The 123,365-nt window shown below is 36.1% G+C and overlaps 2 protein-coding genes across 3 annotated transcripts; one reads left to right on the plus strand and one right to left on the minus strand.

Annotated features, from left to right (window-relative positions):
* Positions 1 to 36,002: 36,002 nt before the first annotated feature.
* On the minus strand, positions 36,003 to 86,024 carry EXOC5 (exocyst complex component 5). Of its 2 annotated transcripts, XR_012073637.1 has the most exons (21): positions 85,736 to 86,024; positions 69,254 to 69,348; positions 68,479 to 68,626; positions 66,433 to 66,627; positions 62,975 to 63,039; positions 61,897 to 61,925; positions 60,611 to 60,720; positions 59,255 to 59,299; positions 59,004 to 59,144; positions 57,589 to 57,671; positions 56,417 to 56,626; positions 54,913 to 55,060; positions 50,678 to 50,786; positions 46,716 to 46,836; positions 45,429 to 45,515; positions 42,644 to 42,752; positions 42,233 to 42,448; positions 41,389 to 41,578; positions 39,943 to 40,084; positions 36,928 to 37,088; positions 36,003 to 36,229 (listed from the first exon to the last, which is right to left on the minus strand). XR_012073637.1 is itself a non-coding variant. In XM_006199738.4 (18 exons), exons 1-18 carry the CDS (start codon positions 85,760 to 85,762, stop codon positions 41,390 to 41,392), a joined length of 2,127 nt encoding a protein of 708 aa, XP_006199800.1. In that variant the 5' UTR covers positions 85,763 to 86,024; the 3' UTR covers positions 39,394 to 41,389. The 2 variants fall into 2 exon arrangements, 1 of the variants encoding a protein (XP_006199800.1); XM_006199738.4 differs by lacking the exons at positions 36,003 to 36,229; positions 36,928 to 37,088 and having other exon boundaries at positions 39,394 to 41,578.
* Positions 86,022 to 101,378, plus strand: AP5M1 (adaptor related protein complex 5 subunit mu 1). The gene is made up of 8 exons (XM_006199737.4): positions 86,022 to 86,498; positions 89,052 to 89,697; positions 93,373 to 93,600; positions 94,187 to 94,326; positions 95,048 to 95,133; positions 95,227 to 95,345; positions 98,185 to 98,281; positions 100,684 to 101,378. Exons 1-8 carry the CDS (start codon positions 86,425 to 86,427, stop codon positions 100,764 to 100,766), a joined length of 1,473 nt encoding a protein of 490 aa, XP_006199799.1. The 5' UTR covers positions 86,022 to 86,424; the 3' UTR covers positions 100,767 to 101,378.
* Positions 101,379 to 123,365: the final 21,987 nt, after the last annotated feature.

The following is a 123,365-nucleotide window of genomic DNA, read 5'->3' on the forward strand; positions in this document are numbered from 1 at the left end:
CTTAATAGTTTTCTCTCTTTTTTTTTTTTAACCCACCAGAGGCTAGTTATTGAATCTAAAATACTTGGCAATAGGTTTTCCTTGCAAGTATGCTTGTTTCCTGTCTCCGGTTCATAAAGCTTTTCCTTCACTCCTACCCCATCAGTATAGTAAATAAAGCTGAAAAAAATGCTGATCCTTTCTGTAGTTCTCCAGCCCTCCCTTCCCTGATGAATACACAAACATGCAGACACAGACTGTGATTAACTGGAGTTGCTTTCATTCCATCACTAAGCAGCAGAGCCCCTGCCATGTGCTGGGGACCACTGCTCAGCTTTGGGTATACAGAGATAAGTCAGCCCTGAGCACATGGAGCTGTGTGCTAGCAGAGAAGCCAGGCATGGAGAGAAGCAATTATAGCCTAGCATAGCAAGTGCTGTAACCGAGGTGTATGTGACACACGGTGGTGGCACCAAGGAGGCAGAAATCATTCTGCCCAAGGCAGGCTTCATGGAGGAGGAGATGGCTCTGGAGGTGGCTCCGAAGGTGGCTCCGAAGTTGGCTCCAAAAGAGATCACCTCACAGACATGAAAGCTCACCAATTGCTCAGACCAGAGATAAAGCCCGGAATAAGACCAACATGGCCCCTGAATTCATTCTTCTACGAGGGAGTAGACATTGAGGAAGGGGACAAAAAAGATAATTGCAAATAATTATGGTAAGTGCTGTGAGGGGACTAATGATGAAGCTATCACAGGGAAGGGAACTCTTTCATATGGCTGGTCAGGGAGGGCCTCTTGAGGAGGTGACATTTGAGTTGAGACATGAAGGATGACAAGGAGCTAGGCATGTGCAAAGCTAAGGGAAGAGCAAGTGCCAGGCACAGATTGGGGCCGGAGCAGGCAAGGAGCAGAGAGGAGGCAGTGTTGCCAGTACAGCAGGGTGGAGAAGGTAGGGTACTCAGCTGGAGCCAGGTCCTGGACGGCCTTCAAGGCCATAGTAAATGTCAGGATTTTACTCCCAGAAATGCAAGTTAAAACCACAATGAGATATCATCTCATGCCTGTTAGAATAGCTATCACCAAAAAGACAAAAGATAGAATTTTGTGAGAATGTGAAGAAAAAGGAACCCCTGTGCACTGTTGATGGAAATCTAAATTGGTACAGTCACTACGGATAATTCATGGATAATTCCTCAAAAAATTAAAAATAGAGCTATCATATGATCTGGCTATTTCACTTCTAGGCATGTATCCAAAGGAAATGAAAATAGGATCTCAAAAGGATATCGGCCCTCCATTGCTCATTACAGCATCATTTACAGCAGCCAAGATATGGAAACAACCTAAGTGTTCATCAACAGATCAATGGATAAAGAAGGTGTGTGTGTGTGTGTGTGTGTGTGTCTGTGTAATAGAATATTATTCACCCATGAGAAAGAAGGAAACTCTGCCATTTGTAACATGGCATTATTCTAAGTTAAATAAGTCAGAGGAAGATAAATACTGTATGATCTTACATATGGAATCTAAAAAGGCTGAACCCATAGAAACAGAGAACAGAATGGCGGTTACTAGGGGCTAGAGGGTGAAGGATATGGGGAGATGTTGGTCAGAGGGTACAAATTTCCAGTCATATGATGAATGAGTTCTGGGGATCTAATGTACAGCATGGTGATTGTTGTTAATAATACTGTATTATATACTTGAAAGAGAGTAGATTTTAAATGTTCTTGCCACAAAAAAGAGATGGTGATTATGTGGTGTGATGGAGGTGTTAATTAACACTATCGTTGTAGTCATTTTGCAATATATATGTATCAAATCAACACCAGTACATCTTAAACGTATACAATGTTATATACCAATTACATCTCAATAAACCTGGAAAAAATTATTATAAGCAAAAAAGAAAGATTTTTTTCACAGAGAAATAAAAAGTCATTGAAGGACTTTAAGCAGGGTAATTATGTGATTTAATATTGGTTGTTAAAAAATCTGTCTGGTGACTGAAGGCAGCATGGGTAAGGAAGCAAGAGCTGAAACGAGGAAAAAATGGAGAAGGTAACTTGGTAATTATTTGATTAGTGTCTATCCTCTCTAGACTGTAATCTTCACAGAACAAGAGCAATGTAACAACTCAAATCAAAATGCCAGACACATGGTAGGAACTCAAGAAATAATTACTGAATGAATGAATGGCATTCTGAGCCAAAACCAGCCTACAAAGGCAAGGGAGCTTGTTGACTTTACAGCTTGTCACAGACCAGAATACCTTCCATTCTGAGAGATGGAATTTGTGTCATGGGTCCAGCCAGTAGCGTTTTCATATATGCCCACAAGGAAGCCAACGTGCCCTGTGCTTCTCTCATGCAGCTCACCCAGGCCTGTAGGAAGGGACATGCATGGGGAGAAGCAGCAATCAACAGACTGAATTGTGTTGAGCTAGAAAAGACAATAGTTATTGCCACTGAATGCCCAGAACTAGATGCAAAATGGGTCACTGAGTCAAAGACGCATACTATGCAGTAGCTTTATTGCCTGTCAACTGACCCTGGCATTCCACCCCGTGCCCATGCTGCCAAGTTTTATTCCAAAACATTCTGAGTGGCTGTTGAAAGTCCTGTTTTGACCTACTTGGTTTCTGTCTTCCCCTTCCTTCCTCAGAAAAGCGCCCCTAGTTCCTTATTTATTTCAAATGATTTGGTAGTGTTCTCAATCACAGCAAATCTCTTCACTTTTGGCCACAGAGCTAAACATGTGACTCAGACTTCACCAATCATGGTATCCTTTGGCCCTGACCATATAGACTGGTCCAAGAAATAAACACATGGCATAAGCAAGACCAACTGAAGTCTTGCCTTAAGAACTGATGTGTGAGCACTGAAAGATTCAGAGACACTCCTCCTTTTGGATTATAAAATGTAAACCTATGGAATTAGGTTGCTAGTAGACTTCTTTCCCTCCACATAGTGAGAATTTCTCTTTAGCAGGAAAGAATAAAACCAATACATAAAGAGAAAAGAAATACACAAAGGCAAGAGACAGAGGCAGAACAGACCTCACCACTGAAGTCCTGGATCCAGCAGTGCCTGACCTCCAGATAACATGAGTTAATGGATCTGCATTTTTTTAATCTAATTGAAATCGGAGTTCTATTGATACAGCCAAAGAGTACCTTTCAGCCTTCTCCCTGGCTCCATCCAATTCTGTTCTAGAAACGTAGAACAGAAGCAGTCTGCTGACAGGCAGAGATCCTCAGTGGGAAACTGGGAAGTCCGGTTGTCAGTTCTAACTTGAAGAGCCAGAGAGACAAGCTCCACATAAAATAATGCCAGTTCTGTTTGTAATAGGTCTCTGAATTTCCAACATTCTGTATTCCTAAAACAGCCTCTTTTATCATGCCCAGAAGAAATACATCCAACAGGGCATCCAACAGAAGCCCTTTACTGGCTACTCTGAGTACCTGGGCCCTGAGTTGCTCACTTCTTAGGGAGCCACCTTCAAGAACAAAAGTACTGACTATTTTCTAATAGTTGTGCCAGCCCATAGTGAAGGCCCACTCTCTGAGAGCCAGTATATCTAGATTATGTCATTGAATGTCATTGTGATCTTTAACAAATTACCCTCTGAGGTGTGACCCCTGCTCCCCTAATTTCCCTAAACTGTTTTTTTTTAAATATAATTTCCTTTCAAATAGAGTGAACATGCCATTGGATGTTCCCATAAACTCAGGCTGGATACTTTGGAGTCAAACTGAGGGTTCCATTACTATTCACTGTTCACTGACATAAAAATAATCAGCAAAATAAAAACACAGGCCAATGAGTAAAGAACTTTGAGTTAGAGTGTGTTGTGAACTAGACAAAGGACTCCCCTCATAATCAGATCCTCATACGGTGGCCTCAAGATTTAGTCTGAATTTTGATGCTGTGGACACCTGTAGCTTCAGGCACACTCATAGAGAAAGGCCATACAGACATAATCTGATACTAATGAAAAATGACTAGGAAGCCATGTATCCTCCTTTTAGGCATTCCTCACTATTCTTCATCTTTAAAATATTTTACTCTCAAAATTTCACTCAGTGCTTATTTTGCCTTAATTTTTCCTAATCACATTTTATCAGCCAAGCAGCCTGTAAGTATGAACAAGGAAGCTCCTGTGTATCTAGCATCATATTCTGGTAGACCCTCAGGTAAGGGAATAAGGAACAGTCTAAGTAAGAAAGGCACGAGCAGGAAGGGTGGTATTTGTGGGGACTGCAGATACCCCCTTAGAGTGGCAGCTTGCATGCCACCCCAGGAGGGTGACTTACAGAGGGAATAAAAGAACCTCATGGCATCAGCCTTGAGGACCACCATACAGCAAGCCCAAGGCTGTGCATCATCTTACCCTGCGGTTTTGGTGGGCTGCCTGGGGAGTGTGTCCGGGGAGTAAGAATAGTGGGTAGGAAATAATATAACTGGTCAGGCCAATCAGAATGGTTCCATTTTAGTAATTTCTTGAAAAATGTGGCATTAAGCTAGATTATATGATAGCAATTAATCACTAGGGTTTATTGCATTTACAATGCATTCTGCACTGTTCTAAATATAGTACACATGCTAACATATTTTATCCTCATATATTATCCCCATTTTTAGGTGAAGAAAATGAGGCACAGAGTTGTTAAGTGACTTGGCCAAGGACACACAGCCAGTTAAAAACAGAACTGAGATTTGAAGCCCATACATATTGAACCATACTGGCACTCACCAACACATTGGAATGATATAATTATCCGCACTGTCACTCATAACCATTCCTCTCCTTGGCATTTTGCTCACTTTGAGCCTTCATTTTAGGTATGTGACTGATATTTCCCAAGGAGAAATTAAATATTTATATTCATTCTCTTTTGAGATCCTATTTCTCCTTTAAAAAGAGTATGAAATTTAGAAACCCACAGCTCTCCACAGAAATAAACAACCATGTTCTATGTGCGTGCACTTCTTTCAAATTTTCACTGGCTCTAGCTATAGGATTTGCCCCACTGACTCTAATTTGAGAATGTGCTCAAGTGATCTATTGACTATTGTGAAGGGTCAGCTCAAGGTCTCTCCTGTTGGTATACAGATATGACACATTTTAAATGGTGGTGTGTGAAGTTCAAATGCTTGGGAAGTTTCCTGCATAAATTAATAATAATAATGATGATGATGATGATGATGATGATAATAATAATAATATAATAGCATATTTATTCACTAGGCCACCTGGAATATAGTCAGGTTATTTTACTCAGCATTCAGGGAAATGCAAGGTTTTCATTTTCTCTCTCTTTTTTGGAAGGAAGCATACTGCTGAGACTATTAAAGAAAATGCAAATCTCCTAGCTGTTTGGGAAGGCTCCAAAAGAGTGAAAGTGAGCAGTTGTTACCAGCAGTGTTTGGATGAAAATGTAAAATCTTTGTCTTTAAAAATATTTATTTAACTGAGAAGAGTTTACACAGCTTGTGGAGAATTATGGTGGAAGAAATTGCATTTTGCTTCTACCATCACCCATTTTCTCCAACTGCCAATTGTCCTCATTTCAGTCTGCTGGGGCTTTAGTGATGCTTAAAATGATCAGAAAGAAATAGCAACATTTCTTATTAAGATGGGAAAGAATGCAATTAGCTCAAAATGAGAAATTTGCATCACTCATGGTCCACACACTTTCAGACTAATTTCTTCTAAAATAAGTTTGTCCATCAAGATTTTTATTCTGCTTTCTCCTTGCCCATTGCTAATGAACGGGGTAGAGAATATTTAGAAAGTTCCTAAAACTACTGACCCTTTGGAAAGCACAGAACCCTATAAATGCTTAGCAAATATTTGTTGACTAAATTGGAACAAGTAAATGCTTTTATAAATTATGGATCGATTGATGATTAATGATCAATGAATGGATTTATTTAAGCTCTTTTTGTGAAAAACCCCACTTGAAGCAGAGGTGAGGTAATACATGTTTAGGTTTCTTTGTAATATTCTCCTGTCTCCTCCTCCCTAAACTCCTTCCTTACTTTCCACCGGCCTTGGCTGTAGGCACCACAAGTAGATGACAATTAATGGATGAGCCAAAGTGTGCTAAAACGGCCCCTTTGTTCCAAGTTTCTAGAGCCTACATCATAATGCCCCCCGTTAACACTTTCTTCTTCTCATATTGACAGAGAAACTCTAAATTCCAGAAAGGCATACCTACTCCTTATCATACTGAAACGATAACGTGGCAAAAGGAAAGACACAAAAAATACCACATCAGGCTGTCAAACTGCAGTTTAGGAGGCCTCTGATGGCTTCTAAACCAGACCATGGGATTCGTGTGGGGAAGCTTTTTTTAAAAGCTCATGATTCTTGGGACCACCCACTAATAAAAACAGTCTGATTAAGTAAGTCTTGGTGAGACCTGGGGAATCTAAAATTTTTTTTAAACTTCCTTTCTTGGTGTCAGCCAAGGCTGGGAATGATTTCTTCACATTTCAACAGTATAGTCCCTAAGAAGCATTTATGCACATGCAGTATTTAGATGACAAACATGAACACAGGAGATATGGGTGTATTATAAAGCATATACATGGTTTCCTGTGAAGCAGATACTTAGCTGACTAAGACATTGATGGGGAGATTCTAGATTACATTCACTCCATGTTGATTGCTCTGCAATGGCCCGGAAAACAACTGAGTTGTTTTGAAATAAGCACCTTTTTACTCTATCAAGGTCAAACCTTTTACTTGATGCACTTAACTAACCATGTAAAATATTACATCAGCAAGCCTACGAGGCACTGAGAGATATATTCACATTTGCATAATGTCCTCTGTAAGTTAGTCTTTGGTCCTTAAGGGTGTTTAGAATAACTGCATGCAAGAATATACTTAATCCAATCTCATTTTAGCTTTTGCTCTTTTAAGATTTCAAAATTAATAAATCCTCCTGATACTCCAAATTACCATGAGCTTTTATAAGCATAACTTTGTAACTTTAACCCATTTATGAACATACCCCACAGGCAAATGTACTAATGAATAAGAAATAACATTAGAAGTTTAAAAGATGGTCTCTTTATGAAGTAATGTAAGAAAATCCTGTTAGCTGGATCAAGTACAAAAGTGCGATTTCTTAAAAAATAGAAAATCCGTCACAAAATTACATGTAATTACAATAACCAAAGGATAGGAAGTAAGAATGGTTGAAGTACCATGCATTATTTAACTTAGTACATGTTATCACTTGCTTGCATATGGATGAAAGCAGGAAGAAAGAAGCTGACAAACCCTCTGCCTGTGGCTAAAGAAATTGTGCTATTTTGTACCTGACTTCTTGGTATGTGAATTCTTGACCAAAGCTATCAACACACCTGACAGGTAGACTGTGCGTCAAGCTCCTTGTCATTATCTACCAGTCCCCTCTCTTCTTTCACGCCCTTCTCACTTCCTGCCTCATTATATGGTTACACTGTAGGGTAAAGGCAGGGCCAGCTGTCTCCTTCAGAGCCCAAAGAAATGCTAAAATCAGCTTGATCAAAAAACTAGACCTTTCCTTTGGCAGGACAACAAAATCATGAGCCATGTGTTGTCATTATAGACATGTATACATGTGAACTTCTAACTTTCTAACCATTTTGTACTGATTTTATTCCCTACAAAAATACCATATTGCCAAAAGACCTATTATACACACCTCTAGTTCCCTGATTAGGACACTGAGACATAGAGGGGATAAATCTGTTTCCAATGTCACACAGCTAGTCCCTGCCCAAGCAGAAAATAGCATTTAGATTTGTTGAGATTCCAATCTTCTACGGTTCATTGAAGTGACAACCAAAAAAAAAAAAAAAAAAGGATAAAGTGTCGCCATAAAGAATTTGAAAGGAAGATTATGAAGAGCAAGGAATGATATTATTAGATAAGCTCTGAATACAGAGTGAGAGTCTAGCATACGGACCACCAGAGTCTTAATGACAGAATAGAATACCCCTAGCATTTTATTTGTCGCTGAGATCAATGGAAAAGGTCTGGCTCTGGGAAAGGTGGAGAAGCAGCAATCCAGTGGATGTTTCGATACTGGAAAAGTGGATGCTGACTTTGGCAGGCCATTCCTGGAACAGGAATGCTCTTACATTGCTGAGAACCTTCCTGGAAAGCACCTTGGCAATCAAAAGTTTGTATCCTTCATGGTTTTATTTTTCAGTTGTAAATATAGTAATTTGATTTTTTAAATTGAAGTATTGTTGTATTAGTTTCTAGTGTACAGCATAGTGATTCAGTTATAATTTTTTTCATATTCTTTTTCATTATAGGTTATTACAAGCTATTGAATATAGTTCTCTGTGCTATACAGTAGGACCTTGCTGTTTATCTATTTTATACATAGTAGTTTGTATCTCCTAATGCCAAACTCCTAATTTATCCCTCTCCACTCCCCTTTTCCCTTTGGTAACCATAAGTTTGTTTTCTATGTCTGTGAGTCTGTTTCTATTTTGTAAATAAGTTCATTTGCATCATTTTTTTTTAATTTGATGACGTGAGATAGTCTGTTGATGTTTAGGATTTGATCCATTAGGCATCAGGTAACTGCTGTAAGTTCTAAGGCAAGAAATGACATGGTGGGTCACAGAATATTAGAAAATTTCATCTTATAGATTATTCAGATGGCTTGGTAGGAGAAAAAACCATAGGTGGCTAGGGCTATTCCAATAACAAGACAGAAGACAACTAGAACCAGGACTAAGAAATGGAGGGGAAGAGATATATTGGGACAGTTCCACCCTTAGACCCAGGCAAGAGGGCTGGGATCCCAAGCTTTAGAGGGCCCCACATAGCTCAACATTATTAAAAATTAAATTTAGTAAAGAGCACATGGACATGTTTTTCTGGATCCAGCATTCTGTACCAGCACAGTGCAACCCACAGCTCTAAACATTCACACTGCCAACTAATACCTGTTAGGCCCCAGGGAAATGCTTTCCCACTTTTCTTGCCCTTGACCCTCAAACAGAATGCAGCAGTGTTCAGGCAACTGTGTCCAACACCATGAAGGCTGTTGGTGGGCTACTGCCTGCACTGGAGGCAGACACTGCTTTGGAGTACAGGAGGGCTTGAGCAGCAGGAGTGCTTAGATTCAAGAAAAGACAGTAACGTATAAAGCCTTCCTCCCAGCATGAATGCAGCAGATTCTTGCACAGAAAATAACTTTTCCTAGTAGTGTTGAGTGTTCATTTTCTTGCTTCTCTTTGTGCCCCAGTTTGTGGTTTCAGAGTCCTCATAAATTAGTGTATATTTAAAACAATTGCACGTGGAAGCTGAAGAACATTTTGCTATATAGAACAATTCATTTACTCAAAAATTCTAGGATCTAAATATAACATCTATGTAATAAAGATCTTTCACTATTGCTAATAGTTTCATTTTGAGGAGAATAGTTAATGAAATTGAATTCATTTTTAAAAATTAAATTAAAAGGTTGGTTTTATCTAAATAATTTTGCTTTAAAACACTGAAATTCATTATTATTTGTATTTTGCTTTTAATTTACAAATTTAAATATTTTAGAAGAAAATTTGGAAAACTCATTTAAAATAATCTCAATTTTTCAAATTAATTTAAATGTTTTAATGCTTATTTTTACTTTAATTTACACTTTTGCTGAAAATATATTCAAATTTTATACATTTGAATACATTTCATTTTTCAATCCTTTAGATCATCCTTATTAATAAAAGACATTATGTGAAAATTTTGATTATAACAACATAATTAGTGATTTTGCTGAAAAGACAAAATATTTTATTAAATATAGATAATTTATGGAATATGTGTATCTTTATTTTATCACACATCTAAACATTGCCAGCCCATCAACCTACACCCAGACATGTGCAATTATAATTAAATTCAGTTGTTTTTTGACATTTTGCCAACTTTCAGTCACATATAAACCATAGCTTCACTCACACTTTTCTATTTTTTAATATCTTTCTTTTTTGCTTTTTGAATATCTATTGTATTTCAAGCACTTTTTTTTCTCTAAAGATTTTATTTTTAATTTTAATTTTACTTGCTTTTTGTTTGTTTTGTTTTTGGGGAAGATAGAAGAATTATTTATTTATTTATTTATTTAAATTATTTTATTTTATTTTATTTTATTCTATTTATTGATGGAAGTACTGGAGATCAAACCCAGGACCTCCTGCATGCTAAGCACGCACTCTACCACTGAGCTGTACCCTCCCCCGCCAACACTTTTCTGTTGTCTCATTGTGAAGGTATTATTTGAGCAAAAGGGAACATTTTATTCAATAGATTGTGAGCTCAATTTTTAAAATAACTTTTAAGTATTTAGACATGGGGTGTATGGGCCACTATTATTTTACTCTTGTTCTGGGTCCCTCAAATGATAAGGGCAGTCCTGGATTCCAGAGACATAAAAAAAAGATATGAGGAGCATACAGGGTATAGGATATGGGGAGCACAGGAAATGAAGACATTAAGAATAAAAACGATTATGAGCCTGGTGGTCCCACTGACAAGAAGACGGAAGTTGAAGAGGGCAACTTGAATCTACCTGTCCTTTCATAAAGCCTGGTGAGTGTGAGTAGTTGCAATCAGTCAGCAATTGGTCAGGAGTAACAGGAGATATCCTCAGGGCATCATCCCCAGCCGGACACCACTTGTACAGCAGTCCCGGGTGGGCAGTGACTAAACAGCTCTGTTGGGTGGAATTAGATTTCAGTATTTCTACTATGGATAATCGCAGAGTGATTCTTTGGTTGAGATTTCAGAAACATAGGCATTACTTCAGAATTTCTGAGTCTTACCATGGGGTTTTTAGAAGCAAATTCTACCAAACGTTGTACTCTGAAAATCACTTCCTTATCTCTTAAGTAGCCTGTGCACCTGGGCATTGTCTTACATTACATTATGTGGGCTCTGTTGCCCTTATCTTCATGTTTCTACATTTTATATTGAGGCTACATTTTTTTCTTAGGTTGTCTAACACTTTAGAAAAAGGAACCATCCACTATCTCCTTGGCCTCAGGTCTATGACTTGACTGGTCAATTTTTCTTCCTCTCACATTCACCACCTAAGTGGTCACAGCCAGTGGCTGTGATGGCCTCAGTCCTGCTTGTTTGATTGATCTCAGTCTCCTCTAGCTTTGCCCTACATGAGGCAGGTCTGGATATGGTCTCCACAGATTTCGGTGGAGGAAAAAAGAGGATCTCAGCAAAAAACAATAAGGAAGACTACTCCCACTCAAACATACAACTTACAAGTCATAAGTTATAAACATATAACTTAGCCTTTTCCTTCCTTTCAGATCCCCTTCTCCTCACCCCAACCCTAAACATGACCACAAAATTCTTCAGGAATCTCCCAGGGTCAAAGCAGTCCTTTGGGCAACTCTGACCCACACAGGACAGTCTTTCAATGCTTTTAACCCTTTAATAGACTGTTCGACTCATTTTTGAGGTTAAGATGTAGCATCCCTAATCTACAATCAATTTATGGGGTGTGTGTGTGTGTGTGTGTGTGTGTGTGTGTGTGTGTGTGTGTGTATTTAATTCAGTACAAGTCAATTAACCATTTCTGGGATCAGCCTTATTAACGTGAGTAGTCCCAGTCTCCACCCCTACTCTCTCACCCATACAGACACATACCACCACCCCCCACCAGCTAAAAGAATGCTGTCCACCTCTCCCCACTCTTTTATCCTCTAAGAATATTTTGGCATTTGTCAAACCAGTTTGGGCTCTTTGCAAGACAGAATTTGAGGAATGAGTAGACAGGAAAAGGACTCAAAGAGGAAAATGGGGAAGAACCTTGCTTCCATTGCTCTCCTTTGTTGTAAAAAATCTAGGGGATGGGAAAAGCTGAAAGGAAAAAAATTTTTTTAAAGAAGCATGAACAGTTTAATTGGTCTACACAATATAGAGAAAAAGAGGAGGTACAGAGAAAGAAAACACCACAGTGCGAGGTACATAGAAATTATTTCTGGGGCAGGGCTGGTAGGTGGGAGTGTCTAGAACTTCTGCAGGGTATGGAGAAGTGAGAAGAAGGGGAAAGGGATCTTTGTCACTGTGGGATATGAAATATACCTCCTAAAAATTTTTTTATAGTGATTTAGGTAAGAATTGGCATTCTTTCAATTTCTTATGGTTGCTGGGCTTCTCAGAATGTAACCCCTCACAGACACTAGGTTCCTTGAGCCTTAGTTAACATTTAAGTTTCGTAATTATAAGCCTCTGGTTAGAAAGGTATTATCAACCTCTTTCTACCATCCACAGGGTGAAGGCTCTCCACGCAGAAGGAAGAGCAGGGGCAAAGGCACAGAAACATGTTCAGGCAACAAGGCAAGTTCTAGTTGGTGTCAAGATGAGTCCTGAACACCTCAACGAACTCAATTTTCCCCGCTGACATACTTTCCTTTTTTTTCTGTCTTAAGAATCTTTCAAAAACCAGCTTCAAATATTTATTTTCTTACTTTTCCAGGAAGAAACATAGAATTTCAAAATGATAGCCTTTTTCTACCAGAAGAACCTTGCTTGCCACATTTTATTCCTTGGCCCAGTGGTAGATCCACAAATACTAATTGTGATAGATCACTGGACTAACCATTATTTATTTTTGCAGTTTTCTATGAGGGGGGTTGTTTCACAACAAAAAAGCTAAAAATTATTAAAAGCATTTCTTACTGCTGTGTTGGTCACTAATAATTGAAACAATTCAAAATGCTGGGAAAAATGAAAGAGCACCTTTATTCTCCTTGATAATCTGACAGTTAGGGGAACCACTCCTAAAGTTGGAAACACCTAGCAGATTTTCACTTTCGCTGTTCCTCTCTCACCCAGTTGAGAACACCAGAAAAAGACTGACTCATTTTAAAGCTACTGTTTACGCATTTAAAATTGAGGAAAATCCTAGAAATCCTTTACCAAATACTACCCAGCCTCATTTTTGTCACTTCACTACTGAAATGCATATATATTTTTAACTTAATAAGGTGATACAGATATTTGCTTATAACTCTGCCATGTTTATTATTACAAGAAGTGTGGATTTCCACCTCAGAGAGTTTGAAATCAGATTCCAAAACAGGCCTAACGCTGAACAAGAACCCATGGAAATTGTTAAGACCTATTTTCATGAGGACATAATCCATCCCCAGCAGCAGCCAGGGTCTAAGTATGCCAGATTTGGGGATAAAAATCCCTTTTGGTTTGTGAAGAGGGTTGAGATTTTAATCAGCTATTTTCTAGCTCATAGACTCCCATATGGTGTTGGGTCATTTTGAACCTGGGAACACTCTGACGCTCCATGTCACTTTTGTTCCTCCCCCTAAAGGAAAGCACCTTCTACGTGAGGAGCTGCATTGGGTGGAAGTGACTCCCAAGAGCCCGCTGATATCTGCTGGCAAAGCCACCCGGGCAAGTCACGCGTGAGTAGTTTCCTTGCTAATGTTTTGGCATGTCACGGTCATGCACTGCTAAGTCTTTGTCAGGAACAGACCTGTTGCCAGTGTTTGCTGTTCACACCTGTTGTTATCAGTTTTCTTTCTTGCCCTCCCCTATAGCAATCGTGCTCTATTGTAAATGGGAAGGAGAATGAGCAAGGAAGCTGAAGGCTGCTGTCCTTCTACTGGCTTGCAAGAACAAAGGGAGATGAGTGCAGGAGAGGGAGAGAGGAGTATATCAAACAGCCTCAAGAAAGGGAGCTCACTAGCATGATTTCCTCGGCCTCAAGCAGTTGTGCTCCACCTTGGCTGCGTATTGGAACCCCTGAGGGAGACTTGAAGAGACTGATGCCTGAACCCCCTCATGAGTTGATGTGTCTGGATAAAGACCTAAGTTTTAACTTCTTTTTTAAGCCCACTAGATGATGCTCATGTGAAGTCAAGGCTGAGAACCTCTCTTCTAGACTCAGTGAGTCATCACAATGATGATCGCTCTTGAATCATTCCTTACCTTCCATTCGGACTTACTGAATTGGACCTTCTCAGTCATCATGGGACCATGTTAGGTTAGAGCCATCCAGGTCTTGCCGGATCAGCTAGCGTTGCCCTCTTCCGAGGCAGCTATGATGTGACAGAAGGAGCACTGAACCTAGGTCCAGGGATTAGACTCTTCTGATCACAGTTACATGAACTATGACACACCTTGAACAATACATGCCATCTCTCTGAGTTTCCTTTTTCTAAGATACTGGACTTTGGGAAATTCAGTGACCATTATGAAGATATCTAACTCAGCTTCAGGCATATTGTAATAATATACATTTGCTCAGTAAATATTTTTGTCTCTTTTTCTCTTTTTATAGATGAGGGCACTGTACCCTAGAGGGATAAAGTAATTGCCCAGAACGCTTTCTGTTATATCTGAGACCATCAGCAGTTTTCTTGTTTGGGTATAGATTTTTTTTCTCAATAATTGAACCAAGTGAAAACACATCATTTAACTCTATCCATTAGTCACCCCTCATCCCCTTCCCCTAACAACTCACAAACACATATACTCACAGATGTAGTTCAAGAGGATCTACAATCCAGGAGCAAACAGATATGTTAATGCTGCCTCCGGATTTCTAGGGCTTGGACTGCTCATCAAATCCCAGCTCTGAAAATATTCCACTTTGGAGTCTCAGACAATCTATCTACATCTCCTCTGCTATCTCCTCCATCTACAAAATGGAAAAATTCCACCAGAGATTAATTCTTGCCTGCATGGCACTTTAAAGATTAAAATGCACTACATCAAAAAAGCAAAGCATTAACCATAGGGAGGAATAGGAAAATCACCAAGGGAAGAGGTAATAGCAAGTGAATCAACCAGAAGGCAAGCCTTTGCTAAGAATGAACTACACAACTGATATAAACTTAAACTTACTGTCTTGATCCCTGGAGAATCTGTATTTTGCCTGATTGAGACTTAACTAAAATAAAATTTCCAGGCAAGGCTGCTGTGTTTATATAAAGAGCTGTTCCATTTTTAAAATTGGAAAAATCCAGGGTAACTTAATTCTTAGGTGAACATTGGGGCACTTTTCTCTCTCTCCATCTCTCTTTCTCATTGATCTTCACATTCAAACATGTCACAGTCAATGGTGTTTTAAACCATGCATGAGAACAGCTAAACAGCTGTCTGTGAAAAGCAGCTTTTTCACTAGGGCCAGAAGTGCTTAGGAGCCATCAAATATTTTGAAAACAGCAAACACCATCAGGCACCAATGTAGACTCTTATCCCTTACTACCACCCAAAAAGACCCCGAAGTTCCCCAAATATATCTCATCTGTTCAAATACATGCTAAATCAGCTACGTGTCTTCTAGAAAAATGCAGAATCAGCTAGGAGAATATTCTTTACTTCATATTATGAAGTTTGTCTTCCCTGACAAACTGCATTTCGCATTTCCATAAAGGTGCGAGCCTAACTTCTTTCAAGAAATCTTTTGCTGCTACAACTTGCATTGGAATAACTCCAAGTTTGTAAAGTTAAAAAAAAATTTAAAAAAAAACCCAAAACAGTAAAAGGCAAATTTGAATATGACAGGAGCAATGACTGGCTGCCACTGCCTGCCCAGCCCTGTTCTCAAAGATGTTGGTTGGTGGGAAGACAGGCTGCTTGGAAGGGAAGGAGGAAATTATGCAGGCAACCCCATCAGGAAGCAGGGAAGCCAAGGGTGGTCTCCACGTCCCCGTTTCCCTGGATCAAGCTAATGAAATGAATGCCAACTTTCTGGGAGATTCCTGGAATCGCTGCCTCTTTTCTGGAAGTCCAGTCAACCACAGGGCCCAGAATCACCCCATGTATATTTAAGCGAGAGTGGACAACTGCCACCAGGTGGCACCAGACTGCAGCCAGGACCAGGGTGGATTTAGATGGCAAAGACCCCTGAACTCCCAGATGGCTATTTGGGCAACCTCACTCTGGTCATTTCACTAATCTTGCAATATGATGCCAGGTTTCAAGCAAATGAATTTGTTGGAGCATACTTCTCTCATCATGAAGAAAGTTCTACTCTACTTATTATCGTACTAAACTTTACTGTGTTAACTTAGAGTTTGTACATTTGAACCTCCATCCAGATGCAAGCTCACAAAAGAGGAGTCATGTTTCTATCACTCTTTATACCCCGCAGTGTCTAGTGTGGTATGGATGAGGGGTAGATATTCAACAACTGCCAGTTTCATCACATTGTTGAAGCTTTAGTACCGTGTGAAGTGCCTCAATAGAGATTTCTTTAACTGCCTGGATATAAACTTCTCTACCACAGATACTCTTCCCGCAAAAACATTTCCACATACACAGATGGCCCTGGCACTTGACTCTTATCATTGGCCAGACTTGCAGCATACAAGCAGTTCATTCCTTTATCAGAGAAGTAAACAAAGGAATGGAATATCCTTATTCAAAATATCTTTGGATTCCATCGCTCAGTTATAAACACAACTTTCTACTTCTGGTTTTGCATGTATGAGCTACTTATCAAATTGCTATGTATTTTTTCCTATCTATGCTTAGTGGCCATGGAAAATAGAATACACACACACACACACACACACACAGTGTCCTCAGGAGGAGTCACCAGCACAAAAGTCTGGAATGTGCTTGGCTTTGCACCCATCACAGCAAGGCATTAGAAATATTGGATTTAGTGTTGTGTGTGCACAGATATAAAATTAGGCCGACAGAAGTCTGGATCTGGGCCTCACTCCATACTGCTAACTTGTAGCGCCCTGGTAGCCAAGAGGGTTTGGAACGGTTGTCTCTCTACAGATGCTGCCATTCATTTCTGTGGGAACAGGACCACTTACATCTAATTACAGTTTCTGCTTAAATTAACAGGACAGATGACAGCAAAAACTTCTTCAGACTAACTGGTGGGGAGACCTTTAGCTGACACAGCTTATGAAGTAGTTGGCTTGCAGCAAAGTATGTCAATTTTAAAAAGTAATTTAGAATTCATGTGATTCCATCCAGCAATTTGTGGCAGCCGAGAAAAATGTGTGTGGGGGGGCAGGGCGGGCTGGGCAGCAAAGGAGGCAGGCAGGAGCTCACATCGTTTCATAAGAAAAAATTGATGATCTTACAGAGTCAACAACTTTAGACAGACTAAGTTATTTCACACAGCACCATTACCAGCTAATCAGTGCTGGGGCTGATGTTTGAACCCTGACAGTTGAACTTCAGAGCCCTTGTTTTTAACCTTGACTGCCTCTAAGGATATCTAAAACCCAACTCATGTTGAAAATGCCACTAACAAACAATTAAAAAGAATTCTGTGCTTAATGCTGGTTGGATGACAGTTTTATTGGTCTTCTTTCTGGCCAGTCAACTTCATGCTGTAGGATCCAAGGTGAATTGACCCTAAAGGACTCCACAAATCCCTAAAATGGGTCACTAAATAGCCCAGAGTTCATTCGCTGTTAAAATCAGCCTCCAATCAGCAAAAAGTGCCAGAATGCTCTTGAGAAAAGACATCTTAGCAGATGCCCAAGGCTCACAGAATTTGCCTCCAAGTTGCCTTCTTGCCTGTTCTACACCATCTCTCTTTTAGTGCCCTGAATCTCTCCTGTTGGTCTACCTAACCTGCCAATTCCAGCCTTCGTCTTTGTAACCTAGGCTCTGATTACCATCCCTCTTTACCTTGATCAAACACTTTAGCACAGGGGAGCCTGAGAGCCACAGGTACCCACACACTTCCCCATGAACAGCTCTCGTCTGGAACAGACCAACTCTGGAATTACTAACAGACATACTGTGGATCTGGAATGCTTGTTTCACTTGGAATCTAGAGAAGGACAAGGAGGGGACCAGTCTTGCTCTTTGTAAAAGTAGTACTAGAAATATAGTTTGAAAAAGTTGTTGTAGGGTATCACAGCATGCTAGATGTAAGTATAGAAATATTAGATATGAAGATATAAGATATGAATATGTACACAAACATGCACATATATATTTTCATGAGGAATATACCTCATTTAAAAATTGTATTTTAAAATGCAGCCCTTAGATTAAGTTCTCTTAATTGCCCATCCTAATTCCTAATGTGAGGACAGGAAGTCCATCATTTAAAGGCATAGTTCTGAAGCCTAAACCATAGGAGTCAGAATTGTAAAGATTGTCTACAACTGACTGACCTTTTAATTTTTTTATCTGATATAACTTTCTACAGTTCAGAATAACAAATTTATTCCAAGAAGCCCCTAGATCAGAGGTCAGCAAACCACAGCCCTTGAGCCAAATTCTAGCTCACTGTCTGTTTTTGTAAAGAAAAACTTTATCAGAACACCGCCATACCCTTTCATTTACATACGGTCTATAGCGACTTTCACTCTACAATAGCCAAGTTAAGTACTTGCTACAAATCGCATGACCCACTAAGGGAAAAACTGCTTCCCTTTTCTATTCATAACACTTCTGACACCAAATGTGTGGGCGTTTTCCCCCACACCAACCAATTCTCCAACTCGGTGCCAGCATTAGTGCAGACCCCCAGGTTAAGAGCTCAGTCCCATGAGACTTCCCTCATTTCAGATGCCCATCACAAGTCCCAGGTGGTTACTTATGCTTCTGACCAAGACGCTATAAATTGAGGGTTCCTGCAAACCCTTCCTCAGGTTCAACAATTTGCTATAATGGCTCACAGAACTCAGGGACACACTTAGTTTTTATATAATAAAGGATACAGATGAACAGCCAGATGAAGAAATACATAGGGTAAGGTCTGAAGGGTCCCAAGCACAGAAGTTTCTGTCCTCACAACATTGAGGTTCACCACCCTCCCAGCATGTAAATGTGTTCACCAACCCAGAAGCTCTCCAAACCCTGAAGTTTAGACATTTTTATGGAGTTTTCATCACGAAGCCACGATCAATTATTAACTCAGTTTCCAGCCCCAGAGGATGGAGGGTGGGGCTGAAAGTTCCAAGCTTCTAAACATGGCTTGGTCTTTCTGGTGATGAGGGTGGGGCTGAAAGTTCCAAGCTTCTAAACATGGCTTGGTCTTTCTGGTGATCACCCCCATCCTGAAGCTATCTAGAGGCCCCCAGCCACCACCCTCTCATCAGCATACAAAAGGACACTGGTACCACTCCAGAGATTCCAAGGATCTTAGAAGCCCTATCAGGAACTTGAGTCAAAGACCAAATATTAAAACAAAGGATGTTCCTAGCACCCCTGTCACTCAGGAAATTACAAAGGCTGTGAGCTCTGTGCCCAGAACTGAGACCCAATACATCTCTTATACCACACCTGCAAGACCTGATATACTTACTATTCTGGCCCTTTACAGAAAAAGATTGACACCTGCCCCCCACCCCAGCCTAGATGAATAAAACAGGTCAGCTCATTGAATAGCTTTGCAACAACCAAAAAGAAGCCTCTTGGTAGGTCTACTCTTAACAAAAACACCGTATCTGATGTCTGAATTCAGAACAATCTGTTTCAAAGAGCTGATTTTTTAAATTCATACACTTCACAATCAAATCATTAAAAACACAACCTTGAACTTAAATACCAAGACATTTTTTGCCAGTTACTCTCTCCAGTGGGTACTCAAGTTATAAAATTATCATTCTTTATTCACACAGTCTCAGACTAGCAAGGGTATATATTTCTAAATAATGAAGAATAACTGAAAAAAAAAGAAAGCAACTCATAGGGTTAATACAAGAGCTCCATTTCTTTGGAGGTAAAGAAAAAAGAATCGGGCAAACAGTGATAAAATTTTATTTCTCATTAGAGGAAGAAAAATACTGCTTCCATCTAATTTTAATAAATTATATAAATAGCATTTGACTGTGTAATAATGAGATAGGTCTGTAAGTTAGTGGTTCCTGCCCCTCTAAAATCTCTTCTAGACATAGAAAATAATTCTAAAACATGCACAATGAAGCAAATAAACTCACTTTTATCTGTGAACTTAAGGAGGACGTAAAGGGAGCTTTCCAAGCCCACACTGTACCGGGGGGGAGGAGCAGAGCAGTTAGTTCATAAAGCATGTGCTGGGTTCATGACTCCAAAATAAATAAAACCGTCTCCAAAACCTTGGGTACATGGATTAAAACTGTCCTCTTCTGAGGAAAAAAAGTGTCCTTTTTTTGAGTCTGATTCTCATTTTGTTTATTTTATTCTCTTTTCAAAAGGTGTTTCTGTTTTATTGATACTAGACCCTTGTTTGGATTACTGTTTTCACTGAGGGACAGGAGAACAAAGTTTGCAGCATCTCAGGTATATGACTGGTATACTAACACTCATTGCTTCAAGGACGGCAGAAAAGCGTTTGGGCTGGGAATCACAAGCACTGATTCGGGTCTCACCCCCACTTCTGTCCAGCAATGTGATCTTAGACCATTTGCCTACTCTGTGCTTCAGGTTCCTCATTTAAAAAATGCAAATCATGAAAGAGGTCCCAACCTACCAGAATGCAAAACTGCAGGAAGAAAATGAGGGTAGAAGACAAACAATAATTCTTAAAAAGTTAAAGGTTTAATAAAGATTCAATAAATCTCCCAGGGGTATGGTACCTGTATTTTTAATTTAAGCTATCAAACATATCAAACATAAATTGAACAATTTCCAATGTGCTGACAATCTCAATACAGAAAACCCCAATTAGTTTGGATGTACCAAGATTCACAATTGACTCCTGTCCTCTCCCAGCCCTCATTCTCACCTTTTGTGGTATTAAAGTTCTAACCTTTTGTGGGGAGATGGTGAGACTTCAAGAGGAAAAACTGGGGAGCTGGGAAGCAAAGGGTGGGACCTCACAATCCCAAATCCTCCCAGCCCAATCTCCCACCATTGGGTCAATGCAAGAAGTAATTATCTGGGAGGTTCCTGGAATTGCTTTCATTGTCTTGTCAGTCCCAGAGAGCCACAAGACCCAGAATTATCCCCACTGATATATAAGTCAGAGTGAAATATTGCCACATGTGGTGCCAACCAAAGTTTGGAAAGGAATGGATTTGGATGGTTCATTTTCACCCAGTACCTAGCAGCTAGCTGAACAGGCTTGTCTTCACCATTTCCTTGTAATACTGCGACTCACATTTCAGCCAGTTAATTTTTTCAGCCTTCATTTGTCACCTTATGATGAGTAATGATGAGAAAAATTGGCTCAATAAAATGCGGGTGAAAGTCAAAGATCACTGGCTCTCCCCTGAAGTATTCGGTGGTGAGAAAATGAAGGAATCTAGCATATTGGCTTTACTGTGAAAGCTCGGGTGAAGACGGGCTCATTGCCACACAGTAGAATCTTGAATTTGTGACCAAAAGAAGAGGGGATCTTATTTAATAGGGGATCCATCTTACTGAATCTTAGGGCTGAATAACAGAAACCACCATTAAATTTATAGTCCCTAAATGAGCCTTTCCTATTAGAACCAAGAAACAAACTTTTAGGGCTCAAGACCAAAAACAAGGTAAGGAAAAGACTTTTCCCATGTCTCCCTAATGTGCCTATTCAGATAGGATAGCTGTGATTCTATGCAAAACAAGAAAATATACAAAACTAGCTACTGGTAAAAAAAACAAATTTAGACAGGTCTCCAGCACATTTCGAAAGCAGAAACTGACACAGACCCTACTTAGATAGTGAGTATGACCAAGAGTCCCTCAGATAGCCACTCCAGTGGGTAAAGAAAAAGTGACAGAAATGGAAATTTTAGCCTTCAGCACACTGGTACTATCCTCCTTCAGGCCACCAATATGCGTTATGATCAAAGGGAAGGCAATTTAAATTTGTTGGGCAGAATTTTTTTCCCCAGCCTATGGGCAAGGCTGTTTTATTTGCTTGACCCTCTCTAGTCCTAAAACTATTTATGGTCAGATATTACCAAACGTGTGAAGAGCCACAGAACAAAATTACATTTCTTTTAACCAAGGGTATGGGAAATAAGTTAATTTCATGCTATTTCTTGAGGTCAGATAACAAAATGCACATTTACCCAGGAAGAGAAATCATACGCTTTTTCCCCCCAAATTGTTAGGCCCGAAAGTAAAGGCAGCTGAATCTGGGAAGCTGATGAAGCGAAGCTCTGAGAGAGCAGTCAGCTGGATGGAGAACCCAATGCCAGCTAGTCAGGCTGCTTCCAGAGCACAGGGCCATTGATAATGGCTTTTTCACTGGGTGACAACAATGAGGGTACCTAAGAAAAGCATCCTCATTTCTACTTCCAGTGAACCCAGGAGAGAACACAGGTGGTCACAGCTTCCCAGGCAGCTGATTTCTACACTGGCGGTTCTCAGACTTTAGAGAGCATCAGAAATCACTGGTAGGGCTTCTTATAATACAGATTGCTGGGGCCGCACCCTCAGAGTTTCTAATTCAGAAGGTCTGGGGTGGAGCTGGTGATTTCTTTGCATTTTTAACAAGTTCTCTTGGTAATGCTGTTGCTGATTGGTGGCCTGTGGATTATACTTTGAGAACCACTGTCCTAGACCAAGATAAGGACAGCCTAGAACAGAAGAGGATAAATAAACCCCTATATTTCTTACTGAATTGTATTTGCATAGCAAATTCCAGCGTTCAACATTGATGAACAACTGTAAGTCCTACCCATCAAGCTCTTGCTCAGAGATTGCCTTGGATTGATGCTTTGGGAGAGTACCACACCTCTGAAGAATTATGGACCAAGAAAGGGGCCCTTTAAGGGTTCAGAGGCTGATGGACCCAAAGCTAAGATGATGATCTTGAGACAAAACTCTGGTTCAGTATCCTCAAAGCCCCATGGCTCACTCTGGTTATCACAAACTGAAGTGGCTTAATTTAGAGCCCTACCCAAGGTCAGATCCACGAACCCACCGGTCCATACAAAAACTCTCTGAGGTCAGATTCTGGGGCAGAGCACCCAGTAAGGGATGTGCCCAGAGGCTAGTAATGATGACTGTTGAGCTGTGGCTTCAGGAAGGCCAGGGCAATATCTTAGCACGTTTGTTTTCAAATAATACATAGACTAAGAGCAGATGTCTTAAAAATATCCCCAAATAATGCAGCCTCCTTTGATCTTATCTTGAAGAGCTCTGACAGGTCTTTCATGCAGGAGGACAATAGATAGGGGGAAAAAAAATCACTTGCACATCATGTTATATAGTTTACAAAGCAATTTTCACATATATTGCTGTTCGAGGCTTATAATCCTGCCAGTGTGTGAGCATCGTTCCCATTTCACAGATAAGGAAATGAATATCAATAAGGTTTGCCTAAGGTCAAAGACTTGAGATTTAAACCCAGGGAGCACACGCTCAGTGCATGATGCCACACTGCCTCTCAGAGGCCGTGGACCAGATGTACTGCAGCAGCCCTGGAAAATGTTCTCAACAAAAGCCAGGACAGTCAACAAAACTAATTAAAATTCTCCATGCCAAGAAAAATGACACGTGGACGGGGCAAGGCGGGGCTGCTGTTTGGCTAACAAACGATGGAGAAGAAAACTAAAGCAAGATAAAACTGAATTGGTGTTTAAAAAAGATAATTACACTGTAATTTCACAATAACAAAGTATTTCTCTGAGGGCACGCTTCAAGATTCTTACATAAACTATCTTAAAGGATCCTTAAGCAAATACCTCACTCACCACTACTCCCATAGACATATTTTAATACTCAATTTTGCACTAGTTTCTATTTTAGGATTTTCCAGGACTCATCAGTAGTATAGGAGTTTAAAGTGCTTTGTTAGAGGTGGTCAATTTCCAAAACCCAGTGATGTTAAGAATGCTCATTGAGACAGTTTTTAAATATGTATTCATGAAGATGCACTTCTCTCATAAGCTCCTTCTCCTCCTCACTTCTTATCTCTCTTATGTCCTGGGTCAGAGCCAGCCCTAGGCAAAACTGACAAATAGAAGTTTATTTACAGCACCACCTCCTCATTCTAATCTCCGCTATCCCCATCTTCCTATAAAAACCCCAGGTATTTCTTCCTACCTCCCTTTGCCCAAGAACTCAGTTTTCTTTCCTTCCCAATCAAAATCTGCCCTCCAGAAAGGATATGATCAAATTTTTCACACTCTAGACCAGTGATTTCCAACTTTGGCTGCACATTAAAATCACCTTTCATTTTTTAAAAAAATATACTAATGCCTAGGCCCTTCCCTAGGCCAAGTGAATCAGAATCTCTGACAATGAAGCTCTGGCTTCAGTATTTAAAAAGAAAACAAACCCCTCTCCAAGTGATTCTAACATGTAGCCAGGATTGAGAATCACTGTATAGACATTAGTGGGAAGGCTTATTACCCTTTCTAGAGATATTTAGTTGTATTTTATGTCAAATAACAAAGTCTAAATGGTGAGATTTTCAGGCAGGTCGTAAAACTGATGCAGAGTAGAGAAAGAACTAGAAAAAGAGAGGACCCCTGTGTTGAAATTGTGGTTCCTTGCCCCACTCCCATGGTTCTCAGATCCACTAATGGGCTTCATGGGGCTGGACACCGGGGGTCCTTCAGACAGGTGCCTTTGGCTCAGGATCACTCCATCTGCCCTTTGGTGTTCACATCTGCACCTAGACCCTTCAGTTATGTCTATTTTCTTTGCAAGCTATCAGATTATTTTCCTTCTTAGGCCTGAGTCAAATACCTGCCCATGCATTCAGCTAAGGGAGTAAGAAGCCCTGATTTATTTAACACGGTAAATGCTATGGGATGATCTCTGTGTCTTTCTATAAAGAGATGGACTAAAGCTGGCTGCCTTTTTCTGCACAAGTCTCGTGGGGTGGCAATTTGGTAGAATCACTAAGAAAGCAGGGTCTGGTTCTCAGCTTGGGGGCTCTGCATAACAGTTTTATCATTGCACTTGAGAATTATCAGGCATTAATCTACCACTCAAATTACAGTACCAACATACTCATTTTTACTGAGATCTCTAATTGCCAAATGGACTACTCCTGTTGGCTAGCCTACACCATAGCTTAAGAAATTTAATCAAAGTCAAGAGCTTCTTAGAAAAAAGGTAGCGCAAAGGTGCATAACGAAGAAGTGCCTGCACAACATGCTTCCTGAGATCCTACCTAGAAATCTAGAAAACCAGAGATTCCTGCATTTTAGCCATACTCACTGCCTCTCCTCCTCCGTGCCTTTGAAACAGAGACTTGCTTTCTGAGAGTTAGACTCTGAGAGAGGCAGGAGGGTCAATCCAAGAGTCAATTATCCAACATCTGATGTAGTCACTTCAACCAGACCACCGGTTCTCAAATTCTTCTGCACGTTAGAATCTTTTGTGAGCTTTAAAAAATCCTGGTACCTAGGTCACACCTCAGACCAATAAGATCAGTGCCCCTAGGGGTGGGAGCCCATGGCATTAATGTATTAGGAGTTCTAAAAATACCACAGAACTGTGCTGCCAGTGAACTCAGGTTATTTTTTAAAACTGCCCTGGGATGAGTCAAAGAAAAGTCGACTTTGTGAACCACCGAACTATTATCTGTTACACCAATTAGCATATCCACAATCAGATTCCCTTCTCCCTCAGACAGGGCTGGAAATGAATCACTACCCCCTTTGTGTCTGTTATCCTGCTTAGGAAGGTTCAGGGTAAGGATATTTATATGCCAGACATAGATGAGGTCTTCATATGCTTTGTCTTTTTAGTTCTGGCCATTGGCTGCACATCCCAATCCACAGCGCTGAGCTTCCTAAAAATACGTATGTCAACCACAACTCTCCCCAGGTCTCCTTAATCAGAGACTCTGAGATTGGGTGCTGGGAATCTGAAGATTTTAACAACTTCCCAAATGAGCTGATTCAAAACTAGGGTTGAGAATTGCTGAGCCATGGAGATCACCTGGAATTTGTGACATCTTTTGGCATTTGTCATAATAATACCCCCTTTTATACAGAACCAGATCATGGAGTGGACCAACCAGACCAATGCCTGTGGCACCAATATATTAGAAGTGTTAAAAATACCACAAAATGTGTTGCCAGTGAAGTAGGGTCCTTATACATGCCTGCTAACATAAAGGGCAAAATGTAACATAGTCCCATTTCTACTGAAGTAGATAAGCTTTTAGAAAGGGGAAAAAGAAAGCATTCTTGCCAGTGTTGACACCTTCCTCCCCACTAAAAAATTGCTGAACAAGCATTTTCGACATCCACAGTGCTCACATAGATCAAGCCAGCCCTAATTTTGAGTCAGATCTTCATTGATGCTATTTAAGTTGTTTGCTTCACGACAGACCAAATGATGAAACAACACAGCCAATGGCTCGGCCATTTCTTGAGCACTTATACAGCTCACAGGTAAGGGGCAGACAGTAAATAAATAGTGGAAACTGGGGGTGATGAGAGCTGCAGTGGAGGTGTGTGTGCCAAGAGCCCTGCCAGTGCGGAAGAAGGCACCAGGGACCTTGCCAGGGGCGGGAGGCAAAGGTTTCATGGCACAGGAGACATCTGAGCAGCACCTCAAAGGAAAAGTGCAGCCAGTGATGTGAGGGTGTGAGGGAGCGAGGGGAAGAGCATGTCAGGGAGAGAAAAAAACACGTGACAAGGTAAGTTTCTGGGATGATAGCCATTGCTGACTGGAGAGGAAGGTCCTTGACTTCTCCCTGGATTTGGCTTTCTGAGGGGTTGGGATTCAATTTTTGAGCCTGTAGACTTAGGTCTACCTACTAAATTTCTCAGAAAATCCTTGTTAAGATTGGAAGAGTTAAACCACGCAATTCTTATGAATAAACCGAGAAAAGCTGTAGGCAAGTGGTGTTTTCATTTTCATAATCACTCAATCATTGACTGGTAAGAAACTGAAGGTCCAAAGGCAAAAAGGAAATTTGGGTTTAATAACTGTTTGCAATGGATATTCCAATATGATTTTCACACTATTTTTCTATCACTTGGATTTATTTTATTAGCCTTTAAATATCAAACACATGATTCTCCAGCAAAAAAGGGCTTTTGAAATATTAACAGAAAGAAGTGTTATCAACATTCACTAATGGTTGGAATATATTCTAAACACAAAGGTTCCCATCACTGGGGTTTCTATGGGAAGGAAGCTCTGCTAATGCAGTTATGAAACACAGACCAAACCTGTAGCACTTTGTGTCACTTACCCCACCTCTAGAGACGGCAAGGGACCCTTTCTGAGTGCTTCTACACGCTCCCAGCAGCCAGTTTATCTCCTGGGAGGTATATTTTAGCCCTTAAACCTGGATCTTTGCAAGATAAGGGGAAAAAACTGATGACTTTACAAGACAGTGATTGTCTCTGAGAACTGGAGTTGAGGGTAGTATTTTCTTTTTATATTTTGCTGTATTTTCCAAATTTTCTGTAATGAATGTGTTTACTTTTTAACCCCTCTCCCCAAATTACGTAATTAAAAATACAGTGAGAACACAGGTCAACCATGAAATCATTTGAGCTTCACATAGAGCTCTCTCTCCCTTCTCATAAGCCCAATTTGCTTTGTTTAATGCAATTGTGACAGAGACATTAACGTTAGAGCTTAAGTGCCTCTGTGAAAACCACTCTTTATTGTTACTGTTGTAAAATTCATCTCTCAAATTTCATTCCTGTGCATTTCCTTTTCTTAGCTATATCTTGTTTTTGGAGTTTATAACTTAATTATGTTTTAATAATACGTGCTTTAAAAAAATGTATTGCCACAAATGATGAAACGATAGGAATACAACAGCTGAACATTGATCTTTTTCTTACAAAAGCTTCCCTAGAAGCCTTGAAATAGGAGCAGGAGACCTGGAAGTAATTCACTAAGATTTCTCCCGAGAACTTAAAACCACACGAAGCCAGTAATGACAACATTTTAATCATCTGGAAACACCAATGGCTAATACTATATTTTAAGAATCAAATCAGGATTACAATATAATCTTATAGACTGCTTCTTTTCCCAAGAAATTAAATTATAGGGGAAAAACGTCATCTCCTGGTCATAGTCTTACACAGCAAGAAACATTTTAATTGTAAATGTGCCTTTTAGAGCCTTTAAATTTCAAAAAGATGATGAGGAGGATGGTTCTTGTGTACTTGCTAATCTGTAAATAGAGTACCAGGCCAGGAATCAATTCTGAAATGCGGCATCAATTGCACAGGCTTCCACTTAGTTTTAGTTGAATAAAAGCCCTACTAGACACGCAAATAACATCAAACTTGCCAGATTAAAGAGAGGCCCCTCATACTCTAAATCATGATTGTCAATCATCACCCAGGATTAAGGGATATATTTTAAAAACCTAAAAGCAAGCGCTTCCTTTTAACTTCTGCCTACTGCGCATTTTGGATTATCGCCCAGAAATAGTATTACTTGAAACAAGACTGCCTCCCTCCTACCATCTATGAGAAGTGCATTGTTACCATCTGCTGTTGTCTATTTGCAATGAAATTCGGCAAGGCATGCAGCTTAATGTTCAGAGCCCTTCAGGAGACTCTACTTGTGTTTAGAATGCAGCTTCACATTTAAATGGAGCCGATTTTCGGTTTAGTCAGTGTTTCCTCAACTCTGCTATCCTCCCTACCAGAAAGAAGCAAATTAGTCTAAGGACTAAGACGGTCACAACATATTCACATTGTAAAGTGGAAACTTCCTTCAAACCCTTCAGTGACCAGCGAAGCCTTACTTGTAAACTCTCCAGGTTTATTCAGGTGAACAATTTTTCCCATTTTGTATTTTCTCATTAGCATTACCCTCTCCAGACATCCATATTACTTTCACTATTAGAAAATATTTTTTAAAAGGCATGTGCTCTTAGTGAATAATACCCCAAAGATGTGATCATCAAAGGGCCTTGAATATAAATATAATAGGGAACTTCTTAGAAGAGTTATAATAGGTCTAACGAACAACAGATTTTGTGAATTTGTGTGAAAGAGGTATGAAAATAATCTCCCTAAAGTATACACAAGAAACTAATAACAGGTTTCTTTAGTTAAAATGAGGGGTGAGGGGAGACAGTCTGGAGCGGGAAAGACTTATTTGTCCATATCATTTTGTGCTTTTTATTTTTAACATGTAAATGTATTAAATATTTTTAATAAACAATAATGTGGTTATTTAAAATTGTGAAAAAGAAAGAAAATATATGCTGGTTCTTTACATTTACAATAAAATCACATTCTAGGACTAATCTAATCAAGAAATAACCTTTTAATAAGATTACTAGAACAAAGTGTTAATTTATGAAAAGTTCAGCATTCTATTAAATTGCTAGCAAAACACTGAGTTACAACCCAACAGGTTGCTTCACTGAATTCATTCATCCACTCCTGGCAAAGACATTCCAAATTTGAACTTAATTAATATTCCTTCTCCTGGTTTCCATAGTTTCTTTTTAAACGTGACTACCAGTTGAAACCGGCAGTAACTTTACCCATATTCTCAGTAATAACCCCCTCTGGCTGTCACGATGTATGAAAAGGAAATTTTTTTCCATACTCTGAAGAGCCAGCATTTTCATGTCTATTGTTTAAAAATTTGCTGGTAACATTTTTCTCCCTTTTTTATTTTGTGTATGCACTTTAACATACTTAACTCTTTCCCTGCCTGTGGTTCTCAGCTGAAAAATGGATGCTCAAGAGTAGAATTGCCATTCTGGATCCAAATAACAGCCTCCTATCCTACCTTCCCAGAACTTCAGAACAGCAGCAGGTTGGCAAAACTGGGGCCTGACAATTAAGTGTTCTGGTAGAAACCAAAGTTGTGGCTTAAAATTTAATTGGGTACAAAAGATTCTTGTTTCTGTTCTGTTCTAACACCTGAATGAAGACCTCCCTTGGCCACTGTAAAAGTTTACAACAAATTGGCCACTTACCAATCCCTTACTGGTAAGAAACTATATCCATATGAGTAAATGGCATGTAGTAGGTCCACTAAAGTGGTTTGTTTGGGCACAGCCAAGTCACTATATTCCACATACTTACCCTAAGACCAGACATTTCCCTATGGCCCAAGGCAGACAGAAGCCATCTCAGACCTAGTCTGGTACCTTCTCTCTACCTCACCTCCTCTTAGATCTATGCTTGTCCTTGCTGGGCTGATTGTCTTCCTCGAGTCACAATGTCTCCAGCAGTATGCTGCTGGGTTGTAGCTGCATACCAAAACATCTCTGTGTCCACTTAATTTTAGTCTAGAATGTTCACCTCTTTCTGCCATGAGGCTGTTGCTACTTTCAGATTTTGCTCTTATTCTACATCTAGCAGCTCCATCTCTGTGCATTCACACATCCTACACTGCTGGTGAAAATACTGATGCTGATTAAACATGTCCATTGAGATTTACAATGAAAACAAATAAAATTTACAGTCTTCTTGATCTGGGAAGAGCTTCGTTTTCCTTGGTTTGCACAAATCAGGCCTGGACCACACATCACATCAGCCCCTGTGGCCCCTACTTGTGCTGCTCTTCACACTTAGTCTTCAGTGGCCACTCGTGTCAAAGGTACATAGGTAGACCCTACCCAAGAGGCCATGGGCTTACTGACCTCTCTGGCTACTCCTCTGTGGCCTTGCTGATAGCCATGGCTAACCCCACAAGTAACACCCAGAGCAGTCTTCTCATGACCAGCTTCACTGATCCCTCTGTTTTCCCCTGTAAGGGATTATTTATTCAATTTCAATGGGTATGAATGAGAAGAATAAACTTGCAAGCGAAGGATAGTTAGGAATACACATCAGGAAACAAAAGACTATTTTGTTTCTAGTTGTGTGTTTCTCTAGAACTTTATTCCTCCTATGATTTTAAGTCAAAAGACAAAATGCTAATTTTTAATATGAAAAAGGTGTGCCTTGCATCAAAACTGCTGTCCCCCCAGAAAAATTCTAGGAATAAATTAAAATAGATTTTAAATTCAAATAAATTAAAAAAGAAATGTGCTGACCCTAAATAGAAAATATCTATATACTATCAATGGAGGACAACAAACCAGACAGAAAAGCATATCATCTTCTTAAATGGAAAGAACCTAATAATCTAAAAATGCCAATTTTCTCCAAATTAATATACCAATGTAATGCAGTTTCAATTAGAATCTCAACAGACATGGAAACCATGCAAATTGTGCATCTCTCCTCTGCTTACACAAATACTCCCTTGTCCCAATAGATTTCACTTAAAAAACCTAAGTTCAAAGATAAAATTAAGAATTTCAAAATGATGTCAGCAGAGTAGCATACCAAGTGTAACCCCTTCTGAGCACGAGCCTTGTGCCGCTGCACAGATTACACACACAGGAAGCTGACCCTGCCATCCTGACCACATTTAAAATGGAAACTTTCCTGCCAACTTCTTTTCTATACCCTGATCTAGTTTCATTTTAGCTCAAAGCACTTTCACCTTTTAATGTGCTGTAGAATTTACTTATTAATAGTTATTTATTGGCTTCTGCTGTTAGAAGGTAAGTTCAACATCTGAGACCTTGTTCACTGATGCATCCCATGTGCCTAGAATAAAGCCTACTTCATAGTAGGTGTTCAATAAATATTTATTGAATTGAGTGAATGATAAAATAAACCCTTGAGTCCTTATAGGGCCTTCATCCTAGGCTAATTAGATGCTATGAGGTAGAGTTGTGTGGTGATTCTTTGCTGGAAAACTGCTGTTTCGACTTCTGAACTTTGGGCATCCTTCCATGAAGAGCGAAGGAGACACTGAGGCCTCTCCACTCACATACTTGTATTACTGCTCACTTGCAGGGTTGTTAATTGGGTCAAAGTAACCTTAAAATGAATCCAAGTTGTCTTTCTTGTCCATCTTTGAACTTGGATCAGGCTTTGGGTCTAGCCTAGCCCCAAATTTAGGTAACATTATTACCACCAGGCCTATGAATTCTTACCCATTGGCTCTAAATAAAAGGAAAGGCTCACTCCCTGAACTCTTCATGTTGGTTCAGGTATTTTCAACCTCTGCTCATGCTCTAAAGGGCCACATCAATGTTCAACTTGCTGCATATTAAGTGTAGAAAAGTATGGATTTCTTTAACATTAAGAGAAGCTACCCCAACCAAAATACATGGCATGACTACTAACAGAGTGGAGCTCTTGGCAGGATTACTGGGACTTTTCAGTTTTAAATGTGCTGGTTTGTTTTGTGAAATGATCTGGCTTTGGGGGGGTTGCTGGATAGTTTGGATTTCTGTAGTAGATAAATCCATTATATTCTGATACGTACCCTTTGGGGAAAACTATCCAGGAGTCTCTTGTTACATGAAATTAATAGTTCATCAGTTGATCTTGGAGAAACACGTGAAGTTGTCAGAAGTCCAAATCCAGATGTTATCATCTGGGCAGCTGGTTGTCCAAGAAAAGTAACATAGTGGTTAAGAGTACAGGTGCCAATGGCTGACTGCCTATGTTCAATCCTGGTTCTACCGTCTCCTACCTGGGTCAATTTGCTTTGGGTTTCTCCATACCTCAACTCTTTCACCCATAAAAAAAATGATGACAATATCAATACCTACCTCAGAGAGTTTCTGTGTAGACTGAATGTAAAATCATTAAGATAACATCTGGCATAAAATGTTCCATGAGTGTTAGCTATCATCATATGAGGAGTTCTGTTTAGCAATTACGTGTGGTGTTGGCTGTTGATGTGGTGTTGATGTGATGTGGTGCTGAAGCACAGGAGAAATACTTTCCTATATGTATATTTAGATAAGACTCCCAGTGTTCCTCTGTGGTGTTATTAAAATGAACTACCTTGGGCTTTGAGAAGTCCACTCTACTGTGACTGGCCTTTCAGTTCTCTCAATCATTTTAAAGCAGAAAAATGAATGGGCCTTGGAATCAGGAGAGTGAGGGTGGAGCAGAAAGAGCCTCTTCTGAGTCTGAATTTGGAGCATGAAAGTTCTTGGAGAGTTTTGTTGATGGGCGTTAAATTAGCCTCAACATCTGGTAGCCTGATAGAAACTCCACAGGGCTCATGAACCTGAGAAAAATCACTGCCAATGGCAGAGTAAATCACATTTGGAACTGTTCTTTAGTTATTCCCCTAAGCATGCAGTAAAGCTTTATTAACCACTACAAACTACGTTTGAGGGGAATTCAAGGTGTAGGATTGGAACTGTTAGAATTTTAATATTTTTAAAAAATTGACCTTTTGTAGACCAAGCCAATAAAGCAGCAGGTGCTTGATAAAAGGTAACCTTAATAGTTTTAATTACCTACCCTCCCCACCAGCCCACAAATTTAATAATCGCTCCCTGTGGGCTCTCACAGCACCTGGTTCCATGCTACTATCACAGCACTTATTACAGAATACTACAATTGGTTCCATACATTAACTTTCTCACTAGGCTAGCCTCTTGAAGGCAGGATATTTTTATTTATTAATATCCCTAACTTCTAATACAGTACCTGATGAAGGACAGAATTTCAATAAATGTCAGATGAAAAATGAATGAGGTGATCCCAATGAGACTATGAACACCTTCAAAAGGCTGACAGAAGTGGTGAGCATTAAAATGATCACAAATGTCTTCTCCCCACTTTACAACACTTGCACAAGGTCACATAATTAGCAAGTGACAAAGCTAAGATGTACATCTGCCATTTGCCTGATTCAAGAGCCTTAGCTCTTGGTCAAAGTGTTGTATGATCACTGCAAGCTGGAAGCGCTGGGGGAAGATCCCCCTCTTAGATATTTTCAGCTGGGCTCAAACATGATTTCTTAAGCTAATCTATTTCTAATATCACTAGAAGCTCTTAATAGAATGTCTGCATTTAGAATTATAAAATTTTAGTCCTAGCATGATCATAAAGAACAAGGAAACTGAGAGTTGAGCAATCTACCCATGTACAGGCTCTTATTTCACATGAAGTTTATTTTAACATGTATTAAATCCAGCCTGTTACAGACTCCTTTCTTACATAAAGTCTATCTTACTTAAATATATTTTTATTTGTTGGCCTACAGAACAATTTTATGATCATTTTTCCTTTGAATTTTATTATAAAAATATCCGATTGGTATTCAGTCCTTAATGGAAAGATTTCCATTCCCCAAATCAGATTCTCTTATGTACTTTATCAGTTAACAACTACTCATAGTAGCAAGGACATGTATATTTCATGATATTTCAAATTTAATTCCTTCAAAATGTAAGTTCCATCTTTTTGGCATAAACACTTTACCATCCTCAATTCAGCTTTACTAATTTGATCACTACAATAAAAGAAAATATACCAAAATATAGTTGTTTCTGAATGACAAAATTATGAGTGATTTTTATTTAGAATTTAAAAATCTTTACATGTTTTCTGTAATGATTTTCATTCCCTCAACTTTGTCCTAAAACCAAAGCCTCAGAGGCTCAGTGGAGTGAGGAAGCCTTCCTCCTGAGTGCTGGAGAGAAACACAATATAGGGTATTGGAGCTCAAATAAGGTGAAAAGAGTGTCACACAGGAGAGTGTATGTGTATGTAAATTTAAAACATATACATGTACATACACACATAAAACCCCCTAGCACCATCCACTGAGTAGTAGTGGAGGCACTGACATCCCAATTATAATAAGCACATCTCATGTACAAATTATGGCTTCTAAATACCAATTTCCACTAAAACAGCTAATTCCAGAGCAGGGGCAGAAAAGTATGAGTATGGAAAATCCTATGTGCCCAAAAGTAAAATAGTACTCTGAAAATGATGGCAACATATCAAAAGGACACAGACGCCAACTTCAAAGGGGCTCCCATTGGCCAAATATGGGACAATTTGAGATTCAAAATAAGTAACAGATTATAATCCATTGACTGGAAAACCATGAATTCATACTGCTATTAGTAAATTTTAATTTTGATTAGGAGTAGGATAAATAGATAGCTTCAAACTGCCTTCCCACAAAATACTTGCAAAGGGAAAAAGTAACTTTAAAGTGGAGAAGCCTGATGGGTAGTACCTTAAGCGGGTGCTAAAAATGAGTATCACCAGAAATGGGGCAAACTGAAATTGTTCATTACCTCATAGGACACAATAAGGAAACAGAATTGCTTTTGCAATACCCCTGCTAAAAAAAGCGAAAATGGAATCTATTCATGGAAAAACACATAAATCCAAATTTAGGGACATTTTACATAATAACTGCCTTATAACCTACAAAAGTGCCAAGGGTAACAAAGGTCAAGGAAAGCCTGACGGACTGTTTCATAGTGAAAGAAACTACAACCTAAAGCAACATATGATTTTGAAGTGGATCCTTAAAAAACGTTATGGGGACAACTGGTGAAACTTGAATGGGGTCTTAGGATTAGATAGGAGTAATATATCATTATTAATTTCCTGATTTTGATGGTTGTATTGTGGCTATATAGGAGAATTCCTTCTTTTTGGAAATACAGGAGAACTGCAGGGTGACGGGGCATCATGACAGCAACTTACTCTCAAAGTGGAAAAATTTTATTTGCACAATATTTACAACCTTTCTGCAAGTTTGAGATTGTTCCAAAATTTTTTCTTTAGAAGGCAGAAAGCGGAAAACTAATAAATAGATTCTTATTATTCTTAAAGAATTGATAAAGGAATTCAATGAGATATGTAACTCTAAAAAACAATTTTAGTTATGATGAATTCTGTTCAATTCCTGTGTCCATTGTGCACATACATGTTCTTCAAAATTGTTTAGTTGTGTCATTAATTCACCCAGAAATTCTTCTCACATGACTTTCAGAAACTTACACACACACACACACACTCTTCCTATTAGGATAGTGACATGTTCACAGGTGCTGTTTAATAGAGAGGAACTATGTGAGTTCTATTTTTTATCAAACAAAAATATAAGTATTACTATAAAAATAACTTCTCCCCCTGTGGCAAAAACTGAAAATACATTCTACTGAAGAATTCTAATATAGAAGCACTAGTATTACTCCTTATAAAGTATTTTCACACAATTTCATGTGAATCCCCTAAACAGGGCACAGCATTTGCAAACAATATACTTAGAGGTAGTTTCACAGTTCTGTTTAGTTCAGCATTGTTCAGATTCTATTTGGATAATACTCTCTATACCAAAAAAGCTGCAGGTTTGATAGAATGTCACAACAAGATGCCAGAGTTCAAAGAAACCAAATTTACTCACAGTATAAAGATTAAAATGATAGACAGGTAAAAAGGGATGACCCCATTCAAAGGCACTGTCTATTAATGATTACAGGGGCATCAAGAAGGCTTCCTACCTCTCAAAGTTTAATCTAAAAAATCTGAAAGTCCACCATTGGAGATTAATTCCTTGGAGCTGGTTCCATCCAATCTTCAGACTTAGTTTATTAATATGAAGATACTCTGGAAGAAAGACATTTTCCTTCATTTAAGACTGCCAATGTTGAAAACAAAAGGAAGTCACTCATCTGAGCCATAAATTAAACTTAATTTACTCATTCCAGATTCTTACTCCTATTCTTAGAGGTACCCCTATTCTTAACCCTCCATACTTCTTCCTATTAAATCACCAGTCACTGATAATTCTATATTTTATTGACCTTCCAGAGATTATAAAGTAATTTAAGTGGTTTTTGAAAGTAAACTTAGTTCCAGTTTCAGACTTTAAAAGTGGCTCAGCTAGATACTGTCTCTTCAACACAGTAATATAAATATTAGTAATCTTGGCTAAAATGAATTATTGACAATTTTAATACATGTTGCACAGTACATATTAATACAGAAAAATACATGTTATCAGCAGCATAATGTTGACCATGTTCTAATCCATTCCACCTGCTCAAATATTAGTGCAAATAATTATATATTTGTAATGCATCACTGCTGTCTAGAGCAAATTTATGTCTTCTGAATAAATGACTTTTCTCTGAGGTTGTTTGCTGTATGGAGTATGATCATGATATACTCATATTTAAATTGGCTTTGTATGGTGAGGCAGACTGCAAACTTCTAAACCACTTAGAAAATGAGCTAGTATAGTTAATTACTTGTCCCTTCCTTCAAAAGTATTATTAGTCACAAGAACTGAAGTTTAGTGTTACCTCCCAAGTAACGATGTTAAAGTATACAGGGCCTAGTTTTAAAATATCAGTCTTGTTAAGCCCAGGGTTATCAATCTAGCTGCTCCAAATCACCAATTAAAATTCTTGTTCTCTAATGTGTCACGTTTCTCTCCTACATACATTTGAGGGTTGTTTCTCTCCTAAATTTGGAAAGAGAAAGACTGATCAGTGGTTGGAATAAAAGTTAAGAGCTAAGGCAATTTTTAGAAGATTAAATATGCAATTTTTAATTAAATGAAAATGATACCTATTGCTAAACACTGAGTACATTTTTTCTGTTTTTCATTCCAGCATTAGCCATTTAAAAACTACCAATGCACTAAATAATCAACAGAATTGGCAAACTTACGACATTAAAATAGACTGTTTTTAAAGGTAGAAATACTGATTTCCTCATATCTTTCAAGGTAGAGTTTTCATTCTCTCCCATGTTACAAAATACAGTACAAAATACCTGTATTCTTTCGTTGCAAAAATTATTACTAAGAAACAGTATTACGATTATGCAAAATAACACTCACTAAAGAACTTTTTGATGGAAAGATTTCTATTAAGTACAAACTTAACAATTAAAATTTCATGACCACTTATAAAAGTTTAAAAACCAAATTTTAAAAGTAAGATCATACTGGACACATTTTTTAAAAGTCCAATAGTAAATTAGATATTAGCCTTGGCTATCAACTTCATAATCTAAACACTACAAAGAGAACCAAAGAGAAGAAATTAGATTAAACAAAACTAATGAGCCTATCAAACTCAAGGACCTGTTTAATGTTACATAAGGAGAACAGCATACAGAACATGATGAGTGAGAAAGATTTAGGTTTCAATCTGAGCCTTTTACTTAGCTGTAGACCTTGAGCAGATCTACTTAAACTTTTTGTGCGCTGGGTATCTCCATCTGTCAAATGTAGATAACAGTACTCTACTCCTGGCTGCTTTGAAATCAAGTGAGATAAAGTATGCAAAGGACTTAGCACAGTGCATGGGACTTAAGCCAATAAATGTAGCTGTAATTATCTTTATTATGCATCAAAAATTTTTAAATGCCTTTTTCACTTTATGTAGAATTATTTATAGTAACAATATGGACTGTTCTTTTCCTCCAAAGTACACAATGTATTTCAGGACAGACTTTCTCAAGCAGAAAGAAATACTACAGGAACTGAATATAGTTAAACTAATTGGATGAAAGCACAGAATGCGTCGTATGTCAAATTCTCCATAACAAATCAGGAGAAATCACTATGCTTCTAGAAAACATTTCACATTTCTGAGTCAAGGGGCAATATATGGGTAATACATAAAACATTTTTGCATTAAAAAAAAAAGTTGAACTCCCATAAGTGAGTTTTTAAAGTCACTAACAAATTATGTACCAGATGAACCTTGCTTACTTTCACATGTGGTTCAAACATGCCTTAAGGGGTTTTGTGGCATTTCAGGAACAAAAATCTCTTTATCTAGATACATGTAAACATTCACCATCACTGATGAGGAAAAGGCATTTTAAGAAAGCAGTAAGTTCTCCACTTCGAATCCATCTACTGGATGATAATTAAATTATTTTACTGTAAGCCAGATATTCAGAGAGTGAAATATTTAAAGTCAAAGGGGAAAGTGGATGTCTAAAATATATAATAAATCAACCTACTTAGAAGCTCTTTTTAAAACAAGAAAGTAGCTGCTAGGGATTCCAACCATGGTGATACTCAAAGTGAGGCTAATAACTGTCCTGGAATAGTCAGTCAGTCAACTGTCTAAAGATGCATCCCAGCCATTATTTAATAATTCTTCATAAGAACGATTCATTTATTTTGGTTAACTGTCGTTTTCAATATCATTACTTACAAAAGTTAGACTTCCTTCTTAAACTTGTGTTCTGTATTTCACTTTCTGTACCATTTTGTGAAAACACAATACACTCAAGTTTTTTAAGTGTTTCTGCATTTTTTCAGAGCACATTTTCAACTACAAAACATTATCTAAACATTGCATGTGAGCTCATGTGGGAACTATGGGAAACTGTAAAGATTCTCTTTATTCAAATGTTGACTAAAGTTATTAATATACAAAGTTCCAATATCACTACCTAAAATTTTACCATGTGCATATGAAAAACATTTTACTTACTGATCATCTCTTTTGAACCATATATTTTGGGCAAAATTGTGTAGGGTCCATTAATATGAAAAATACTTTAAAAAAATCAAATACAAAGAATGCATATTTGCTTTATACAACAATTTTTTTGTCCTTAGAGAAAGACAATCTGTTCCTAATTTTGGTTATATAGTCAGTATTTTTCTGTTAAAAAGGTAAGTGAGAAGACCTATGCTATGACAAATAAAAATCATCTTAAAAATATAAATATAAATAATTTATAAAATTCAGTATGGATGTCCTTAAAAATGTAAAAATGGAGTGAAATAAAAAAAACAATTGCAGGGAATTGTTTATTGAGCATTAATGTTAACACTTCTAAATTAAGTATTCACTTATGAGTTTTCTTTGTTATTGTCCTGTCAATGGACATAATGGAAAATACTGCACAGAATTCAAACATGGAAATAATAATTAACAAAATATCTAAGCAACAAGTATATGCTTTACATTTTAAAAATTAATCCAAACAAAATAATTGAAGCTATTCTCTGATTTGGAAGTCTTAAAATGTTCTCTCACGTTTTATTTGATTTTTTTCCCTTTTTTTTTTTTTTTTTACAAATTGACACTGTGTACAAAGAGTTCAAGTGGCCAATAAAACTACTGCTTTAAAATTGTTGGCTTTAAGTAACAGAGGTATAATTTGAATTCACATCAGAGCTTTCTAAAATGGCAATAGTACAAGCGTATGACTTTCTCTAGTATCCAAAACCTGTTCTGGCTCTCCTTTGGCTAAGGAATAGAAAACTAGACAGCCTTCTAAAGCTGCCACAATTTCCTAAAATGCTTTGATAAAAGTTGGCATACTTCATTTCTCTTGCTTACCTTGATAACACTGGGCTAAACAGAAAATGAAGAAAATCCAGTCAATAGTAACTTAAATAGTAGCTAGTTCTGGACCTGGAAGTTTTGGTAAAGTTGATGAACATATTCTTAAAAGTAGTTTTCCAAAATTAGGCCAAAAAGTCTACATGTATAAAGGGGAAAAAAGCCAAGAATGAGTTGAACATTAAAGTTTATCTGTTCCTGGAAGACTATGAACACAACAGAAGCTGAAACACTACATATAGCTAAGAACATATTCTCACAGAGCAAGTTTATAGTTCTTAGAGTATAGGCCTTTCTAAATTTCCAACTGATGTTTAAAATTTTATAAGTGATTTATTATGTCACCATATTAAGCCAATTCAATTAACTATATTCAGTAGGAATCGCTTCAGAAATGCCTTGAAAAAGGCAATGACAGAAACTATAGATTTAAAAAACAACTATTACTTACAAAACTCATCTCAAGACTTAGAATATATCGTGTCATCAACTTCCAATTCCTCTGAAAATATATTTCCTGCATGTTTAGCCATCCCATCTTACTTCAGTTTAGCACAAGGGTAGAAATCTTAAAGCACTGCGTTGTTGCTAAACATTGTCAATACTTCTCATATGCACCATTTAGACTATACTTCACTTTTTTACTTCCCTTATAACAGTAAAATAACGAATAAATATGGTCCTTTAAAGGCCCTTCACCTTATCTTAAGTGATATATAAAATAAGGTAGTTTTATTAATTTCTTGTTAGCATTGGCTTAAAATCTGTTTACCAAATAAGAAATTGTAAACTTTCTTAAGTTTTCTTTACCCAGAAAGCAGATGTACTCTGATCCACCACTAATAGCTACATAAAACATTTCATCATTTTAGTTTTGTTTATAACATTTTTCTTGGAATAGTAGTATTGTTGTACCTCAGAAAAAATTCAATCAACTACAGAAATTATGCCCAATTGTTAACCTTCTGAAAGAGGTAAAAAGTTCTTCAGGAAAACCTAAAATAACTTGGTTAACAATTACCAGTGCTGAAAAGGTCGTTAAAAATGATAAATAATAAATGCAGTTTTGCTGTATTTTATATTAGTGCAAAATAGGATGGTGAAATTTTTCAGTGGAATATATTAAAGATATACTGGAACACTGGTAAGGATCTCATTTGCTGTCTAACACCAACATTTTCCAGGATGAAGACAATAACATGTAGTTTAACAGAATCTGAAATTTGTAAGTTCAAAAAGGGAATTAAAATTCAACTTAAGGGAAAAAAGCAAAATATGGTTAGTATTGTCCATATTTCAAATAAAATCTCAAGGGCAAGTATGGCTGCTGTTTTTCCAAACAGTCATTTTTCCATAAAATGTTAGTTGTGTCATAAGAAACCTCCTGTGCTTTCTATCAACAAAGGCCTGCTGAAGTACAACACATTTCCCTTTAAATTCAACCTCAGCTGAAATGTCGAGCAAGGCGGGCAGATCTATAGTCAGCACGAAGTTGTACGAAGGAGTGAAGAATGTTCTTGTCCAGATTAGCAAGTTGTTCTCCTGAGCAGACTTGCTTTAAATTATCTGGGGCAACTACCAGAAGATTGCAAAGTGCATGCAGAGTATCAAAAAGCTGTAATACCAGTGGAATCTGAATTGAGATAAGAGAGGGAAACAGATAACATTGAAACAAAATAATTTCTAGTTTTACAATCAGTTTGTAAATTCTTCTCACTTATATACTGTTAGTCAGGACTTACTAATGTTAGACAGTTCAATATATTAGAATTTTTAAAAGCTCCAGAAGTGTTAAAACTCAAAATACTTCAGATATTACGTGAACATGCTATAAGCTTTTTGAAAAGATTCATATTACACCAATGATCTTCAATAGTAATAATCATTTATACTTTTGTGGACTAGAACTATTTATCATTAATTTAGCAGTTTTTTAAAATAATTTAAACCTTAAGGGATACTAATTTCAGAGAGATATACAAGAAGAAAGAACCTATTTTCCTAGTATGTGATATATACAACATTAGTTATGGATGTTAACAAGGTCATTTTGACCATGGAACTGAAATATGGGCTTGTCTAAGATAAAGTTCACAGCAAAATCATGTTAATACTGAAAATATGATTGGAACAACACATTTTCAGTTAGGAAACGTTAGATCTGTCTCACTACAATGTCTACAAAAGTTATAAACTTTTTACTAATGATTATAACTGATACACATTTTTAATGATCTGACTTATGTTCTTGAGCCTATTTACAAGTATGATATTTGTGAATACATACCTTGAAGTCTTTGGCACACTTCCTATATTCAGCTACATCACAAATTGCTAACATGCCACCCATACAACTATAGGAATATTGTTGAAGATGCTCATAAATAAGTCGATGAAAACGTACTCCAAGTTCCATCAAAACTGTATCCACATTCTTCCCATCCATGGAATTTTTAATCTTCTCCACTTGTTTTCTTACATAAGCACAGACTTTAACACAGGCCTGTAAAATTTTTTCTATACTTATTACATAGAAATGTGTATCAACTTAGCTAAGGAGAAAATACATATAGTTTCTCATTTAATTTCTAAGTGTAAAAGAAAAAAATTTGGAGCATAATAAGACACATCAATGAAAATGTTAACAGAAGTACTAAAGCAAATATTCTTAACTAGCATATTGAATCATTTTACTCACATTAGTATACTGAATCAAAACATTGTTTTCATCTTCTGGCTTAAAATCTGTTTTCTTTTGTTCTGCAGCCAAGATATGCTTCATCTGTCCAATCATGCAATTTAATGTCCTACAGAATTGAGAATACCACACACTTGATTGCCTTAATTTACTTTATATTTACTTTTATTTATATTATTTATACTAAATTAAATTTAAATTGTTTAATTTCATGGCATCATAAAACTGTTTTACTATTGTTTTACTTTAGATTTTAAATGAAGTAAATTCTTTTAAAGGTCTTGATATCAAAGAGCTCTTAGTTTCATCAGCTTCCTGCTCAAAATGCAGGGCAAAAACTCATTTGCCCATTATTTTATTTGAGGAAATCTTAAAGATCTTAGAAGCCTATCACTAATTTATTTCCTTAACAACTATATTTGGAGAACATTCAGGAAGAGGGTAAGATAAAGAGTTTAAGAAGAATGGCCAAAGTTTGGAAGAACATGAGTCTCACAGTCTAAGGACGAGCAGGAGGCTGAACACGTGGTATTGAAGACCCAGCTGAGAAATGGGAGCATGGGTTTGCAATGGCACCAACAATATTTGAGTTATGTGATACTCTCCAACAGCCATCAGCCATCCAGTTACGGGAATAAAAGAGTCTCCGCTGACCCAGAGTTTAGGGCCTGTGAGATAGTTATAGTTAAAGGAAATGAATTCTAGGATAATCTTGAGGGAGTAATTAAAGATGGACCAAACAATCTAAGCACAACAATGAATAAAATAAAGCTGGGAAAAGGATAATAGAGTGGCAGAAGATAAAGACACTAAGGGCTAGATTTCCTGCTCAGGTCAGAAAACAGGTATATGGAGTTGGAAGAAAAGGAGGTTGCAGGCACTGAATGTGATATTCAGGCGCAAGGCTTTTGTTACCAATGATATCAAGGTCTAACAGGAAATGGGAGTAGGTAGCGAAGGTGAAGATGATCAAGAAAATGAATGGGTCACACACTTGGAAGTGGGAATAAACTAAAACAAGTTTAAAAGAAAAATGATAAGCCAGATGCCCAGATAAATGTAGGGGACTTACATAAATGACTGAGTGACAGTAGCAATAAGAAAGGGAAGATGATGTGAGTTTCAAAGGCAAAGGGGTTCTGGCCTAATAGTACATAGACACTGATCTGAAGATATCAGGAGGGATGCAGGTAAATGCTGACTGACCTCTTGGCCCCACAGTACACAGGTAAAGGAGAATTAGAAGTTCATACTCAAGAGGACACCACAGACCACTGTACCTTCAATAAGTCAGCTAACGCAAAGACTGAGACTAAGACTTACATGAAATGATGAAAAGAAATTATCTATATATTGAGAAGACAACTAGGAAATAAATATTTTCTATACTTTCAAAAATTTATCCAACCTCTCCACCTCCCAAATAGGACTTGCAGGTATTCTGAGGCAAAGGAAGAATACACAATTTAATTAACAAGAGGTATTTAGCTTAGGGATTAAATACATAATTCTTGAAGTGATGATTATAATGCACACATTCATATTATAAGTATATTAAACAAAGTTCTGACTATGTATAATCTTATGTGGTCCTGACTAAAAAAGGGAGAAACCAGTTTTTCAGATTCTTCTAAGTTTATAAATCTTCAATAAACCCAGTCTCAGTAATTAATTCTATAACTTTCTTATTTTTTCCAGTTTGATTCTTCAATTTTATTTTTCTTTCTCATATTATCACATACTCTATGGTAGTTCTTAATCTTAGCAAGAAAATAACTGGGAGGTGAATTGCAAGTTTGTTACTATGTGTAATGTAAAAATTATTTACTTTTTCAGAATTTAGGATGGATTCCAGGTTATCCTTATAACAGCACTGTAACTAACTTGCATTTGAATATGCTTTCATGAATAGAAAAGAGAATTACATAAATAAAAAAGGTATGTTCAAATCTAGTAGCATGGGCTGTGTAATTTGAGTCTCAACTTCACCACTATTAACTGTGTGATCTTGAGCAAACTATCTCATTTCTTTAAGCCTCCATTTCCTCATCTGTAACGTGGAAATAGTATTTCCTACTTAATAAATGAAATAATACAGGTAAAGATCCTGTATGTACAGACACATATCAAATACTTATTAAATAGTAAGTATTATCATGAATAAATAGATGCCTACCATCATCTCAAAAGATGGAGACCCATTGCCCTACATTATAAACACGTAATTAACTACAATGAATATTACAAAAAAATTTTTAAGTTATTTTTAGAAAATTAGTCTATTTTTTAAAGCATTTCAGATATAAGCCTGACAATTCTAAGTGAAAATAAAGTCCTCCATGTTACATACCGTTTTTAAGGAGTTTGGGGGAGAAGAGAGAGAGAGAATGAATAAGAGTGAGTGAGGGAGAGAGAGAGAGAGAGAGAGAGAGAGAGAGAGAGAGAGAGAGAGAGAGAGTGTGTGTGTGTGTGTGTGTGTGTGTGTGTGTGTGTGTGTGTGTGTGTGTGTGTGTGTGTGTGTGTAGGGGGCATTTACAATTTTAAATGGAATCTGGTTTAAACATAAATCTAAACATACTGATTTCTGAAAGTAATAAACCTGGGATCCAATAAAAATAATACTCTAGTAAGGATGAAAGCAGTATGTAAAAATAAAATTGAGCCTTATAGCAGGATGGTGGAATTAAAATACTTTTTTCTTCTCTGAAAATTATTTTCATGTTGCTATAATGGTGTTTCTACAATTTAAAAAAATGCAAGAGAAATAGTAAAACTAACAACTTGCCTATCAATGCCAGTATCCAATTTCATCTCCATTTGTTCAATTATTTCTTTTTTCTTCTGAAGGCATTCAGATAACTTAGGAGAAGAGCTATTGAGTGTTTAAAGGGGAAAAAAAAATCACATCAGTCATCTTAGAATTCTAAAAGTTTTTCATATGCATATGTATACTGTCATATATACATACACACAGATTAATTTGCTCACAAATCCAAGAAGCACATAAATAGTAAAGTAACTATTTAGTATTCACTATGCCCAATTCATTACACTAGTCACACTAGGAAAAATAAACCAGTTAAAAGAGAAGGAAGAGGAAGATTTATTAGACTTACTACGTTCATCTCTGAGGAGATATCCCTTTAGAACATAAACATGTGATTTTGAAATTCTGGAATTACTTGGTTTCCTTTTAATTAAATTTAACTAAATTTCTGTATAATAGTAAGAAAACTCACAGAGTCTTGAGAATGTAGTAAGTTACACTAATTAAAATTTGGAGACTAATGCCCAATCCAGTTGTATTTAGCTTGCCTACATTAAAAAACAAAACAAAACAACCAAAAAAACGTGGTAGTCATATATGCCTTCTGAATGTTACCTAAATGTCAAAAAAATACCCAAAATATTAAGAAATATACAACCCTAATAGGAATGTGAATTCTTTACGTGTGGCATTAGAGTTTATTTTAAAAAGTAAAATTCAAAATGTGATTCAGGGATCACAAGAGGTCTTCATCTTTGAGACTGTTTCTAGACTAATAATTTCTTGGCATGCCAATGTTTACAACAAAATGTCTAGAATTTTATCTTTTATGTGAATATTTTCCCTCTTAATAATAGTACTATACATACAACTTTATAAAGCATATTCACATAAACTACCTTATTTAATCCTCACATGCTTTAAAAGTTCACATAAATTGATAGGAAGATATAAACCAAACCTTACTTAATGCCTCATCAAAATCCATCCTACAATCTCATAAAATGTTTGTTGTACCTCTCTTTATTATAACAAATGGGTAAAAGCAAGAGGTCCTCTTTCATATCAGATTTAGACTTCTGACACATTCAATCTTTTCAAATAAACCAAAATTAATACTATAGTAGGAAAAGAAAATAGGAAGGCAAGGAAGAAGGTAAAGGATTTTTTTTGGCTTTTTATTTCACATCCTCCTGTCCTGTTTGACATTTTAATGAACATGTATTACTTTAAAAATTTAACAAAAAGATATATAAACTATAATAATCATTAAAATACCAATAAAAACCAGATAATTTGACAAACCTTATTAGTGGCATAAGGTGATCATTAAACTGCTTGTCAAAAAGATGAAAAATAGTATTGGCCTGGTGCACAACATCCAAAAAATAGAGATTTGCATTCCTAGAATCCGAAGAAGGAATTCCTAAAGTTGGAAGGCACGTTATATGTTAGAATCATACTTGAAGAAATTCATCTTAGCAACAGAAAAAAGAATGTGGTTTTATGTATGCAACATGAAAAAAATTAACTGTTATATCAATTATCTTTACAGACAAAGAGTAAAATTAAGCTTGCTAATAATTTAATAAAATTCATCCAAAATTTTTATGCCCAATTTTCACCATCTACTCAAGTCTCAATTGCTGAGATAAACAAACAAAAAAATCAATAAATGAATCATCTTGGACTATACCTTCTCCTTCCCTTTCCCACCTTCTTATGCCCAATGATTCACATAAGCCATGAATACACTTCTACTATTTTTTCTTATCACTAGGCCTTATTATCTCTGATAACAGTTAAAATAATTTTCTTATTAGCATCCTGGTTCAAATATCCCTATCTTCTATGTTATATATTGTTGCCATAATAACGTAGTTAAACTTAACATATTTCATTCACCATGTTCTCCACTGTTTCCTCAAAAATATTCAAAGTCTCTTTACTGTTAACAGAATAAATTCCTGATTTTCAGCACTGTATTCAGGTCACTCTACATCCTGACCCCAAAACAGACAGCTGACCTCTCCAGAGTTCAGTTGCCTCTTTTTTTGTTAGAGATTAAACTCTAAGGTCCCTACCAACCAGATGTTTATGTTTCTAGCTAACATTAAAGGGCATGAGGGGCGAGGAAAAATAGTCACAGAAAATGAGAAAATAAAAGTTTAATACGTAGAGGTCTTTACAGGATGACGATTTTTTTCAAAGTTTTCAAAATGGAAAACAAAGGTATTTTATTTTCCCACAAACGACAAAATCATCAATTGGTAAGAAAATTAAAGGCTCCAACACAAACTTACAAGAGAAAAAAATAAAGTCAATACACATGTAGAAAATACTAATCCTTGCTATATTAATGAAAGACATGAAAAGGCAACCGTTACAAATGTTTTTAACTACTAAATTATTAAAGTTTTTAAAGACTATTAAGCGATGTGCAGAAAAACTGGTACAATCACACATGCCAGTAGCAGTGTAAATTAGTGGGAAAAAACCCTTCAGGAAAACAGTTTATACTTACAGAAATTTTCAAAATTTGTAACACACTTTAATCTGATAATTCCACTTTCAGAATTTTATCCAAAGAAAATAATTCAAAATAAGAAAAACACTTTAAGCTCTACAATATTCACTATAGCATTATTTATATCACTAAATTGCTGAAAAGACCAAGATGTCTAATAATGGAGAATAGTGAACTCTCTAATATATAAGCATGACAGAAGTTTATACAATCATTAGAAACAACAGCAGTAAGTACTAACTGAATAGCTTCATGGAAAACACTTACAAGTATACGGGACATTCTCACCCTACCAGAAAATTTCCTAAGCCCTTCCAAATTGTGAATACTGCTATTAAAATGAAGAAGCTAAGCTTCCACACTAGCTAAAGAAAAAATCCCTCATAACATATGGATTCAAATTCATGTTACTTTTTATCTTCTTCTTTAATCTTCACATCTTTGAGGTGGGTATTATTATCCCAGTACAAATGACCATAGTGGGTTATTTGCAAATGGCCAATGTTAAATACTTGATGTCAAGTATCTTGTGTAAGGCGGAGGGGGAAGCAAGCTACAAACGCTTATCTACATCATGAGAGCAACTAGGTGAAAGAATGTGTCTAAGAATAAACCACAAGGTTACTAAATTATGGGTAAGTTTGCATCAATGTTAGAAACTGTATGGAATGATGTTACGTATAGTCAAACTTTTTGAGCATCTGCTATATGCTTCCTAGATGCTAGACAATAATGGCAATTAAGACAGGTAAGATTCCTACTTAAAAGAACCTACATGCTCTTTCTCTCTACTTAAAGCATGCTTTCTCCAAATATTCTGTTTCCTTCACTTCATTCAGCTCTCCCGTTCATGTCTCCTCAGAGGCCTTCTCTTACCATCCTTTCTTTTTTCTTTTTTATTGAGTTATAGTCAGTTTACAATGTTGTGTCAATTTCCAGCGTAGAGCACAATTTTTCAGTTATACATGAACATACATACATTCACTGCCGCATTCTTTTTCACTGTGAGCTACCACAAGATCTTGTATATATTTCCCTGTGCTATACAGTATAGTCTTGTTTATCTATTCTACATATGCCTGTCAGCATCTACAAATTTCGAACTCCCAGTCTGTACTTTCCCACCCCTTCCCCTTGGCAACCACAAGTTTGTATTCTATGTCTATGAGTCTGTTTCTGTTTTGTATTTATGTTCATTTGTCTTTTTCTTTCTTTCTTTCTTTTAGATTCCACATATGAGCGATCTCATATGGTATTTACTGTCCTTTCTAAAAAAGCCCTCTGCCCCTGAATTCCCCATCCTACCTCCTATTACTATTCTCCATTCCTTACTCATTTTTTTTTAATTCATTGTGCTTACTAGTCATTTGTCTATCTTTTCCACAAGAATGTAAGTTCCGTGAGTACAAGAATAGGCACTTAGTAAGTATGTGTAGAAAAAATGAATTCTGGTGAGTGAGAACAACATTAACAGATGAAAGTTTCATTGTAACAAGTGCTGTGAAAAAAAATTAATTCAATGATGAAATAATGAGTAACTAGGCTGGGAGAGAAGGGTCGCTTAAGTTAGGTCAACCAGCAAAAGCCTCTCTAAAAAGGTGGCACCTTAGTTAATTTTAAGATCAGAAGATTGAAAAGCCAGACATGGAAAGAGCTGAAGGAAAAGGACTGTGGGGGAGGGAAACACCAAGCACAAAGAGCCTGATTGGGTTAAAAGAATGAGGGCCAAAGTGGCTGGGGTAGTGACAGGAAATGCAATATGAGATGAGGATGAATATATAAGAGGATGCCAGATCAAAAGCCATGCTTTTGTAAAGAGTTTGTTGTTGTTTTTCCCCAAAGAGTAATTGGAAGCCACTAAAGGGTCTTAAGTAAGAAAATTTAAGACCCTTAGATTTATAACATGACTGTTACACAGAGTCAGTTATCTGGAGAGGCAAGAGCATACAAAGAGACCAGTCAGAAGTGGAAAGAGATGATGATGTTTAAATCAGGGTGGCATCAGCGGAGTTGGAAAAAAGTAGATGAATTTGAGCTAAGTTTGGAATACAGACAGGATGTGCTGATAGACTGGACATCAGGTTTGATAAAAAGATGAATTATGGCAACTCCTGGGTTTGGGACTTCAGCAAATACTAAAGCCTTTTAAAGGGAAGAATGGGAGAGGAAGAGGTCTAGGTGGAAGATAAAGAATTTCATTTGGGATATATTAAATTTGAAATGCACACAGAACAGGTGAGAGGTTAAGGGGGCAAATGGATCAATGGGTCTGAAATTTAGGGAAGAAATCATTATTATTCTATGAATACCAGTAAACCCAAAAGACCAAAAGTGAAAGAAAAAAAATTTTATGAACCTATTCCTTTCCAAGTTTATTTTGAAAGATTTTTCTTTTTAAATCTTACATGACTCAATTGCCTCAACCAGAATTGCCATCAGATTCATTTCCACCGCCTTGACATTTCATAACTTACAGCATTGTACACTACATTCTGCCATACACTGTAGTGACTTAGTAGCTTATCCTGCCCTGTTCAATGTAAGCAATATGAAAATTGTCTTTGTTTAGCTTTCAGCATCTGACAAATCCTTGCATTACAGAAGCTCAAAAAGCATTTCACTGCACTGAACTGATTTTTGACACATCAAGTTGAATATATATAAAACATTATGCATACAGTTTAACCAAATAGGATCAAAGGAATTTAACACAAAGTATAACACAAACAAATATACTCACCAGCAAGTCCTGTTTCCAAGGCATAATCAATATGCTCAATACATAAAAATTCCACAAGAATGGTAAAAATTCTAAAGGCATTCCTTGGTAAATCGGAAGGATCAGAGAGCTTTAAAAACAAAAAACTTCAGTTTACCTTTAAAAAAAGGCAACTTTTTTTTTAAGCAATCAACTTTGTATAAGACATAATCAGTATTCAGCTATCAAAATAATAACTTAAACCTCTTTCGCACCATGCCAAATGCCTTTATCATATACATATAGTTACAATGCTCCATATTTGTCTACAACTCTCCTGGCTTAGACTGAATCAATGTTTTTCTGACCTGGAATGCAATCCATTAGTGGACTTTGACAAGAAAAAAAGAGAGAAGAGAGAACCAATAGAAAATAAAGTCTAATGTACACATTAAAACCAATGTAGTCTCCCTGAAATACATAAAACATTACACACACACATATACATATAATAAATGCACACTCGACGGCCACGTAAAGTGTATTTCTTATAGTGGGACAGGGTCAAAGAAGTTTGAGAGCCACCAACTAACTGAACAAAGGCTATTCTAGCAAAACTTAAAACAAAAAAGATCCTTTATTTATTGGAGGGTGGGGGTGGGGAAATCAATAATGGATGCACTAAAATATATAACAGGCTCACATCCCACCTTCATCACTTCTTGGCTGAGTGAACCCTTGAGATGTTATATAACCCCCCAAGCCTCAACTTCTTCATCTGCAAGGTAGGAATAATATTAATAGTATTTACATCCTAGCCTTGATGTGAGCATAAAATATGAAAATGCATCTAAAGCATTTTTAGCATGGTGTTTGACACATAATAGGTTCACAGCAATAAATGTTCATTTTGATGTTAATGTTGCTGTTGCTGATTAATTACTCAGTAAAAGAATTATTAGTAGTTATGCTGAGAAAAATAAATCTCTCTTAAAAAGTTAGAAAATCACTCCTCAACTTCTTACATCTGCTTCCTATATTATTTATCAATTGATTGTTGACTATATGTAGCCTCTATTCATGCACTCTCTCAGAGTAGTTATCTGATATACACAGCTGCGGGTTGAAGTGTATAACCCACTTTAAATCCCCTAAATCTCCACTGATTATAAATACTAATTTGGTTTTATTCAATTCCCTTCCTGGTCTTCTTAATACCACCCGAACCTTTACTCTTCATCAGTCTCTCTACCACAACCCTCACACCCCTTCTTTTGCTCACTGATGCTTAACAGATGCCCTTAACAAGCCACAAAGAATAAATTTAATTTTTCACATTCGTCTTTACATCCAAACATGAATGCATGATTGATAAAAAAGGTAGACTGAAAACTGGCAAGGATACAGAAGACACGAACATCAATTTCAATCAACTGGGCCTAACTGACATTTATAGAATACACAATCCAAAAACATCAGGATATATATTCTCTTAAAGTATTCATAAAACATTCACCAAGATGGATCGTATTTGAGCTAAAAAACAAGTTTAGAAAAATTTTAAATGGATTCACATCATACAAAGTATGTCCTCCAATCATAAGAGAATCAAATTTGAATCAATAACAGAAAGATATCTAAAAAATCCCCTAATATCTGAAAATGAAATAACACACTTCTAAACCACTCTTGGGCCAAAAGAAATCAAAAAGGAAATTTAAAAGATTCTGAACTGAATAAAAATAAACACAGCTAATTAAAATTTGTGGTATGCAGCTAAAGCAGTATCTTAAAGGGAAATTTATAAGACTAAATGCCTATATTAGAAAATAAGAAAGGTCTCTAATCAATGACCTCAGTTTCCATCTTAGAAAAACTAGAAAAAGAGGGGTAAATTAAACTCAAGTAAGCAGAAGGAAAAGAAGTAACAAAGAGTAGAAATCAATGAAATACAAATAGAAAAACAGAAAAATCACTAATACCAAAAGCCAATTTTCTGAGAAAGTCAATAAAACAGATAAACTTCTAGCCAGAATAACCAAAAAAAGATACATATTATCAATATCAAGAATGAATAGGTGATATCACTATAGATTGCATAGATATTAAAAGGATAAGGCAATACCATGAACAACTTAATCCCAATAAATTCAACAATTCTTAAAAGACACAAACCACCAAAGCTCACTTAAAAAGAAACAGATAAATAGCTCTGTATCTACTAAAGAAGTTGAATCTGTAGTTAAAAACTCTCACCAAAAAAAAACTGCAGGCCCAAATGACTACACTGGTGAATTCTATCAAACATTTAAGGAAGATATAATACCAATTTTACACAAACTCTTCCAGAAAATTGAAGAGGAAGGAATACTTTCCAACTCATTCTATGAGGCCCATTACCCTGATACAGAAACTACACTAAGACATTAAAAGGAAAAGAAAAAATATGTATAAGTCAATATCCCTCAAGAACACAACCACAAAAATCCTTAACAAAGTTTAGCAAACCTAATCCAACAATATACAAATAGTAGATGAAAAGATGCTCAACATCACAAATCATCAGAGAAACACAAATCAAAACCATAATGAGATTATCACCTCATACCTCATACAGAATGTCTGTTATCAAAAAATCTACAAACAACAAATGTTGGAAAGGATGTGGAGAAAAGGGAACCCTACTACAATGTTAGTAGGTATGTAAATTGGTACAGTCATTATAGAAAACAGTATGTGGGTTCCTGAAAAAACTAAAAAGAGAAGTACCATATGATCCAGCAGTTCTACTTCTGGGTATATATCCAAAAACAAAAACACTAACTCAAAAAGATATATGCACCCCAATATTCATAACAGCCTTATTTATAATTGCCAAGATTTGGAAACAAACTAAGTGTCCTTCAACAGATGATTGGATAAAGAAGATGTGGTATATATATATTTGCCTGAGAAGACAGATCCCAAAAATTATTGCTGTGTGTGTGTGTGTGTGTGTGTGTGCGTGCGCGCAATGGAATACTACCCAGCCACAAAAAAGAATGAAAATTTGTTATCTGCAGCAATATGGATGACCTTGGAGGGATTATGCTAAGTGAAATAAATCAGACAGACACTTATACATGGAATCTAAAAAAATACAATAAACTAATGAATATAACAAAAAAGAAGCAGAATCATAGATACAGAAAATTAGTGGTTACAGGGCTGGGGAGAAATATAGGGGTGAGCGAGTGGGAGGTACAAACTACTAGGTGTAAAACAGGCTCAGGTATGTACTGCACAACATGTGGAATATATCCAATATTTTGTAATAACTGTAAATGGAAAGCATCTTTTTAAAATTGAATAAATTACTTTTAAAATAAAAAAAAGAAAACTGGAAACAGAAAGAAAGAAAATATAAGAAGAAATCTTTGTGACATTAGGTTAGGCAAAGATTCTTTAAATATGATACCAAAAATATCACCTGTAACAGAAAAGTGTTAAATTGGGTATCATCAAAATTAAGAATTTCTATTCTCTGAAATACTCTTTAGATATGGAAAAGACAAGTCACAGACCAAAAGAAAATGTTTGCAAATCACTTATCTGATAAATGAATTTTAAATAGATACAGAACTATCAAAAAATGAGAAAACAGACAACTCAATTTTTAAAAATGCACACAAAATACACCAAATAATATATACATGGATGGCAAATAAACACATGAAAAGATGCTCATCACTAGTCATTGAGAAAATGCAAACTAAAACCATAATAAGGTATCAATACATACCCTATCAGACTGTCTAAAATTAAAAAGACTGATCATATCAAATGTTGGAAATCATGTGGAACAAATGGAACTCTTTCACACAATGCTGGTGGGAATGTTAAATTAAACCACAACTTTGGAAAACAGTTTGGCAGTTTCTTAAAAAGAATTACCATACGACATCGTATCGTTACTCAGCATATACCCTGGAGAAATTAAAACATACGTCTGTTTCATGAATTTTCACAGCACCTTCATTTGTAATAGTCAAACACTGGAGCCAATCTAAACTGCCATCAATAGGTAAGTTTGATATGCTCAACTTTAAAACTTATATTAAAATATACTTCTAAATAATTTTAAAATAATTCTGTTCCCCAAAACAAAAATCCTATTTTTTTAACTATAATAAATAGCTATTTCTAACCAGAGAGCAGAGTTACACCTTAGTGTAAACAAGGCAAAAATTAAAATATACAACCATATAGAAATTAAATAAATTTACAATTACTCTTACCCTATGACATCTTTCAAAGGCTTGTTTGGTTTCTTGTAAAAGATTAACCACCACTTCTTGGGATAGGAAAGTCTCCCCATGAGTATCGATACTTGGTCCCAGTGGTAAATTGGTACGTTGTCTAATTCTCTCTTTTAAATCTTGAATACTAGTGCATCATACCAACAAATGAAAAAAGAACACTTTACTATGCATAGATTTCAATTTCAAGTACTCTCAAACTTAGTATACATGAACTAAGGAAAAAAAAAAAGACAGAAAAATGGACCAATAGCCAGGAGACCAAAAATTCTAATTTCAATAAGTAGTTCTGTAAAGTGAAGCAAGCATTCTCTAAACAGAAGACTTTCATTGGAAGAAAATGAGTAGATTTGAAGTTACGATCTCTAAAGTCTCTTTCAGCTCTACAATTCTGACTCAACAGCCAAAATGCCTTGTTTGGTTTCCTTAGGAAGTGAGCTTTTCCAAATAAGTTAATATTCCAAATAACTAAATGGTCCTCATTAAAACAATGTAAAATTTTAAGCCTTTGTAAATATACTAACCATTTAAATATACTGCATATTTCCTCATTAGTATTAACAAGATATATTCTATTCTATATAATTCAGCTTTTCTCAATGACTGAGGGTCATTAAGGACATTTATTATCTTTAGGTATCTTTAGGCTCAATTTTTTTGCTCCTGGAAATATACAGCTCCAGAGTGTGAACTAATTTTTTAAAAAATTATGATTGTTCTCTAGTTTTTCTCCTTCTTTACTTGCTGCTGCCTTTCAAATTTCACTTCTCATTCCTAATTATAATGTATCTATGATCATTATTTAGTATACAAAAAGCTGGGAAACAAGAAACTGATTTGGGTATATATGTATGCGAACTGTCAACTCTGATTTTATGGCACCACAGAAGTCATTCTGCTTCATCCTAGAATCTACCAAGTTCCAGATAGCTGAGTTCTGGATAACTGAGCTGTCACCAATTCTTACAGCAAATTATTTTCTTCTAGTATGTGAGTAAATGTAGGCTTTAATGTATTAATTAAATAACTGTATGCCTAAGTCATTAAAAAGCTCAGGGTACCAAAACTGGGAACTGTCTATTTGCTGTTTTTTTTTTTTTACACCACACCTGCAACAGCAGCAAGAAAATGATGTACTTCCTAGTTAATAATTTGGAATAATTTACTCAGTCTGAAAGAAGGAAGGGAAGGTAGGAAAGGGAGGGGGAGAGGAGGGAAGGGGGGAGAAGAAGGGGAAGGAAGGAACGATCTACAGAACCCTTTATGGTGCTGGTATTCTGCTTTACATTTTAATCATGTTATGTTAGATCATTTCAAGATTTGGCTCAAGATACAGGATTTGATGAAGAGTGTAAACAAACTGAATTAAAAAAATTCTTCAGAGAAAATTCTAATGACTATCAATATTTCACAAGACTGTCCAAACGTAATAAAGTTTTAAATATCTTTAGTTTTAACTATAACATTTAAGAAAAACACTTACCCTCCTGTGCCAATGGATCTCTTTTGATGGTTTTTTGAATCATAATAGCGCTGTAGGATCATAGCACTTCTGCTTTTCAAATATCCAGTCTCCACCTCAATGTAGTTCTCCAAATAGGAAATGAAAATGGACTTGATAAGCTTAGACAAGAAAGTCTGTTTATCAGTACCTAAGTTAAATTCCATCAACTTGCTGGAAAGATTTGTGGTTCTTTTCATGGGAAAGGAGGAAAAAAAGATTAATGTATACTTTAGGTATAGTAACAATGTTAAGGAATAATTACTTTTACAACGTGACTTTTTAATAACTTATGTTAAAACACTATTTTTTAAACCTTGGGAAGTTACCTAGGATGCAGAAATTAGCTCTACAGGGTGATATATATTAACTAGACTGGATATTACAAACCACATTATGGTTCTAAAAACTGCCATAAACTCCTAGAGATGACTTAGGAAACTGAGGCAACCAACTAGTCTAGAAATGGCAACAGTGGCAGAACAGCTTCACGTATGCCATTCATGACGTGGAATCCAAGTCAAAAATACTGAGAAGTATACCTAGACTATCCTTCAGTTTTCTGTTTCTTATTGTTGAAGACAGGCTCACAATAGTGCTGTTGTTGAGATGGACTTATTGATTACAGTTACTTTTGAAAACCTTCCTCTCAAAATGATGACACTGAAGAGTAGTTGTAACAGTTAGAAAAACACTCCATATGAAGCTTCTATGAGGTATAACACTGCCGTTTACAAAAGCACTGGACAAATTCTCACATCAGACTTAACTCTGAAATTGTCATTTGTTAAGAATTTGTCACTCCCTTTTTCAATTTCTAAAGTTTTAACCACAAATAAATGCAATTATACTCGTTCTTAAAGAAAAAAAAATTAAATAGTGAATTAGCTTACAATTAAAATCAGAAAAAAAATTCCTGAGTGTCAGTTTAAACAAGGTTTTATGTTTCATTAAAGTACATTAATATAAAGCACAATATTCAATTTCTTAAGTTAACAGATTAAGAATGCTGGTTGCATACAACACTATACAGCCACGTATTTAATGCTAAAAGGTATATTGCTCTCTGACAAACTAATTCAAAAACACCTGAATACTCTGATTTTCTATTTGGAAAAAAAAAAAGAAAATGTTATTTTCTACTAAAAATGTACCTTGTATATAAATCATAGAGATTTTTGAGATACTGCTCTGCATCGGACTTTCTACATTCTTCTAACTGGTCTTTCACAAAACTCTGAAATAAAAAATCAACATTCTGTCAATTGAGTAAATATTAAATTATATAGTCAGTATTTTTTTTACTAGAATTATTCCACATTCTTTAACTGTTCTGACTTAAAATCCAATGGAAAAGGTAATACATAGAAAACAGATCAACATCAACTTATCAAACTGTACATCTTAAAAAGATAATTTTATTACACAGAAAGGATACTTCAAGAAACTGACTTAAAACAAACTTTTTAAAAAGCCACCATCTCTCTCTAATTTTCACTGTTAATTGTGACCATTGGTGTACTGAGAATTCGTGTTTGTACTGTAAAAACGAATTCATACTACTTATGGTCACCTGGAATGTTCTAAATTCTTATTATTGATGGTATCTTACATTAGACTATCGTATACTCTGCTAGTAGAAAATAAAAATTTGTGGATTCACACAAGAGAGAAAAAGAAAACAGACCAATATAAAAAAAATAAGAAAATGTTTTTAATTTTTACTGTTTATCGTATTTACTTGTACATTCACATAAGTGTTGGGAATAAGCATTAAGAATTTCAAAATATCTTTTCTTTTGAAACTGGCCTATCCTGCCTCATGAAGAACATTGGAAAAAAAGAAAAAGAATCCCAAAACAAAACCTGAGGCTACACTGATATAGCCAATTCCTTAAAGTAGCGTTTCCCAAACTGTAGTCTGGGTAACACTGGCATCCCTTGAGACATTAACAGGCATTATTACTCTAAAGTTAGGAAATGCTGTACATCACACCTCCACTTCTAGAGAGTCACAATACATATTAGTATCTGTAAAGCCTATTAAATGTCATGTACTGTTTTAAAAGCAAACATTTATTTAATGTTGCTCCATTGACCAGTAAACAAACTTTAGGAAATGTTGACTTAAAGCACAGAGCTATGGAAGTCAAGGTTGTAAATGGAATTCCTGTGTTTTTTCATTTCAGGCTAGTATCATATTATAAAAAAATTCTACAGATTAAGCTTGCAACTTGTGTACAATTTCACAAATACTATCTATTTGTCAAGGTAAGAATGCAATAAAAATCAAATTCTGAGGCTACCCTACCACAACCTGTTACTACTACTACTACTGATACACAAATTTCACACACTCTGATGATATTTAGTGATTAGCACCTTTTTTCTTGGTGAACAACAAAAAAAATTTTTTTAAGCATGACACTGTCATTCCTTTCCCTAACACTGAATAAGTGGATTATTATTCCTAAGGGTATTACACAAGTAAATTAAATTTTAAAAAACTTAAAACAAAGAAAAAAATCACATATTACCTTAAGAACTACTTAGTCATTTTTTAAATTACCTGTAGTTTGAGTTCAAATATATTTTGAATAAGTTTAGCCAGTACTGTTTCTGGATTACTAAAGATATCTCCAACTTGTTTGTTCACCCGTTGACAGAGTATTGCTGCATCTTCAAATATATCATTTCTTAAGTAAGCACCCTAAACAACAGAAGAATTTTACATAATGAATATATAATTTTTGAATCTTTTTAAAAACACAAATTAGCATAAAATAAAATAAAATCCAATAAAGTACACTGTTATGTTACCTCCTGGCACTGCTTTATATAAACATCAACGCAATGGGAGTAACCCTATGAAGAAGAAAGAAATACTTATTACTGTTCTAGTTCAATAATAATAACAACAACAACAACAGTCTCAATAAAAGAGACTATTATACGTAATAAAGCTATGTCTATGCTCCAGTAAATGGCCAATAGTAATTAATAGTGTTGGATTTAAGTAAAATTAATTGTAGAAATCCAATAACCAAAAAAAGAAAAAAAAGAAAAGAAAAAAACCTAGTAACCTAATATAGGTATCTTTAGTTGCTTTATGAAACCGATCAGCTGGGTCATATCCTTATAGGACTTTAGACTGAAAGAAGAAAACTGAGGTATAATTGAGTTCTTTACAGTCATTTTACCCTACAATCACCTAGCCATCTTCTTCAACTTCAAAACATGTGCACGTGCACATAAACAAGCACAGATTCAAGGACTTAAGAAAAGGTTTTGTGTATATATATCTCCTTCTTTCCTCTCTTGGACTCAAAGCATCTGCCTTTCCTTTCAAGAATCTGGACAGAGATGTATTTAACTGGCATTCTGGAAATTTACTTTTAAAATCAAATCCATTTTAATAGAATGTGTTTAAACAAAATAAGCTATCATAATAAGCTCACTATAATGAGATCTTTGCCTATTAACAAAATGATACACAAAAGCAGGTAAGAAATACGAAGTACACTATTATCTCAAGAGCCATTCTATTCAATATTCACTCAGATATGTTACTTAAATGAAAGGTCCAGAAAACAGCTTCTATTTCCTTATTTTGATATAAAGAAACAGACCAAAGGAGCACTATTTCTTTCAGCACTTTTTGCAGAAATACACTGTCATACACGAAGTCGCCTGCTAATTCAAATTCCAGGAAAAGTTTCATACTACAGTATTCCTTTGTATTACTACCTGAGAGCCTCTGAATTTAACTCTTTACTAGTTATATTCCATCTACTCTCTGGTTCCTGTAATCCAACAGATACTTAATGTCAAGCCATCTTGCTTCTGACTTATAAAATGTTTGCCTAAAACAAAAAAATATATTAAATACCAAGGAGGCAGATAATATGATTTTCTATGTCAAACTATATGAAAATTCAGTGATAAAATATTAGTATTATTGAATATAAGATCCTTATTTAAGTAATATTAAATATCTAAAATTTAACACCATTTCTGGAGAGACACAAAACGTACATTAAAATCATCCCAAACAATGAAAATTACCACTATGATATACTCATACAACAGAGGAAAATCAGAGGCTATAATATACAGAATTCATATAATATCCACATTATTAAAGACTAATCTGCATTTTTAATTTTTACTATTTACCTTAAAATGAAGTAAAACTGCTGCTACTTCTCTCATTCTGGAGATTTCACCTCGTCTTTGAGCACTGGTAAACTCTTGAATAAGTTGGCATTCTAAATCATGGTATTTGCCTAAAAATAGAAAGTCATTCAGCTACAATGAGACAGATAAGATATCAAAGATAAGTATATGAATTATTTACAAAAATAATGAGTATGGATCTAACCTTCTTTTGAAAGAATTGCAAAAACCATATGAGATTACAGGCAGTGGTTCTAAACCCTAGAACATACTGTGGTAATATAAAGCTATATTTTTAAGACAAAAATGTCTTTCCAAATGGTATAAAAGGTGAGCCTCTATAGTCTAACTGCCATTTACTACCGTTATGTAAAAAAGCAGTTGACTGGGGAAAACCTTCTGGATACCATTTCTAATAGCAAGAGATAGGTCAAATTTTAAACCTGAAACTATGGAAAGAGTGGGGAGAACTATGAAACTATTCACTAGAGTTCAGATAGATGCTTCTACCATGAACAGTGGTGGACTCAACACCAAATTACATCTTAAGACAACAAGTGGTATTTGATTCACTACATTCCTGAGGATACTACAGTACACTTTTGGGAAAATAGGTGGTCTTTGAACTTCTATGCAATCGCCTCCCAAACAGTGACTAAGACTACCATGTGAGACTGCAAATATAGTGGCTTTTCCAAAAATCTAGAATGATCTGCTTAAAATATAATCCAAAGATTGGTAAGTATTAAACTAATCATGCAATGCTCATGAGCTTAGTTTTAAGAAAAAAAGAAATTACAGTATAATGAAAAAGAATATGTATAACTGAATCCCTGTGCTGTATACCAGAAACTATACAACACTGTAAATTAAAAGAATCAATAATAAAAATAAAGAAAAATAAACAGAACAAACAAAAAAAGAAACTACATTAGAAATATATGCATGACTACAATCTTCAAGATACATTATTAAATTAAAAACACAAGATATCAAGCTATTTGTATAGTATGCCCCCAATTATTTTAAAATAAATGGGAACAGTAGAACTAAATTCTACACATACATACATGATTTATGTCCTATGCTTGTACAGCCACAGAATACTCTGGAAGAATACCCAAGAAACTGATAACAGTTGTTTCAAGGAAGAGGAATCAAAACTCAGGGATGAGGTAGGAGGATGACACTGTCCCACTACCTCTCTTTTTAAATTATTTTTTTTCTTTTATACAAGTAATTTTATTGCCTATTCAAAACCGTTAAATAAATAGAATTCCACTTACTTGCAATTTTGGATTTTACTTCTGAAAATCTGAAAGGAAAAAAACCAATGAGGTTCATTAGTTGTGGGAGAAAAAGAGGGAATAAAATAAAAACTGAGTTAAAGAGGCGTTTCCTGTAAGTGACATTAAAAATGATTACTCGTAATGCTGGGCAAGTATGACATTATTTTAAAAGCTAAATGATAGATGATTATTACACTAATCCATTATGATGATACAAAGGAGAATAAAATTAAGATATTTTGGAGGTAGGGAATTCACTTTCACTCTGTGTTTGGGATATAATGGTCAAGATTGAAGTATAGCAATACATTTATATTCTATCTGTACCTTGGGATCTTCAAGTACTAGCAAAAAAATAATATATATTGTCTGTTTTAAAGGAAGACTTTTTTTCAGATACTCAAATGGGTGAACCACTATTAACAAGATTTTATTAAAGAATGTGACATTCCACGGACTAAAGGAAATCATGAAAGAATTTCCTTCTCAATGAAGTTTCTTTTAGGATGAAACCATTAATAGCTGACTCATCAATGGCTCAAGGGCCTTGCATCTAAAGCAGAGGTTATTAACCGGAAGTCCCTAGGAAGAAGCCTCTGGATGGGTTAAAGGGTCTAAAACTCCATGAAATTTATACAACAGTCTGTGTACCTAAATTCTTTTTTAAAGAAACTGCATAGGTTTCACCAGCTTTTTTCAAAGGTTCAAAAGCTTAAGAACTCTCATCAAGAGACAGAAGAAAGCAGCTCAAGAGTTCCATGTTTAAATGTTCTCTGTCTCTTCCCACCCTATTTATCAAAATTCAAAAAATGAAAATGCAAAATCTCACTCTAGTCAATTTCAAAATTCTCCATTATTTTTTTCAAAAGAAAAACAAAGGATTGAAATTATTTCAAGATACATCATTAAATTAATGAGAGCTTATTTTTTCAATCAACTACATACTGAATCTTGTAGAAAGGCAGTGTTCAATAAGTTCTTATTGAATTAATAAGCAAAATCATACAGGCAACAGTACAATTTTATACTACAAATTACACCATATACCCAATTAGCTCTTGAAAAATAAACTTACCTATCAAAAGGTAACTCTTGGGCGATAAGGTGCAACTTCTGAATGATATCTGCTGCCTCCTTTATCTATTAAAAAAATAAAAGCAATAATTAAAAAAATCCTTATACATGTCAAAAAATCATTTTATATTTGAAGATAGTAACATACTCCTCCTATGTATACCCATAGACCCTCACCCAAATAATTTTCTTTTAAAAAACACGACAAATAAAATCTTGTGAACAACAGAAATACATCCGGGGTATCACCAAGGAGTCAATAAAATATAAACATTTGTCTTTATGATACTGAAATCTTGTGATTTTATAGTGCCACAATTTCTTCTCAATGAAACCTGCAGTTCAAGTTTACCCTGAAAAAATTCAAATCATCAATTGCTGAAAGCAAGTTTAAGATCTTCTGAGTCTATGAGAGGATAAACAAGATTTACAAAAATAATTCAGACCACACTGCTGCACAAATTCCACTTTAAGTGACTAAAATAACAAAAATGTCTGTCATTTAATGAACATATTAAGTTATAAAACTTGTCCTGAAAGTAAAGTTTAATATGAAGTCTCTTCAATGAAATATGGTACCGAAATGTGTTACTTATTCAAGTTGTGAAACTAAATGATTAAGGCAAGGGGTCTAAAATTTTTTAAATGCAGATACTTATGCTTATTCACACTAATGTATAGGGGAGTCACATAATGCTTAATTTTTTAAAACACATTTCAAGTAAGTACTGAGTATATTTTGGCACATCTTCAGTAAATGATTTTATGGTCATTAACTTTCTTCTACACTAAAAAAGAGAGACTCTTACAAACATGAAGAAAGATCTGAGAACATTAACATAGATCTTTCTGAGTATTCAGTGAAGTCTGGCAAGCAACTATGGAAAACAAAAGCAGGGCCAAACAACATCGTTGTTGCCAAATGATAGTGAATATAGATAGCATTTCTGCTTCAGTTATCTCTTCTCTCCTAGTTAGCATGTCACTGTCATTTTCAGTTACCAAACACTCACTCTATCCTGTTGCATGTGGCCACAGATACCACTGTATCACTTTTCAACATGCCATTTAGTTATACTAGCAATGCCCATCCTTTTCTCCTCACCAATATCCCCCTTCAGAAAGAACCTGCTTGGTACATGCCTTATGCTTCCATCAGGAGTTTGTTCTTCTTTAAGAGACAGAAGTCCTCATTATGCAGTGTTTATATTCACTTAATGTAGTAAGAAGCACAGCGATGAATAACACTTGATTTTATGGAATTTCCACGTATTGTAAAAACTGTTTCAAGCAAAAGTATCTCTTAAGTCATCCATCAGTTAAAATATACTGTGAGTACAAAAGCTTTCAAAACTACAATCTAGTAATTTGCTGTTATTGGTGTTAGGGTGAAGTGAGAGACTACCCATGCTAACAGTATTAAAGATAATCAGGGCCATCAGGCATTATCTACATGAAGAACAATAAGCTGTGATTCTAAGGAAAAAACAACTAACATACTTCACAATGACAGAGGTAAGAGGGAATATACACTATGGACATGAAAAAGGTTTTTTTTCAGAGAAGAAAACTAAAAGATTCTGAAAAGCAAAGATTAAAAAAACCAAAAATGACTATAGAGCAGGAAGAAAAAAGGAATAAGATGTGCTGATATTTATCCCATTCTAATTCTTTCCACAACCCCACACCCCCCTAGCTATATGGGTGATTTTCCTTTTCTTTCCATTGAGAAGGTGGCTGGCACAGAGTGCAGAAATTGTATAGGAAAACAGTAATATACAAGATGAAAGAAAATGTTATATGGAAGAGAGAGAAGCAGAGGAGAGAAAATAAGAATTCGCTTAAACACTATTAGTCTATACTTACTCTTCAAAAATTAGATGGCTAGTGACTGAGTGAATGAACTAGCAAGAATATAAAGATTCTTTTCTTTCAATCAAAATCTTAAAAATTAAGAAACAGTAACCCCAAGAACTACACAGTTACTTGAGGATAATCAAAATGTTTAAAGAAAGTGTAAAGAACATAATTTCATTATGCAAAACATTGCAAACAATACAAATCAGGTTAGAATAAGTGTAATCAGTCAATTTCTAAATATTTATTTTTCTCTAGATTTTAAATGGCTACCTTGAGCTGCATCAAATAAACAGACCAACTCACATTGGGTAAAAATATCCGCATTTTGCTTATAACAGAGCATAAATACACTATTCAACAGGTATAATCCAAGGTAACTCAAGATATACGACTTGAATTATATATAATTTTTTATATATAAAAAAAATATAAAAATATATATAAAAAAAGAGTATTTTTATACTATGTTTAAATATATACTTTATATTACAAATATGTATATTTATATTTAGGAAAGCATTCTATAGATTATCCTAAAAGACAGTTCAGTGTTCAAGCCCCGTGTGTGTGTATGTATACTCTTACACATAACAATCACGTAACTGTATAAAAGCTAGGTATTGCCAGTGTTTTACGAACATTAAGTATGATAATGTTCTTAATGTTAATCTTATCAGTTCTACTTTCTATTACAAATTCCTGAAACTTACTCTTTAAAATATTGTCTTTTCTTTAGAGGAATTATCTATACATATGTGACCATTTTTTTTTCAAAGATAAAACTATAAATTCTAGAAGCCTATATATAGTTTCTACTTAGCGAAAAATGTGCTGCCTAATTCAAGGTAAACTTCAATAATACTTAGCTTTTAACATTCCACTGTCTGAGATATCCCATAGAGTAAACTTGAAATAATTCTGCAAGGATGCTTTCAACACATTAGTAGATAAGGTTACTATGTGCATATGCTATCCATAAGAATGTATTTTTTCATGCATTTTGATTTTTCCTCTGAGGGGAAGAAAGTTGAGCTGAATAACCTTCTTTCAAGATTGTAGAGCAGCCAATACCATGCATACTTAGACAAGGATTAAGTGACTAGTGCTATGAAAAAGATTAACATAAACAATTAATTCAGATTTTTCATTCTCTTTGGTCCAAACTATGCTTTAATTCTCTGTAAGAGATCTTTATTCAAGTAATAAAAACTAGAAGCTCTAAATTCCTTGCACAGAAAGATACTTCAGCTTATCAATTATTAAAGTCAGACCACCCCCTCACCCAATGGAATGTAACTACTAAATTCTGTTAATATTAAAAGTCAATTATGAAAAATAAATACTTATTAACAGTTAACTCAACATTACTAAACCATATATAATTTCATAAACAAAAATGCTGGACAATCCAATAAAAAATTCAAATATAAATATTTCATCAGCAATCCGTAGGCAAGTGTAGATTTCAGAATAAAAACTTTTAATACGTCAGCTACGCAGTGATTTGAGGTCTAACTCTGGAAAGTAATAATTATAGTTCATAATTAAGGCATTGTTATTAATGCTATAATTTGCTTTTATCCTTTTGACAGTGCTCACCTTTTCAGAATTTGTAAAAACATCAGATTTCAATTCTCCATCTAGAAACTCATTAAAGTATTTCATCAGTTTCTGAGCCTCTACTGCCCGTTGTCTGGGTGTGTTTACCCCCTCCAACTGGTCTCCAAGGTGACAGACCTTGGTTGCTACATAGCTGATGTGCTCATCCAGTTCTTGGAAATGTTGGAAGGCAACCTAGGAAAAATGTATACAAGCATAAAATAAAGTCAGAAAACCTAGTCTACAAGTTAATTTGTTTCAAAACTAAACTGCCAATCTCATCACTACCCTCTAACTTAGGTAACTAAAGATAATATAAAGCATTGCATGCGAGATGATCTAGAAAAACAATTCATGCCACATGATCTAAAAGTTTTTTAACCAAGTTGCAGACTTTTATATCTTTAACTAGGAAAAGAATCATATTTTATTGTGAATACATTTATTAATCAACAAAACAGCAAGCTACCTACTTACTAGCCTTCCTAACAAAGTTCCTAATACCATTTAGTCCTAAGTAATGATTCTGAAAACAATAAATTTAAGTATCAAAGGGATTAGGCATCTGAACAACTTGCTTTCTACTACACTAAAATGTAACAGACACTGTCAAAATATGTAACAGACACTGATTAAAAATAGAGCAACATTTATTTTAAATATTTAAAGAGTAATTCTTATATTATAAATAAGGTAAAATGATTCTTGTCCCATTTTGAAAACAGGAAAGACTTTAACAATTATTCTGCTGAGGTAAAGGTACATGCTTCCTAGAATATTCTTCCTCTTTTCCCAGGGTACCTGATTGTTCTGGAATAGGTGAAAATTATGTACAATGAATGCCTTGGAATTGTCGATAACAAAACTGCTGATAATTCAGTATATTACTTTTGTTCTAACCTTAAACTGGGGAATGGGGGAGCTGCAAACATACACTAAAGATTTCCTCTGTGCTAGGCACTACTATAAGCATATTACATGTTTTACTTATTTAATCGTTACAACAACCTTTTTTATAGATAAAAAACTGAGGCACAGAGGTTAAACTGCTTGAGATGACAGCTCAAGTGGCACAGCAGACTGGGTCCAGAGCTTTTTTAGATTAACTATTAATACTATTATTATTACCAAGGGGAATCTGCATTAGAAGTGTTTGGAATCTATCACCTTAATTACTTAAAAACATATTTTCTATCCTAGGTAAACTACTGACTTTATTAAATACTTTTTAATTGTCATATATACTTAAGTGAAGGAATCTAACTAAATAAATGAAATTTAAGCAGAAACCATCTTGCTAATTCGTAACATTAAACAACAACCAGGCCCTGGGAGGCAGTAATGATAAACAGGTCCTCTAACTACAGTTAAAAATGGCATTCAAGTTCCATACCAGGCCTAGGTTGTGAAAGAGGGTCAGTGGTTCCAGATCAAGTCTAGGGCTTAAAATGGCTAAGAAGGTTGGCCTACTTACCCCAGAGTCAGTCTGGTGATCTAGTTTTACTCCAAAATGGACTGAGGAAGAGTTCTGCATACACTTTAACCAGTTCCACCAGAATTCTCCTGAGGACACACACCTCATGACTTTTGTGAAACTTCTCAGGCCAGGTTTCCTCTAGGGAAAAACCTGATCCAGGTAATAGTTGATCTGGTAATATTACTTTGCTTTATGATTAAATGAGAATGAAAATAACTAGCTAAATATCCAAGCTAATCATGAGCCCCTAAAAATACAGGTCTGCTCAAGTGTCACTCTTAAAGAGTCTGCATTGTTAGAGGGGATGCAAGGACCACACTCTACTGGATACCACCCCATCCTAAGAAGGGAGTATACTGTGATCCCAAACCAACACTCAGTAGCAAGCAAGTGTACCAAGAATGCTGGATAACCATTCACTAACATTTTTATCCCATGACATGGGAGCAGTATAAAGAAACCTTAACAGTTACTGTAATTTGACTAGACTTTTTTAGGAACTTAAAACTGAAAGGAAATAAAAATATTACAGCCTATATAAACTATTTATTATTTAGCTAAATGTTTACCTGATTGCTTTTCTGAAGCTCTTGTACCTTCCTGGCAAATTCCTTAGCTTCTTTCTGACACTGTTGCTCCAGTTTCTCTACTTTCCTTTGAATCCTTTCATCCATTATCTGGAGTTCCTGAATATGATTTACAAATTCTTCTAATAATCTAACAGGGGAAAATTAGAATATGTATCAATCCATCTATAATTGATCATTAGGAACAGGTTAGTTCATTTATAACTGTAAATGAAGTATTAATGAGCATTCCTGGAGGTAGGGATGACTCTGTTAATTTCCTCCATAGCATCTTATTAGGGATTATTTCTGACTTAAATGAAAACATTACCTGCAATCTCCATTAACCACCAGAATAGAAATCAATTTTACAGAAATAATCAAAAAGGTAAAATGTACTATATAAAAGTAACACTGTGCATTCCAGGGTACTGTGAAGTTCTGTTCCCCCAATTTACAACTATACTTGAAGCAACATATTCAACATGTCTTATTTTAGAGGTATAACCAACCCTTTCTAATTTATTACTAACTAGAGAAAATATTAAATTCTTATAATGCAATAAAATCTCTTCTTCTATATCACTTAAAGTCCTTCTCTACGATAAAAGAAATATACAAGGAAAAAATAAATACCAAATTTCTAATACTTCTTCCTTTTATTGGCCAGTTGTTAACTCCCTTTACATGAGTGTAGAAAGGAATTTCAACAGTCACCTCTATTTCAGACACAAATTGGTACTAGATTGGTGTATGAAAAAATTTTTTTTTACTTCACCTTTTAGGATCAAAAGCTTCAGGTCCCCCTCTAGAGCCTCCTCCTGGGGTTCTCCATACAAGACGTTCAATATACTCATCTGCCACAAAAGGCTCCTAGTTTACAAAATAAGTATTCTTTTTAAAAGTTTCATAGTTGATAACACTACTTACACAAATTAAACAGATTATACTATGTGAGAACTTAAAACGAAATGGAATTACCATTTAAATGTATCTATATTATTAAAATATACGTTTTTTCAATTGAAAAAACTTCAATAAACAAATTACTTAATGAAAATTAGGATATTAAAATATTAAAGCAGTATTATGAGCAGAAGTATCCCAATGGAAAAATGAGCAAAGGATACAAACAGTTCATAGAAGAAATACAAATGGCCAAGAAACATGAAATACATACAGCCTCACGAGTAATCAAATAAGGTCAAGTTATCACTTTTTTTTTTTTGCCTCACAAACTGACAAAAGGTTTTTTTTCTTCTTAATTATATTATGTAATAATACAGGAGTGGGTAAGCTGAAACTCAAACTCTCATTATTGTTAAAAATATTAACAGGCACATTATTTTTGCAGAACAATAGGTAACAGTTCGGTAACATCAATAGTACTACAAATGCTCATACCCTTTAACCCAGTAATTCTACTTTTAAAATTCTAAAAGAAAAGCAGATATGAACACAAAATTTTTGTAATATTATATATAACACTGAAAAAGTATTTACATAAATATTCAACAGTCATTATTGAAAAATTATGAAACTTATAAGATGAAAAATTATGTTCCTGTTAAAATCATGTTGTAAAAAAATTTAATGGAATGAGAAAAAATGCTAACATATAGTATCTGATTTTTTAAAAGGATAATTTTTTCTAAATTTTCTCAGAAAAAAATAGTAAAAAAATAATATTAAGAGTGGAAGCCCAATCAAGAAAATAAACATTCAAGTGTTTACCATTAGCTGATAATGCATTTTTTAGACTAATACACACTGATTTAAATATTTTCCGTATTATCCTCTTTCATGCAAATAGATATGATATATTTATTGCCTTCCATTTAGCATGTAACTTAAACTGGTAGCATCTGGTACCAGTTTAAAATCTTGCATCCATAAAATTTTCTACTTGTTAATCATACTTTAAAAACATATTTTCATTGATAAACATTCAGTGAACAGTAAAATTTTCAGTGTCAAGCACTTTGCTAGGCTTTGGAATGAAAAGATGTATAAAATACACACTGCACCCTTGAGAAACTAATAGCCTGAACAGGGAAAAATATCTAAAGAATGCAACAGTATGTGATAAGTAAAATTTAAAATATGTGCACAAACTTCAGTATTAACATTGTTGAGTTAGTTGTTAACTCAATAAATAGTTGAGCAATGGAAATGGGATATTCATTAGTTCAGCAATTAACTGTTTTTTAAACTGTAAACTGTAAAGTTTATTGAACAACTACTCTGTACTGGGCACTGCTGTAGGCATTAAGAAAACAGATATGAATTCAATACATAGGTCCATGCAAGGCCTCACAGAATTGATCTTCTATGTAAAGATGCCAACATCAAACAAGTAATTACAGAAATAACTAATTACAATTGTGATAAATGTGAGAGAAAGAAAAGTACTGAATGCTTGAAGAATATATAACAGCAACAGAGATGATGGGAAAATGGTAAGGGATTGAAGATTGGCAAGAAGTGGGTGCTGCAACAGTCTAACTTTATGAAGATAAAACACTTAAGCTGAAACCAGAAGAAAGAAAAGTCAGCCAGACAAAAATGGAACAAAGAGTTTTCCAGACCTTTACAAAGAGAAGATAGAATTTAATGCATTACTGAGGAACTGCAAAGTAAGTATGGACTAGATCACAAGGACCACATATGGAAGGATGCAGAGAGAGTTGACAGTTAAAACCAATAGATGACAACCTGTCCTTCTATCATCATCATCATCAATTGGAACTTGAGAGAATGGTTTATCAGTCTGATGTGAGAGGAGGACTGAGACGATGAATTTCAGACTGAGTAACAATTACTATCAGAATAAGAAGAGGAATACCAACAAGAATAATATTTCACATAAACACTTTAAACGCATTTTTTCATTCATTACTTTCAATAAGACCAAAGTCCTATTCTATTCCCAGTTTATAATGAGGAAACTGAGGTTTAAAAAGATTAATTACTTGCCCAAGATAACACAAGTTGTAAATAGCAGAGCTAAGATTTTAAATCACTGTTTCCACTGCTATATGAAACCTAATGGCAACTTTGGAAAACTACAAATAGTTCTTTGTGCCTAAAGTTAGATGGTAGACATAAGAGGTAGAGCTAAAAATGTGAAAACTGACACACAAAGGCATATACACATCATCAATTTTGTCTTTTAAAATTTCTACTTGTATTTATAAACACTCAAGTCATATGACACATCAGTAATGCAAGTCAATGTTATCAGAAATGGGTAAACTGTTACCTGCCTATCTGTACATAAAATCCATTATCAACTTTCAAACTGGTACATATTTTATAAGAAAACCATACAGCTTTTATGACTGTTAATATCACTAATTGCTAAAAAAGTAAACATCAAGTAGCAAGAACACAAAACAATATAAGTAGGTGTTTAAAAATTTCAAAGACTTTTTATATTTTACTATAAAAGGCTCTTTCATAGTGGTAAAATAACTGAAAAATAGCAGTTATGTTAATGAGTTTCTCTCAAAAGATTTCTATTATAGGAAATATAGCTATCTGATATGATCAAGGCATGAAAAGTAAACAAGACTGCTAGCTACTTAAAAAAAATTTGCCCAATTAAAAAATGGGCAGAACTAGACATTTTTCCAAAGAGGAAATGCAGATGGCTAATAGGCTCATGTAAAGATGCTCAACATCACTAATTAGAGAAATGCAAATCAAAACTACAATATGATATCACCTCACACTTCATACAGAATGGCTAGCATCAAAAAGAACACAAAAAGCAAATATTGGTGAGGATGTGGAGAAAAGGGTACCCTCATACACTGCTGGTGGGAATGTAAATTGGTGCAGCCATTGTGGAAAACAGTATAGTGGTTTCTCAAAAAACTAAAAAGAGAACTACCATATGATCCAGCCATTCCATTCCTGGGTATATATCCAAAAACAAAAACAAAAATACTAATTTGAAAAGATACACCCCAATGTTCACAGCAACATTATTTACAATTGCAAAGAGATAGAAGCAACCCAAGTGTCCTTCAACAGATGAATGGATAAAGAAGATGCAGTACACACACACACACACACACACAATGGCATACTATCGAGCTACAAAGAAGAACAAAATTTTACCATGTGCAACATGGATGGAGTTGGAGGGCATTATGCTAAGTGAAATAAGTCAGACAAAATACCACTTATATGTGGAATCTAAAAAATACTACAAACTGGTGAATGTAACAAAAAAGAAGCAGACTCACAAACACAGAGAACAAACTAGTGGTTACAGGGTAGGGGGCGGAATATAGGAGTGGGAGAGTGGGAGGTACAAACCATTTGGTGTAAGGTAGGCAACAAGGATGTACAACACAGGGAATTTAACCAATACTTTGTAATAACTGTAAAAAAAAATAGTAAAAAGTAAAAAGTTCAATTCATCCATATGTTGACATGTTTGAAAGTTAAATCCTAAGGATGGGTGAGATATCCTGCAAAGTAAAAACTTTGGCCCTCAGAAATACAATTAACTCATTTAGCAAACATATCATTATTTAGATAATCATACCTCTAGTCTACCTCACTTCCATTGAGACAGAAGAGCTGGCATGTCTAACAATTCTTAATTTACATATATAAATTGGTAAAAATGACTCAAAGAAGTTATGTTATAGTTACTTAGAAATCTGAGTACGTGAAATACTTCTAAATAATGAGAAGACAATGATGACAGCTTTTTATGTGTTTATTATGTGCCAGATATATGCTTAGCACTTTACATACTTAATCTCATTTAATAAGCACTTACAAGTCTATGAGGTTGGTTCTTCTAAAACTGATTCATTTTATACTTGTGAAATTGTGTGGTATAAAAAGGTTATTTAATCCAAGGCCACATGCACTTATCTGATTTCAAAAGTCCAAGTCTTCACTTTTGGTAAAAATCAACAGCTTTTTCTTCAAAAAGAGGCTAAATTAATTTATGAAGTAGTCAGCTCTTCAAAAGTCCACAGTACTTTCACTAAATAACTTTATACAGTAATTGTGTTCCTTTTCCCTGTCATTTTTTTGCTCACACATAGTTGTGTAAATATAGTTACATGTTATTAATTTCATTTATCAGTTATTAGGTAGTTTCAGTTTTCATTTAAACATGTTACACTGCTCATTAATTTCAATATACCAGTTTTATTAAATTATATATGCCCCAAAACTTATAAATCAACAGATAAATATTACATATATTATATGACATAGGGAAAAATAAGCTAGTATTTTTTTCACATGAAATATTCTCAATTTTCTCAAAATACAGTATTCCTTCATTCAACAAATACTAATTGAGAGCCTACTACATGCTACATACTGTTCTAAAGACACAGGAAATAGCAGTAAACAAGGCAGGAGAAAAATGTGCTCCAATGGATTTCATGGAGAGTGACGGATAAATGAGCAGATAATGATAAAGCAGTAAGATCTATGAAGAAAACCAAAGAGGAAACAGAGTGATGGATAAGAGTGGAATTATGTTTGATAGAAGTGATCAAGCAACACCTAAGAAAGTAAAATTTGAGCAAAGAACTTAATATAACTAAGAAATAAGCCATTTAGGGAAGGAATGCTCCAAGTAGAGGGAACAAGCTTAGTATGCAAGTAATGACATGAGGCCAGTGTGACTAGAGCACAGTGAGTGAAGGGGAAAATAGGTGTGGATAAGGTCAAGAGAGGTAATGAAATTCCAGAGCTTGTACCAAGGTCTTAATAAAAGTACCATGATATATTCCCTGCTGTTGACTGAAGAAAAAGCTAGGCTCCCAGGAGGAAGGACTCTGCAACACGTTGGCAAATTTATGCAGTAATGATTCCACTATTCCTTTCCCCTAAAAGAGCTACAACCATTTACTTAAATAACTGTATACACAGAGAAGGGGAATACTCAAACATTTTGAGGTCTGTTGTATACAGGGTCCTAGTTAACATTAATAACTGACTGACTCAAAGCACCATGGATTCAAGAGAGTGAGGACATATGGGAATCAAGTAATAAGCAGATTTCTAGCCAAAGTCAAGCTCACCATTGGTCCAATGGGCCATTAGCCCAACTAGTGGCCATTTCCCAAGGCCGCAAACATGTTTTCCGGATAGAAACACTTGATGGCTGATGCACCGACACTGGATCCTTGGTCTATGGAGTTTGGGGAAGTCCAAGTATGAGTCTCTGAAATTGCCCGTGCCTACTCAATGTAGTAAACAAGTGGAGAGGCAAAAATCAGTGCCCCTCTTAAAGTTCTAAAGCAAGGATTAGCAAATTTTTTCTTAAAGGACCAGATAGTATTTTAGGCTTAAGGGCCATAGAGTTTGTTACAACCCTTCAATTCTGCTTTTCTAATACAAGTAAAACCATAGACAACACATATAGAAGTGATCGTGGCTGTGTATCAATAAAACTTAAAACAGGCATCTATCCCATGGGCTATAAGTTTGCCAACCATTGATCTAAAGAAGGTAGGGGTAATGTTACCCATCATTTTTTCATTTAATTCATCAGCCTGGGTTCTGCAAAAACCAGACAAATCCTGGAGGATGACTACTTCAATAATCAACCAAAAAGTAGCCCCAGTTACATCTGCCATGCCACATGTAGTATCTCCCAGCCTTACGCACCCAACGATTTGGTGGATACATTCTTTTTGATCCCTATCAGCAAAGAGACAGTTCATGGTCACATAGAACTGGCAATAGTATACATTTAGTTTTGCTTCAATGCTGTGTGAACCCTCTTACCCCCTATTATAACATGATCTGTACCACATGGACATTCTTCAGAACACCTTTGATCCATCATATGAATTAACATCATGTTAATTGGGCTAAATGAGCAAGAATTGGCTAGCACACTGGAGAGGCTTGGTAAGACACATGTGCTCCAGAGATTGAGATACATATCCTACAAAGATTCAAGCAATAAATTTTTTAAAGTAGTCAGGGGATGCTGGGACATCTCATACAAAGTAAAGGACAAATTATGATACCTTGCACCTCCCACCACAAGAAAGGACACACAACACCTGGAAGGCCTTTTCAGATTCTGGAGGCAACATGTTCCACACCCACAATGACACATATTCAGGTGACAGAAAAGCAGAAAATGGCTCTGTCGAAGTAGGGGCCATACAACCTAGCAGACTCTGTAGTATTACATTAAAGTTTATTAAATTAGTGTTTACTAAAATATTAATCAGTGCCAAGAAACAAGGTCATGTGGAGTTATGGCAAGCCCCAGGAGGATAATCACAACACAAATCCCTGGATGGTAAAGCAAGATCACGCCATATGCAGCAAAGACTATACATCTTTTGAGAACAATTCCTGATGTGGTACTGTAGCCTGGCAGAGATGGCACCTCTGACCACAGGACACAAAGTGACCATGCACCCAGAACTATGTAACAGGAGGTGGGTTCTAACAGACTCCCCAAGTCATTATGTCAAGTGGACCCAGGAACTATCCATCATAAGATGGAAGTGGTAAACCCAGGATCAAACATGACCAGGACCAGAAAGCAAACTACATAAGCAAGTAGCCCAAACGCCTATGTTTTCCACTACTATTGCACTAGCATCCTTCCCTCAATTCACATGTATGGCCTTATGGGAAATCTCTTAAAACCAGCTGACAAAGGAAAAAGCATGAGCTTGGTTTATGAAGAGCTGGCTAAGCATGTAAGTGCCAACTGAAAATGGACAGAAGCTGCAATTACAACCTCACCCAGCAGCTGCCTTGAAACTCAGTGGCAAAAAACAAACAAAAAAAAACCAAAACAAAGCAAAAAAACAAAAAAACCTCCCGAAAAGCAAAGCTTTGAGAAATACGCCTGGTCATCCTCTTGGGTGGACAGAAAACTGACCTGAGGTTAGAATATATATGGACTCACAGACAATGGCAGAGGGCCTGGCTATGAGAGAAGAAAGACTGGAAGGAAGAGAACAAGGAAATTTGGGATAGAAGCATGTGAATGGATACATGACAGTGGGCATGAAGTATGAAGATCTTGGTATCACATCTTAACATCCACAAGAAGACATCTACCATGGAGGAAGAAATAAACAACCAAGTAGACTAATGACTCTGTCAGCTGATATCAGCCAGTCTCTGGCCAGCATTAGCATATTGGGCACATGAACAGAGAACACAGTACAGAGATATTATAGCCCCAAAAGTGTGAGGTCCTACTTACCAAAGCTGATTCAGTTACTATCAAAGCCAAATATCTAGCTTAAGAGTGACAGAGACCAATTCTGAGCCCCTACAATAGTCCCATCCTTTAAGTAGACTCATCAGCCATATGGTAGCAAGTTGACTACACTGGGCCCTTTCCATGTTGGAAGAGTAATTCATTCTAACAAGAATAGAAACATTCCAAATTGGGTTTGCCTCTCCTCAGAGGAAGTGTTTGTTCCCCTGGCACAGGATCCCACATAACAGACATCCATCCCAAGGACCCACTTTACAGCAAAGGTGGTGACCACGGGATCCACTGGTTATATCACAAACCATACCACGGAGAAGCTGCCAGTCTGACAGAGCATTGGAAGAGCCTACTAAAGGTATAGCTGGAGTATCAGTTCAGAGACAATACGCTATGAAGATGGAGCACTATCGTCCAAGGTGTAGTACATATTCTGAATTAAAAACTTCTATAGGATGCTGTGTCCCCAGCAGGAAAAACACATGAGCGTGAGAACAAGGAGTTAAAGCAGAAGTGGCCCCGCTTATCATGACTCCCAATTTATTCTTGCTATTCTTGCAATTCTAAGGTATACAGGGTTAGAGGTCTTAGTCTCCACACACAGAATACTTTTGTCTGAAAACATAGTAAGAGTCCCAGTAAACTGTAACTACGAGTTTGCCTGGGCACTATAAGTTTGGCTTATATTCAAGGAATGAAAGACAAGAGGAGTGACCATCTTTGGTAGGGCAATTGACATTATCAGAAGGAAGCAGGGCCGCTAGTACACACAGATCCCCTTGCAGGGATCTCATGAAACTCCTTGAAACAATTCTTAAAGTACGTGGACAAGCATAGCAACCCTGGCCTAAGAGTATGGTAACTGGTTAAGCACCAAGAGCAGCAGAGGTACCAGCTAAAGGTGAGGGGGAGTCAGAATGGAAAGTAAAGGGAAACTGCAACAGTTGCAACCCAAGACCAGGTAAAACAGTAGGGGCCCATAACTCATCCCACTAACCAACTTCTACTAATTCCCTCCAGGATAAGAACCCCAACTGAAGTGCTGCAGGAGCTAATCCCCAAATGTATACAAAGACATGGAGTCTAGTGGCACAGGGGTGGTCTGTGGTAGACATAGTGATGTATCACCCAGATCTCCCTTCAAGAAGGGACTTGCCCTAGCTGCTAGCAGCACTGTAAGCAGAGAGCCTGCACCTGACAGTATTTACAGAGATTCCCTCAGCTGCAGAGAACTTCACTCAACAGCATACTTTTCACAACCATCTGAGATGGGAATATAAAGGCCTTACCAAGCTGGTCCAAAGAAGGACAACTCTGACAGGTCATTTTATTTCCAGAACTCCCACAGGGGCCATCAACACTGTTACTGGGCCAGCATTGTACCTCTACTCCTGAGGCCCAATCTTGCTTCGTCACCCTGTCCTTTCATACACATTCATCCTAAGGGTACTTCCGAATACATATCCTGCACACTAAACTGTCTCAAAGTCTGCTTCTCTGAGAACTCGATCTGCAACACTGTAGTAGTCTAGACAAGAGATACTAACAGATGAAGGTGGCAGTGGAGGGGGTGCTGTAATATGGCCAGGTTCTTGACATTTTAAAGGATGTACTCGTACAAAGTGCTGATGGATTGGATGTGGGGAAATATTTTAAAAGGGAATCATGATTACTCATAGAGGTTTGCAGCCTTAACTACTGTGTGAATGGTGGGTGGTGCCAATTTATCGAGACAGGGGAAAGACATGGAAAAGGGAGCGGGGAAACAAAAGATTTTTCTGCATATGATATGTTGAATATGTCTACTAAATACAAGTGAAAATGCAGACCACACTGTATAGCACAGGGAAATATACACAAAATGTTATGATAAATCACAGAGAAAAAAATGTGACAATGAGTGTGTATATGTCCATGAATGACTGAAAAATTGTGCTGAACACTGGAATTTGACACAACATTGTAAAATGATTATAAATCAATAAAAAATGTTGAAGAAAAAAAAGAAAATGCAGAGCACATAATCAGAAAAATAAGTTTGTATTACAGGGAAGAAACTGGAGCTAGATATAATTTTAGAGTTATTTAAAAACCTCAGAACTAGATGAGATCATCTAGGAAGCAGAAGGGCATGCCAACATTTGGAGATAAGAGGAGGAAAGGGATCCAACAAAAGATAAAGTTAAAAGGGACCAGGAAAGGAAGAGGAAAAATTAGGAGAACAGTATTCTGGAATCCAAGGGCAGATTTTATCCTCAGAGGCAATCAAATTATCACAAGAGTTTAAGATAAATCAGCTACTGATTCCAACGGAATGGAAGTTCCAAAAAAAAAAAAAAAACCAAAACAAAACCTTTTCTGCTTATAAAACCAAATAAATCCCAGTAACTTACTTTCTAATGCTTAACACTGCTGCAGAGGCATTTTGAACGAGAAAAGGATAGCCAAATTAACTAATTCTAAGAACTCCAAATGACTAAGCCCTCCCAAGAGGATACTCAAAGAATTGTAAACAATTATAAACAACTTGTAAACAGTTCCCAAAATTTAAAATTTCATGAAATTGACAAAGGTATATCTTAACCTCTATGTTACTATAGTAATTAAAAGCAAAAATGGCCAAAACAAAAATCTAAGTAGGCACTATGACTAAGATACTATATTAAATCCAACTTTACACAATTACTGTGTCTGTTAACTGAGTTCGTATTCTGAATGTTCATAAACGCTACCAATTGTAGTAAAAACATGGGGTTTGTTGTCCTTTCTATTAAAAATTAAGACTTCAAGCGCTTGGATAGGAACACAAATCCCTAATTTAACATTGTTTCCTTGAGCAAATTCAACCAAACTTTTATATTTTCTTATAGTATCTTTCCCAAAAATAGATCCAATAAAATATGGTATAGCCACCCACAAACTCAAAGAAACTATATTTTCCCCTAGCCTAGGTAAAATAAATAAGTACGTAAGTAAGTAAGTAAGTAAGGCTTAGAGGATTTCAGAGAGAAGTATTTCTGTGCCCTGTTAAATCAACTAACAACGTGGGTTCAAGTACTACCTATATAAGGTGTTTTTCTCAAATTCATTGTGTATACCACCACCAAACTTATCTTTAAAACAGTTTCCTTTTAGTAGCAAACTTCCCTATGCAATTCCTAAACTATGAAGTTCACTCTTAAGGCTACCCTTTAAAGATCTTCTACTACACTACCTGATCTAATTTCTTTGCACCCCAAAATGAACAGGCACACTATCATCAGGCCTATTCTAGCCTTTTCTTCAAATCCATGCTACTTCTGCTTCCTTACCTATGACCAGGTAACTCATCCCACAAGGATACTCTTTCTCTTCCAATAATTCAAACTCATTTATAAAATTACTAAAAGCCCAGCTCAATTCCCACTTCCTCTTTAAAGAGTTCCTTCCCTACAAGATCTCCATTGATTTCTTCTCTTAAACAATCCCTATGAGGCTTAAAAATTCAAATCCCAACACAGAACATATTACTGCCATTTTGTCATTTACTGTTTTATAATTACTCTTCTCCAGACTTAAAGTGAAAGCAAGGGCAGATTTTGTGATACATTTCTCTTGCTTTCCAGCTGTGGTCAATAGAATAATGTTGGGCACACCATAGGTGCACAATAAATTAAAATACTTATAAACAGGGCCATGGCCAAGTCCCCTGCAAAGGATCTCAAGACTTGCCCCATACACCCAAAACCAAAAAGGCAGAACACTAACACCCTCATGCCAGAAATAAAGAACATACATTCTATGATGCAATAAATCCAAGATCTTAACAGAAAACAAATATGAATTTTATGCAATTCTGGCACTGGAACTAAATGAATTTTACTACATCTGGCTTCGCTTTTTAACCACATTCGATTTGATTTTCAAGAGACTCTATGTGCTTCATGGTGGATTTAAATGAATTACATTTATTGAGTATTGATTCTTTTGAAAAGTACAACAAAATGTTTCATCTTGTCTCAGATTAGCAAAATGGGATTCATTCTACCCACAGAAATGTAGAAAGATAAAGGATACACAAGACAACTAAAGGACTACGTCTAAAGGTTCTAGGAGCATCCCTGTTCTAGTGTTTGGTCTTTGACCCTGGTTCCCGACACAGAGCTCCTAAAACTCTTGTAATTTCCTCAGTGATAAGATTGATAGCTGCCTACAGGAACTCTTAAATCCCTTGGAATTTCCTGGGTGATAGGAGTGCCTTTTGTTCTACTGAAGCAACTCCTGGTGGGCTCCTGGATGGGGGCTGGTCACCAGAAGACCAAGCATGATCAGAAGCTTGGAACTTTCAGCCTCACCCCCTATCCTCCAGGAAGGGGAAAAGGGCTAGAGATTGAGTTAATAACTGATTATCCCTAAAGTGTGTGGCTCAGAGAACTTTCAGGTTGCTGAACATATCAAGGTGCTGGAAGGGTGGCACTCCCAAGCAGTGCATGGAATGTTGCACTTCTTCCCCATACCTTGCCTTATGCATCCATCTCACTGTTCCTGAGTTGTATCTTTTTATGATAAACCAGTAATTCAATTAGTAAACTATTTTCCTGAGTTCTGTGAGCCATCTAGCAAATTACTGAACCCGAAGAGTGGGTCATGAGAATCTCCAATATATGGCTAGTCAGTCAGAAGCACAGGTGACAACCTGGACTGCAACTGGTATCTGAAGTCGGGGCATTCTTGTGGGACAGAGCCTTTAACCTGTGGGATCTGATGCTACCTCCAAGCAGACAGTATCGGAATTAAAGTGAATTATAGAGCGGGGTGAGAGTACAGCTCAATGGTGGAGAGCATGCACAGGTCCTGGGTTCAATGATCAGCACCTCCATGAAAATAACTAACTAAATAAATAAAAAAACTAATCCCGTTCCCAAATAAATAAATAAAGTGAACTGCGGGACAGTCAATCAGTTGGAAAACTGACTTCACTTGTGCAAGAAATCCCCACACATTTGGTGTCAGAAGTGGAGTAATACTGAGAGTAGCAGTAGAGTGTTGAGAGAAGGAATAGTTCTTTATTTTCTTTCACTCTCCCAACTAGATTTTTAACTGAGAAGAACTTTTAACTCCAGTACCTGGAAAGATTTTTGGCCTAGGGTAGGAAAGGTTAGGTACATGTTTGCTGAAATGAGTACATTTTCTCATATACATGATACTGTAATTAGTGGCCAGGTTCCACAAACACTTTATAGCTAATACGGCTAAAATAAGTAGCATTTCAGCACTCTGAAGGTAAAGGAGTGGTCCTTACTTGTATATCTCATGTTCATTAGTGTATGTTTAAGTAGTTAACTGAACAAGAGAATAAGTCTTTTTCAATGTCTGCTTAAACAGCGTTTGTAACTGGTAACTTAGATTGTAAGTCTAAGAGACATAATGTGTTTTTAAGCAAAAATATGTTTGTGGCTATTCAAATTCTAATCTAGAAGTCAAATAGCTACTGACACACATCAAATTACCTGACATCAAATATTATTATCAAGGCACCTACATTTACAAGAAAAAAAAAATCAAATTCCTAATCCTGGCATTTAGGACCACCACAATTAAATCCCAATTACCTTACATGCCACTCCTCTTCTTCATGCATGCTATACTCCAGCTAAAATGAACTCTTCCCTTGTCTCTGGGGTCTACACTTACCTCTCTTTATATCTCGAATTTTTTGTCTGCTTAATCGGAATGTCTCTTCACCCAGTTCCACAAACTCTAATTTATCCTTTATATATCATCCAAATGGCACCTCCTAATCCTTTCCCACTTCTAAAGGTAATCTTTCCATCCTCTCAACTCTTATAGCACATTATCTAGACCTTCTGGACTCCATTTACAAGTTTACTTCAGGAGTATGTAGTTATGTATCTATTTTCCCTCCCCCTACTTAACAATAAGGGCAGGTTCTATAGCTAATTCAGCATTTTCCAAAGTATGTTCCATGGAATTCACAACATTAACAAATAGTAAAAAATAAAATAGTCTCATGGTCAAAAAAGTATGGGAAATAAACATCTTAGAATCTTTTAACATACCTAGGCATACTATAAATCTCTAATGATACAAAGCATGCCACACCCAAAACTTATTTGGTCTCTGAACCATATGGGTTTTTAGCAGCACATCTCACAGGACTGATACTTCTATAGCACACCCTTTGAGACATGCAGCCTCAGTAACTCAGGAGGTATTCAACAAATATTTGTTGAATAAATGGGTAATTGACCCTACTTAACAAAGAACTCTCCCATAAAGGTAGCCTGTCCAAATGGAAGGGAAGACTCCAGGAGAATGACAGGAGAGAAAAATAGCAAGAAAGGAGTGCAATGTTCTCACAGCAGCACAATGAAAATAAATATTTATGACAACAGAAAAAGAATTTACTATTCCAGCCACTTTTTATATGTAGAGGACATATTCCAAACCACACAGGAATTCCTGTTTAGAATGTCCCTCTTCGGGTGATCATTTAGAAACACTGCAGGTAGAATCTTTACAGCATTTCTGTCAGCTGAGGAAATATCTTGTAGCTTGATTTTGTTGTATGAAAGTGTTTACGTTGAAAAGGAAGTTTCATAGGACCAATAATAAGATTTTTTAAAAAGTAGGGTCAACACTTATGAAATTTCATGGATTCAAAGCAAAATTTTGTATTGATCTAACCTCTTTCTCAATGTGGAAAAATCAAAGCACAATTCAATTTATTAGTGCATTCAAACCAGGATGCATAAAAACTAAATAATCCTCGACTACATCCTGATCTCTGTTTTCCACAGTTCTCCAACTGCCGATAAGAAAGGGAAGCAAGAGAAAAAGACACTCCCTGATTTGTCCTACATCTTGGGTACTATGGCAGTAGCAACAGGAAATGGCAGCAATGACTGAGGTTTGTTTTTTGTTTTCTTTTTTTCCATCTTCCTCTAAAGAGACCAAGTTTTCTCTTATGGATAAGAACTTACTCAAGAGTAGAGTCCACTGTACGGCTGAAAAGATAACTGCACTTCTTAATCATAACTATTAACATTTAAATGTAACTATTAAGGTAATATGCTTTTAATTTTGATGAAGTAACAAGCTACATGTGATCAGGAAAGAGAAAGTCACATGAGTTAAAATCCATAAGCACGTTCAAGGTTGCTCTATAAACCCGCTGAACATAGGAGTAGTCTGTCTCTATCACCACTAGCAAGTTAAGTGAATATTACCAGCTGTCATGTAACTGAAGTCACTGAGTTAAATTAAACCTTAATTTGGTTTAACCACTTTACCAAATGACTAGACCCTAGAAAGCAAAATATACTATAGACACTTCTCTACCTCCTGTTCTTCCCCCATGTGGATGGGGGACAGAAATTAAATATATTTTCAAGGAAGTTACACAGATTCATGCAAACATTTAAAGAAAAAAAGATATAATATGGTTCAAAACAGAACTGGGACTATCCGGATTCATGAGCTCTAAGGTTAATGCCTTATGAACTGTATGACAAAATAACAGTTTTCTACTAATAGCTGGCTGGTCATTGGTAACCCATTAAGTAAATTACAGATTTCAACTTCATAAACAGTTTTCTACCTTTATAAAAATGTGAAAAATAAAACAAGGAACTATAGAACTTAGCTTCTTGCTCAGGAACACACAGTAAAAGCTTTTAGTAAAAAGAATGTCTCCCGCTCCTGTGTCAATCAATAAACAGATGGCATAATTTTGGAACTAGAAAACTTAATGTAATATACCTTCCGACACTTGAATCTGAGGAAATGCAATTATTATATCCAAATTCTTTTTTGTAATTATACCCCTTCACTGATTACTATTTTATTACAATTTATTATAACAATGGCACATATTATTCCACAACAAACACATTACTATCCAAAAGCTGACAGAAATCCAAAACATAGTTAACAGTAACAAATGAAAAGTTCCCAGTTATAAAAACTGTGGCATTCAAATTTTAAGCCAAAAAACAAAAAACAAAACCTGCTGCATCTTACGCATAAAAAAGGATCCAATTTTTACTTTTGGAGAAATTCTCTATTATCAACAGCATTCTCTCGATTATTTCTTATATTTTTGTTACTCAATACGAAACACAAGCACACACGAAAAGGGTCCTTCCTTCCTTCCCCTTTCCATGTCTGTTTTCATTTCTTTCACAAAAGGAGATCCCCTACACGGTTCATTGTTCGGTGGCCCAATTAGAATTTTCCTATTCATTAGCTCAAACATCACGGCTTCTTACACTGGATTTCCCTAAATTTAATTTCAAGTTTCAGAGAATGAAAACACTCCAGAAAACACATTAGAATGTCACTGTCTCACACGTTAAGGATTCCCTAGCTAGCCTTTAGGGAGGGTTTTTAATACACTTCAATTCCTCAAGACCTGAACCCAATTTTAATTTTAGTTTTGCCTCTCTTTAGACTGAAGGGCTTTGTAGGCCTTTATTGTCCTAAAAAAATACTACAGTCTTTTCAAATGCAAGGGTAAACTGGCAGGCACGTTGAATGCCACTGCTAATCACGAGCAAACGGAGTCATTAGTCCACGAAGAGAAGCCCCTGTCGTCCCAGTCTCAAGGGGAGACCTTAGAATATTACGCGGGGATCCAGTCGACAAGACGGGGCTCGCCCGACCTGGGTCAGGCTCCTCTTTCCGCGCCCTGAGTCAGCCCTTCCCACCCTCATCCGAAGTTCGTCTTCCAACGCCCAAACCCCCGAGGCTCCCTTCCAGCCGTGCGGGCAAAACCGACGCTCCCCGGTCCGGACTCTGGGATCGCTTCCCTGCCCACCTCCCCACCCCGGCCCCCAATACACCCCTCCCCCATTTCACGCACCGCCCGCGCCGCCACCGGAGCCGCCACCCACCCCTTCGCCTTCCCACCTTTCTTCCGAGGGCTGCTCCCGGGCAGCGGCGAACGCCCGCTTCTCCGCCCGCCCACCTCGCTGCCAGCACCCCGGGCCTGCCACTCCTCGAAGAGCCGCGGGGACCCACCTCGAAGAGCTCGGCCGTCGTGGCCATCCCGGCCGGCTGAGAGGCTCGCCTCGCGCTGGATGCCGTCTCGTCTTCACATGCTGCGCCTCAGCGGCGCCACGCACAGCTCCCTGCTCGGCTCGCCAGCTCCGGCTCCCGGCCGCTGCGGGCTGCCCCGCTCTCCCACAGAGCCCAGGCGGGGCGGGAGAGCGGCCATGAAGCGAAGCCGCAGACGCCTGTCAGCTGCCTCCCGGCGCCGCCCGCGCCGCTCCCATTGTCACCGCCTCGTACGCCGGAAGTGGAGCTGCGCGGGCCCGGGTGGCTGTCGGGAGGGGCCGGCGAAGGGGCGAGCAGCGGGCGAACCGCAGAGAGGCTCACCGCTCGGGCGAGGGAGGAACCGTGATCCTTGCGGGCCACCGTCCCGGAAGTGGACCCGAGAGGAAGAAAGTACCAGGGTTGCTGGGGATAAATGAGTTTCTGGAAATTTTAACTGCGAATTCACAGAATTTTGTGTGGCGTGTGTTGGCCAGGAGGATCTCAGAGGTTTTAGTCACTTCACCTAAAGGAGCTAGCTTCTCTGGTGGGGCAGAAAGTGGCTCTGGCTGCGTGAGCCTCGGGGCTTCTGGTTAAGAATACGTCTAAGAAAGCCGGTCTGCGCTCTTCCTCGGTGGCTACCTTAAAAGTTGTGTTGATACTTTCGTGGCTTTACTATGGCTCAGCGGGCAGTGTGGCTCATAAGCCACGAACCGGGAACTCCACTTTGTGGCACAGTCAGATTCTCCAGGTAAGTGCAGATCTGAATCCCCATGCATGATGGATTGGACGTATGGATGGTGTAGCAGTTTTGTGACGCTATGTATCCCTTGGTCCGACACCTGGGCAAGTTACCTATCCGCTGTTTCATCTGTTAAATGGAGATTGTAGTAACACTATCTCCCCATAGCTGTGAGGCCGTTTAAAGTTCAAGTCCTTTTCAGACAAGGCCTACAATAAATCTGAAATGACAGATTGAGTCATCCAACAAAGTATTTATTGAGCATATATTGAGGCTTTGTCTAAGGTCCCAGATTAGCTTCCTATCTTTACTTTCAGTCATGAAGTTCTTACACTTAAGAGAACTTTAATTATCTTCTAGAGGATAACGCTGGACTAGAGTTTAGCCCAGAGTTCTCAACTGTCCTTATCCAGTGACAGAGAAAGAAGTGGCATTCACCTGCTAGGCCGTTACTGGAGGGCTAGCTAATTCTTTCCTTTTCTCTATCAAGAAAATGTATGAGAACTTGAATGAATAAGGTTCACTAATACATGGGTAACTTTGAATGTATTCTAATTTTTCTTTTTAAAATTATTAGTAAACATCAATATTTTATTAGTAGCATTAGTGAATTAATAGGAAAACATCTTGGCTGGATGTGTTCTTGATCCTTGATGAGAACTGCTTATATGTTCTTTAGCCACACTTTTACAAATAAGAAATATGCTTGGGGAAGTTAGGTGACTTATACAGAAGCTAATAGCCAATAGATGACTTTGTTGTAGACTTTGGAGTAGAGAGATGAGGAATAGGGAAAGTACTTTTTTTTTTTAATTAGAGAAAATGTGATCTGACATTTTTGTACATGAGCAAAAGCGTCTTTCTTTTGTTTCCCTAAAAAAAGGATGAATTAGTAACTTACTGTTCAGCCTAGAGCATGCAAATCATAAAAGATTATTCATATTTTGTTCTTTTTATTACCTTATAGTATCTTTCAAGGCCATAAAGATAAACCACTATTACTAAGATGTTCTTACATATTTTTGCAGGGGTTGACAAGAAAACGGGATACCAAGTGTACTCAGGGTACTAGTGAATCCAAAATATGGAGGATTAAATTGAACCACTTTTTTCGATCCTGCTCAATTAAGATGGAATCAGAGGCAGGGAGAGTATAGCTCAAGTGGTAGAGTTCATGCTTGGCTTGCAAGAGGTCCTGGGTTCAATCCCTAGTACCTCCATCAGAAAAAAATAAAACCTAATTACCTCCAACCCAACTAAAAAAAAAAACCTAAACTAAACTAAGATGGAATCAGAGTTTAAAAATCCCATAGAGAGAGGGAAAGAAGTTTATGAAGGGAGTCAAAAGGTGCACACTTTCAGTTATGAACGAAGTTGTGGGGATGTAATGTTCAGCATGGTGACTAGTTGAATTATACTGTATCGCATATTTACAAGTTGCTAAGAGAGTAAATCTTAAAAGTTTTTATCACAAGAAAAAAATTTTTTAACTGTGTAAGATAACAGATGTTAACTGACTTATTGGGGGGAGGGTGTAGCTCAGTGGTAGAGTGCCTGCTTAGCATGCACGAGCTCCTGGGTTCAATCCCCAGTACCTCCCTAATAAATAAATAAATAAACCTAATTAGCTCCCCCAAAAAAGATTTTTTTAAAAAACTGAATTTATTGTGGTGATTGTATTGCAATGTATATAAGTACATCAAATATTATGCTGTACACCTGAAACTAATAGAATGTTATATGTCAGTTATACCTCAATTAGAAAGGGAGAGAGGCAGGGAAGGAAGGGAAGGAAAGAGAAGAAAAGAAGAGAAAAAGATCTTTGCATGCTTATCTGTAACAACAACAAAAGAAGCAGTGTGTCTACCAGTAAGAGTACAGATAGATTGTAGGTCATTAACTCTGTGGAATGCTGTGCAGCTGTAGCTTTATATATACTGACTTAGAAAATGAAAAAAGTTAAGTTTCACTACAAAATGTATCATTCTGTTTTTAAAAAATGACGGTATGTTTGTGATTCATTTTGCATGTTTATATTTATGCTTTAACAGCATTGAGAAACCTCTAGAAGGATGCACACTAAACTCTGGGCAGTGGTTACTCCTGGAGGTAGGATTGAGTCGGGAGAAAGATATGCCCTGTGATAAAAGGAGGAGGGGAGGAGGAAATAGAAAAATAAAAGTTAAAGAAAAAAAAGTCCTTATAGATGTGTAAAACATACATAGATATACATTCCTTGCCTACCGAGTGGGAATCTGAGTGGCCAAGAGACCAGGATTTTGAATTAGAACCAGGCATTCTACCTATTTTAAAAATTAACTAAATTGAATTTTTTTTCAATAATAGATAATGATACTTTATCATTTAGATGTATTAAATTCACAACAGGTAGTTACTACAGTAGGAATTTAACATGTAATACTTTTTTAGTTGTGGTTTTTGTGTACTTGCGTGTGTATGTTATTGTGTGTTTTGTTGTTATGGGTGTTTGCCTTTTCATTTTGGACTTCCAGATTTATTTTACTTGGAAGAATTAATTATGTTTTTGTTTCTATAATGCAGACGGTATCCAACTGTTGAAAAAAGAGCCAGAGTCTTCAATGGAGAAAGTTACGTGCCTGTTCCTGAAGATGGTCCCTTCCTTAAAGCACTGCTTTTTGAACTGAGATTATTAGATGATGATAAGGATTTTGTGGAGAGTCGTGATAGCTGTTCACACATCAATAAAACGTCCATTTATGGGCTCCCGGTAGGAGGTAAAGAACTTTGGCCAGTTGTTGCTTTTCTGAAGAATGGCATGATATATGCTTGTGTTCCACTGGTTGAACAAACTTTATCCCCTCGTCCGCCATTAATTAGTATTAGTGGAATTTCACAAGGCTTTGAACTTCTTTTTGGGATACAGGATTTTCTTTACTTAGGTCAAAAAAATGACACTGAGCTATATACAAAATTGAGCCAGTTGCCTGACTTGCTTCTACAAGCTTGTCCATTTGGTACTTTGTTAGATGCCAACTTACAGAATTCATTGGACAGTAATAATTTTGCTTCTGTTACTCATCCACAAAAACAGCCAGCCTGGAAAGCTGGAATATACAAAGGAAAACCACAAGTTTCCATTTCTATCACTGAAAAGGTAAAATCCATGCAATACGATAAACAGGATATAGCAGACACCTGGCAAGTTGTTGGAGCTGTCACTTGTAAGGTGAGATTTTCTCTGGTATTTGTTTTATCATACCATTCAACTTTTATGGAAAAAAAATTAAATTCGCCAACTTTATTTTACATCATTATGGGACATTCTTGATTCTTACTAGAAATTATTAGAAATAGCAGTCAGTAGATATTACAGTTGTGAAATTTTATGATGGTATCTTTTTCTTACTAATTGTATTGATTATATGCGGTTGACCCTTGAACAACTTAGGATTGAACTGTGTGGGTCCACTTGTACGTGAATTTTTTTCACTAAATACGTCGTACATTCAGTACTACACTATCTACAGTTGGTTGACTTCACACATGCAGAACTGTGGATATGGAGTGCTGACTGTACATTTGTACACAGAGTTTTGACTGCACAGAGGGTCAGCATCCCTAACCCTTGCATTGTTCAAGAGTCAGCTGCGTTGCTGTGTAATGAATTGACCTATTACTACAACCAATAAACGTTTATTATCCTCATAGTTTCTATAGGCCAGGACTTCAAGAACAACTTAGCTGGGAGCTTCTATTGTGGAAGTCCCTCATAAGAGTACAGTCAAGATTTCAGCTGGAGCTATACTCCCCTGAAGGTTTGACTGGAGCTGGAAGATCTACTTGCAAGGTGACCCAGTCACATGGCTGGCAAATTGGTGCTGGTCAATGGTGGGAGATTTCCACGTGGACTTCTCAGCAGGCTGCTTAAGAATATTCTCACAACTTGGTGACTGGCTTCCCTTTGATCAAATGATCAGAGAGACAGAAAGACAACCACCTGAGGCACAGGTGAAAGCTATTTTTATTACCTAAACTGAAAGGTCACATAGCATCACTTCTACCACTTTTTATTCATTGGAAGCAGATCGCTAGGTCTGGTCCACATTCAGAGGAGTGAAATTAGGTGCCATCTTTTGAAAAGAATAGTGTCAAAGAACTTGTGAAAATATTTTAAAGTTTCCATACCTGTTTTTCATTTTTTCCTAGGGGGGTGAAATGGACCAATTTCTGACTTAATATCTAAAATCATTTTCAAGGGTTCATGTTTTATTTAAACAAGTAACTAGGTTAATATAGGGTTCTCTGGTTTAAGGTTAGATAATAGGAAAAGACAATGAAAATAACAATACAGTTAGCAGTGATCAATGCCACATTCAATAATGATCAAAAATAAAAACCTCCAAGAGCATGTCTACAAGTGCATATTAATAGTCTAAGATGTCTCTGTTTTTCTGTTATCTTCCATCATTCACTGTGCTTACGAATGGAAGCTTTTTAATATCATATTAATGTTGAATGGCCATGTACAAATCCAGTAGAAAAAAGTAGATTTCAAGAACAGAGAATTAGGACAGTCCTAGCAGACAAATTGGGTCTTTCTTTTCTTTTTTAACCTTAAAGTGACCGAAAAGCTTGTGTGTCATTTTAAACTCACTTCTGTCATGATCAAAATTACATTCTAATTATTAATTTTTTTAGAAATAACTATTGTAAATGTCTCCAAAATTAAGGTGTTCATGGATTATGTCATTCATACCTCTTAAAGCTGTTGAATTCACTTTTCTCATAAGTTCCGTGAAATGAAAGTAGGAATATTCACTATCTCTGTTTTTTTCATTTTGTGGCAATAAACAGGGAATATATTACATATAATTTAATACTAATTAATATGATGTTTAAATGTCTCAGTTCATTGATAGGGTGACCCTATTTTATTTCTTCTGGGAATTTTGGATTGGCTCCTATTCTTAGTCTGATACAAATGATCGTGATGGAAAAGTTTCTTCTTTAAAAAACTTATTTCTAAAAAATAAAAATAGTCAGGGTATACTAAAGCTTATGAACTAAATGTTTCTTTAAGGTTGTATGTAAATAGTGTAACTGTTAGCCAAACTGTTTTTAAGTATTTAAAGAAGTTTTATGGTGAGGTCTATTGTACATGGAAATAATTGTCCACATTTTATCTCAATCCTAGTAGGAAACCTGGTAAACCCAAAGCCAATGGACTGAGGTTCTAATTCTCACTCCACCACTAATTTCTCTGTCTCTGGAAAAGTTACATAATTTATTCCATCTTTTCTCATTTTTAAATTTAGATAAGTACCTAGGTTCCCTTTGGTTTTTTTTTTTTAGCACTTTTTTATTGAGTTATAGTCATTTTACAATGTTGTGTCAAATTCCAGTGTAGAGCACAATTTTTCAGTTATACATGAACATACATATATTCATTGTCACATTTTTTTTTTCGCTGTGAGCTACCACAAGATCTTGTATGTATTTCCCTGTGCTATACAGTATGGTTCCCTTTGTTTTTATAATTCCTAGTTAATAGTCCAGATTTATGTATGACAAATTGGTTTAAAGGGTGGTACACAGATTTATTCCAGAATGAATGTCTTCATCCCATAGTAAATAGCTAGTACTCTGGTATTTTAAATGCCTCGATAACAGATAATTGTTGGTTATTTCCATAATGGTTGCTATTTCTCTGCTGCCTTTAAGAATGTTAGTGTGTTAGAGGATAATTTAATAAGTATAAACTGAATATTTTAAAAATTTAGTACTATTTGCTATTAATATTTGATCATTTATTATCTCAATAAATATCTGCCAGAAAATAAAACTTTTCTTAAATTCTTGCTATTCACATGTAGAGAATAAGGTAGCAGATGATTTAAAAAGTTGAAAACACCAAAAGTATTCTTAAGTTTTGTGGTAGTTATTTGTTATTTTTATTTTCAAATGGGATTGACATTATTCTGTCACTGAAGGACCTTTATAAGTCACTAGTTATATATGGTACTGTTCATAATGCCTGCATGCTCTCTAAATGCTTGCATTATTTAACTGATATATCTATGAATTCACACATATATCAAGTGGTATATAAAAAAGTGGAACATTGCAACCAAAAGGTATGGTTTATAATTAGAAAAAGATATCCATTTAGCAAACATTCTTTTAGTGTCCCTTATATCAGGCTTTAGAAATACAAAGAAAAATAAAACAGTTCTTTCAAAACACTTAAAGCTTCAAGAAGGAAACAAACAGGCACAGACAAATACCTGTAGAAAGTGGGTCGTTAATGCATAATGCAGATTGTGTGTGATATGTATAAAAGCATAGAGGCGTAGGACATGATTTATTCAGGGAACTGCAAGAATCCAATATGTCTACAGCATAACTTGCAGGGTAGAAGATGATCAAAGAAGTAAATGGGAGCCAAACAGCAAAAGGCTTTAAAAGTAATACAAAACTGAGGGGGAACTATTGAGAGGTTTTGACATGGATACAATATAATTAGAATTATGTTTTATTAAGATAGCTCTGGCATTGATGGAGGATGAATTGATTAGAGGAAAGCAAGTCTAAATGTACTTAGAAGGCTATGACAGAATTGTAAGGGCTCAAATCAATGTGTTTGTAACAGGAATGGAGAGAAGTAGCTTTTTAAGGGTTTTAAATGTAATCAGAGGGCTCTAGGAAGCCTTTTCTGGTCTCTGGCTTGGGTGTCTGACAGCATGATAGAACCATTAACCAGGACAAAGAAAGCAAGGAGAACACTACCTTAAGAGAAAAGTAAGTTAAGTTTTGAAAACTGACTCAGATAAATTAAGAAAATCCTCACTTGGAAGATGTATGCATCGAAGATCTTGGTAATATCTGTTTGTTTGTATTGCAGTGTGATTTAGAAGGAAGCATGCCAAATGTTACCATCAGCTTGAGCCTCCCCACCAATGGATCACCGCTTCAGGATATCCTGGTTCATCCTTGTGTGACGTCTCTTGACTCTGCCATTCTGACTTCTAGTAGCATTGATGCAATGGATGATTCTGCATTTAGTGGACCTTACAAATTTCCACTCACTCCACCTCTAGAGTCATTCAACTTATGCTACTACACTTCCCAGGTAAACAACCTTGGAGAAGTTGAGACTTTGCTGATCTTCATAGTTATGAATTCTGTTGTAAGCCAATCATCCATACTTTTGGTCCAGACAAGAACTTTTCATGAATTATTTCCAGAAGATTCAGATTGTTTCCCCTCAATCAGTTGCTAATGACCACTAAAGCTACTGCTGATCTGGCAGGGGTAGGGTATTGGAGGGGGAGTCATAGATAACAAACAGGGCGGCAGGAACCATGGGCAAGGGTCATTGATCAGTATGTCTAGTTCACATTCTATGTTGCAGGTCATAGAGAAGCTAGGGGAGGGGAATCTAGACAAGCAATAGTAGGGAAAAGAATGTATTGCACACCTTTTTAAGACACCTTTCTTACCTCTGGAAGTAGAGAGAGATGGAAGAATCCCTGTCCTTCGAAGGAATGTAGCTCCGTCATCTATCATCAAAACAGCTTGGACTAACCCATTAGTCATTAGATGTGTATCTGCATATAATGACTATATTACTGCAAGGCTTGTTTCTCAATCACCATTGATATTTTAGACACATTAGCCTGAGAATTATATAAAAACATGTTTATGTTTGTTTCCAGGTCCCTGTCCCACCAATTTTGGGTTTTTATCAAGTGAAAGAGGAAGAAATACAACTAAAAATAACAGTTAATTTAAAACTTCATGAAAGTGTGAAAAACAATTTTGAATTCTGTGAAGCTCATATACCTTTTTACAATAGGTAGGAATAAAATAACATGATGCCATGATTTCTGCCTTCCTTTATATGTTCCCACTGCCCTATAATAGTCTTAGCTTTTACCTTATTTTTAAGATCTAAAAATTTTGTTATTCAAATGTATTCTGATTCTGAACCAAAACATAATCATAAAAATAATCTCTTTATTTGTAAATGTGTCTTTGTTTTTCCGGTTAAGCTTCCTAATGAATTATAAACTTCAGCCAGTGTAGCTTCATCACGGATTATTTTACTAATGGCTTTATTTCTAGCAGTTCCTCTGTACATACACATCAAGCCTCACTTATCAACTACATGGTGAATTAAGCCAATTATATCATAAGATTACTTCCTCATCAGTTGTACTAAGTTTGTTCTACAGCATTCTTCTTTTCAAAAGACACCTAAATATATAGTAAAATCATAGTTTTAATATTGTATCAACCCATGTGCCTATGTTAACACATTCTATATGATTTTGTAGTTACCTTTAGAATTAATAATGAAATGTATGTCATCACCAAAAATGTTTATTGTGTTTTTGTGTATTTTGAGATAAAATATTCATTATTTGTTCTCCTCTGTTCTGTAAACTTGAATACAGATCTGCTTCTATATTGTCGTTGTATTAAATACCAGTAGCGAGAGTCGACTTAGATCTCTGAAAACTGTTAATATCTGTGATCATTTTTTCTTTCCATTGTGTCCTTTTCTTTTTTTAAAGAGGACCAATCACACATGTGGAATACAAAGTTAGTTTTGGCCAGCTTGAAGTATTTCGAGAAAAAAGCTTATTGATCTGGATTATTGGTAAGCTAGGTATTATTTATTGATTTCTTTTCATTCATTTGCTGTAGAATCTATTTAATTTAGAATAGTTGATTGGTATATTTGTGTTTTTAGGACAAAAGTTCCCCAAATCAATGGAAATTAGTCTTTCTGGAACTGTAAGTTTTGGAGCCAAGAGCCATGAAAAGCAACCATTTGACCAGATTTGCATTGGAGGTACAGCATATTTAAAGGTAAATATACTTATATGGCTCACTACATTAGAAGTTTTTCCTTTGTTTCTAAGTTGCATATACCTAATTGATTTTTAATGTTTTCTAGCCTTTTTTTTTTTTTTAACTTCTGTTCTTTTTGTATGTGCTAAGTCCTCTTTTAGGCTTTAGTGAGATTCTTTTTGTTTAGAAATCATTTTCTATTTCACTTTAAAATCTTTAAGGTCAAAGAGTTTCATAAAACCTAAAAATCTCAACCTAACCTAGTTCAACCCAGCTCTTAGGTAACACATTCAAGGTTTGTATCCAAAGAAATGTAAGATGTAGTCTTCAGGGATTTTTTTCAGTGATGCACATCAGTAATCAATCAGTGCTAACTGCTTTTGGTCTTCCAAAGAAAGAGTGAGCACTTCCAACCAAAGTGGTCAAGGAAAGCTTCATTGTAGACATAGAGTTTAAGCAAAACTCTGAGGCCCAGAGAAGCATGAATATGAAGCCTTGAAAATTGACTAACATTTGTTATAGGTAAAGAAATGACTTAATCAAAAGAATAAAGGATAATGAGGCATGCTTAGGAACCTGTGATAGAAACACACAGAGGCTGGATAAGTGAGTTAGGGCTGGATGGTAGAGGGTTTGAATCTGGCTTTTATCGCTATGTTAGACAATGTTATAATTCTTTGAGTATGGAAGTGGTCTCAGAAAGTGCTACTGTATGAGAATCAATCTGAAATAGATGTGAGGAAGGTTAGTGAAGAAAAAACTAGAGACAAAGAAACTATTTTTTAGCTGTATTAGTATTCCAGATGAAAGGTGGTAAGTTAATGATGCTGATGAGCTAGTGTCGTGTCACAGAAAGAGAAAGGAGGGGAAGAAAAAGAAAGAGAGCTGTGATAAAGGTAAAGCCTTCGATCTCATTAAATAGAGAGATAAATAATTTTAAGTCAAGATGGTGTCATTAAAAACTTTGTGACTTAAACCAGACTTGAAACTCCTAGAGGGCAGAGACTATGTGAGTCTCATTCATTCATTGTTTTATTCCCAACATCTAGCTCAGTACCTTGCACATAAATATTTGATGAATGGATGAATGTACTTAGAAGAAAGTTCTATTTCTTAGAAGAAATATGGAGAAAGTTGGGAGGGAGTGGGTTTGCTTCATATCATGTATGTTTCTGGTGATAGAAACTTACCCCAGTGTAGGTGTCCAGTAGGTGGCCAAAAACCCAAAGCTAGATTCTCAAGAGAGCTCAACTGTTCATAGGATCTAGGAGTTATCCATGGAGAAGAAAGAGTTGAGACAGTAGAAATGGATAAAGTTAGAAAAAGGTAGGAGAAAACAGGAGGAAGATGAGGAAGAATCAGTGAGGGAAATTGAAAAGGTGATCAGAAATGGAGCAGGAAAACCTAAAGAGAATGGTATCAAAGAAGAAAGATTGAAATATACACATAAAAGCAACTAGGGGAAATGATGGTGAAGTCAGAAGTACACTAGTGATACTCATTTCTTCTACCTTGCTTTCAACTCTGTCCACAAGCTTTGTTTCAATGATTATTATAAAAATTCCCACTTCTAGATGTTTTTCAGAAAAAAAGTGGGTATGTTACTATACTGTATATTTTGCAAAGGTAGGGATTATGACTTTTCTATTCATTTTCTTCACCTAACCAGTTACAGTCTCATCAAAAGCATGTAATATGTATTTGTGCTCACTGAATAGATTTATTTTTATAGTATCTAGTTGTATGAAAATCAACCTCGTCATAACTTTCAGCAGCCAGAATTATACCAAACAAGCAAGCAAAAGCCCTTTACTACTGGTTAATTTTAGTTGCAATAGGGAAAAAATTGCTGAGAAGATCTGAAAATCACATCTATGCATGTGATCAGTTAGTTTGGCAATCAAAAGGAGAAAGCTAGGAAATGAGAGAAATTTGCAAGGAAGGGAGAAGGAGAAAAATGTATAGCAAAGCTATCAGGATATTGCAAAATTAAGAGCTTTTAGCAGCAAAGATGAAGGGAATCACAGCAAAAGGAGACCAGAGTTCTGTAAGAATAGACCTTTCACAGGTTATTTGAAGATCACCATGACTCAGAGCCAGCCCAGCACTATGCCTTCAGAGAAGGTACTAACGGCCCTCTCTATTAAAGCATAATATATTAATTGGCATTTATACTGATCATACCACATTATCAATTAAATCCAGGAACTTATGTTCATTCAGTGCATTCATGGATTTCAGAAAGGTTAATTCTATGAAAGTTAAATTTCAGTTTTCTGAAAAATTAAGTAGAGCATCTCATTACCTCCAAACACCAAATAAACTGGTGTTTCTATTTTAGTAATTACATTCTTGTATTTTGCTAGAAAATGTATATGCTTCTGCCTATAAAAAGAATTATGATCTGAAATATATCACAGCCACATAGCCTCAGAGATAGAAGAGAAGATACAGAACACCAAACACCATAGGGGAAGGAGCACCGGCTTTTGTAGTCAGTCAGGTCTGAGTTCTGATGCCAGCTCTACTACTTACCTGCTGGGGTGCTGAGTGCTTCCATCTTTGAACCTCAGTTTCCTCACTTATGAAATAGGAATACCTTGCATTGTAGATTAGAGTTTATATTAGTGAAGGGCCTGTATGTGTTAAGTACTTCAAAATGGCATCCTTACAAAGAAACAACCTGATACAAAGAGGAAAAGGTGAGTATAAATGTGTATACACGTGCACACACACACATTATTTGTGATTTTTATTTTGTGAACTGTGAAATAATTTCCTAAAATTGTGTCAAGGGAAAAAATGTGACCATCATATTTACCAAATAATCACCTCAATTTGGTTTCTCTTGTTCTAGCTTCATTTTAGGATCTTAGATTACACACTCACTGGATGTTATGCAGATCAGCATTCAGTTCAAGTTTTTGCATCAGGAAAACCAAAAATAAGTACATGTAAGTTGTGCAGATTCCAACTAACTTGAGGGAATTAACATGATGTTATGTTAAGAGAAAGTTAACATGTAACAGAAAAAGATCAGAGAATAATTCCAATTTCTAAAAATTCTGGCCTCATCCCATCCTGTTAACAGTGTGTGTACTTTACATTGCCCTCTGTCTTCTCCTGTTAATAAAATGGTCTGGATGAGCGAGGATTGATATAGAGGTGCGCTCTAGTCTAAAGTTGGATTTGCTTTGCTCTGCTTACCATATACTCTCTTACCGGGCAAGTTAGTGAAGTTTTAGTTTTCTCATCTATAAAATGGAATTAGTAGCAGCATTTATCTCAGGGTTGTTATGAGGTTTAAATAAAATTATATTGACCAAGCACTTAGCATAATGCTTGGCATATAGCATGGATTCAGTAAATGTTAAATATGATTATTACTTAAAATTTTAAGTATTTTTAGCAAGTGTTATAGTCCATGAGCATTATTTAGTACCCTATTTTACTAACAGGAAGGCAGTAGAAAGGATTCCTGCCTTTGGTGAGTTAGTTGGTGATATATATATATATAATATAAATTAAAATATAGAGAGAGGAGACAAAGAGCAATTTGTAAATTAATTTCAAAATTATTTAATTCAGATCAAATACAGATATGTGACATAGAACAAAAAAGTAGCTATAATAAGGTAGAGTTAGCTAAACAAAAGCAGAAACCTTTTGCCTTATGTATTAGGGAGATATAAGCTATTGTATTTAGATAAGTATTTCTTAAACTAAGAGTTAGAATCCCTAAAATAGGAAGGATAGGACACGATTTTGTACTTGAAATTTTCAAAAAAATACAGAACTCAGAACTACTGAGTTCTAAGCAATTACTTGTGAGTGGTAGTGGTAGTAATAAACCAGAATGAGCCATACTCTGTCTCCTTAGGCTTTCCCTTAGCTTTCTCCTACATCATTTTTTGGTTGTTTTTTTAAAGAAATTCATGTATATGGAAGAGTCTTCATAATGCTTTTTTTTTAAATGAAGGGACAATATAGTTTTTTGGGCAAACCATTAGTTCTGTCTAAATGCCAACAGACTGATATTTTAGGTTGTCTATGGGAAGCATGTTATCTCTTTAGATAATGTCTAAAATATTGTAAGTATTCTTATTAATATTAACTAAACATATTATGGTTATTTTCAGAGAGCGTAATACAGGATGGGATGTTTCAGTAATATACCTGCTTCTTAATATAAAATACATTGAATGAAAGAGGTCATTTTAAATGGATAATTATGACCAATATTTTATTTCCTTCCTCAGTTAGTTTCAGAATATAACTATTACTTTGTGCAACTATGTAAAACCTTTATTTTGCCATCATCTTGACAATAAAATCTATATTCATAGTATACAGCTTAGTTCTGAAAATAGTTTAGTCACTAATAATAATTTAATAGCTACTATTTATTGCTTACTATGTGCCAGGCACACAGTTCTAAGTATTTAATGCGTGTTAACTCATTAATCCTTACAGCACCCTATGTAAGTGTTGTTATCTCCATTTCACAGATGAGGATGCTAACAGAACAGAGAGATTAGGGTCACATAGCTAGAAGTGGCAGAATTGGGACTCAGATCCAAGCAGTCTGTCTCTAGAGGCTGACCACTTAACCAATGTGCTATGTTGCCTCTTAGTTTTACGAGGTTCTCAAACTGAACCAAAAAAATTAAAGCAACAAGGTAGTATATCCTACCTATATCCTTTTCATTATGAAGAAGGACGTGAAGATGGTAGAAAAGGTGGAACTTGATATTCAGTGATACATGACAGAAGAATTTACATGTGTCTAGTGCCAAATGAGCATTATCATCTCCATTTTACGTATCAGAAAACTTAAATTCAAAGAGCTTGTCATTTATCCGAAACAGCAAAGCTATTAAAACAAAAAGCTTAAATTTGATCAGAACTATAAGAAACCACTGAAAAGTTGGGTATGTATTTCTATCTCTGAAAGCTTGGGTAAAGAATAGCAAGATGAGAATCAGAATTGTGGTAAAGAGGTTACAGAAAGGAAACCAATAAAACTATGTTTATTATTTTTGTAGCTTAAGTAACGTTCCTTAAGAAACAATTTAGGGAAAATGTGAGGAAAAATGGCATATTTGGCATAAATGAGAGATATTAGCATAAATTTGGCATACATAAGCTAAAAGATGGATTCATATATTTAATGAACCGTATTTTTTAAAGTGGTGAAAGTTATAATAATGCCTCAATAAAATTTGAATTAAAATGAATGGTTCAAAGTATTGCCTTCCCTGAAATAATTGTGTTTCACAATTTTAAATATCATGACTCTGCTCTCTCATTGAAGTTTTATTAAGATAATATAATCTTACTTTTTTTTTTCCCTTAGACCGGAAACTAATTTCTTCTGACTATTACATCTGGAATTCTAAAGCTCCTGCTCCAGTAACATATGGATCATTAGTACTGTAATTGTCTCATGTTAAATGGTACAAATCTAACATAAATTAAGTCATAGTCATTTATTTTTAATGTGTATGCATATAACCTATGAGTGAAAAGCATTGATTTAATTATAAAATGCTCTTGTTCAGTGTTTTTAGCCTGACTTAGTTTGAAAGAACATTTTAAAGATTAATGTACCCAATTGTGTTACCCTTTGATTATACTCAAGTATGATTCAGAGCATAAAATGTAGTGACTTACTTTCAGCTTACTTTAGGCTAGTCCTGGGTTACCCTGCCACACGTGTTTCTTCCTGCCCCTGTGGCAGACGTGGCTAATCAGTCACAGCCCTCTTTCTCCACTGAGCCTTCCTGGATATGAGCTCAGGCTCCTTCTCAGCCAAGAGCTGCAGGCAGCCCCTCCTAATGGATTATAGATGATGTGCAAGATAAAAAAAACTATTTGCTCTTCCAACCTAAGTACTCGTACAATGTGTTGTTCCAGAATGCCAAAGACCACATTAGAAAATGTAAACCTCTTGAGAAAACAGCCAGTGGAAACAAAGGAAAATTGTTTAAGTAGGAACCTGTTTTTAATCAGAACTATCCAGCTGACTAATAAAGAATCTGCATAATTCTGTTTATGGTGTTTATCTCTGTTTTAGAGTTCCTTTTCAGGCAAGCTTATTAATCTGCCACAGTAACATTTTGTTTAGGATATCAGTAAGCATTTTAAGAGGGCTGGGATACCTTCAGAAGATGAGCATAGTGTTTTGTGACTACTGAATATCTGCAGCCAAGTTTTAAAGATAAATTTAGATATAATGTTGGTTTTCCCTGTTTTATTATATCATAATTCATGAATGAATGAGTTCAGATAAAAATTCAAAAGCTGTTTGATGGATAGAGAGTATCATTTAATCTTATTTAACTCTCATGTAGCACATTTTCTTTAAATTTGTCACCATTGCTTCCTTACTGGCATCCTCTGGGTTTCTTCAGGAACCATCCAGTCATACTCTTTACTCTCCATTTGTCTTTACAATTATATGTCACATTCTGTTTTCAAAGTAATTCACTGTCAAGTTGGACTTTAAATGACCATTCAAGAAAAGATGAAATCTCAAGATCCCCAAAACTTAATCCATGTCAGGTTTCATTTTACAGAACAGAATTAGAAGAGTTACAAAAAATATGCATTACAGATTAATATTCAATTAAATTATATCTTGGTTTCTATTTTTTTAAATGAGTCCCTTAAGGAAAAGCTTAGAAAAAGCTGCTAACTCCTTGAAAGAGAGCTATGATAGTTTGAAAGGAGAGTGCATATAAATTTAGGATTTAAAATACGATTTTTTTAATTAAGGTCAATCCTACTCATTATAAACTCATTTTCTGCAAGGCATTATCATGGCATAATGGTCTATGTTCAAAATTATCCCAAGTAACAAAGAAAATGGAATAACTTTTGGACCAAGACTTTAACTTGTTATTTCTAGCTTAATCATGTGTAATCAGTAGTAAAAACTTTCGTTTTGAAAGAGGAAAATCATTCCTCTTAAGTTTTTTGATCTCTGTTAAACTCAAGGAAAGCTTAACATTTCACTTATGTTCATATTAATGGAGTCATTTGGACATCTTGATTGTATAAATGTTCAGTAAAGTGCACTAAGGTAGTTATGGGGCATTTATCTAGTGAGTACGTTCAGTATAATAATCCCCTAGGTAAAACTTTCTTATAAGCAATCAGAAAGACCAGTGAATTTTTGATCCGACATTTCTAGAAACCTGAGGAAAATCTAAGGAGTGCTGGAAAAGTGTAGGGGGCGATGGGGAACCTGATGCCATCTGTTGCCATTCCGCTCTAACATAACGCTGCAGAACTAAAACCAACTCGTGTTTTCATCCTGTTGAGATCAGCTGGGCACACTGTGATGCTTTTGATTTTGTCTAGAAACCTGTCACTTCAGGATAATTTCTGAAGACAAAGTCTGTTTCCCGTTTGGTAGGTGACCTGTTTAATGTTTTCTCTGTGTCTGGGAACTCCTTAGTGTAATTAGCGACCTTTGAACTCCACAACTAATCCTGAGCTATTTTGTATTCCTTACTCATCTTTAAGGCTGGACCTTTCTTTTCTTCAGAGTCTGCTGCCACAATTAAAGAAGAAACAGCTGCATTTCAAAGGGATTCCGATTCCAGAAGCTTAATCGTGATTGACATGTTCTTATTCTAAGCTATAAGACACTCTAAGAGTCCTTTCTTGGGTTAAAACTTCAATCATTTTCTAAAAAATTATCTCACTATGGATTTTATTCATTTTCTTTGATAACTATTCTTTGCATTTTTTAACTTGAAAGATGCTTTGCATTTGCACTGAATATGAGCACCTACTTCCAGTTAAAGATTTGGATGGTGTCAGACCTACTCTAGATGCAAAATTGCTAAATTCCCTTTTCGTGCCAAAATATGATTATGAAATCTGATGTCTATCATATGGGTAATTATTCTTCAGTAGACCCAAAATGTACAAAAATGTTAAATTTCTGAAAGTGTACCCAGAAAAGATACTTCATGATTTTGGTAAAACTTTTCTTCATTTTTTTACTAAACAGTATTTTTAAAACTTTTTAAAGTCAGCAGTACCCTTACTGTGTGAGACAGTCCCCTTACAGTGGTGGGCATTTTTCACCTTTTACTTTTAAAATAATTAATTCAGATGTTGGGTTCAAAGTAAATAGACTTGTCAGGAGTTCTTAAATTACTTGTTTTTTTTTTAATAATTTTAATTAAACATTAGTCTCGTAAAATTTAATATTTTACACCAACTCAGTATTTCTAGTGAGTTAAAATTTTCATTTTATACCTTGTATGGTTTAAGATATTTCCAAGCACAATTTCATACATAGAACAACTGTTAAGATTTTTCTCCTGGTTTTTATGATAGTATTTCAGGTTCCGTTATAGACACTCCTGGACTCCTGCACCACGCCTGGGAGGTAGGTTGGTCCAGTTATCCAGAGTCTGCAGGGACTGCTGCCACAGCAGAATGGTTGTTTCTAAGACAAAGGTCAGAAAAGGGATGTTAATAAACAGTCCTCAGGTTTAAGGGACTTTTTTAGGATTACATCTTAAATTCCAACAAATCAGATTTAGGAGTTACTGAAAGTGAAATTGATCCATCCCTCATCCAAACTTTGCAATACTTTCCTGTTCTGACATCATTTAGATAGTTAGCTGTATTATCAGATTAGAAACCATTGTACCAGGCTGCTGAAAGGAAAAGGAGGCAAAAAGCTAAACATGGGATGAATTCTGAACCTTTTAACCTGGCTGAAGTACGTTGGTCCCTGTTATGCAAATACCTTCAATCCTCTGCTAAGTTCAGTGGAAATAATTTTCTTGAATGACAGGTTTATTCAGCAAGGATTCAGTTGGTGATTAATCCCCCTTTGATCTAGGGTATTTCACTTAACTACCAGTTACCTCGTTCTGACAAAGTGCAACTGAGATTAGGGAGATCACTAGAACACTACCAGGGTGTGCGTTTATTCTCTATAACCTTTTAAAGCAAGGGCCAAGAATGCAATTTATTTTCAGTATTTGAAGATGTAAAAGTCCTGTCTGCTAAGTTAGAAAGTCAATTGAATACCAAATGAAGTTTATTTCTTACGTAATAGAGCAAACATTTCTTTTTACTTTGCCTAACAAAGATTTCAGGAAACATAGGCTTTGAAGAAAGAAGAAATAAAGACTACATTCTAAGTATATCTTCTAGTTTTGTTTCATGTACTAGCGTGTATACTCATTGGCCCTGAGATAACCCAAAAATTTAACTGGTGGCTACAATTTAGGCTGAGAAAATGCTTCTACTTTATTAAACTGCACAGTTTTTCCCTACCCTCCCCCATTAAAAAATGTCATGGTATGTGGTAAATCCAATTGAGAAAAACATGTCGTAATACACAATTATTCATCTTAAGAGTTCTGATTTCAAAGCTTCATTTAACTTTGTCCTTTCTTGAGGAAAAAGAGCTCATCATGTTCCCATCATGAATCGGTAAGTGATGCCATTACCAAAATACTTCAAGGTAATTATTTTAAATTACCAAAATAACCATTTTCCACAGTCCTGTTTGCTACTTTCTTTGCCTTTTTCTCATGTAACTGGTACTCTTCTTCTGTAACTTTAAACTTTGAAATATTCTATGAAATTCTGCACAATATTTGAATAACAAAATTGTAAAATGTGTTTCATGCTAGATTTCTCAAAGAATTCACTTTTAAAAACTATTATCAGTATCAATGTCAGTATTTATCTTGCATGATATGAATTTGGGGATTTATTTCTCAGTTAGATTTCAAGATGCTTAAAAAAACTGATTTGTAACAAAATCACTTGTTTTTATTAAATTATTTTAATGATTAGTTTCATCATAAAGCATTTTTTAAAGTGCTTTATAATTATTCATTCTAGTATCAGTTTGTAATGTACTTGGATAATTTTCTTATACTTTCTTTGGCTCAAACTTCTTGTGATCCAGTTTCTAAATTGAAATAGTGATTCAAAAAAGTGTGTATCTTACTTATGTTGGTGCCAAATGAACATCTTTAGTTTCAATTTAGTAAGCAAACTGTTTATGAATATCTTTTGATAGCAAGTTACTTAACCATGGCAAAATTGAGGACCAGAAAAAAACATAAGATGGAAGACAGGCTCCCCTGGCTATATTGCTAAGAAACTAGTATTTTTAATAATTATGCAATAAATTTTTAGTGAATACAGTGTTGTGATATATTTAGAAATACACCATCAGAGAAAGAATATATTTGTGTATAACATAGATGTTTGTATGTGTTTGTATAATATATGTTAGTGTGTCCAACTTGGTAGATTTCCCTATGAAATATTTCATTATCGTGTCAGAGGAAGAATATTTAAAGTCAAATATTCAGATATCTTCCCTCCAAACAAAACGTTAGTCAGTAGTAATGAAGAGGTGCATAAAATGAATATTGCCAAAGAAATCTTGAGATTACTCTTACAAAATGGTTAAAAGTCTTATGAGCTGGAATCTTTTCAACTAGCCTCTAATTTTTTAACCAGCTGTTTTATGGATATGATAACATTATCATCCATATATCCATATATATGTATGGCCTGGAGGAGTGCAATGCCTTATCTGTATTACTAGTTTATTGCCTTATAAACAGGTTACTCTGAAGTCCAGGTTGATTTTTCTCAGGCCCTGGCTAATTTGTTTAATTGATGGCAGTGTGGTGTTACAGTGTTAATATATGATGCACAGCATTTACAGATTGACAGATGCCAATCTGCCTGGTGGGATGGAAACCACCTGCTGAATTGTTTTTTCCAGTAGGTCATGTAAAAATGTATGTATCTTAATATTCCATTAAACATTTAAAATCAAACTATGTGTTTCCTTTAAATGTCTTCTTTTTACATGATAGTTTCTGTGGGAAAAAATGATTGTTTAGTTAACACACTACTAGTAAATAAAAACGAAAAATTGTCATTATTCCTCTTAATTTTTACTTTTTCTTTCAAGGGACTTGAGTGCCCTCTGCAGGTTATAAAGAGATTACTAATAACTATATTTATTTTTAAACCCTGTGATTTTTCCCTTTTACAAGCATAGCCTGGTAAGTGTGATCCATTTTATTTATATTATTAACTTTGTTAATTTGCCAGAGACTGAAGCCAGAGTTTCTTTTCTTTGCCAGTTTTATAGTTGTGTTTAGTGTGAAAAATGTAATGCCATTGAATTTTCTAGATTCCTTAACAGGAGCTCTTTAAATGTTAGAGCTATAGTGATACTTGTATCCTCACAGAAAGCAAATTGGGAAAACATTCAGCTATTTTGAAATTTATTGAACATGTGGAGGACAGCTTCATTATCTCCCATTTCATTTTTAGAATATTACACATTGAAATAAATAAGCCTTTTTCTAATATGCATCATTAAATTTTAAAAATTACATGAATTCTCTTTCTTAATCCTGTTAACGAGTGATGCTTGTGTTCAAGCTCAAAAAAGCAAGGCTTGTTTAAACAAAGTTAGGATTGGACAGATAAGGCCTTGGTATTATTGTTGCATAGGTCTACTAGCTAGAAAATAATTCTATTTGAAGAACAAAAGGCAACGGTTTCGTATCTGAATCACTCATTTCAGTGTACCCATCCTTTTTCAATGAGTATAACATTTGTTTCTAAAGGGTACAGGAATTCATTTTGTATATGAAACCATAGAACTGGAGCACCAGTGGCACTTACTCACTGAAAGCTGCCAGGGAAACTAAGTATGATGAAAACAAGAGGAACGACTGGATCAATTTAATAGAAATAGATCTTTTTGCAAGCCACATAATCCTGATCATCAGCCTTGAAAAGTAAATTAGAACAAGCAAATTGCTGTTGAAAAATTCTTTCAGCACTCTGCTGTTGCTACTCAGCTAGTCATGGCTCAGCCAGAGGCAAGGAAAAAATGCACTCAGTTTGCATTAACAAAGGAAACATTATTAAAGTGAATGTTTACATTGTGTTTATTGAAGTGTTCAAAGAATATCTGTTGCATCTTCAAGCAACCTGCTGTTCTCCTATTACAGCACATGAGTGATAATAAAAATAAGTCATTTGTGCATTTTAGAAAAATAAATAAATCACATTTAACTTAAAGTGTTCCTGAACTTATCTTATTTCAAAATATTTATCAATCTTAATACTTTCTCTTTTAAAGATTTTTGTCCCTAGGAAAAGTATTCTATTTTTCAAAAATCCATTCACTTGAATTATACCTTCCAGTTATTTCCAACTGCTTTATGTAACTTTCCTCCCAGAATCTAAAATGCATAAGAAATAATAAGCTGAAAAAATGTTTAATGAGAATAATTGTGAAATTACTTAAATGAGTGTACAATTGAATATATAATATGTGCATTGGAGAAATAGCTTGATAATTGTGAGAGCTTTTGTGAGCTACATTTATCTTGAACTACATAAAAACTAAGCTGACAATTAAACAAGACAGCAGTTAAAAGCAGGCATGCCAATCTGACATTTTGAAATGTAGTAAGTATTATATGTACTGGTAAAATTGGGGGGAAATCAGTAATTAAAAATTCAGAAAGAAGTTTAGCTTTTATCTGTGGAAAATGAACAGTTTAAATCACTTTTATATTTTAAGAAGTAGAGGTGTAGCATTTAACAGGGACTTAAGGACCATACTTGACTTGATCTTTTAGCAGATGTTATGGAATACAGTTCAGTATTCTATAATCTCTTATGGATTGACTAATTTTTGAAGAACTGTTTTCTTAGATTCACCAACATGAGAAGTTGTCAGTCTTCTGCATTTGAGCCTAAAAAAATCTTTTCTATCACAGTTAGCAAAGATTATTAGCCCAGGCTATAGGCTCTTTCCCAGATATTTTATTATTTACCATTTCTATAATACATTTACAGATTATCATATATTAAAGTCTAGAAGTATTTGATTAAAAATTATGTATGAGTTAAACTGGATGTTTTATATTTAAAATGAATATTTTAACATTTTCCTAAGGAACTTCAATCTTTGTCCATAATCCAAAAAAAATTTTTTAATCTAAAATAAAACAAATGCCAAGCTTCTAACTCTGTTTTCGCTAAGCAAATAACCAGGAGAAGTGGTTAGTGATACAGCTTGTTAACAAGTAGCAGCAAGAAGACATTTTAACTAATGTGAACACAAGTGACTTGATGCCCATAATTAACATATTTCCCTCATACTAAAATAGTACATGTCACTGTATTTAATGTTAAAGGCCTAAACACAGGTGAACATAAAGTATGATTTGTATTTAAAAACTGCTGAGTAACTTGGTTGAAATTGAGACCTTAATTTAGTCAACAAAAACTCATCATTAGTACTAAACTTCTGCTGTGCTCCTGTTATATGCCACTCCAGAATTAGACACAAAGACAAAAAATTGTACCTCATTTTGAGTGGTACATTGTAACCCCTGCAATATGTTAGCACTGTAATAATGGAAGACTACTTCTATACATTGTTAGTACAGAAATTGTCCAAAGAGGTGTGATGGTTGAAGTTTATAGGCAGACAAAGCAAGAAGGACATCCCAGGAGCAATATCACATCCCTGTAGGACTATCTGACAAAGAGAATCCCAGAGACCTAAGCATCTCATATAGTAAGTATATACATGCAAGGGAGTATTTTTTGCTTCCATATGTTGCTATTTGGATATATAGATAAATACACATGTCTAAAGAGAGTAATTACTATATTTAATTTCCACCTTAACAGACAAATATGAACGCATTCCTATATCCTTAAATATACACTCCCACACTCTGTCTCCTCTTTCTGCCTCCCTTCCTGGCTAATTTTGAATGCAGTTCACATGTGCTAGTATGAGACTTACCTCTGCATTATCAATGAAGAAAATATGAAGTATAAATAGGATTATATATATATGTGAGTGAAGAACTGTTACATACTCAGTTGATAATGCTAATATATTATCTTTAGTTGATAAGCTAAATTTTTTAGTTCACATCCAGCAGAACTACCTTGGAACACGTTCTGAGCCTTATTTCATTTCAGTACATCTGTGCACACATACATATATGAGAGTGTGTACGTGTGGAAGCAAAACAGAAATGCAAGCCCTAGAGCGCTGCTCTCACATACTCATTCACAAACCTTACCCCACCTCCCACACCAATATTTTGAACTTCTTGAGGACAAATGACATTCATCTTCGCATCTGTATATTCCTAGTGCCAAAAGAAACACAAAAGAAGCTTAGTCTTGATTCACTAACACAGTGAAATGTTAAACATATAATAAAGCAGATTGTCCTCCCACCTAAGATAAATCAATGATGTTGAGTGATTATGGTTTTGCACATTTGTATAAAAAGTCCATTATGCAAACCGTGGTTCAGTCCACATGCAGCACAGGTGATTCCTGCCCTATGACTGCCATCTCTAACGCTCGGGAGGAATTGCCTCTGTTTATAACACTGCACTGTGCAGAGCTTCAGTTCAACCTGTTAGACCAGCAGCAGCTGAGGCCTGCATTGCTGCCCATCATAGGACACATTCTTTGCAGTTATGCTTCAGTGAACCTTAAGGCTTTTGGCCTTCTGGAAATTCCCTTCTGGAGCTCACACTACAATGGCTTTGTGAGCTCCCCACTATTCACCAAAGCAGTGGGTCCTGATTTTGTTCAGTATAATATGACTTGGTGTGCTATGACTCACCTCACCTCATAAAGGCACAGCTTTCAGTGAGTCCCATATACTGGTGAAATAGAGTTGCCAGGACCCAAGAATTCCAAGTGATGATCTTGAACATTTCTATTGATCATAAAGGCTTAAAGGTATAGAGGAAATATATAATATTTGAAGTCATACAGACTTTATTTCAAATCCCAGCTCTGCCATTTGCAAGCTGGTGGTCCTGGATAAATTACTTAACCTCTGTGGTCTTCCCTTTCCGCCAAGCTTCATAGGGTTATTGTGAGCATTGAATGATACAAAGTTCTATGTGCATAGGCATTCAATTAGTGTTCATTCCCTTCTATAGCAAAGATTAAAAATGGTGTTTTCATGTAACTGTCTCTGCAGATAATTAGACAGTTATGCCTTCAGACTCTCAAAATTATATGAATTGGCCTTGGTTTTGAATGTTCAGCTGTATATTATATTGCAGGAGTGCCTACTCTGTTGCCTGAATGGGTCCTTGGGGGTTAAATGGCTGTAGAATTGAGTAGGTGTAAGTGTTTTACAAAGTTCGCTAAAGTTTAACAATTCATCATTATTCACAGAAAGACATTTACTCAAAATTCACATATTATAAGGTGACTGAACAGTCATATTCTGCCAAAAATGGGATTGAATGAAAAGAAAATTCATCCACAGGAACACTGAACAAGTGCAGTAATAATGCACAGACTATTAACAGAGCTCAGATTAACTTCTGGAAGGCTTTTCTTTATATTGTCCAAGATACAGTCTATGCCACTCGTAACTAATTCCTACACATGGGAGTCATTTCTTCATAAGGTGAACCAGTGATTAAACCTGGTAAGGAAATAAATACATTCAGAATATTCTGACGTACATTTATTATGCAATATACTGTTCTAGACTCTAGCAAAAAAATGTAAAGATGTATAAATATTTAAACAAAGTGTTTGCTTTCCCAGAATTTACAGTCTGAAAGATAGAAATGGTTTAAGTACCAGCTGTTATCTCTTGGATTTCTTGAAATTGTTTTTTGCTAAAAATAACAGAAAAATATTGATTTAATTGACTTGATTTATTGATTTAATGAAACATCATTTGAATTATCAAATTTAGCTTCCTGGAAATCTGAAGTTTTGGAACCAGGGCTCTTAAATCTTAGTAATGCTAAAAAGAGTTGAGAATAATTTATTCTCTTCTCACAGAATAGGGACATTTTGTTTTGTTTTATTCTATTAGCCCTTTTGCATAAATTAGCTCTATTGAATAAAGTTCTGTGAGTTACAGCTGCAGATTTCTAACATCAGTGGGCATATTCCTTCATCCTCCCTAGGCCTGGGTCTCTACCATGACGCCAAGCCCCCCTGGTGTCTGAAAGTGGGAGAGTGAGTGACAGGATACAATAACATGGAGGCCTGCATGTGACCCTCAGGAAACTCCTTTTGAAAGCCACGCCCCACACCCAAGGAGGGAGGAGCTCCCTAACTTCCCAGTCTTGCCCAGGGGGTTCTCTGGGGATGCCCAGTGGGTGGTGCCTGAAAGCTTCCCAGAGGCTGCATGAGCCCACATCTTTTAATAGTTATTTCTCCTTATGTTTCTATTTCTAGCAAACATACTGGTTTTACATTTTTAGTAATGATACAAAGTTTCCTCCTTAAATCTAAATGAAAAATGAATACATACACAGAAAAATATCCAGTAAATAACAGTTCAGGCGGTATATGGCAACAGAAAGGTTGCAACTCAAATGAGTGCACAAAAGTTTTCTTTGCATTTTTGAAAATGAAAGATTGACGCTCAGGGGATCTGAAATAGGGATGATGCTCCATTGTGCTACTTAAGATAGTTTATCAGCAAAGCCCTTGGAGGGGTTAGTAAGCAGTGTGGTCAGTGGAGAATGTAGTTTGGCTTTCGGGTTACAGCAACACAGTTTGAATGCCATCTCTGTTTAAGGAAAGCTTGGACCCAGCGTCGTCGATTTTAAAATAGAAATCTCACTTCATAAGATTGGTGTATGAATGAAATGACACAGCACATATAAAGTGAACAGTACACAGGGTGGTACACATTATTCCCTTTGACTCTCCCTCGAATAACAATATCAGCTGTTTCTATTTTCTTAATGTCTTGTGAACTGGAAGTAGGTCACTATCGTTTACATCCCAACTATTTTTTTGTAATGTACTAGCAAAAATATTAAATCCCCACATTTACTGCAGGACAGAGAAATTTAAAGTTTGTGTTAATCTATAATGAAAAAACAATGAAAAGGAATATATGTATGTATGTGTATGACAAACATTATGCTGTACACCAGAAATTGACACAACATTGTTAACTGACTACATTTAAAAACAAACACACACACACACACACAAGCCAACCCATACACACACAAGTTTGTGTTAATGGCAAAGTTAGATTTAGATTTTCATCTAGTTAAGCCAACCAGCCACACTGCTTCTCCTTACACACACACACAGACAGGAAAGAGAAGGAATTCATACATAAATATATTCTTATTCTTATGACAGATAATCTTCCTCTCTGGCAACTAGGAAGCTGCAAGCTGAAATTCTGACCTTTATTCAAGATGTGCAGAGCTTTATCATATACATTTTTGGTTACCTTTGTATTGTATCATTTTACTATGCTAACTTTATTTCTCTTTGCCTCAATTTATCTTTCTATCCCACTGTATCCTCTTGTACTACCCTATCCTATTATATTGGTCTTTATTAATATTATATTATTATATCTTTTGCTTTTGATTTCCTCAAATCATCTTTGGACTAAGGTTGAGAATAATTATATATACAGAATGGTGTCATTAATCCACCAGTGATAATGTTCTAGGCAAAATTTAAGAGAAAAAGATTGAAGAAAATTTAATATGATCCTGAAACTCGTTATGACAGACAGTTCCCTGGTGACGTCTAACTTTAAGCGTTTTGCTTGTGCTCAAACACAGCTAAGTTAGTTATGCCACCAGTCACTGCTTTACATCAAAAGCCATTAGTTCCCATTGGGACTCACATCATCAACAACTCTACCAGCTTCGTGTATTCAAATACACGTTGTCTTTCAAATTAGTCTTCTCTAGAGTGATTCTAGTGAAGCTATCACAGTGAGAAAAATATTTAGGGGACTTCTCTTTGCAAAAAGCCTTCAAAGCTAATTTAGAAGCTGCAGAAGAAAAATTAACCTTACGATTGCCTCTTTGTATTAAATAAAAAACCATTTTATCTAGCTTAATCAAGCATCTTAAAATCATGGGGCTTAAATTTAAGAAACCAAATATTTGGAAGAATATGCCACATGGTTTAAAAGCTATTCACAAAGAAAAAATAATTCCCAGAGAGATTTGGCACAAAGACAGAAACATGGAAGAAGTGTGCTGTTAACCAAAGACTACTTTGAAGCTCAGTTGCAAATTCTGGTGTGTTTGTTTTTAAATGAATCCCAATAATAAGCACACTCCATACAGCATAATCCTACATGTTTCTAGCAAGGCAAAATATTTTCAGTATCAGGATTTATTTGGGTTCTGTTTGTATAAAGCATAAAGACAAATTTTAAAAATAATAATTTGGGGGTCTTTTATAGCAAAGATCTATTTTGACAAGAAAAATATAGCAATTATATTTTATTTATATATAGGACTGGGACTGCTTAAAATGAAGGGAAAACAAAAGATTATTTGTGCATGTATTTTCATATTCTTATATGGATACTCTATCAAGAGAAACTAAAAATTATGTTCTATAGGTCATTCTTGTTTTTATGACTTGTTATATTTAATGTTAAATATTTCCTGACATTTTTACTTCAATTATATTTAGCTATTCACCCACAAATGCAGTAAGGCTGACATAATTACCCCCTTTTAATTCACAAAAGACATGTATTTACCTGTTTGTTATAAGGCTTTTCAAGCTTGCATGCTGTTACTGTGACAAGACTACTTAGAACACACAGTAGGTAAAACAATATCTTATACTGTGCAGCAGCCCCAACAGCTGAATGTGAATTTAACCAGTAAAGACAAAATAATTACAATAATAGGAATTTTTATCTTTTGATGGAGTTAAAAATGGAACTCAAATTGTTCTTATGTATTACCCATTGGCTTAGTAATCACTAGAAAAATCAACCGAAGTGCAAAGTATTATTTGCAAAGTTACCGCTAGTTACTAGAGATCGCGGTAGAAGATCTCAGTGTAGTGCCAGAGTGGATATTAGTGACATACCTAGAGTGTTTGACATATGGAGTGAATTATTTTTTAATATCTATCACCATATGACAAAATTATTTTCAGTAATACAAAAGGAACAAGAATGATGGCCAGAAAAGGGGTGCAGATAGTAAAATTGTCTTTTATTAAATATATGTATGTACATACATGTATCTCATATATATATATCTGCCGTATATATAATAATCATGTCAGTAAAAAAAATGAAATATTACAAAAAAAATAAAAATATACTTACTTTGAAATTACATTAATGTATTTTCAAAGGGGGATGAATTTATACCTACATATTAGTTTGTTACAGTAACACAAAATAACATCACAATAACCAATAAATGAATTTTAATAAAACCAAAACATACGCAAAAGGTACAATTTAGACAAATCATACCACTGATGTAACATTCTATTTTCGTTATTTCTTTCATTTAAAACGTGATTAACGATGAAAAGTATTATTCAAATTAAGTGAAAGATTTGATATTTGTAATAAAATTTACACTTCTCAAACAGAAACATTACACTTTAGATTTAGCATGCTGTTTCACTATTGTAAAAAAAACTGCCCAGAAAGACTGGATCAAAGCAGCTTGAATTCTATGTCTTCATTTTTTGAATGACTGTGCTAAATTGTTAATTTCCAAAAAAAAAAAAAAAAGGACTGCTTAAACACGGGATTATGTAGTACCACAAAGTCTAGAGAGAGAAACTGCTTTCCAAGCAAACTTCAACAATCTTCAATTGTTATTACTCTGTAAAGGAAAGGGTGCAGCTGGGTCCATATGTGGGGGCCAACAGTGTAACTGGGAATTCTCCAGATTAAGCTACATGCCAGATAAAATGTTTATTAAAGGATAAATTATCAAAATGGACTCATTTAAAACTTTATACATTTTCTGTCAACTCAACAATAACCACAGCAATTGTTTAGAATTTAGACTAAATGAGTTTGGGGGAGGATTATTTCATCACTAACATTATTTATAATTGTTGGCACATGACAATAAAAAGCAGACCAGCTTTTGGTCAGTTCTGTTAACGTGTTTAGCTTCCCTACAGACAAAGCATCCCCTTACTGCCTACACCAGGAGACCACCCTGCCTTCAACACATTGCTGCATATGCTCCTCTCTACCCACAAAACCTGTCTGTTTTGTGCCACATACATCAACTTCAGAAAACATCGAGAAATATACAGCACCAATCTCCAACTTCACCTTACGTGTGCATCAGTATTCACTTAGTGAGGAGATCCGAGGGTGCTCTTGATAAAATTAACAATTAAGTAACTGTGTGTCTCTGCTTCCCAGAACCTCTATACAAATGATTAGTTCTGCACCATATCCCACCATTAACACTATAAAGGCTTTTTTTTTTCTTACCCATTTAACTGGAGAGGAAACTCAGAGCTAGGCTTCATTGGGCAGTAGGCCCTCAGCAATTTTGCCTCATCTTTGAGCACATTCCTAGGCTCCACTCTGCTTAGTTCTTTCCCCAGTCCTAGAATCTCAGTGCTCCTCTGCTCCTAGATTTCTGGGATCACTCCAAAGTTTCTGTGTCCCCAGTAAAGTATTAGAAACCTGCGTGCTCCACTATTCAGAGGATTTGCTTTTCAAATACAATTGCAGAGTGAGTAAAGCTTGGCACAAAGGCCAGTGGTGCAATTTCTGACTTTGGGAGTGTTCTGTATTTGGGGTTATAGGGCCTCCATCCAGCCTCTCAAATCACACCACGTCAACCATTCCCTACTCATCCTCACGTGGTCCATCCAGGTAAAGTGACGTAGCCCAAATCATTACCTCAGGATTCCAGACAGGGGGGTGGGGGGTAGTTAGGGCTCGTAAGCTTATGGGAGCTTCTATCCTGATGAGGACAGGTTTTCAAATGCTTTTATAAAGTCATATGACTTTTCTACCCCAAAACTGTGCGGGTAGCTATGCAATTATGACTATATCACTTATTGTCAGTTTCCTCATCTGAAAAATGTGAGAGCAAGGCAAGGTGACCAAGTGACCTCTAAGCCTCTATCCCCTGCTGTGCTTCTATTACACATACAGACATTTAACATAAACCGAATTTTACTGTTTGTAGCCATGTGATTTTGGGGAAAGAGATAAGACAAATTATTAATAATAGGAAAAAGTGATGGTGATGAAAATGGTGATAGGGCTCATAGTTAGGAAGGCAAGTAGTGGAGTCATAAAAATCTTTCCCTTATAGAATTTTCTAGATTGGGACACACACACACACATACACACACACACACACACACATCATTTTGGTAAATTCCATCTACAGTTTTTCCTTTAATTCAACTATTCTTGAGCATCTACTATGTGCAGGCATTATATTAGGCATTGGGAATTCATCAATGAATAAAACAAACCCCTGTCCTCAAGGAGCTTATACTATATTAAGGACAGACAGAAAATAAAGACATAGATAAGCATTGAGAGTTTAGCTAGACCACCCCATAACACATATTGCTGCCCTACTGTCCATTTTCTGTGGCCACACTGCCTGCCGGGGCTTGAAATGACACCAGCTCCACTTGGATGCATGCCCAGAGTCACAAGTAAATGTAAGTTCCTGATATGACTCCTCCAACTGTGATAAGCACTCTCCCCCAGCTCCCAGAGCCTTCTTGCGGGCCACTTAGAGAAGACCAAAACCCCAATCTTTCTGATTTGAACTGATCAACTCGACCTTCAGCTGGGAATCCCAAAGCACTCCACCTAAGGACCCTATTAAGACATGTGCCCAGGTCCTTCTGTGCTCTCTCTTCCTGCACCCTGACTTGACCTCTCCTCATAGCCCCTCTAAGTGTGTCATGTATCTCCTCCAGGACCTGTGAGTAATTAGCTTCTCTAGTTCACTCTCCTTGGCAGTTTTCATGGAACCCATCATGGCTCACCATCCAACACCCCAGGGTTCTACTTAACAAATGTTAACAAAGTCACAACAATAAGTAAAATACATTGTCTGTCAGTAGTAATAAATTCTTTGGAGTTTAAGAAAAAACAGGGAAGGAAGAAGGATGCAGAGGTCCGGGGGTAGGGGTGGAAGCGGGGTATAATTTTTACAACATAATGCACAATGGTCGCAGAAACTGAGGGTGGGCGTGGCGGGGGCAAGAGTGAACCTTCCAGTAATCAATAAAAGAGCAGCAAGTGCTGTGAAAAGTAACTTCCACATCATTTAGGAAAGAGGAATGGCCCTGCTTGTCACAAGGACGGGTGAAGCTGTAATTGAGAAGGACTCTGCTTCTCAAAACCCAATACCTTGTTACAAACCAAACGATTTTAAAAACAACTGTGGTAATTTCACCAAACACCTAAAGCCTAATTTGCAGTCACAAACCAACTTCTGAAACACCAGCAAAATCCACAGACACTAAGGATAATAATGCCTGAAACCTATATACTCTAGGCAAGACTGTTTCTCAGTGAGATATAGTCTGCTCTTCAACTTGCCCTTTTTCTTTTCAGCTTTCTGTCAGTGACTATTATTGGAAGTCAGAGGTTAGACATTTGCAATCTAGGAAACCCCTCTGAGGATGTTTGGAGGGTTTAATCTGAGAAGATTTTCAGTTCCTGGGAGTGTGGAATCTGAGGAGGGGTGGGGACAGAGGGTTCTGGAATGATCAAGTCCTGATCCAGAGTTACCGAGGCTGACCAGCCAGTACCCTACAGGGCGTGGGGTATAAAACAGAAAGAGGCGTACTCTAGTTCAAGCTAGCTCCTAAGAAGGGGGTTAGCCTTCATCTAAGATCGGCTTTGTCCTGCCCAGAGAGGCCTCCTTGCAGCACGGACAGGGGCCTGCTGGACGTTTTTTAACAGCGCCTCTGTGGGGCAGTAGGAAGCAACAGCAGTAGCGGACTGGTGTTGATCAAGGTCAGCAGTCGGCTTCACTGGGTGGAGAAGCTGCACCAAGCAAAAGTCCTTGTGTTCTGGATAATGAGGCTTGGGAAGAGGGGGCGGTATTTGCCTGTATTTATTCATATATTTATGGATAATTTGTAGAGCAGAATTGCAGAAATATCCTTTACTTCTCCTTAAATTGGGATGAAACCAAGTGAACTGTTCACTCTCTACCACCCAAGTAAAGTTTAAATCTTGGTCTCCAGGAGGGAACGTTGAGCCTATTGATTACCACGCAAACGTTGACTTACGCCATCCCAGTGCATAATGTTCTAGACTGATTCTGAACATAGATAATAACAACTAACATTTGTTAAGCTCTCACTATTGGTTAATCCCTAGGCAGTTTCTCTCTTAATCCTCCCAAGAACCTATGGAGGTCTGGGGTCTCCATTTTGCAAAGGAGGGAAACGGGAGCTTGGTGAGGTTAAGTGGTGGACCAGAACCCGAGCACAGGGCAGCCCGTCTCAGTGGTGCTCTCTTTCTACTACAAAGCCTTCCAGGTGGCAAACCTGGTTCTTCGGCAGCTGTCATCAAAGACCTCACATTCTTTTTTTTTTTTTTCCTCTCTTGTGGTCTTCTTCTCAGCACAGGTAACACAGAAGCCAGATTCCTCACATCAAACCAATCCATATTTTCTCTAATTAAGTCAGTGTGAACATTAATGTGCTTTAACCTTTCTCAACCTTCCCTTTTACAAACCATGCTGTTCCGCTGATGGGTGTTCTCCAGCCAGCCTGCCAACAATACTTTGTAGTCATCTCTGAAAGGAACTTCCATCGTGACTCCCTCTGTTCCCACAAGCAAATGACTCACTCAAATTTCATTGGCAAGAGGTGAGAGAAATGTAAATGTGATTCCTTAAATGTCTCCTTTGGGTTGAGGGGACGCACTTTGCTGGGGCTAATTGTCAGGAAGTTTAATTGTTACCCTGCATCTCGAGCTTCCCTCGTGCAGCACCATAGGTGCTAATAGTGAGAAAATTTGACTGCACCTCTGCTGTGCTCTCTTCATTAAGCTAATGGAACATTTTCCTCTCATTTTCTCCCTAGGGTGGCTGTAGGAGTGCAACCTTATAATTGTTGCTCTTACTGTAATTGGAGGTAGTAGGAGTATATATAATCTTATTGTCTTTCCTATGTGGTAGTAGTTTATTTATGACCTATTGATAATAGGTCCCAGCCAGCAGCAGAAAACTGTGAGTATTACATTAGCATTCCCTCCTAGGAGAGTGACTCCTAAACAAAGACTATTATTAACCAGAAAGCACACATCCTAGGGATGGCCTCTCATACCAAATATAAATGTTGTTACTGCAAAGATGGACCCCTCTGGGTATCACGGGTGTTTTATTTTTTTTCATTAAAAGTAGTGGAGACTTCATCTTACCTTTCTTTAGTTACATGAACTAAGCTTCATAAGTCTTTGGGAGAGGCTCTTGAAGGCCATCATATACCTTCTTCAAAGTGATGGGGAGCTTTTTGATTACTGAAGTCCTTGGAATATAATGGCCCTGTAGAAAAACTCAAAATTTAGCACCCACAACCCTAATTCAGGGTCACTGGGATGCACTGAGTAGTTTGGGATGAGCAGGACCCCCTCCAAAAGAGGGATGCTGAGATGCCCTGGGAATCTGTTAACCCAAATACAAATGAGGAGATCTGCTGAGGCACCAATATCTGTATTGCCACATTCTTGACCTCTTACAACATACTTTGAAGAAATAACCCTTTTCCTATCTTTTACAAGATGTCACATTCTTCAGGACACCAAATAGTCCCTGAAAATTCTCCACAACCTATGTGTTTCATTTGGTCTTCATGAATGAGTAACTAAAGAGAACTTGCATGTTTACCGTTTTGCTGTTTAAAATAGTTCCCTTTAAGGACTGCCCTTCCCTTTTGGACAGAAAATATCTTCTAAAGTCAGTACACAGAGCTCATAAATGTAATATTAGGTTGGTGCCCATGAGAATGTAGCACTATGTATTCTGCCCTCACAAAGATAATGTCTAAGAATTCATTGCTGGCATGATGCGTAGTCAAATATCTGAATTGTTAAAACTTACAAGCTGCAAATAAGCATTAGTCAAGTGTCTGTTATGTGACAAGCACAATGCTAAGAATCTTCACAGATCTTGTTTCATTTTATACTCTTGTAGTAAGCAGAATAATGGCCTCCAAAGATGTCTACGTCCTCATCCCTGAATCCTGTAAGTATGTTACTATATATGACAAAAGGGACCTTACAGATGTGATTAAATTAAGGATTATGATATGGGAAAGTTACCCTGGATTACCTGGGTGGGCCAATGTAATCACAAGTACCATGATAGCAGGGAGGCAGGAGCGTCAGCATCAGAAAATAAGATATGACCACAGAAGCAGAAGTTGGAGTGATAATGGCCATAAGCTAAGGAATGTGGGCAGCCTCTAGAAGCTAGAAAGGGCAAGAAAATGGATTATCCCTCCAGAGACCCCAGAAAGAGTACATCCTTGCTGACCCATTTTGGACTCTGACTATCAGAACTGTAGATAATAAATTTGTGTTGTTGTAAGCCACTAAGTTTGTGGTATTTGTTATAGCAGCAATAAGGCACTAATACAACTCCCGATAGCTTTGCAAAACAAACTTATCCTCTCCATTTGACAGATACGGAGACTGATATTTCAAGGGATTCAAGTGGCTTGGTTCACCCTGCTTCCTCTCACAATGCATAGTGCGTAGAGATCTTTGAGTGCAGGTGCCTTCTCTCTTCAGGCAGATGAGTTCTCCCGAGGTTTTGAAAAAGCTGCAAGATTCATGAGTTAGGTAACTCACTAACTGGACATCTACTCTTTTGTCTTCAATCATCAGGTTAGATGACTTTTTAATGAGCTTAGCTGAGTCTTTTATTTTCTAAAAATTTGGCAAGGTTGTGAAGATTAATTCAGCATCTCTGAAATCAGAGCTTCTTGCGTTACTCCTTCTTTTAGCAAACATTTTCATTTGTCTCATCATTTAAGTTTAGACTCTAAAATTATTTATATCAGGAGTGAATAAACAGTCTGGGAGGGGAAGGGGCGTGATGGGTTACCCAGTCTGTAGCAGCACCTTTAATCAGGTAGGGTCTTAGAGAAAGATGTCATATTCCAGTTTCAACTTCACAGCCCTCATAAATGGAGAGCATACTTTTATATAGCTAATGGTCATTTTCCAGGTCCCTAGCATCTGCTAGATCACTGAGTTCTGCAGTAAGTCTAGATACAAAGGTCTGAGCCACATAGATTTGGGTTTATTCTGGTTTTAAGCACATTTGGCTCTGCAGTAGATATGTGTTCATAGCCCATCATTCCAGCCTTGGGGGACTGTTTCTCCCCTTTCTGTGTGGTTCAAGTGAGGGCAACCTCACCATTCCCATGTGACCTAGGCCAGGCCAATCAGAGTATTCTACCTCCTGACTACAATAATTGGTTCTGGGATCAAGAAGACATGTGACCCAAGATGGTCCAGACTTAACTGTCAGAGAAGGAAACATGTTTTCTCTCCCTCCTTGGCAACCTCTCAGAACAATACAAGCCTATGACTCATGCATCTTGTGGCCGGTTTTCCTGGACCTTGAGGGTCAGCCACCTGCTGCAAGACAGCATGCAGTCAACACCCAGGAGCTGAGACCTGAGAGTTAGAGAACAAAACTCAGAAAGTTCTGATTTATCCAGCCATGCCTTACCTTTCACCTGGACTTTTCCAGTACATAAACCAACAAAACACATTTTTCTAACTTAAGTTACTTGCGTAAGGATTTGTGATGAAGATAGAATATACTTTTAAGTTCGATTTTTCAGAGGTGATAGCGCACTTGAAGAAAAAGATATATAGTAAAAGCCTCCTCTTCAGATTGGCCCATCTGCCCAGTTCCACCCTGCAGGTTCACCTTCTTAATTGTTTATGTAACCTTACAGATTTACTTCCTGCTTATACAAGCAGCTGTAAAACTATATTTCTATTTTCCTCTATTTCAACACAAAAGATGTGTCATATTAGATATATTGTTCTCCACCTTGCTTTTCACCTAACAAAGTATCTTGTCCACCTTTTCCTACCAATGGTTAGAGAGCTTCCCTACTTTTTTATGAGGTTAAATAGTATTACAGGACCCATTTTGATGAGAAGGACCTTGGGTTGGTTTTGAGGAGTTGAGTCAACTCTATATGAGAAAACAGCATTTAGCTCCTTGGAAAGGTGCGTACAGAATTTCTAGGCCCATATTTTCACATCTCCTTTTTTCACATCTTAACAAGCTCACTATTCCCTAAAGAGTAACATCAAACTTAAGGGTTACATTTGCCATGAAAACTATGAATAACCTTATATAATCTTGAAAAATGAACCCAGCACAAATAGAAGATGATAGCGTAAGTTTAAACTGGAGACCTACAACTCAGTTTGGTTCACAAATTCCTTTTCTTTGAATAGTATTTTACAAAGATTTTTAACTACTTGTTAATGCTTAAAAAGTTTCAATGGGGCTCTTTCGTGTCAATATTTTAGTATTTCATTTTTTATATTTCATTGTTCAGTTGTGGATTCATGGATATTTACCTTATGCTGTAGATCATACATCTAACACCACCTTGTTTACTTTGTTGTCCACATTGTTCCAGGTTTGCCCACTGGTAGTTCTTTTAGGCTGGCTTTTATTTACCTTTGATAGGCCTCATTTTTTGTTTCTTTTTGTTTTGTGAGCACTTCCTTACTCTCTGGCACTGAAAGATGCTCCAGATTCATCTTGAATATTCTCTGCCTCAGTCCTCTAGTCAGCTGTTTTCCAAGGAGCCTGGTTCCTTTTATTAGATGATGTCACATGCCCCTAATTTACTGCTGTGATTCTTTTTTTTTTTTTTAATGACTCCACCCCTCTGTCAACTTAAGAGCCATTTGAAATAACAAGGAAAGAGAAAAATGTTGATAATTTCCCTCAGGATTAATGTAAACTTTATTTTAACATCTGACTCTACCTTCTTACAAGACAAAGACTGTATGAGTTGTCACTTATCTTAGAAAAACAGTACTCGAAATTGGAATTTTCAGTCTTAACCTTTTCCCCTTAGAAATATTATTTAACTAACATTTTACAATCCATCTGAAGAATGCTAAACAGGTATTCCAAGAATTAGACTCAGTGATATTAGTGCTTTAAGAGC

Source organism: Vicugna pacos, chromosome 6 (genome assembly GCF_048564905.1).
Source record: "Vicugna pacos chromosome 6, VicPac4, whole genome shotgun sequence".
Taxonomy (NCBI): Eukaryota; Metazoa; Chordata; class Mammalia; order Artiodactyla; family Camelidae; genus Vicugna; species Vicugna pacos.

What these genes read in the sequence shown, in the direction of transcription:
- EXOC5 (XM_006199738.4), bottom strand. Translation starts at nt 85,762, where the DNA reads ATGGCCACGACGGCCGAGCTCTTCGAG. An exon ending in CGACGGCCGAGCTCTTCGAG is followed by an intron (nt 69,349 to 85,735) that starts GTGGGTCCCCGC and finishes TTTGTAAACTAG; the next exon opens with GAGCCTTTTGTGGCAGATGA. An exon ending in TATTTGAACTCAAACTACAG is followed by an intron (nt 57,672 to 59,003) that starts GTAATTTAAAAA and finishes TTTTTATTTCAG; the next exon opens with AGTTTTGTGAAAGACCAGTT.
- AP5M1 (XM_006199737.4), top strand. Translation starts at nt 86,425, where the DNA reads ATGGCTCAGCGGGCAGTGTGGCTCATAAGCCACGAACCGGGAACTCCA. An exon ending in TTGGAGCTGTCACTTGTAAG is followed by an intron (nt 89,698 to 93,372) that starts GTGAGATTTTCT and finishes TTTGTATTGCAG; the next exon opens with TGTGATTTAGAAGGAAGCAT. An exon ending in GAGGTACAGCATATTTAAAG is followed by an intron (nt 95,346 to 98,184) that starts GTAAATATACTT and finishes CTCTTGTTCTAG; the next exon opens with CTTCATTTTAGGATCTTAGA.